The sequence below is a fragment of the Haemaphysalis longicornis genome, unplaced genomic scaffold (assembly GCF_048455015.1).
Source record: "Haemaphysalis longicornis isolate Haplotype H1 unplaced genomic scaffold, Haemaphysalis longicornis Haplotype H1 scaffold_1, whole genome shotgun sequence".
In the NCBI taxonomy this organism is placed as follows: Eukaryota; Metazoa; Arthropoda; class Arachnida; order Ixodida; family Ixodidae; genus Haemaphysalis; species Haemaphysalis longicornis.
In genome coordinates this window covers 430,307,370-430,451,548 of record NW_027526203.1, presented here as the reverse complement: position 1 = coordinate 430,451,548, position 144,179 = coordinate 430,307,370, and the positions used below count along the sequence as shown (strand labels likewise).

Here is a 144,179-nt window from a genome sequence, read left to right as displayed (position 1 = left end):
GCTCAACGAAGCAAGCAGCATACTGCAACGCTACCCTCTCGACCCACGAGAAATCACCGAAAAACCTACCACCATGGCCGTAGCCCCGCGCGAGGATAGCGACATCGTTGCGTTCGCGCGGCGCATCGCAGATCTGGAGCCCGTCAAGGCCGACGCCGCTCTGGAAGACCTGAACAAGTACGTGCTTACGGCTGGGGAGGCCAAGTTGGCCGTGCGCGTTTGCAGTGAGGACTCCGTCGTCGCCCTGGCTAGCCCGCAGTTGAAGCGACTGCTGTGCCTCACGCTGATTGCATCAAGGCAGCATTCCCTTGTCGTCATCCTAGGGGAAAACATCAGCCACGAGGCGGAGCTTCTGCACTTCTTGCGCCTCTTTTTCACCGACAGCGTTTCCGTGGTGTCCGACATGCCGCCTTTGGGACCGGGTATCCGCCTCATGGAGCCTGACGTGATGTGGATTTGCCTGGAAACCGGCGTCTTGAGCAAGCATATGGTGGGAGCGCTGGTTTTCCTCGACTTCCAGCACTACAGGGAACCGGCGCACATCTACCACGCCATCATGGGGCTCTTTCAGGACGAGCTGGGAAGGAAGCAGCCCGAGTCAACGAGAATGCTGGCCTTCGCCGAAGACCTGCGGGCGAGGGGAGTAGAAGATCTGGAGTTGACACTCGCGAGTTTAAGGACGCCTCTGCGGCTGACCTGCCATCTTGGAACTCCTGCCAGGCCACATTCCAAGACGATTTCACTCCCGGTGCTCTCCCTAGACGCTGACTGGAAGTCATTCGCTGGGAAGGTACTGTCCTTTTCCGACGACCTCCATGTCCAGGTGGTGGCCATTACGCTACTGGAGCGAGGCATCGTGGCTGCACGAGACAAAGCCAGGGAAGTTGTCGGGGCCAGGCTTATTCCGGAGCTGGAGCAGCTCCTGATTAACACAGACAGGCTGCTGGCGAGGAACAAGGGAAAGGTCGTTTTGGGCCTCCTCCGGGGCAGGACTCTGGCCCTGACGAATACGCTCGATTTGCAGCGGAAAATCAAGAGGTGGCTGCGAGAAGTGGGCGCACCTGTCATTGATCGGCCTGACGAGCGAAAACACACGCGGCGGGCGGTCCTCGTGGCCACAATGGGCCGCATACCGACACTGCGGCGCTTCTGGTGGGACACCGTGGTTTTCTGCGACCTCCCCTTTGGCATAGCGTGTGACAGACTGCTCATGAACTCCTCCTGGGCTGTGGCGCTGGCAACTGAGCCTGAAAGGCAGAAATGGGAGGAGGTGCTTGCCCTCCACGACGACCTCGAAAATCTCCTTCGTCGAGTAAACGTGTAGGGTACTTATGCAAAGCTAGAGCTACTACCGCTGATGGTGCCGCGGCTGTAAGTGGTGCTGTGTTTCTTTAGGTACAGGTGCTTCGTGTCAAGTGTCCTGTGTGAAAGATGCTGCCTGGCTAAACGTGCTCACACGCGTTTTTTTTTTCGGATGTACCTTGTGATGTGTGTGTATATTGCGCTGACTGCTGGTGTAAAGCTCATTCGTGTCTTCTAAGTGGTGGTGGTTCGTGTACTATACAAGTGTTTCGTGTCAGGTGCTTCGTGTGGAACATGATGCGTTGTGCTGCCGGGTATAACGTAATCACGGCTTTTTTTCTCTTTTTCGGATGTTTCTTGTAATGGGTGTACACACTCCGCTGACTGCTGCTGCGAGGCTCATCCGTGTCGTTTGCTACGAAGTGTAGACACTTATCGCGGTTGTAATAAAAGTGTTGCACTCATTGTGGTTGACTAAATAGTCTCTCATTACTGACTAAGAAACATGGCATCCCACTTGTTTCCGAGTTACTGAAGCTGACTAGAGCAGTATGTGGTTGCAGGAAGTTGGAATGCAGTGGTAAAAGAGTTTAGGGCAAGATCCGACCTGTCGGGTGCGTCGCATACCCGCGTCGCCCGCTGCCTTCGCTGCGCACCACCTTTAGCGGAAGCGAGTTATAAACTGGAAAATGCGGGAGGCTTCATGAGGCTTCAACCCTTTCTAGCGAAATCGGCCAAAGTATTCCTGTGGTGCTTTGCGCTAAGAATTGGCAGACACGATTTCACAAACATAAGGCGATTATTGAGCATTGGTGTGACTTGAAGCTTGTGCCTGTTTAGATGCTGATCACATTAAATTCTCATATAGATGCCCGGATAATTGTCCACCGATATGTATTGTAGTTTTTATTAATTACGATAGTGTGCCCTTTGGCATAAAGTCCTGAAGGTACAAGTGGGAACCCGTTTCCCGGAAGAAGTCTGGAAAACAGCGGCGGTGGGGCCCCCACAACCATCGCTGGAGATCGGGGGGTCTCCCAGGATGCAGGCCTGTGCCGCGAAGGTGTCAAGATCTGGCTGCACTCAGGGAAGGGCACGCCCATAACAGATGGTTAGTGCCGCGTCTTCGGCAGCAGCCGTACAGAAAGGGCAGTTGTTGGTAAATGGGGCATGGTATCGCGGCTGCCACGCCCGTGTTATCGCAGGAGAGAGGGCCACCCCAACTGGAAGTCTACGCAGCAGTACAGTGAGCCAGCCCACTGGGAAGGTCTGTTCCACACGGTGGGATGAGAGCGTGGGTAGCGCGACGCAGATCTTGCTTTAGTACGACAAATTTTAAATATTGGTCAGTTGTCAGCAAGGGCAGCGGTCGCGGAACCGATGTAAAGTGACAGGAACTATCCGCTGCAATATGAGCGGTGTTACGAATCAGCCCGCCGCTGTGCTTCGTTCAATACTCCTCCGCTGTGCGGCGAAGCCTCCCCTACGTGCGCCTTTCAAGCAGGCCCCCTTGTCGGTGACTCACGCTTGCAGCCGAAAATTCAAACGCGTCGCTACACGTCTGGATCACAGGCGCCTATCTATCGGCGTGATTCAAACCGGCGTTGGGAGACAAGGCACGCTTCAACCTGTCCGAAGGACGCAGAAGCTGTTGCGGAGACCTCCTCTCTCCCTCTCTCGGACTCAGCGTACGCCGCTACTACCAACTGCTCACGAACTCTGTAAAGAGTGTTGTGTGTGTGTGTGCCGTTCCTGTCGGATGCAGAATCTAGAGGGAACGCATGTTTCGACCGTTGGCGCATTGGGTATAAATAAGACCCCTCCAAGCGCTGTAGTTCATTCCTGTTTGAGCAGTGAATCAATGCTGTGGGCATTGTTCTTTGGTTTCGGCTCATCTCTCGCTATGAAATAAAGAAGTTACATTTGCCTTTGGGTTCTGGTCTTCTTCGAGGCAGCAACATTGGCTGGCCGCTTGCTTCACCACGTACGCTACCACACGTATGTCAGAGGCGACAGAGTTCGGCTCGGGTCGGCCTTTCCGCATGCAGCAACGGGTTGTCAGCGGTGGGATGACAACTTTGCAACAGCGGTGAGAGTATTAGCCGGATCGACGATAGTCCGGCGGAGAGGGCAGGGGTAGGTGTCCAGTTGTTTATGAATGTCTTTTGAGACAGAGGAGTTGGAGGCAACACGGCGCAAATCCCGTATGGCCGCGGTTGCATCCGTGTAAATGTGTACAGTAAAACTTTCAGGGGCTTGAAGAAGGGCCTGTATTAGCGCCTTCAGTCCGTCCCGGATGGATGTAAGCTCCGCCAGAATAGAAGGCAAGGAGCGGAGGATTTCATAAACGCAGTTTTGGTTCGCTTCTGAATGAGAGCTAGGGAAATTCGATCGCCCTAGTTAAAACGCCGTCTTTTACCCCAGCGTCCTGTACAACCTGGGGCTGGTTCACAGCCGCCAGTAACGGTACGCCCGCAGAATGCGCCTCTGCGTTTCCGGTCGACCGAGTTGCTCTCGCTGTTAGGAACGTGAATGCACAAATCAAGTTATGCCTGCACTTCCACCGAAGCCTTAACGCCAATCATCATGTCGGAGCTGCAGGCACGGTGCAAAGCCGACGTATCCCAGACAATGCTTTGAAACGAAGAGGAACGCGAGTACTGCGTACCAACAACCCATGGGTGACACTGCCGTAATTTATTCTGCGCAGGTATACGCTTCATGGGCACAGCGTGCTTTGCTGCCGCCTTCGCCGAATTTACACAGAGCACATTTAGGTGAATTTGTAGAAAGCAGTAAACCTGATGAATTGGTGAAAAGGCAATATTCGAACTTCTGGGATTTGAAACACTTGAACGGGGCTAGATTAGTATGAAATAGCAAGAGCTATTCCAACAGCTCTTGCTTTTCGATTCGTATTGCGGATTTAGAATACTCGCGCCCGCCTCCACCCTCCGTCAAAAAAAAAAATCACAGAGAGCTTGTGCCACTTTGTAAACTTGAAAACAAAAATACGTAAATAAACGTTTCAGCAATTACAGTCATATCGATAAAAAGACAATGGGGTTCGGTCGGCACCAGAATCCCGGGACGCTCGCCGCCGAGTCTGTACACAAAGCAGCCGCGTCGGCGGATTGCCTCGAAAGCGCGTCATCCCTATTTCATATTTGCCGCGCTTTCGAGGAGCTTTTTCAAAGAAAGTGCTACGAGTTATGCCGCGCCTCCGCGAGATGGCGCCACGGGTCCCGCGACCGAGAGAAGACGCAGTGAAACATCCCCCTCGCGAGGGCCACGATCAAATGCAGAGCATTTCCGGGGGCGCACGACGTTAAGTAGTTTGCGTTACGTTAATGTTGTTGCACTTGAGGCAACTGCTGACGAGAGAGCGCTCGTCAGCAGTAATTTGAATGAGTCAACGATATAAGGCGCGTTCGTAGCGTCCCATTCTGTGTCGGCTTTGTGGCGCAGTGGGTAGAGCACCATGTACATTGCGTTCCGCCCGCAGGGTCGAGGGATCGAAACCGGGCGCCGGATAGTATTTTTTTATATATATAGTAGGGAGGGGTGCGGTGCGGACTACGGACGTCAACGCGGGTGACATCGTGAGTTAATGAAATGCTCTGCATTTAAAATTACACCATCTCTCCGAAGGGAACTATGTGGTGATGCAAAGCATGGGGGTTCCGTGTAGGTTCCAAGAGCAGAACCGGCGCAGGCGGTGTCTCGGAGCAGACTGAACGCCGCGCAGCGCGCGCACCTGCTTTTATACAGCTGGAGGAGAGGAGAATGGAGGAGAGACGCGCATGCGCAGTGGGGGCGTGGACGGCGCAATAACATGAGAGGGACATAGCCCCGACCATGAGATGGCTCCAGGAGCGACAGTGTCGCCGGTGTCTTCCTGGGCCGGCACGAGACGAAGCACGCTTCTCCTGGAGCGACAGTGTTGTCGGTGTCTTCCTGACAGTCATCGAAAATAATTTTGTCTTGTGTACTCTTTTCAAGCACATAAATACACAAAACTCCCATAAGCTGGATGCCAGGTAAGTTAATTTTTTTAGCATTGTGGTGTGATAGCACAAAAACGATAACAATGTGAAAAGCAAAGGTTGGTACAAGTGTTGACTACCAACTCGTTTATTTCGCTGCGGATATGGCATTATGAATTCACTAGCAGTAAAAGAAATGGGTTGCACATTAGCACTTGCGTACCGTCTCTTCTTTCCATGTTACCATTGTTTCTGTGTTTTTCTCTACGTGACAAGCCCCTTAAATTTACGGTAAAAACAAAATTTAACTTTTGATACCAGAACATGGACGTAACTAAGAGTAACGCCTCTGAAACCGTACATGTCCATCCAGGTTGGTGTTTCCGTAGGCCAGTGCTACTAGTACGGAACTTTTGCCGTGAGGTTCAAGTACGGCTTCACATTGTACTTGTGTGGTACGGCTTCTCAGCGTTGCACTGGCGTTATGGTAAGTGTGCTGTCGCTTGCAACTACAGCTACAGTAGCGTTTTTTCGTTTGATGGACACATACCGGCATCATGAGCTAACGGTCATTGTTACCGTAAAATTACGGGGGAAATTTTAACAGTGACAGGATTTGACGGGAGAATCAAAATTTTAACTTAAAATGATTAATTTCGCAGTGAATAAAGCATCCTTTGCTTTCGGACAAGTGCTGAGGGCACTATAAGACACGAAATCTTCCGAATAAAACAAACTTGCATTTTGTCTGCATGAAAGGCTCTATCACTGCAAAGGTTAGGTTCAATTTCCCCGTCAACTTTGTAGTTTCACTTCTAAATTCTGTAGTAAACACTTGCGCGATGTCTGGGTAGGGTTTCAATATCGTACTCTAATAGGCCAGTTGGGAGTGCTTGATAGAAATGAGAATATTATATTCTCAAGAATAGCGTCGCTCAAAATTTTTTTTGTTTGTTTTTAAGTTTACAAAGTGGCACAAGTTCTCTGGGATTTTTTTTTTTTTTGACAGAGGGTGGAGGCGGGCGCGAGTATTCTAAATCCGGAATACGAATCGAAGAGCAAGACCTGTTGGAATAGTTCTTGCTATTGATACTAATCGAGCCCAATTCAAGAATTTCAAATCCCATAAGTTCGAATATTGCCTTTTCACCAATTAATCAGGTTTACTGCCTCCTACAAAATCATCTAAATGTGCTCTGTGTAAATTCAGCGAAGGCGGCAGCAAAGCATGCTGTTCCCATGAAACGAAGCTGCGGAGAATAAATTACGGCAGTGTCATCCATCGGCTGTTGATACGCAGTACTCGCGTTCCTCTTCGTTTCAAAGCATTGTCTGGGATACGTCGGCTTTGCACCGTGCCTTCAGCTCCGACATGATGATTGGCGTTAAGGCTTCGGTGGAAGTGCAGGCATAACTTGATTTGGATTTGTGCATTCACGTTCCTAACAGCGAGAGCAACTCGGTGGACCGGAAACGCAGAGGCGCATTCTGCGGGTGTACCGCGGCTGTGAACCAGCCCAGGTTGTAGAGGCATTTGCGGAGGCTGTGGTAAAAGATAACTACAGCGATTGAATGTCCCTCCCATTCAGAGCGAACCAAAACTCCGTCTATGAAATCCTCCGCTCCTTGCCTTCTATTCTGGCGGAGCTTACATCCATCCGGGACGGACTGAAGGCGCTAATACAGGCCCTTCTTCAAGCCCCTGAAAGTTTTACTGTACAAATTTACACGGATGCAACCGCGGCCATACTGGATTTGCGCCGTGTTGACTCCAACTCCTCTGTCTCAAGAGACATTCATAAACAACTGGACACCTACCCCTGACCCTCTCCGCCGGACTGTCGTAGATCCGGCTAATACTCCCACCGCTCATATTGCGGGAGACAGGAGTCCTGTCCCCTTACGTCGGTTCCGCGACCGCTGCCCTTGCTGAGAACTGAGCAATATTTAAAATTTGTCGAACTAAAGGAAATCTGCGTCGCGCCACACGCTCTCATCCCACCGTGTGGAACAGACCCTGCCAGTGGGCTCGCTCGCTGGGAGGAGGTACTGCTGCGTAGACTTACAGTTGGGGTGGCCCTCTCTCCAGCGGTAACCCGGGCGTGGCAGCCTGATACCATGCCCCATTTACTAACAACTGCCCTTTTTGTACGGCTACTGCCTAAGACGCGACACTAACCACCTGTAATGGACGTGCCCTTCCCTGAGTGCAGCCAGATCTTGACACCTTCGCGGCACAGGCCTGCATCCTGGGAGACCCCCCGATCTCCAGCGATGGTTGTGGGGGCCCCACCACCGCTGTTTTCCAGACTCCTTCCGGGAAACGGGTTCCCACTTGTACCTTTAGGACTTTATGCCAAAGGGCACACTATCGTAATTTAAAAAACTACAATACATATCTGTGGATAATTGTCATAGTTCCGGGCGCCTATAGGAGAATTTAATTTGATCAGCACCGAAAGAGGCACAAGCTTTAAGTCATACTAATGCTCAATAATCGCCCCATGTTTGTGAAATCGTGTCTGCAAATTCTTAGCGCAAAGCCCGACAAGGATACTTTGGCCGATTTCGCTAGAAAGGGTTGAAGCCTCATGAAGCCTCCCGCATTTTCCAGTTTATAACTCACTTGCGCTAAAGGAGGCATGCGCAGCGAAGGCAGCGGGCGACGCGGGTATGCGACGCACCCGACAGGCCGGATCTTGCCCTAACTTTTTTACCACTGCATCCCAACTTCTTGCAACCACATACTGCTCTAGTCAGCTTCAGTAACTCGGAAACAAGTGGGATGCCATGTTTCTTAGTCAGTAATGAGGGACTATTTAGTCAACCACAATGAGTGCAACACTTTTATTACAATCGCGATAAGTGTCTACACTTCGTAGCAAACGACACGGATGAGCCTCGCAGCAGCAGTCAGCGCAGTGTGTACACCCATTACAAGAAACATCCGAAACAGAGAAAAAAAAGCCGTGATTATGTTATACCCGGTAGCACAACGCAGCATGTTCCATACGAAACACCTGGCACGAAACACGAACCACCACCAGTTACAAGACACGGATGAGCTTCACACCAGCAGTCAGCGCAATATACACACACAACACAAGGTACATCCGAAAAAAAAAACCGCATGTAGAGAGAGAGAGAGAGAGAGAGAGAGAGAGAGAGAGAGAGAGAGAGAGAGAGAGAGAGAGAAAACGTTTATTGTCTGAAAAGACTAGCTAGCACTTGGTCTTTGCTGGTACGAGGTGGTAGGAAACCTCAGCCCAGGAAACATCTGGCGGTGGCTGCCGTCTTCGCCCGGTTCACCAGATTGTTCCGGTTCACCGGATCCTCGTAGACGAGCAGTGCGTCCCATTTTTCAGCAATGGCGTGTTGACCGGTTGTATGGGCGCTTGCAATATTTTGAGGTGCGGACGTCAGAGTTGTTGAGGATGCTTGGCTATCCACAGGCGGGTCTGGGCGGCGGTCTTCGCAAGGGCAGTCAATAAGGATCATGTGCGGCAAGGTGTCGGGTATGTCGCAGTAAGGGCAGAGATACGGAAATCGCGTGGGGTAAATGCGTTTCATGATTATTCCGTGTGCGTATGTGTTTGTTCAGAGGCGACGAAAGATTGCGCTTTCTTCCTTGGTGAGATCGGGGTGTGGTGGGGGATATCTCCTCCGCTCACGTCGGTAGTGCTGCAATATTGCCCTATTGGTAATGGGTACGTCTTCTGCGCCCGTTGCAGCACGGATGTTGGGCGGCAGGAAGGCACGGCTGGTATGTTCTCCGGCTGCAGCATGCGCTGCTTCGTTTCCTGCCATCCCTTCATGCCCCGCGATCCAGGTGACAGGTGTCAGGAAGTTGGGGGCGCGTGCTTAAGATTTTAAGTTGCAGTCGCGGACACGCGTCCTTCTTGGAAGTTCCGACGTGCCGCTTGAGAGTCGGTGAATATAAGCGCTCTGTATATCAGGTCGTCATTACCAAGGCAATGGCTGCTTCTTCCGCCGTTTCGGGGTTACGAGCCGGTATTGTTGCCGACGTCAGTTCCCTGCCTCGTTGGTCCGTCATGCTTATTGCGAAAGCAGTGTGGTCTGAGTATCGAGCAGCGTCTGTGTATCTTGTGTTGGTATCTTTAGCATATTTTGGGAGGAGTGCCTTCGATTTTGCCTGTCTTCTCTCTTTGCGGTAAGATGGGTGCATGTTACGTGGTATGCGTGCTATAGGGACCGGGCGGCCGTTGTATGGCACCACCGTCGCTTCAGCGAACAGCGCCGCCCGTGGTGAACCGTTCGTCAGTGGAATGCCGGTGGCGGTCAGCACAGCGTTAGTGCATGGCTTTCTGTCGTTTTTCTGCGGTGCGGTTTGCAAAGCGTGGATAACTACAGGGGCTTTTTTTCAGATCGGTAAATCTTGAGCGTGGATGTGACCTTTACGAGGCATGCCATGTGTGTGATTTACGCCCATACTCAGTATTTACAACTAGCAGACGACGCTCAATGCGCCAAGCTGGATGTCAAGCTGGCAGTGAAAGTCCTTTCCTTCATGCAATTTTTTCATGCCTGCATGCAGTTTCGCGTATAGAGGAGTATATTGCAGCTAAATGCTCCCATAAATGCTGGTGTGTGCAACCGATTCAGGAATGCTGCGAAGCTGGCCTTTGGCAGTTGATGACGAAACAGCGTTGTTCACAAGCGAAAGACAAAGTTAGAGGGTGCCTTCTAAGATTTACCCCAAAACGGAAATTGTGATAGACGACGCTTCCGTAACTTCATTAACTACGGCTGAAACGTGTTTAATTTCACAGAAATGCACTTACTACAGTCATCGGGAATTGTTTACAGAATAAATACCGCATGATAGAACGTTATTGCTTGTCGTGGAGAAGCATTGCTTTACAAGAATTGCAATGGTTGCTGACTAGTATTGGTTAATGGTTTTCAAAAACCAATGCCTGCGTGGCTGAAGGACGATAGACAGGAGGGTGCCGAAAACCTGTACTCAGTTTCACAACTGAATGCTGCGGTCGTTTTACAATCTGTCACCTACCGTTGAAAAATCATGTACTTCTCCGTCTAACGACAATGATGGTTTCTCGCAAAACTTTCTCGTGCGGCTTTCATAAGTTGCCTTCTGGATTGAAACTTTGACTACTTGAGCTTCGAATTTGACCAGCACGCAGTTTGGTCTTTTGATCGCAGCGTCTTTGACCAATTCCCATTCGATTTCGCGCGAAGAAAGCTTTGCGTTCAACCATTAGAACGGAGACGGAGGGCTAGATGATTTTGCTCTTTAATTTTGAACTTCCGTGCACCCCTCTCCAAAGCTAAACTTTTTCCAGCGTGTCGGGAATGTGTCTGTGCTGGAGGACTCAAGGTGATGCATGCACCCATATTTTAAGCAACAAATCGCGCGTTTTTGGCATCTTCACAAGGCATTACACGATTTTTTGGGTACTCTGTAAATATTACTTAAGCATTAAAATCACCGGCTGACGTTAACACTGCCACATTTTTAACTATCGGTGCCAGCATTTATTTCACGCAGGTGGTAAAACGGGACGGGGAGGAGGGATGGTTTGTAGCTTGGGCAGTTGGGTGGGTGAATAACTTTTCCTGATAAAATGACCACCACAAACGTGGGAGTTCCCCTTCTGCATTCAGGCTCCCATGCTGTCACAGTGTCGCTCAACAAAAACGAAGGCACAAAGCTCACGGTTACCGAAAGAAAGTATAACTACCGCAACATTTCTACGGCTACACGGTAATCCATCTCGTACGCAAGTGCCTTTCTCTTCAAAGCACACGTATCGAGGTATCCCAGCGCTAAGGCTGGAGTGGAAGCAGTAGTCATTGAAGCCGGTGAAGATAATTTAAAGTGGTACAAATGAATACTAATATTCGTAATAGTTTGATTCCTACTCAGATCGCGCGGAGCCATGCGCAGAGCGCTGCCAAAAGCGCTCATGTCAGTGTAGCCCGTTCCCAAACTTAGAATCGCCAAATAAGTTTATGTAGCCATTAGTGCATCTAAGAAGAAATGAATACTAATAATATTAGTTTTATTCGTACTCAGAACGGGTGGAGCCAAGCGTAGACCGCTGCAAAAAGCGCTCATGCCATTGTAGCCGATACCCAACTTTAGAAGCGTCCGACAAGTTTGCGTAGTCGTTACTGCATCTAAGAACCCAACACATCTGTCTAGACTTCGTTTCATCTCACATGTCCGCCCACAACACCACCAAAACATTCAAAGCACCGAAGCAAACACTACAAAAACAACAGGAGGCTGTGTAGTCCAATGCACCGGCTCATTCCACTGACGAGGGGAGCGCCGAGTGGTGGCGCCACCCGTCTAGCTGCCCGGTCCCTATACAGATTGCCTCTCGGAGTTCCGATGGTACACACTAAACATTTTTACACCCTTTTAGCCAAAAAGGGTGTAGAATAAGTGGAAAAAGGGTGTTGGGAGACCTTTACACCCTTTTCCTTGTATCTCAACACCCTTTTCCTAGCTGTACACCCTTTTTGTGTGAAAAAAAAGGGTGTTGATCAACTTCAACACCCTTGGTTTTTCTTAGGGTGTTGAAAGGGTGCGGAAAAGGTGTTCAGCTGTTCATTGAATAGGGCCATGTTTGGATGCATAATAGCAGTGTAAAGAAGAAGACATCCCCTCATATACTCCTCAACTCGCAAGAAATTTTCAAACGCAAAAAAAAAGTAGTTGCTCGTACGCAATGATCGCTCGTTCCATATGCGGTGCACCTCATGCCCTGCCCCAAGCATGCACCACATGCCCCAAACACCAATTTGAACCTTCAAAATTAAAAGGACTATAGTTGGGTGGCGAAAACGGTGTCGACCGATTGCAACACGCTTGGCGTGTTGCAATCGGTCTGTGCAAACACCTCTTTCACACCGTTTCAACCACCTACAGAAGTAGGTGGTTGAAACGGTGTGAAAGAGGTGTTCAGTTGCAAAAAAACAACAGCGGAGCTGGGGGTCGACCTAGTTTCTCCCGGTGTTACTAAGTTTTGTTATGTTTGCTAAGCTTTGCCATGTTCTTGCTAAGCGAGGACGAGATGACCGCTGAGGGTTGAGGCCAAGATAACCGGATTTTACAAGGCTGTTCCAGAGTGCTCCCCCCCTGCCGGGGGATCCAAGGGGGAAACAAGCTAGGTCGGCCCCCAGCTATGCTGTTTCTCCAGCCTTGCACCACTATAGCAAGCTGCGCCAATTTTTTTGCCTTTTAGAATCCAAAAATGACTGGTACCTTTTAAATGGTACTGTGAGAGGTGCGCATACGCCTACGCCCCTTGTGCTCACATTCTAACAAGTTCGAAAGCCGACTTCACTGTTATAGTACCCTATCTGCGGTGGTGAACCCTTTACAGGTGCCGCAGTTCTTTTTCTTTGTATTTTTTGCTAACGCCACCGAAACTAGCTCAAGCTTAAAGAGCTTCACTGGTAATAAATTATGCCAATTCATATTGCTTTAAACATCGTAAGGTACAAAACACCCCCCGCTTGTAGAAAATGTTCAGTCCACCCTTATAAATAGGTACCAAATGCCTCCAAAGTTGGAGGTCTCTTCACCTTTTTTCTTAGTTGGCGGTCTTTTCTTACACCCTTTTTTTACACCCTTTTTCTTAGTTTCGAACACCCTAATTTGTAGCTCTACACCCTTCTGAGAAAAAGGGTGTTGAAATAATGAACACCCGTTTTGAAGGCTGTGGAGGTGGCCGGGAAGATTTGTTTGGTATTAAATAAAATTCTATAAGTTATGGAACAGAAAAACTACCTCGTAATTAAATTATTTTTTTTTGTAAATCTGCGTGTTGATTAGTATATTATAGTAAAATCCATACTTACAACATTAGCGCTAAAATATCTGTTTTTTGCGACAAGCCCACCGACTCGATCGGGGGGCTTTCCTCTGCTGGACATAAAGCAAGAACAGCACATGTATTACTAATGGAGAATTCCATTGGGAGAACAGGCGCAAGTGGAGCGAGAAGCCAGAGCAGCACACGGGAGTAACGGCGACGTGTGTTTTCGTTCCGCGAATGAAACATTCGCGCTGCTCCGGGAGCAGTGAAAAGAGGGGGAGGGCGTGATGTCAAGAGTCATGTGACCAAACTTTTCCCGCTCTCGCTTCCCGGAGCATTTCGCGCGCTCGTGTTGTCCGCACGCTGTTCCTCGCCAGTTTTACCAGATACGTGCCGGTGGTTTTGTGTCAGCCTTCCGCATGGCGACGAATAAAGAAGCCGAGCGGATGTTCATGTCCATGATAGGGTCACCATCGTATCTCCCAAAAATTAGCTGCGAACGATAACAGCATCCGCCGTCTTTTCCAGATACGACTCTACCTTCGGTCGCTGCTCCGGCGGGGTGAACAGGCGCTCGAACATAAACTCATGCAATGTCAAATCTTCGTTGTCGTCGCTGCTGCTGCTGCTGTCCGATGATGAGTTTGCGCTTGAATCTGTGGTGCTTTCATCATCTAAAAGTAGCAGCATCGTCCAGACGGCCGCGCTTAGCTGCTGCCGTACGCACTGAGCGACGACTATCGCGGCTGCTGGATTCCGCCATTTTTCCTCCGCCACCCGGGGTCCATAAAACCAGAAATGACGTAAAAGAGGTCATGTGACTTCCTCGGCGTTCCCTGTTACTACAGTGGCTAGAATTTACTCCGCCGCTGGCGACGGAGCACCGAGAACTGCTCCCGGCTGCTCTCGGCGCCAAAAAAGTGCTCCTCCTCGACCAACGAAACACAACGCCCCTGCTCCTGCCCGACCACTGGAAGACGCCAGAACTCGCAAGAGCACTTTGGGTGCAGTTAGAAGTGCTCCTGTTCGCCCAATGGAAAACGCTATAAGCACTATAAGTAAGTATGCACTCCCTGCGCAGAGGCAGTGTCGCATGCGATGACGTTTAGGGCCCGCTTGCTCGAAGCCAAAACATACGCTCAAGACCCTCCTCAGACCAAGGCCGATCTCGTCGTGTGCCTTCTTATGCAGTGCGACGAGGCTCTGCGCTGACCGTGATCATCGTTCTGCTAGGTGGACTTGAGAAGACAGCACCCACGCCGTGGAGCCTCAGTGAACGGTTCCCTTGGTTTCGCCGTGATTGCAGATTGGCGGCCCTGCGTTTTACGTTGGGGTAGCCCCTTCCTCCTGGATGCCTCAACCTACTGACCACTGAACGACCGTCTTGGAAATAAGGACACGTAATCATGGCGTCTTGGGAGGCTGTTCAGCCACCGCCCAAGGCCCATGTCTTCTACTTCGCGGCCCCGAAGGACGTCAACGTGGATGACCTGGTGGATGCCCTAGAGGGAATCGTAGGCCGTTACGGCCTGGACACCCTAATGCATCAGGGTGGTTTCAAGTTCTGCGTGGTGGCGGCTACGGCTGCTGCTGCTCGCAAGCTCACCGAGAAAGGAGCCGTCATCGTGAACGGAGTTTCGTGTCCTGTGGCCTGCATGGGCCCGCAGGTCGTACATGACAGTGTACCGCCTGAACCCCGTTGTGAGTAACGCGGAGCTTGCGGCAGCACTGAGACCGTATGGGAAGGTCCTCAACGTCAGCCAGCCGGCGCGGAGGAGCCTTCAGCATATCAAGACCGGCATGCGACTCGTGAAGATGGAGATGGCGAAGGCCGTCCCTAACTTCATGAAGATTCGAGGGTTCAAGGCCCAGTTTGAATTCAAAGGTGTCACGAGGGTATGCGCCCGCTGCGGCCAGACCGATCACCAAGTTAGCGCCTGCAAGACCCCCTGGTGCGGCCGCTGCTCGGAGTACGGCCACGATGACGTCAACTGCAATGCCCAGTGTCGCCGCTGCAAGGGCAACCATGCCACCGCTGACTGCCTGCGGCCCCGCTCCTATGCGGATGCTGCGAGCAATTTCTCTGAGACGCGTCGCGCGCCCCCTGGTCTGCAAGCTCTTGAAAGTACAAGTGACTTTCCCGAGCTGCCCCGGGCCTCCTTGGGACAGCCTGCCGAGGAGTCAAGCGAAGGTGCTGATCGGGGCGTCACCCCGACCGACAGCCAAGAGATGGAATTGGAGAGCTGCCTGTCGCTTCGGAGGAAGAGCTTGCACCTGCGGCAGTAGCCGCGTCATCGTCATCGGCCGATACCTCCCTCTTCACGAGCCTCAGCTCTTCCGAGAGCAGTGACCCCGCGGAGCATGCTCAGCACGAGCTAGGGTGGGTGGTGGTGGTGATTTATTAACAAAGGAGGGAAGAGAAAAGGCCTGGGGATATTGTTGAACTCAATGGGAAGTTCACCCTCATACGACCCAGTCCAGGGAAGGGGATTGGGGCTTCAAAGGATAGGAAGAGAGAAGGGGGAAGAGAAGAGCGGTAGGAGAGTGGGAGATAGTCTATATCGCGTTCGTTTAGTCCATGACGTGCACTGGAGAAAAGCATCGCCCTCCCCGGTTCCTCGAGCGGCTCGCGCAGCCGCCGGAAGGAACAAAGCAAAACCGGCACGAGCGGCAAGGCAGCGGTTGGCCGTTCTAGTCTCGCCTCTACGTCGCCTGTAGCCGGACATAGTACGGCCAGTACCAGTGCTATAGTGAACTAGAATAAGTATTCTAGTTCACTATACCAGTGCTGCCCCTACGCCCAAGGTTACGGACTCTCGTCTCGCCAATCCTGTCAGCCAGGTCGCCGATCTGCAGAGTTGCCCATCTCTCCTGGAGCGGCTCGAAGCGTGCACCAAGCAAAGTCAGCCTTCTTCGGCAGACTCAGGTGATGTGGGAGGCACTGACGAGCCTGCTGGTCCCTCCCTCGTTGTTACCGACCCTCGCCTCGCCAACCCGATCAACCAGGTGCACGACTTGCTTCCCCCCCGACCCTCTCCACCGGATCGCCTAGATGCGTCCAAGCGGGCGTTGCCGTCGTCGTCAGCGGACACCGATGATGCCGACAACAAGAAACTGCGTCGAAGTCGACGTGCCGTCCGACGATAGTGAGTTTTGAGGGTGGGTGGGTTAACGTGGTTTGTGCATTTATCACCTTATGCTGTTGCGTTTTCTTACTTTGAATGTCCAGGGCTTTCGGGACTTGGACAAACAGAGGGAGGTGATGCACTATGCTCGGACGCAACACGTTGACCTCTTTTTGCAGGAGTGCAATTTTCGTACTCCACGCGACGTTCTTTCGTTTCGCGAGCGCTTTTGTGTCCAAGCTTTTTTCACCCTGCCTGACAGGATGGCTTCGGGCGTAGGCGTTGTATTTCTGCGTGAGAGCTTGCGCCGCAAGGCTCATTGTACTTATGGGATGGAAGGGCGCGTGCTCGCAGTTGATTTTTTCTTGCTTGCTCGTCGCGTCCGAGCTGTTGTAGTGTACGCACCCACGTAGCACTCTGACTCTTCCTCTTTTTTCGCATCCCTCGACGCATTCATGCTCGAACACTACCCAAGATTTGTGGAGGGTGATTTTAATTATGTAACCGACCCTCAGCGTGATGTACGGGGACGTGGGCAAGGTAGACCCTATAGCGGTGCCCGGGAGTTAAAGGACCTGTTCGGTCAATTCCATCTTTCCGATGCGTGGGTGCAGCTCCACGGCGACAGGTTTGTAGCTACTTGGGAAAGGGGACAATCTGGCAGTCGGCTAGATAAGTTCTATTTCCCACCCGAGTTGAGCTGCTACTTGGAATGCTGCGCCGTCCTCTCCTTCCCAACTGGGGCTCGTCGAGTGTCCGATCACCGGCCCGTGTTAGCGACGCTTAACCTTGGCAACTGTGCACCACGCCACCAGATGTGGCGAATGGACGAGCGTCTGCTAACCGACAGGGGCAGTTCAGCAGCACTTAATGCTTCGTTGACTGCTCTGTGCGAGTTCGGTTCTCTGTCTTGGGATGAGTTGAAGGACCACTGGCGCGTGCTTTTAGTAAAGGAGGGTCGTGCGCGCAAGGCGCGCATCTTAAAGACACGTTGTTGAGGCCTCGCATCGTACAGAGAGGGGGCACCTTACCTTCGCGATGCGGGACTATGGTAACCTGCTAAAGGTACGCTACGAGTCCCTCTTACGGCAATCATCGCAAGCGGCGAGCCGTGCGCAGACCTTGGGCAGGCCCGTCTCGGACCCCTCTGTACTCCGGCATATTAGAGCGGGCTCTCTTGACGAGGGTGGGCTAGCTACTGTTCCATAGGTTACACTCGCTGACGGGTCGGTTAGCATGAGGGCTGAAGATACAGCCGAGGTCTTCGTGGGACATTTTGTCACCCTTTTCGCGACCGAGAACGCGTCGTGGGATGCAGAGGATTGTGAGGACAAGCTTAGTGCGTTTTGTGGGGTGCTGCCGTGTGTGCCAGATCACCTTGTTGATTCGCTGTGCGCTCCCGTGAATGCTGACGAGCTCGGCGAGTGTGTTAAAAAATTGAATGGTGCGTCGGCGCCTGGGCCTGACGGGATTCCTGCTGGGTTTTACAAGAGGTTTTTCCCGGCCATTCAGGGTGCGCTCCTCGACATGGTGAACGGCTTTTTTCTTCATGGAGTAAGGCCGAAATCGTTCCGTGAGGGTCGCGTAAGCTTCATCACGAAGCCAGGCGGGGATCCCACGCAGCCCCAGGCGTATCGACCAATCACACTCCTCAACACGGACTACAAGATCGTAGCATCCATTTGGCTAGACGCACCAGTGCCGTTTTACCCTATATTATCAGCCAAGCGCAAACGTGCAGCGTGCCAGGTGGCACGATTTTCTCGTTCCTGGCATTGACGCGTGATTTATTCAGACGAAGATTGGCACCTCTGGCTGCTTCATCTCCCTAGATCAAGCGAAAGCCTTCGACAGAGTGGAACATCGATACCTGGCAGGCGTTTTGCGTCAATACGGCTTTCCGGCCGACTTTGTAACAATGCTTGAGCTGCTGTACTCGAACGTGAGCGTTAGATTCCTTGTCAACGGACTATTAAGTAGACCGTTCTCCGTCACCCGTGGGATAAGGCAGGGATGCCCCTGTCGCCTCTGCTATTTCTCATTTGTCTAGACCCGCTGCTCCGCCGTATCGATGCAGATACCGCCATCCGCGGCTTCCCGTTGCCAGACATAGGCCAAGTCAAGGTGTCTGCGTATGCGGACGATGTGTGCCTGTTCATTCGGGACGAGGACAGCTACCAAGCGTTTATGCGGCTATTTTATGAGTACGGTGAGCTGTCTGGAGCTCGACTGAACAGGGGCAAAAGTATGGCGGTTCGCTTCGGCACATTTGCATCTAGCCTGGCGGGCGACGTAGAATGGGTTACGGGTGTTCGAGTGCTTGGTGTGGTTTTCCATTCCTCGGGTGAAGTGGCGCGTAGTACGTGGAAGCGCTTCCTCGAGACAGCGGAGCAGCGTCTTGCGGTTGCGTCAAAGTTCAGACTTTCCCTCGCAGAGCGCAGCTACATAATTAAGTTGTCAGTCTCGGCGGCGCTTTTTTATGTAGCACACGTAGCGAAACCGCCGCGCCATTTCACCCGTCAGCTCGCCACGAAGTTTGGGTCGTTCTTTTGGGCGGGCAAGACAGAAACAGTGTCGCGTGCGCTGTTGAGACTGCCCAAGCCAATGGGTGGTTCCAGTCTGCCTTGCTTGCAAACCATGTGTAGCGTGCTGGCCGTACGCGCAGTGTTCGACCTTGTGGACTCAACTGAGTACCCAGGGAGGGCGCTGCTGCAATACTTTCTGGGAACGTACCGCTCAATGTTTTATGATGAACGCATTGCCGGTCCCTCTGCTGAGCAGTCACCGCCATTTTATGCCTATGTTGTCAAAACACCGAGAAACATCCAGTCTACCTTGCCAAGCCTACATTTTAGGGAAAGCACAGCAAGCGAATTGTGCGAAAAATTGGCAATAAACCAACTAGATAATCAGCAGACAGCAAGATCACACGGTGTCCGTTGGCATCAGCTGACTTCGACGGAGCTTCCTTCTGATGTTAGGGATTTCGGATGGTTGCGTGGCTGGCAAGTTCTTCCGATGTGTGACCGTCTGGCGAGATTCGGCATTGTGCGTTCCTCACGGTGCCCGCACACTGAAACATTGGAACATGCCTTGTTTCAGTGTTGTGTAGCGGTAACGTTTTGGACTGTGCTAAGCAGGTTGTTTAGTCCTACACTTAGAATGAGCACACTTTCAAATGACACGTTGGTGAATTTCCTGATGTGTTCTGGTGCATTTGTATTATGGCAAAATCATTGTGCCGCGTGTCTTCGCGCCCGACCGCAACGGGCGATGTTTCCACTGCTGTGGCGTGTGCGGTCAATCCTTATGAATCACTTAGACAATGAGTTGGCAGTTCTAGGTGAAGAAGCCTTCCTGTTACGCTGGTCCACGCGTTTCATAGTGGTCAGAAATAACATCCTGAGCATCACTATTGTGCCGTATTGACTTTCAACGAGTGTCTGAACTCTTTCTTTGAACACGTGTGAACTTTTTGTGCATTGATTTCAGAGTAGCTTAATTGTTTCACCACCATAGACAATTGTTGTGCAAAGTGTAGACTGCCCGGAGTACTTCGAAACTGATTAGATTTTTGTTTTTTTGTTTTTCGGGCAGCGCTGTTGCCACTAGTCGCTGCGAGCTGATATGTGGGTTTATAATAAATTCTCTTCTCACACATCCCGTTGGTTTTCTTGCTCAATACATTTGTGTTCCAACTGTAACTTGTGCAGCATCCTCAACACCCTTTTTTAAGGTTGTTGAGCTCAACATTCTTTTTTTTATCCGCACACCCTTTTTTGCCAAAACACCTTTTAAGGGTGTTAACCATGGGACTTAGCCTTAGCAGCGGCTGCCCTCTCGATGAGCACGAGATGTAGGTTGCACTGTAATTGAGATAGCGGAGTACTGCTCTGCCTGTAGGTGTGAGCTTGAGGCGTTCGAGTTGGCTGGCTTTGTGGGCTTCGACCATCCCCTCCCACGTATTATGTACGCCTAATTTAAGCAGCGTGTCGGTGGATGCCATGAAAGGAACGCCTAGAGCAGTCTTCGATTATGTCGATTTTTTTTATTTCAGCTTTTTTTAAAGGCTAAGTATGGGGTGCCATACGTCATCCTACTAGTTATTTCTGCTTGAATTATCCGTAAGGTGTCTTGTTCGTTGCGCCCCCTTCGTTGATTTGTGATTCTTTTAACAATGTGGCTGACGTGTCACTGTTTGCTGTAGCTGCAGTCGATCCATACTTCTGTATTGTAAGTGTATAAGACACAGTACCCAAAAAGAGTTGACCTTGGGAATTTCCACTCGGTATAAAGTGACGCTGGGATTCGCATCAAGAAGTTTGGGTGGCCGTCCTCGAGTTCGAGCCTTCAGCACGAGAAATTCGGACTTCTCCGGAGCGCACTGGAGGCCGCAAGAGTCTAAGTATCGTCGACAGCCCCCTGCAGAGCGTCCTGTCGTTTCCCCGTTGTAGGCGCAGAGCATGCCTATAGTCCTTCGATGGTCTGGAGTTTCTTTGGCAGGTGTAGCATGGCGATGTTAAAAAGCAGCAGGGAGGCGTCCGAACCTTAATGTGTGCCTTTGTTTGGTAGGTGGAATTTTTCGCCTCGAAGGTTGTCGATGCCCACCGTTGCCGTGCGATTCGCGAGGAAGTTTCGAACATAATTGCAAGCTTTGGGGCCACAATTGGTACTTTGCAGATTTTCTAGGATCTTTTAAATGCAGAGCGTTTCAGTAACTCACGATGTCACCCGCGTTGACGTCCGTAGTCGTAGTCCGCACCCTTCCCCCTACACTATATAAAAGAAAATACTATCCGGCGCCAGGTTTCGATCCCTCGACCCTGCGGGCGGAACGCAATGTACATGGTGCTCTACCCACTGCGCCACAAAACCGACACAGAATGGGACGCTACGAACGCGCCTTATATCGTTGACTCATTCAAATTACTGCTGACGAGCGCTCTCGCCACAAGTGCAACAACATTAACGTAACGCAAACTACTTAACGTCGTGCGCCCCCGGAAATGCTCTGCATTTGATCGTGCCCCTCGCGAGGGGGATGTTTCGCACTTGATCGCACTTCCACTGCTCTCTGCGCATGCGCTCCGTCGCTATAGCAACGGAGGCGCGTCGTCTGCTTCCAGGACGCCGCGGCGCCAAATTGAAACGGGTGGTGAGCGGTGGTGCCGCACGCCGCTCGTCGAAACGCGCCGTCGGAAGCGAGAAACGTCGTCGCCACATCTACGATCGAGATAAATAAATGCAAACGTAAAGCGCCAGACATTCGGCGCATTTACCTCATCCTAGCCACGAACAGCTGATCCGACAATTCGTGTCTCGATATGCGCTGGCTTTGGCTAGGCTAATCGGCGCTAGCATATGTTTATGCTTGACATTGACAAAAGCGCCCTTGACGTCGACGGCAAGTATACTGGACTTGTGATGGCGATCGAGGTGGTCATGATGTCCTCCTTCAGAAGCAAAATGATGCCTTAGGTAGACAGATGCTGTCGGAACCCAAACATCGTGTGCGGTATGTACTTGTTGTCCTCGAGATATGGCGCGAGCCGTTCGTGGACCATGTGTTCAAGAAGTTTACCCGCGCAGGAAGTCAGCGATATAGGGCGAAGATTCTCAATACCTAGAGGCTTGTTTGGCTTGGGAATCATGGTCACATCCGAATGCTTCCACGTTTCCGCCAGTTCGCCTGTTTCCCAGCACACGTTAAAATACTCTAGGAGCGCTTCTGTTGCGTTTAGAGGTAGGTAATTTTGTCTTTGCCGGGCGAAGTGATTTTGGCCAGGGCTGCCTCCATTTCAGCTTTTGTGAAGGGCCGATCGAGGTCGGGATTATGTCTCCGACACACGCTCCGACAAAGCACGCGCTACATGGTCAGGCGCAAGCTGCCATCGGCGAAAACAAGCGCGAATTCAGGTGAACAATTCTTGCGTCACGAAAACCTTACAAGTGCGACTGAACACGCTACGCCGCTGATAATTATGCTGGGAGTTACGTGCGCACATGACAAATACACGGCCTCTTATCCAAAGCAAAGCTTACGACGTGACGAACTCGCCGCTGTGCCAAATGCCTAGTCAGAACAAAGGGTGGACGACGGTCGCGGAGGGAATACGCATTTCTTTGTAAGTGCGCGCTCAAGCTTGCGCAGAATTTAACAAATCGAGAACAAGCAGTCAGAAACTTACCTCGCAAAAGAGTGATGGCAGCGTCGGCTTGAAGTATGCCCGTTCAAATCTATGCAACCAAACTTTTCGCCTTTCTGAGTCGCGTTTCCCGGACGGAATAAAGAAGTCTTTGCCATCCCTGACCCTAATCGCGCTGCCTAAGGCACAACACATCGGCACCATGAAGCAACATAAAACGACACCGATGCGATATCTGTTAGGAACGTGCTGCTAATTCGTACTTTGCTATTCGCTCGCGCCTACGATAAATCATAGTTTCTTTTTCTTACATTATACTTAAACTCTATGCGATAAAGCCGGCACTGAAGCTGCGCAGCCAAACATGGCGCCGCACCAGCGGCATTGCGCAACGTCCCAGCCGGCGAACCGACCCGGCCACGGAGGCAAAAAAAAAAAGAACGGCAGAGCAACCACGTGACTTTGCTGTTCGCCAATGGCGGGCGGCGCTGGCCGGAGAAAAAGAAAAAGCAAAACACGGAGGAGGGAAGGAGCGCGGGTGAGGGCGAAAGGCGGCGAGATCATAGATCATAGTAATTTTAGGGGTCTTAGTCTTGAGCACTCTATCTTGAGCGGTATCGTAGCGCCATCTGGAAGGAAGAACGGTAAACGAGGCAACACGTTTGGCCATTCGCTGCAGCCCTAGTCACTGCACTATTAGAGTGTACTAGAAGGATCTCATCTTGTACACTCTAGTACTATAAGATAACAATCGTTGCAAGTACCTGCCCTGGATACGTCATCGCTGACGTAATGAAACAAGATTTAGCGGGAGAATTAAAATTTTGGCTGAAATTATTGAATTTCTCTGTGAATAAAACATCTTTTGCTGCTGGCCAAGCGCTGGGGGCGCTATAAAACATCAAATCTTTCGAATAAAATAAGGTTATAGCTAGAGCGAAAGTTATGATATGGTGCAGAGGTTAAGTGTCACCTGGAGCAAAATCTGGCTTCTTTAAATTGCACACTGGTACACTTTTCGTCGCAACTTGCATGAAGGATAGGGGGCTGTCAGTGCCATGGGGAACCGACTGTTCCATTTGTAAACAATCCGAAACTGTGGAGCCCGTCTTTGTTCATTGTTGGGCAGCAGTGTTCCTTCGCAATGTCGTCCAAAAGACACTGGCTTCATTGTGATGTAGACGCGCGACCAACGCGACAGCATTTTTTTTTTTCTTCGGGAAAGTGTCTCACAGTTCGTTGAAGTTCAGAGAGCGGAGAGTGGTTGTCAAACTCTCCGCGAGAGTGGTTGTCAAAAACTGAACCCCTAACTGCGCTTATAAATTATTTTAAAAGACAACGACGGCCCTTGGTGGCATGGCGGCGTTACTGTTGATTTTTCTTTTTCGTTGTAGCTGGTGTTTTATGTTACTGTCGAAGACCGGCAATAACGAAAAAAAAATATGGTGCAGAGGTTGTGTATTGGACTCACATTCGCTAGGCCCCAGGTTGGAATCCCAGACCTACTTGTCTTTTAATTAATTACTTTTATTCTCGACCATTTATCGGACTATGGCTTCCCCATGTCAGGGGAAATTTAAGCGGCAGACACGTGTGTTCGAGAGATCAGGATTCCGTGGCGGCCCACCTGCCCGGTGATGGCTCGCGCTGCCGTTTTGAATTCGAGACGTATGTTGCGCGTGCGCCTGCGGCGCGTCTGCTAGGCTGCGGGACAAGAAACGCACGAAATGGTGCGTCACTCCTACCTTCTCTCGCTTCGCGCTCTAACGTCCTCAATGACGTACGCCATGGCCTCCGAGATTCCTCCGAGCAAAACGCGCGCGGGGTGATCGCGGAGGCCATGCGTACACGCGCCCCGTGCTGCCACTGGCCGCGGCCACGCGAGCGGCGTGGAAAAATCCGGTTGGACGCGCGCGCGCGACAGCGGGATCCCGGAGCGGGAGACGCGTGCACAGACACTTCGTTTTCCTCTCAGGAGTTTCACCCGCACCACAAGGCATTTGGTGCTATCGAATGAAAAATTGCGAATGTGCCTTCCACCTTGCACTCGCGCCCCTTTTTGCCTAGGAGAAACGGTGCGTTTGGAAAACGAAGTGGAATGGTAAGGCAAAAGCTGCACCCGTGCCGAGCCCTTAAAAATATGTTCACATTTGCGCAATTGTGAATAACATGCAACTTACCAGCAGTGGGAGAGTGAGCTAACCAGCTCAAAACTAAGTAAGCAGCCCTGGCTCGCCGGGAGGGCGAAGACGGCAGGCCGCACCAACGGAGTCCTGGACTGAGGACCCCGCCCACTACCAACTCGACTTCACAGTTGAATAAAGTTTTGCTCCTCCTCTTCCCGACGCTCATAAACTCAAATAAAAAGCGCTCGAAAGAGGTTCATCATTTCAACAGTATACTGGACGCAAATAGCATTGAAGATGCCGGGTGTCCGTGCGATATCCGCATGCGTCACATCATGTTTATAGTGCCTAGAATATCTTCTAGGCATTATATCTTTTTTCTGGACAACTAGGCTCGGAATCGCTCCACTGAGACAGCAACTATATAAGACCAATTTATCCTGAATGTAATCCCATTTTTGAAACACTTGCGCCAGTTCACGTGATACTTCGACCTTAATAACAAAAGATAAGAAAGAAGCACAAATGAAAGCAGTTACACAAGCCCCAAAATGGACACATATAACGACTGTGGCTAAGAGTTGGTTTTGCGGCTCTGCTACGTACGAGGTCTGCTCAGCAGTTTTTTCGCTTTTATTGACTTTGAGCACAGCAAAACTTGCAGCCGTTTACTGTGTACATTGGGTTCAATATACCCTGACGGGGCCTTTCACAAGGCTGCCATACTTTCTTAAAAATTAACAAATGTGCCTCTAACCAAGCATGTACACAGTAAATTTTTGCTGATGCCAAGCGTAGGACCGTACTCACTCTCACAAATTTGCTAGGTTCCAACACTTTCCGATTCAGCACGATGACCCATTCACGGCGGCTCTCGAGGGATGCAGGAAATTTGTGAAGTGAATAGACTCCACACATGCAGACACTTTTGTCGTGGTGCACTTTACACGTTTCTTGTATGAGCACTTTGCGCTTATGCCGATAGCTGGTTCGGCGAACAATGGCGTAATGACGCCCGGACGGGTAGCTGCTGTGCATTGCCAAGTTAAGGCAATGACGGCAACCTGCCCACAATGAAGAAAGTAAATGTCAATTGGTGATAAAGCGTTGGGCGTTCGTCCTGCTGGCACGGCGAAACATATCCTCACAATCAACTCCCATCAGGACAGCACGCGTAGGGTGCATGCTTGCCACCTTAGCGGGTTGAGAACGGAATTAATGGGCAAAGCTGGCTGCTCCCCGACGCTTTGAACGTTCCCCTTAAAGCACGTTGAACGAGCACCTTTGAACGTTCCCCTTAAAGTTAAAGTTCACGCTGTTGACACACCGAATAAGTGACACCAAGTTTCGATGTCGCTGGGACGTCTAATAACCAAGCACAGCACGGCGCAACAGCGTGACTGCGCTATCGTCTGCTCACCCCGTAGTCCCCAAGAAATGCCCGGAAGCTGGCACATCGTTAGTTAAAAAATGGCGGGGCCCAGTGCACAGAAAAAATTCTTGTGTATATGCTTTGCTAATTTGTTGCTCTTGTATCATTTTTCTAGGTCGTTGGGGCAGTCGGACTCCAGTGACTACTAGGCTCTCCAGTGGACTCCGGTGACGATTCACAGCATGTGTCGCCTCACACTGCACTACGATGCATTTACTTGTGCAATAAATCACCATCACCAGCATATTTTGCATACTTGTGTCATCACGAGGAGGCTTGGGCAGTACTGGTTTTAGATTAATGCTACACATAAAGGCTGTACCCAGTGGAGATTGTGGGGGTACACAAAGTGACTTACCTTGGCAAAGAGTCAACTGCACAAATACCTCGGGGATGGCAGTACCAAGCCCAGGCCCCTCTTTTCTCAAACACCCTGTGCGTAAGACCTAGCAGAAAAAGCATGGCTAGAAAGTAGTCCTCAAAATGTCCTGACGTCGTACAGTAGTCCTGCGAATGTACTGTAATCATCCGTGGCTTCCTTTTGAGGATGTTCTGAGGATTAGCTGAGGCCGGACAATAGGACCTTTTCAGTACCAATTGAGTAGCAGAAGACGACGTACTGAGGACATCATAACGTCCTCAATAGAACGTCCTCGGGACGTGCTCAGGATGTGTTTGTGCTGTTTGGGGATGACCACCGATGTTCCATTCGCAAAGAAGCAACTCAAGACAAACTATGCACAGCCTGTTTATTAGACAAGAAAGCACTTAAGATAGAGTTAGACTCACTTCCCAGAATGTACAGATCGTGGAACTATAGGCCACATTTAGTTGGACAGATCAAGAAACCAGATGAGGTTCAATGTGCGGAAACACAAGCTGCAAGGTGCACCATAGTCACGACTACATCATTTAAGTTTTTTTGCTTCCACGAAAATACGGCAGCTGTGACTGGGACTCAAACCTATGACCTCATGCTAAGCCACAGAATGCCATAGTGCCTGAGCCCCCGCAGCCCCATTGTTCCACCAGACAGATGACAAATATTACCAGTCTGCGCATGTCAGAAACATTTTTCGTGCAACTTGAACTGTTGAAGAGCAAATTCATTGGCATTCATTAACATCGCAGATTTGATGTGAACAAATTTATCAGCTTTGTGGGAACAAGATGAGTGTGGCTGAAAGACTGCCAATGAAACTACATTGACACCCTAGATTTGAATGAGATAACTGAACTGCAAACCAGTGAACAAACTGAAGTATATGTTGGGAGAGTTTCACAAAATTGAGAGCCTTTTTTTTTAAATATAGAAATGAACCTAAGAGTTTTGCTGTTTTCCCCCCCAATCAATGGACTTTAAATTGGGCGTAGATTGATTATGGTGCCAATGGGGACATTAAAAATGCCATTTTTTCTGTTACATTCTCGCTTATTGTATGCATAAAGGGATCTTTTTTTTGTAAATGTCTGAATTGACTGTTTGCTAGCATGAAAAAAGCAAATTGCAAGCAGTTGTGACAGGCACTTGATACGTAAAATCATGTATTAAGGCAGCTCGCTGTAGTTGTTTTGAGTTTTGGTCGGCACTGCTTGTTGGTTCACATGATGCTGTGTCCTGTCCGACTGGGAGCTTTATATGGCCGATTGGAGTTAGAGATGGCTACTTGCAGTTCCCCTAAAGAGAGGGGAGAATCGAGCTCCGGCACCGGTTGGTCAATGCTTATAATTGGTAAAGGTGGGAGGGTTGAAGGGTCCGTAACGGCGTGTGGAAATAACGTGTGAATAATGGTATCTTCCACTTGCGAGTAGTCCATTTGAAGGCACATCTCATCCAAGATCGGGACGCGCACCTTCGCACGGCCGTTCATGGTACGAAAAACTCCCCAAAGACGAGACAGGCCAGATTCATGCCCGAGATCTTGACAAAAATCTTGCCATTTCTCTCTCTGTAACGTGACCTGATATTCGCGAATAATGCGGTAGTGACGTTTTAGCTGCATTAGGTGATTATGGCGTTTTCCTTGCGTACAGTATCGATTGGTTAGCCGTTCTGCCTTGCGGAGAAGTTCGAACATGTGTGAATCAGGGCAATCCACATCTGCCGTACTGGTTACTTCTTCGCTTAAGAGCTAATGTGCTTGCGTTAAGAACGAGATGAATTCTTCAAGGGTAGCTTGAGAGGAGATGTTGTATTGGGAGCGATACGAGGATCAGTTCATCTGACGGTAAGCACGTCTAGTGCAGAATTTCTTGCTATTGATTTGAAGCATGATGGGATAATGGTCACTACCCCAGGTGCTGTCTAACGTGCGCCAGGCCTTCACCGCCCCAGGGGTAGCTAGGATGAGGTCCGGTGTTGTATCGCTTTGAGCATAGTAAAGGCCAGTGCGGGTTGCGAAGCCATATTCGTTTCTTAGTTGAAGGGGGCTTTACTCAAGTGTTTGTTCCAGAAGCCGGCCTCGACAGTTTGTGGACAAGTAGCCCCAAAGGGTTATTACGAGCGTTGAAGTCTCCCCCATAATAATGGGACCGGTGAATCGTAGCGAAAAAATATAGGGTATCCAGTCATAAAGTGATGGGGGAACGGCACCGGATCTTGGCTTGTAGTATACAGACACAAGCAGCACCGATTTGCCTCCTGGCGGCGTAACGAGGACCATAATCACTTCTCTGTCATCATTGCATGCTTGGCCCCAACGATGCTGGACAGTGTGGCAGGATTTGTGGACTAGTACCACTGCTAACCCTGGAGTCGGGCCGTGGGAGGAGCGGGCTTGGCTTGAAATGGAGGGATCTGAAAAGGTGGTGTAATCTAACACTTTACAAGGACCACGTGTTTCCTGAAGCAGTAACGCCATTGGACGGAGCGTTTTCACTTGGGACTTGAGGAGCGGACCGGTTCGTGAGAAACTACGGCAATTCCACTGTAGTATGCTTTTGTTAGGCGGTAGAGCTGGGGGCAATACTGGACGGCTAATGTTTTTTTTTTTTTCGTTTCGTTTCACTGGAAGGGATCGTTGAGGTCTGGAGAGTTTCAAGTGCTTCCCCACTTTTTCCATGAACTGACGGAGTTCATCCCTGATAGAAGTGACCTGATCTTGAAGGGAAACTATTTTGCGTGACGCCTTTTGCCATTCCTTGTTTGCTTCAAATTTAAGATGGGCATCTCTTTGAGTAAGCATCTGCTCCGCTATGAATGACGTTGTCGCTAGCGCCTGGATGGCGTTAGTGGATGGCTTGCGGCGGCTTGTGCGTGAACGGCTGCGGCGTGCCGGGACAGAACTACTTGGCCCACTGGAGGGTGATTGACTGCTAGCTGCGGTCGCTAGGAGGGCGGCCACTTCCTTTTGTAAGGTCGTCATGGCGGCGCGTGTTTCGGCGAGGCTGCGACGGAGCTGGGCACTTTCAACTACTAGTGGATGGTTTGAGGGTAAAGGACTAATTGGAGGGGGCGAACGGGATGGGTTGCCGGAGACGGTGGAGGCCCATGTAACTCCTGGCGGTGTAGATCGATCACCGTCGATCAGGGTATTTTCGGGTGGAGGTTTCTTAGATGAGACTGATCGGTTGCCACGTTCTTCTTTTTTAGGTAAACGCGTAGGGCAGACCTTACTAACCGAGAGGTGTCCTGTTTCTTTACAAATAACACAATATTCTGCAGAGTCCCATTCGGCGGTTTCTGGGTGGGGACGGCCGCAATCTTTACATACGCTTGGGGATGGACAAAATTTTGCCATATGCCTCAGACTGTGGCAGTTAAAGCAGACCAGTCGTTTCGGTCTGTATTCTGCTACACGTACTAACTCCATGTAGTACTTGACAGTCTTTGGGAGAGTTGTAGAGTCAAATGTAAGAATTGCACGGTCGGTTTTACCGATTTTTCGGACTTTGAGAATGTCGGCCTGTTCACATTGCACCCAACTGAGAATAGCCTCGTTACTATCAGCTGGGTCCACTTGGATGACCCCGCGAATGGTGTTCTTGTTGAAAGGGGCCTGCTCAATTACAATTTCTATTCTTTCAAGTTTGTCGTTTTGGCGAAGGATTAGGTGATCTACCTGAGCTAATCGCATAGCATGCACTGTATCGTAGACAGCGATACGTGCACTGTTAGCTGCATCGTCAAACGTTACCGAAGCCATTTCGGCCAATTCAGCATTGGGGGCAGCGCGTCCTATTATTGAGGCAATGGCATGTCGGGGGATGTCTCTAATCCGGAGTTTGGCGAGTGGTTTCAGCTGTAGGGTGTAACGCTGCCGACTCACCCGGTCAGTTTTTGTGGGTCTGTTCTTCGATAGTGGGATGCGTTGCCTTCCGTCCTCTTCATCGTTGTCCGTGAGTGGTACGTCAAGGTCTTGCATCTGTCCATCGTCGCCTTCGGCATCGCCACAGTTGGCTGCTTCAGAGGCGCCCTCGTATGGCGGAGGTTGATATGGATCGACTGAAGAAGCTCCATGTTCGTATGCTGCCGGGGGCGGCAGGGGTGGCTGGCTCATTGTCGGCGACGGTACATCTTGGTTCGCTGCAACTGGAAGTGCATCCGTGCCACCTGTTGCAGCTGCGACCGCTTCGGCAGGTGGTGCACTACTGGAGCGCAGGCGCCGGAACTTTAGGCCTAATGGGTGTCCCGCTGGCTTGTAGGGGGCTGTTTCTGGCGTTTGAGATGGTCGGGTGACCTTGATTGGCGCAATCTTGGTATCAGTCGATGCAGCACATATTCACGAACAAAAGGATATAAAAATACAGGCTAAACGAGGTAATTTCTGCACACAGGGCGAAAAGAAAACGGGCCGTTTCGGTATATAGCGGCACCGCCTTCGTCATCGTCTTTCTCTCAGAGTGACGTGATGTTGTTACTAATGTGCTTACTCCATGTTAGCATTCAAGTGATCCAATCAAACGGATCTAGGGGCCTCACTACCATCGCCCAGTCCTGTTTCCTGGTGGTGGCTTTGGTTGGCGGCTGGGGAGTCGCCACTTCAAAAAATTGGCATCATTGTTATCATTACAAAGAAGTATTTTTAATGATACAAACTTGTATTTTGTCTTGTGGCCCTTTTAATTAATTTTCTGCACCCCACCAGAAGTGCGTGGCCTAATTGTACCTTTCACAAAACAGGGAATATTGCCCACAGCTTTATTTACAATGTGTATTTTTTTCAATGGGTACTGGTTGACGTTTGACTGCAAGCGTGATGTTAGGCCTAACACGCTAGGTATAGGTGGTATTCGTTCAAAAGTTTAGCTGTCAATTCCTTCGCTTGGCAACACTGGCTGATGCGCCACGGACATGGCACGGCTTGGGCCAAAAAGCCCGCATGCAAAAAAAAAAAAAAAAAAAAAAAAAAAGGGGGGGGGGGGGGGGGGGCGTGCGTCGTCTGCTCAGTTTCAACCCGAACCTCAACGGTGGTGTCAACAGAGATGTTATTAATCGCACTCACATTGGACTCAAGGCAATACTTTGCATACGGTGAGGTAGAGTTTGTAACGAGCACGGACAACTACCGCCATCCCACGGAGCCTGACGTAACGAGTGACGGCGCACTCACACAGTTGCCTGCATGCGCGCCTCACCCGTGAATACAAGCAATAGGCATTAGGCAGGGGTGAGACAGCTGAACCAGATTTGGGAGCAGTTTTCGGAGCAGCAAAATCTCGATTTTGGAGCAGGAGAACCTTGATTTGGAGCAGAAGAACGACATTTATTATGTCACTTAGGAGCCTAAAAAAACAAATTTCTGGCAAATCAGGGGGGGGGGGGAGGGAAGTGCACTTTTTAATTGGTTTTGAACGTACATAACTCTGAAAACAGCTATCAATAAAGTTTTTCTATCAGAGTATCACAATTGGTATGACATTTTTACAAACCATATTTAAATTTCTAGGCTCTATGCGTAGATAGCGAGGAGCGCCGTTGAGAATATAGAATTGAAAAACTATATAAGCAACTCCAAGGTATTTTTATTATCACGTGAATGCCTAAATTATTATTTTTGCAATCCTGCAGACCCGGCTTTACGCACAAGTATAGAGCCACGGCAAAAGTTGTGCAAAGCGAGGTGACAATCGTCGCACCCCCCCCCCCTGCCCATTCAATCCCCAAGGTACACGTTCACTACGATCGTAATTTGAGTAACATTGGTATGTTCAGCCACCTCCCCCTTGGCTCCAAATTTCACTTCAGATAGATGAACCATTATTACTAGCGTGCAATAATAGCCCGTCCTGAGACACTGCTTGAATATTTTGCGGCGATGTAGCCTGCGCCGCCACTTCTGCAGCGTCTATCGTCCCATTCCCGCCGCTCGCAAGCTTGCTGTCAGAGGCAGCAATAAATCAGCGTTTTATAACACCGCAACGAGTGCGAAATTTCACTTCAAGCACGCACCGCGCCTCACACTCAACGCCGAAACACGGCGAATTCGCCGGCACCACGTTGTTTTTGATGAACTCCCGTCTTTCGAGTCGCGCAGCTTCCCGCAACAGATCAAACGACTAAATGTAAACACAGCCACCCCCATAACCAAAACCACGGTACAAATCGGCGAAGAGCACTCAGCCTGAGCAACTGCTTCGCCCGGCGGCCATGTTTTCCAATGTTCACCACACCAAGATGGCGGCGCCCGCTGAACGCTGATGTCGTTCCGGAGATAAGGCGCTCCGAAAATTGCCGTTTTTTCGTCAACTTGCGCAAGTAGTTTGTCGCCTCAGTACGCATAAGCATTTTTTCTACAGGACTTTGGAATGGTTTTCGATAGGGAAACTTTAAAACTCGCAGAATGTAACATGTGCAACCTGACGAGACTTTCGAAAAAAAAAAAAAAAAAAAAGAAACTATCTCTGAGGCAGTTTCATGCGGTGTTTTATTGAATGATCAATCAACCAAACCTTTACAAACAGCATCACCTTGGCGGTGCTGAAAAATTATGCCGTCAGTAAGCATTTTTCCCCACTGAGACTGACGGGTGCGTTAAAATCCTTGGCTCTCAGACTGTTTTGGAGCAGTTTGGCGCAATTTTTGCGATTTTCAAGCTTTTGGAGCAGCCTGGCGCAGGAAAACAAATTTGTATCAAAACTGCGCAATATGCGCAGCTGTCTCACCCCTGATTAGGGAACCTTCGAATTGAGCCTCATGGTGTGCCAAGCAATGTCATATCCATTGTACATCGAAGCGTAGGTACAGATTGATGTTATACTAGACCTCAAACTGTGGCGTACATCTCACGTCCGGCTGTCGCATACTCACACTGCCCCCTCCCTCTGCTGCACATCAACCTTTACGCAAGCTAGTTAAAAATACAAAATACTGGAGGCCTCATAAATTAGGCTTCATGAATGAGGCTTCAACTTGTCCACGCAAAATCAGCTGAATTAGGCTTATACATAATACTTCCGCAATAAAGCATGCCAGAGGAAAACTGTACTAAGGTGCCAACCTTAATTACATGGCCCATTCGGCAAAAATCTAGCATCTGCATTACTTGGGATGCTTCTACAAGACACAATTGCCTGGGATGTCAGCATACCCACCAACAATTCTCCCACATACTCACTCAGGCGGATTAGCCAGTGGCAATAACAGCTGCCACCAGATGCTCATGGCCAGTTCACTCATCCCCAATTGGCACAATGTTAACATACCCACAATTCTCAAGTACCCACCAGAAGCAATTCACCAGTAAGTCTATTTCCATTTAAAACATAAGGAGTCTAAAGTGTCCATCTAAATTTCTTTTATTGTTTTAAAAAATCTAAATTTTCTGGAATTTGCTGCTCATGTTTTTGTCATGACATTCTAGTGAGTTATTCACTAAAATCTCCTCCACACCTTGTAAAGGACCACCTGCACACCTTATGCGGCTTTCGTAAAGTGGCTATGAACTCGCGCTTGTAACATGTTACATTTCTCAATTTCATAAAACTGGAATTTATGATCAAACACATGCGCACACGCACGCATGAAAGCACACACACGCGCACACACACGGAAACATCGGTTTCCAGTATATGTCACAACTGCTCGGTTACCAGATACTTATTGCCAATGTATGCTTTTGTAGGCACAAAGGTGAAGTGAGCAGACGCATACGTCACATGGCTCCAGCGCTTTTTACAGCACTGATCTTGACGTTTAGAAAAATCCATCACATTGCTAACAATGACCGTAAACCACAGTTCCGCCACGCTCAATGGGCACTGAGGGAGTTTCGAGTGAACAAGCTTACGTGCATCGATGCCTCTCTCTCACAAGCTAGTGCATTACGGTGCGATACCTTCTGGATACACTGTATGGACAAGGACCGGCCAATGTGTGCCCTCCTCTGCCCTAGCCACAGACGGAGGGGGAGGCACTGTTCCGTATGGAGCAAGCAGCAGCAGGCGTGGCTGCTCAGGCGTCGGAGAGGGCCGCCCGCTTGCGCTTGCGGTGGTTGGCCACCATGGCGGCCGTGCCGATGCGATGCGACTCGCGCCGTTGCCAGCGCTGCAAATCTTCCAGGGCCTCGCGGCCAAGGGCAAACAGGGCACGCTCCGACAGATCCAGCCGTGCCGTCACGTCCAGAGCATCCTCCTTGAGGCTGCCCTGAGAGGAGTCCATGATGTGGCGGAAACGGTTCTTGAACGCCTGCACCCAGGGAGCAGTGATGGCCAGCACGCAATTAGGATGCACTGCTGTCGCTGCCTATGAGTCAGCTACATTTTCAGACAGAATGGCACGACTGCACTTCCCTCATTGGAGAGTGCACAAAAACGGCAATGCAACACATTCCACATTAACACTAAACTTGCACTGTTTTAGAGTGAGCTGTAATAGTTTCACTGCAAATTGTCACGGCTAAACTGCTGCTGCGACAATGATTTCGGAGCCAGAACCCCTAGAATACATTCTTTTAATATACAGAATGTGTTCTGTGCCTGGCTCAGTAACGAAAACTGTCCACCCAGACATCACAAAAACACTTCATTGAGATGTGTAAACTGTGTTGATATGTTTGCCAAAAAACCTAGCAGCAGGATTTATTTGCTAGCGAGCTGGCTGGAGAATGCCTCTACTTTACTATGAATTCGAAGGAGGTTTTCATTAGGTGGAGGGAACTGGGAGCGACCTGAAACAGTGATGTTAAGCTGTTTTTCCTGACATCGTTCCGCACCGTGGCACTGTTTGGCAACACTGCCTTGCATCACTTTGCTACCACGCATACTTGCATTGTGAAAATTGGGAACAGAATAGAGCTTTGGCAGGGATAGCTTCTCTACAGTGTGTGTGCTTTCAGTATGAGTGCACGCACACACCACTCCTGCTTACAAAATGCGGCATTTGCAGAACCCCCGTGAAAACCTGTCCGTGCATGTAACAAAAGTGGTTGGGCAGCACTAGCCCTAGCTTTTTTTGTACAAACACCTAGTATGGGGATTGAAGTACTGTGGCCGGGACAAATAAAAAATTGCGCCCGCCTTCCCGCGAGGGGAACCCTGTGTAGATGCGATGCATCGTGGGGTTCACTTGGTGTTTCCGTTGGATTGATTCTCAAAACGCGTGAAACGTTTCGGGACCGCGTATAATTATTATGTTTTATGATTATTATTATGTTTTATTGGCCAATCTTGGTCAATCTCTCTAAGTGGTATGCTTGGGGCTTCGCTGTTGCAACGACCTTTACTCCATCATTGTTGCTGTAAGTGGGAGCGTCTTTTCTTTTATTGCAAGTGTTAATCATTGCCCCATCATGCGTTGTATCAGTAGCTTCTTGACGTAGTTTGAATGACTCAAGGATATAAGGCGCGTTCGTAGCGTTTGATTCTGTCTCGGTTTTGTGGCGCAGTGGGAAGAGCACCGTGTACCTCGCGTTCCGCCCACCGGGTCATGGGATCGAAACCGGGCGCCGCTAACTATTATTTTTTTTTATAGTGTAGGGGGAGGGGTGTGGATGGACAACGCCATATGGAGGGACAAGGCGAGTGAATGAGATGCAGTCGCATCTAAAACCCCTTCCACACTAAATGCTATATTTCAAAAGCACAGATGTATGTGCGCGACAAAAATTACCGATGGGATTAAGTGTGAAGTAGAAGTGGGTAAAAGCTCTTCTTCTCTGAAAGTGGAGGGGTTTATAGGCAGGTGTTACTATGGGAAGGGACTTCAAAAAACTGGGCTACCTCCACTAACGTGAAACCTGGGGAGGGGCGAAGCATGCAGTGTATAACTGTATTCCTGGCGCCTTGGCATTTTTTCCCACAAAGATGAAACCATTGGGGTGTAGAGGTATACCGCTTTGCTGTAAAAGTCTCGTGTCTTTCAAGCACGAAGCGTTCTAGCGCGAGGCGTTGGAAAACAAGTGTCTCAGTGTGTTCTTTTAGTACGCGTTTTTGCCCACGGAGATGAAACATTCTAGTGCGAGGCATTGGAAAACGAGTGTCCCAGTGTGTTCTTTTAGTATGCGTTAAGTTCTAGCGGGAGGCGTTAGAAAACAAGTGTCCTGGTGCTTTACTACCCAGCCTACATGAAGCGACGATGACCACAGGAGATGCCGACAGGTTTTGTATGAAACCTCACATGGTCGCTATGCTTATGCCACAAAACTGGCAGCCACACTGAGATGTGATGTGGAGGACCGAGGAATTCTTTCTCTAATAAGGAGTATTTAATAAGTTTTCATTTGGGATGTACTGCTACAAACAGGAACATAGGCGCATGTGCGAGTGTTTAGCAAAAAATCACTTGTACTCGTACTCAAAATATGCTGCATCTTAACAAGGGCAAGGTTATTGCTTTCACATAAGTGTACTAAAGAGTGCCTTTGATAGAATTCATTGCATACAGACCTGTTTAGTGAGAGTTGACTCAGAGGTTGGGGAAAATCTGTTGGTACTATTATCAAAAATTCATCCCGAGTATTTTTTGTACTGTGCCTGCTTAATAAAAGATAACTATTCATTCGTCTGAACTGCGAATCCATCTTAACCATTTTCTTATCAGGAGTGTACTGTTTGTGTGTTAAGCCCGTTATCTGTACCACACCGTTCCCTCAGAATTCTCTCAAGGTGGGATCAGCACTGAAATTTTGAAACCCAATAGATGGTATTCATTGAAAAGTTAGCTGTCAATTTCTTCGCTTGGAAATGCTGGAAACGGCCACAGACATGGTCGATGCGCCACGGACAAGGCACGGCTTGTACAACTGCGCCCGCACGCCGCAGAAAAAAAGCACCGGCGTGCATCGTCTGTTCCGTTTCAACCCGTCCTCAAGGGTGGTGTCAACAGAGATGTTAATTGCACTCACATTGGAGACGAGGCATTGCTTTGCGTTTGGTGGGGTAGAGTTTTGAACGTCCAACACCGATCATGTGCTCAGTACGGACAAGTACCGCCATCCCGCGGAGCCCGACGTATCCAGTAACGGCGCACTCACATGGTTGCCTGCATGCATGCCTCGCCAGTGAATAGAAATTATGGAATATATTGAAGCTATGGTGTTCGTAGCCAGAAATTTGAAGTGATGAATTTCGAAGGTTTTCATCAGAATCTAGATCACATAACTGCCAATCTTGGTTAGCGGCTTGTACTCCACACTACCCCAAAACACTACTGCATATTTTAATTAAAATTACTTCAGGATCTTCAGAGTGCGTGGTTCATCTTTTTGTTACACATGCAAGGGCACACTTCTCTAAACCTTTGATTCAACCTGTGCGGGTGCAATGTACTAGTACCAGTGTCAACATCTCTGCCATCATGGGGAGTAATTAGTCAGCCCACACCAGTGCCCACTGCACACATTATATAAGTAATTTATTGTGAAAAAAGATAATAGTTCAAGTGGGGGAAAAAAAACCATTTAACAAAATGCCTTGTACGCACTCACGAAAAGAGGTATAAAACTTTGGAATGGCCATAAATTAAGTATAGTCAATAGATAATGTACAGAAGAGCATCGTTAATCCAAGAGCCTCGGACAATGAAAAAATAAGAAATGAATGAATAAAATAAAATCATGGAAAGATTTGTAGAAGGTTTGTTTAAGGTGCACAAGCAAAGCTGCTTTGTGATCTCATTTGATTAATTTTGGGGCACCTATTTTGCATTCTTGTTCATTATTATGCAGCGCTGATGCCGCTGCTTCCTTTCACATGGAGCATATTACCACGCAATGACGCATGGCACCTGTACCGACCCGGCGACACCCCCTTGTGACACTTCGCCTACTCCTCCTCTCCACTGTTTTATTTCTGTACCTGTCGCCATTGTCCACCACAACTGCCCACTGCACAGATGTGGTACCCTGCTGACATCTCACGTCCTCTTCTCTGCTGTACTATCATTCATTCTCCCCTGCTTCGCAGCCGTTGCATTTGCAAAGTTGGAGGATCCTATGCTTATGCATAAACATGAGCCATGCTGGCAGGTACAAGACAAACTCGCTGTTTTCTGCGTGTGGTGTGTGTGTGGGAAGGGGGGGGGGGGGGGGAAAGAAAGAAATAATGCTGATGATTATGATACACCCTAACGCGAAATTTGGGTGCAGCATGAATTGTGGTCTTCTTAATGATGGCGCACCTGCTGCGTCTTAGGAAGTGACTGCATCATCAGCGAACGCACAATGGCACATGATACTCTGGCAATCTCTCTCAGCACGTTGCTGCCGCCGAGCATGTCTTGTGTGGCCTTGCAATATTGCCCACCCCGTAACACTTTTGCCGTACTGCCCTCCTCCTCTTTCCTGCCCAGTCTACCTCGTCTATATTCAGTGTCCTTTCCGCTCGCTTGGTTACAATGAGGCCGACGCCGACGGACGATGTGAAACCAAAGGAGCGGGTGATTAGGGGCCGACTGCACTCAAATTTTCGCCAATGTAAAAATACGTCATCTAACAGTACACATAAAAAGAGTGCTAACTGCAAGAAACTGTGTTTCAAATAGGCACGCGAGCGACTTAAACGGCTTGTGAAGATTGGCATTTCGGAACCGAAACTGGAAAAAAGTGGCCATTACCGGCGGGTGGACATGACGTAGGTGATGGAACCGAAGCAAGCGCCCCGGTGCCAGCGGCCGCTCGCAGCAGCCTCCAAATGCACTTGGTAGTGTCGCAGTTCACACCGTTATAATATCACAGAAAAGCTTCCACTAACTTCTGCTGAGGCTAATGGAGTTAGGCGCAATTCTGACTTTGTGGTGCTATCAACCGAGACGAAGTAGACCGTCGGCAGTTATTTGTGCTTTAGAATATCTACTGGAGTAGCAATCATGGGCATTGCGAGTGAAAGAAACACGTCCAGATTTACAAAGCTGCTTGCTTATATGATAGTATCGAAAAGCAGCTTTGGTTAGCCAGCGCCTTGGCTATAAACCCGTTTTTTTTTTCTTTTTTGAGGGGAGCGATTTGCACACGGGCGGAGATCCATCACAGACTGTTCTTTATTTATGTGCAAACAGCTTTGAGCCAGCAGCGAGGCAGTAAATACTGCAAGCAGAAGTGCAAGTTGATTTAGAAAATATATTTTTTTCCGGGACAGATGCAATATGAATGATAAATATACAGACAAGTGCGGGTTTGCTGCTATTTTTATGAGTAAATATTATTTTCAAATAAAAAAAAGCTTATCTAACTTCCAAAGCATCGCAAGCGTGCGTGTAGTTTGGTGGCTTCTAATCATCATCTTTATTGCATTGAAAAAGAAAAAATGCAAATATTGCTACCCATGTGGTTAGTTTTAAAACAAAAGAAAGCAGTCCGATTTATATTTAACTCATACGGTCACCGCTCCTCCATTACTGAACTTCTAAACAAAAGTGGGTTCCGATCAGTTTCTGAGCGAAATCACATTGGTTGCTTAAAATTTCTTTCTCAGTTAGTCAAAGGGCACTACCATAGATACTTCACACATTTTATCCTATTCTTCAGGTTATGCTACCAGAAAACGGCACACACCTGAAGATTACACTTTTCCCGCGAAAAAACCGTTTCAAATAATTTTTTTCCCACGTACCATTGTAGACTGGAATGACCTGGCGAATGATGTTTCACAAAGCTCATTATCCTTATTCGAGTCACACTTGCCTTGATTGTTGTTGTTGTTTTGTTATTTTTTTACCTGCCGTCGAATGTTTCTGTATAATTCTGTGGCATGTTATGCACTCGTTACAAAGATGTAACCCACCCTGCTAAGTTCTCGTCACAAGATTGCGGTATCTACAAATAAATAAATACATAAACGTGTTGCTGACGGCCGTTCAGTGAGGCAGTGAATCATCGAAACCACCGGCGAACACATCCCTGAGCCCGGCAGTGCGCCGTGCCAGTCACCGGAGAAACATGAGCTCCACGGGACAAGTTCCTCTTCTTCATCACAGGCCACTCGGAACTTGTTTCGACGACTCTCCACCAGGTGCAAACATCGCCTGCTCATGATACTTTGAACATTTGTAGTTATTGCACTGCCTGGGTATTAGGCTTAGAACTTTACCGTGGTGATTTTTAGAGCATAAACAACTTATTTGGATCAAATTTGGGCAAAGGAAATTTTGTGTGCACTTGGCCTTTAACAGCTGCACTCTAAAAACTACACCTGGGCTATGAGGAGTGCCAAAGTGGAGGGCTCTGGATCAATTTTGACCACCTGGGGAACTGTAACAAGCCCTGAAATATCGACACACGGGCGTTTTCACTTTTCGCTCCCCCCCCCCCCCCCCCCCCCCCCGAAAAGCAGCCAACAAGACTAGGATCCAGCCCCTCCTCCTTGGGCTTAGCAGCACACCTTAATCCGCTGAGCAACCGTGGCGGGTAGTGAATGCTGTGGCCTAATACTCATTCATGTAATGTTAGTGCAATGTTTAGGCAACATTTCCCCTTACACAAAATTGCAGTGAAGTATCAGGCGCAAAATTTTACAAATAAAGCAAACCTGCATTTTGTCTTTGCTGACCTTTTAAGGCCGTCCCGGCCCTATGTTACGCACTTCCTGTTCGGACCGTGATGCTACCAGTCACTATGTAAATCTGTATATAAAATGCTACACTAACCGTGGGCCCTAGGATCTGATGTCCTCCCTCAGATTTGGCCTGCCGTACTGAAACCTTGTCTCAAGATCCACGGCCACATCGTTGTAGCATTTACATGTCTTGTCTGCTTGTTTCTGCATTCCTTTTTCTTTTAGTTAGACAAACCATTAGTTCTGTGCATATTAATGTTTTACTGCATTGCATTGAAATCTTTCAGTTATGTTTTTGTGTCTGTGGTCAAAGAATTATGCAAGTTTCCAACCCGAGTACAGCGTATTGTTGGGCTAGTTGTTGAATCTTTAAGAAAAACTGTGCTTAAAGAACTGGACAAGATGAAAGAGACAGGATGGACAGAACAGGACAGACAGACAGGACAGAACAGTCCTGTCTCTTTCGTCTTAGTCCCATCCTTTAAACACGGTTTGTCTTCTTCCAACTCCCCCTCCCACAACCATTTCCCTCAAAAAACTAGTTTCAGTGCCTCTTTGCAGCAGCCTTGACATGGCATCTCGTGCAACTCTATGGGGGTCACATGACAAACAGGTCCACACCCATTACGGACACAACGGCAGGGACGTGTACCATTTGCGTTACCATTTGAATCAACTTAAAGTTAGCTTTCACGATGAAGTTGGCTTCGCAACACCGCATTCCTTGCATTGTACGGGCGACGACGTGAAGAGTTCAGGAATCCCCCTTTAAGAAGGCCGTTTCTGCAGTACGATACTATTGATATTAGTCACACTTCAGTGTGCCATTACACTGGCCTGGTGCGCACAGTTGACAGCGCTTTCGAGCCTACGCCCACTACCTGAGTGCACCCTTGCCCTCCTCCAGCAGCAGACTCCATTTTCGGGTGCTGGCACTCCTTTATTCGGTTCCTTCCCAGCCACCCTTTTCCCCGCTCCTGCCGCAGTGCTCCAGGGAACGGTGTGTGTTGCGACCATCAAGGCACATCCATGCTATATCAACAACTATGCATGATTTGGCACCAGCCCGTACACGCAATCCTTACTGGTGCTATGGCGCATACTGCTAGCAGGTCTGCAGGCTGACTCATGAGTGCACCCCTCCGCATTTACACTTAGACGCGTGCGAGTGAGGTTATCAATCCATCCTTAAAAGTAAAAATAAACAGAATAGTTGCTGCAGAGACATGGAAAGGTTCTGTCCTTATTTTTGGGATGCACACACACGCCTGCCTCTTCCACACTTACTTATCAGCGCTGCTACTTACACGCTTATGCAAACACATCAGCGCGCACTTGATGTTTGCAACTGCTCCCACTACTGTAACAATATTGATAAGAACTGACATGCCATTATTAATAACGCATAAAAATGTAAAAACTAAACATATTCACAAATTTTGAATGTTGAAATGGTGTGTCTTTTTCACAGACAGTTGTCATAAAAATTACACACAGAATTCAATAGCGATGCTTGACTAAGTGCACAGGACTTTTCGGCTTGGCAAAATTAATGCGAGTAGTTCACGTGCGTGGATGTGTTGCGTTTCTTACGCTAACAGCAACTGTTATGGCGTATTGGAGCACACATGTGACAGGAGGCCAGACAGCCAGATAGGCACGCTTCCCTAGTTGGGATGAGTAACTAAAGAGTGCTCCACATTAAAGTTAGCTGTGTTTGATCATGCTGGCAAGGAAAGGGAAATGCAGAATGCTTTGATAAATCATAATTTTGATGGATAGTGTTCAGCTGTGTGGCATAGCTAATCATGGTGGTGTCATGGGCCGCTTCACTGATTGATTATCATGTTTAGCGCACCAACGCTACACAGGCGATGAGGCCTGCCTTAGTGGAGGGATCCTGATTAATTTTGACCGCCTGGGGATCTTTAACGTGTGCTGCTGAAATCTCGAATACACGGGCGCTTTCGCCTTTCGCCTCCATCAGAAAAGTGGCCACTTCACTGGAACACAAGCTCCTTCGCTTCTTGGCAGCACGAGAGACCCCGCTTTCACACTACCCCGCTTCTTATTTTAGGTTGCGTGGGCCACGGCAACAATGCCACTCATGCTTCCCACATGTCACAGCAATATTTTTAATGCAAAAGCCTTACATCTCTATGTTGCAAGCATGCGCGCTGTCAGGTGCAGAAAATCACTGGTAAAAAAAAAAAGGTTGTGGTCAGATAGAGTGCAGGCCAGGGATAATGCATAGGAAAGGGAAACAGCAGCACCAAAGGAGGCCCCTGCTGCATGTGCAATACGAGCCGCCTTGAGAAATGAAGGTACCAACTGGGGCAAACAAGAGGCTTCTGCCAATGTCAAGACTGTGCAGGTCAAGCAGTGACGGGTGCAGCCACAGAGTTTAACAGAAAGTTCAACAATAGATGAACAGGAGACTCCTGGCGATGGCTAGTGAGTGGAACAGGTTTTGGAGGGAGCTGTCCAAGGGGCTGGTCAAGTGGTGAAAAGTGTGGCCGCAAAAGTGCAACAGAACAGTAGACCAACGAAAGGCCCAACTAGGCTTTCCCCTTCACATTCTCAGAAAGTTCTAAGTATCTCCAGTAATTTCACAGCGAGGCTTCATATGTCTGATCCCACTAGTTCTCCCACCTGTGTGGAATGAAAACTGTTCACCATCTGGTGGGCATTACGATTTACTCAATCTCCCCAAACTGCTCGTTGATAAGTGGTGGCCCTGTCTCATGCATGCCTGCTTACTCAGTGTTCAGTGTACGGCAAATTCATACAAAAAAGAAAGCAAGGTCTTTGGGCCTCCATACTTTGATGTGTCTTATATTGCCCCAGAAAACAATGCCTTCCTAGCAATGCATTTGTGTTCAGAGGTGAAGCCAACTTAACTAGGGTTCCCACCTTTCCACTAAGAAAAAAAAACCGGCCCTTCGGGGGGAGAGGAGGAGGGGGTGGGGGGGGGGGGCATGCTATATAGAAGGTTGAATTTGTGTTAAAAAAGAGACGGCACGTTTTTTTTCATGCAGTGTCATTTGTTGCAGTGTTTTCCTACAGAGAAATCCACATAACGTTTGTACTGAATGTGATTGAGATTTTGGTTATTGCTCTGAATGTGGTGCACTGAAATAGTACCGCATTTGCTGACCGCGCCAGCGGCATTTCGTTGTGTTGCTCCTCCCGTTAGTCCCCTTTCATTTCAGGAGTCACGCTCGGCCACGTATTTTCCCGGCTCGCGTGTCTTTGCACAGCTTGTCGACACACACTTATCGTCGTAGTTGCTGTATTCATGCTTACAAAAAGCCAAAAATGAAATACCCCCGGGCACGATGCCAAAAAAAACCGGCCAATGTCGGCCGGTTTCAGATACAGACCGGCAACCAGCCCGCTGTCTATAAAAAACCGGTCGGGCCGGTTTAAAACCGGTCAGGTGGCAACCCTAAACTTAACGGAGATCAAAGTAAGCTTGGTCTTTGTAATCTGGCTTTCCCACACGACGTGCTGCGCAGTGAAGCATGTCCATCTACGGAAGGAGAATGGTTACACTTCAACTTTATACTCCTCTCCCCCCACGCCGCCTCTTTCCCAAGTTGCCTTTACTGCCAACACCACCTAGACTTTCTAGGTGTTGATACTGTTCGCCACGCGCGGCGTCATCTCCCTCCTGCCATTGCGCAATGCCGCGCGCTCCTCGACGGCCACCTGTGCGGCGCACTAGAGCCTGTGTTGTGATTCGCTAGTCGCGCTGTGATAAAACGCCATTGTTTTTACTTACTAATCGCGTCAAGTACAAATCGGGCCACTGTCCTTATAAATATAGCAAATCCAACTAGACTGCCAGCTACTCGGGATTTCCCTCTTCCCAGAGTAAAAGGCTGATTTTTTTTTTTTTTTTCAGCAGTTACCGTGCCTCTTTTTTGGACCTTCTAACCCTACAAGCAGCGATTTCAATTTCTTTTCATTACAACCAATCCAATGTATATTGCTTATTCAAAGAACAGTGTTAGTACCGGTTATGTATTCATGTTCTGCCTCATATGTGCTCAAGATATCCTTTGTGCTAAATAATGCTGACATGAATGATCCGTTCGACCAGTGCTATAGAAGTTGCTTACATGTAAACGCTCGTTAAATCGAACCGCAAGGGAAGCCACCTCGGTTTGAATTAATGAAAGTTCGAATTAACGAAATTAACCAGAAAACCCGTAAACTGCGAAAGGGAAGCAGTAATTCATGCCGACAATTTAATGCTTGAAAAATCCGTGACTGAAGACTGTCTTTTGTCCCTGACGCAAGCACTTTTTGCAGTAACAAGCGAATGTAGCGGACCGACTTCTCTTCGCCTTAGCCATCTTCAAAACTGAAGGAGACGTAGAAGCGTGAGGGTTCCGGCTAGTTGGTAATCCATTAGCCAAACAGCGCGAAAAAAGACCAAGGACGAGACGAAGATGACAAACAAGCGCTGACTTCCAACTGAAATTTAATGAAAAGAAACGCACACATAAATATACATTCTATCACAAAGGTATGGCAGCTGCAACACAGCCACGTGCGCAAAACAGATCAAAACCCGCTGACCCATACATCGAAACAAGTGACTAGGAAAATAAGACTACACAATCATCTAAAGGAAGGTTCGGAATTGGGTGCCCAAGTATCGTCTTCGCTTTTTTGTCGTCTTCGTCTCGTCCTTGGTCTTTTTTCGCGCTGTTTTGCTAATGGAGGAGACGGGCGCCATTCAGTCCATGACTTGCGCACTAAGAACCGCACTGGTGCTCCGCCGTCCTCCTCCTCCTCCTCGTCGTCACTGGCAGGGGTATGATTGAACTTTTGTCCTGAGAAAGGATGTCCTCATGATCCGTCAGAGCACCACACTCCACTGCACTTGCGTTTACGTCGACGTGTCTGCAGAGGAGACGTCTTCCTAAACGACCGCCATCTCTGCGTTTTAGAGGCTGGCTTCCATGCAGTCCGTGCTTGCCAAAGCCGCAGTGGCTTTGCTCGTAATCGCCGTCACTTGCTCCAAAACAAGCAGTGTAGGCCGCGGGTGCGTTCCTCTGGCCCTGTGCCAGGCGCCAAGCCATTGGAGCGACGGCCCGTAGTTCGAATTATCTGTGGCGGAACCTACTCGCGTTCGAACGGACTCCCATTGAGATTGGCCGGACCAAGACATACAATACCAATTATCCCTAAATCAGCATTACTGAACGAGCTTTCACTACTTGTGATTCGGGACATGTCGAAGTCTTATTTGTGCTACGTACTATGCAGCTTAACACATTCAATTTACCACTTCATCATTTAGCGCATGGTTCTGGAACACTAACGCAAGCCTAAAAGCCTGAGTTAATCTGCACTATAGTGCCTAGAATATATATTCTAGGCACTATATCTGCACTGGGCAGCCGGAAGCGAATGCATGCGACGCTCGCGGCCAGCTCACGATCTACAGTGGCGACGTGTTTGCATGCCACTACAGCCTTCAATATTTTTACGCTATGGGTACCAGCCACCACGCGTTTGATCAAGGAGAGGTTTTACAGGTTGAACGTGCTAGCAATTCGTTCAATTTTGCCCCACTGGCTTGCTAGAACGTCGTCGCAGACGACGGCGAATTATCAAAAAGGTGCGAGGGAAAAAGCAATTTCGAGCGCACTTTTCTCGTTTAAAATGCGTATAAAATGGTGGGGGAAAGTCGGAACATCGCCTACGGGATTATTAGAGAATGTTTGCAACTCACTTGGAGACTTTTGAGGCAAGAAAGTTAAGCGGTGGTGGGGGAAAAGAAAGAATAGAACAGGAAGCCAAAGGTTTGGTAGCGCTGACACAGACAAGGACGAAGCGAGTAGATACACGTGCACGGGGAGCTCCGTGTGTCCACTCGCTTCGTCCTGGTCTGTGGCAGCGCTACCAAACCTTTGGCTATGTCGTACCCACAGGCCCGAACCAGCACTCTCGTAGAGAGACGCCGAAGACTGGACCCAGTTCCACATGGTGTCGAGGCCAGGCGCACCTAAACCAGAGAAGTGTGCGGAAAAATGCGAGCGCAGAATCGAAGCGCCCAACGTTAGCGAGGAGTGTTGGCGCCGTCCACGCTCGGGCGCCGAGGAGACCCCAGTGGAAAAAGCAGTGTCCATCAGTACGGCCTTGCGTTGCGTGTGCGTAGACTGCAGCGCCGCAGCTTTCTCTTCGCAGTGCTCCGTTTCGGAGATTACGCGAAGGCCAGATTCGAGGAATTCCCTCCCAGCGCCACGGAAATGGTCGAGGTTACCCGGCACTCCGCTGCAGCGACGGTTTTTCGCCCTCAGCTGGTGTCCCATCTCGCTCTCTCTCCCTCTCTCTCATCCATTATTTCCTTCACACAAGGGCACACGCCGAGAATATGGCTCAGTAGAATGTTCTATGACAAATTTGCGGCGGCACGCAACTATCATTATATAGCGACCCATTTATGTTGTTTGTGCGTCCATTACATTTTCTTTCTAGAAGCAGTGATCCGCATGCCATCACGATTCGCCTAGGTCGTATTGCTTTTAACAAACTCATGTTACGATAAAAGGAAAACTATAAAATGGTTCATATCACAAGCTAGCTGCAGCACTGTGGGGGCTGCATTGTTGTCAACAGTGCAGCCCACTGAGGGCGCCTAACTCGCCGTGAAGGGGGTCCTGAAAGGACACTCCCTTCTCCCCTCTCGGCAAGCGGCACCGCAAGGCCCTGGCGCCTTTTGTCGCCAGGGCCTTGTATTTTGTGTGAGCGTATTTTGTGTGAGCGTACTTTAATTTCTGCGGTCATTGCTCATTCAAATATTCTCGTCCTGTTTATCCAATGCTTTATCGTTTTATTTAGCTAATTATTTTAAGTGGTTTTAGCCCACTTCAAGGCAGCCCAATCACGTAGCATATTCCGCCATGACGGCTGCGCCGCTGACCTAAATCTAGGCGCTGTGTCAACTTTCATCGCCGAGCTTAACACACACCAGGAACGGCAATGTTAAAGGTTAGCGCATATACGCATACCTCTCATGTATTTTCATTAGCATACATAATAAATATTTTTACCACCACCACCACCCCACGCCCACGCGTAAAATTCAACGTATTTTCACTAAGTTGAGCGCGTGCCGTGGGGCTTGGTTATGCACGGTAGCAGGTCGACGCGCTTCGAACCTCCCGTAGCGCCACACACCGGGTATCATGCGTGTCGCCTAGCAACGCCCTTTCACGCACGCACGACATACCTCGAATGAGAGGCTTCCTACACGCACCAGCGGCGAGGATCTTCAAAGAGGGGTGCATAAGTGCTCCCGCGTAAAAAGAAAAAGGAACGATTCATAGTACTACCTGGAAAACGGGATGCTTAGTGCACATGCACGCGTGTTTAAAATGGCATTACGACTTATTTGCGGATTTATTGTTCACACGATGAAAACAAATCGGATACGTTTCAAGGAAAGAGTGAAATACTCTCAGACATAGACGGACTGAGCTGCATCTGATTATTCCGGTCCGAAGTGCTCACCGATCTTACGCTCTCGTTGTAAACTGCAAAAGCGTAGCCACACAGGCCTGGATAGCAGTTTGCGGGAAATTTGCCGCTTTTTTTTTTTGTTCCTCTTCTCTTCTCTCTCTCTCTCTCTCTCTCTCTCTCTCTTCCGCCCTACTTATTTTAACGCCTTTATTCTTGCACCCCCCCCCCCTTCCCCGCAGAGTAGCATCAGGCCGGCAGACCTTCCCGTTTTCCTCTAACAAAAAATTGGGCCCATCTCCAGGCGAGGGGGACTCGAGTAAATGCGTCGCATAGGGGGTGGGTGTACTGCGTTAACGTTTAGTGTTTGGGGAGTTGGTGGTAGTGAATGCGTTGTATCAGCAGCTTCTTGACGTAGTTTGAATGAGTCAAGGATATAAGGCGCGTTCGTAGCCTCCCATTCTGTGTCGGCTTTGTGGCGCAGTGGGTAGAGCACCATGTACATTGCGTTCCGCCCGCAGGGTCGAGGGATCGAAACCAGGCGCCGGATAGTATTTTTTTTATATAGTGTAGGGGGAGGGGTGCGGACAACGACGGTGCGGACTACGACGGACGTCAACGCGGGTGACATCGTGAGTTACTGAAATGCTCTGCATTTAAAAGCCTCTATCTTTCTCTCTCTCTCTGCTCACTGGGCATTACTATATGCCCGCCTCAAATATATATTTACCCCGCCCGTGGTATACGCGCCAGTATTTACTTCCCTCGACGTGTCCGGCACGTTCAGAATGGAACTTTTTCAAAGTACTACTACGTCGCCCGCTTTCACAGTGAAGAAGCTGTACATAGCTTAGCCGCATATATAGAGCGGTGATGCGGAGGACTGACAACCGGTCACCACAGTAATAACAAAATGGCTATCGAGGGCCGGCGTTGGAAGTCTAGGGGCACGAGGCTCGGCGGAGGGAGATGGCATTCAGGAAAAGGCGAGAAAGTCAAAGGGACAGAGGCCTTCCTTCTCCTGCTGCTGCTGCTGGTTATGATGATGACAGGGAGAGGACAGAGTTTCGCCACGGGTTTGATAGAGCTCCGCGCAAGCCGGACCTGGTAAGTGTGCATCGCCGCAGTACAGCGAATCAGACGCACTGGGCGCGAAGCGGCTTTGCTACAAAGGGCGGCGTTTACATGCAATGATTGCCAACTTGGAGTCGCACAGGGCTGCAGAACAGACTGCGGTCAGGAATGCCCTAGCGCGAACAAACACCGAGTGACTAACATTCGCTGTCCTTTTGCGCGCTGTTTATCCTTCGCGGCCATTCAAGGCAGCATCCCCATCCCTAAGAAAAAACCATCAAAAAGATCCGGCGCAGATTGCTCGGTTGTGTTCTTGCAGGAGGGCGACAATTAGCATTTCGCATAGCGGAGCACAGCGAAACCTGGCCGTCCAGGCGCGTATACAATCGGTAGTCATTTCCCGCTGGGGACGCCCAGTGCGGCATTTCATTAACGTAAAGACTCGCGACAGGCCCGGTATCGTAGCATGGAGGACTATTCACCCATTTCGACCGCGCGACACAAGCAAGCACTCGAGCAAGTACGGCACCGACAGAGCAAAACCAAGGACGTGTGTTTCCCTTTTTTTTTTTTTTTTTTTTTTGCGCGGAGCCTCGTTTCTGCAGTATAGCGGACGTTACGCGATGGGCACACGGCAATTGCTTGCATCGGGGTTCCTCGTACCCGTCTCGCAATAAACTTGTGCGAAACTGCCACGAGCGATTGTGCTTCAAAGGGCGTGGCAGGTATCTAGGAAGTCAGCAACCTGTCATCCAGACTTCATGAAGGTGCAGTAAGAAGACGCTGCTGGGGTTGTGCGTGGGAGAGAAGGCTGTCTTCGGAGCTAAGCCCCTGGAATTTTCAAGGGGACGGGCAGCGAGCTTCACGAGGAAACCCCGCATAGACGAGTGCATCACACTGCGTGCGCAAACGAAACGTCCGGATGCCTCCCGACGGTAGTGCGCGACGCCCCCGACATATGCGCCCAGCGCACACTTCCCGCAGGGCGGGCGGCGAAAGGGAAACGCGGCCCTCGGGCGGCGCTTTCGATTTCGCAGCGATGCGCCTGGAACCATCTTGGGCGACCTCGAGCCGGTTCTTCTTCCCGGCGGCTGGCCTACATCGCGGCAGGCATCACGCATCGGCACGCATCGCACACACGCGTAGAGTCCGAGATGGGCTGCTGCCGCGCCAGCCAAGACCCGCCGCAGCGGGCCGCAGTGCTAACAGTGCAGCACAGCCTCTCGAATGCAATCAGCTCCTCCCGAGCGCTTCCTCGTACTACCCCCCAGTATGGCGCGAGACCCGAGATGAAACGAAGAGAACACTGCAGCTCCAGGCAACCCGCTTTACGGGGGCTGTGCGTAGCATGGCTGAGACATTCGCAAGGATTAGCTGCTGTCATTTCTCAGACACCGCGTAGAATGTGCCAGGGCCACCCCACACTCCCGCCTCCATTCGTGCCGATGATGGGTAATCCGCAAAGCATTGACGACGACAATTTGCACCAACTCCTTGCGCCGCAGCCAGTGCAGAGCGAGCACAGGGTGCACACGCAGCGTTACAGATGAGCTGAAACTTGAGTAACCTGGACAGCGCAGCACGGACAGCGCAAGCGTTTGTCCCCATCTTTCTCTGTCCCGTCTGATGCGCCGACCTAGTAACGCTGGTTTTCATTTCCATGCGTTTTTTGGCACCTTCTAAGTGTAGGCGAATGCGCAGGAGTGCGTGCTGCCGCTCGTCCGGGGACGCGCAGCGACAGCTCCTCGCTCTGAAGCCAATCGAGCGGACCATGAGCAAGAACTCCGACGTAGGAGTGCTACCCGTTAAAACATGAACGCAGAAATGCATTCTACAAATGCACACCTCGTACACGAGCTCGCAATCACAACAACGCGACTCTTCTTCCCCTGTCCGCTCGTAAACGATGATGATGATGGTTTGATGTTTATGGCGCAAGGCCAACTGGGGCAAAGAGCGCCAAAACAATAGTCGTATATGAGAGGTGATACCGTAAACACTAAGTAAAATCAGCAAAAACAAAAGTAAAATCACAAAACGACAATGAGCATGGCTGGTGTATAGGGCCAGATTTCATGATGCGTGATAGGAAATGAGGTTTAAAAACTTGACGTCCGACAAATACTCAAAAACACGTTTCACGGAAACAATGGCTTCGTCACCTAGGAAAAACGATGGATGTAGGGGAATATGTTGTCTGTAGAGTTCTCTGAAGTGTTTGTGTCGTGTTGTGTGAAGTGCCTTGCATGTGATTAGTATGTGCACTACGGATAGGGCCTCTCCGCACCTGCTGCACTGGGGTCTAGAAGATCCCGTCAGCAGATACGAGTGCGTCGCATGGGTGTGCCCTATCCGCAGCCTACCCAAGGCGACTTCCGTGTGTCTGTTGTGTGAGTCAGATGTGTACCGTCCCAAGTGTGGCTTTATTACATGTAGTTTGTTGTCTGTCTGTTCGTACCAGTGTGTTTGCCATGTTCTGCGCAGGTTTTGTCTTATGTGAGGCTTGAGGTCTGTGTAGGGTATCGTTGTAATGTCTACAGTGTTTCTGAGTGCAGCTGCAGCGGCCCTCTCGTCTGCCAACTCATTCCCAGCGATCCCTGCGTGTCCTGGGACCCAGCAGAGGACCAGCTCGTGCTTTTGTGCATACACGGACATGATAGTGTTGAATACAAGATTAACTATGTGGTTTTTGGGGGGCTTGTGCGATGACAGTGCGCGGACAACACTCAAAGAATCTGTATAGATGATGGAATTGGGAATATGATTTTCAAGAATGTGTCGTACAATCAGTAAAATTCCATACGCTTCTGCTGAAAAAATTGTTGTGTGCACGCTCATGGTTCTGGCTGCATTGAAGTTTGGACCATGAGCAGCACACGAGACCATAGTGGAGGTTTTAGAAGCGTCACTATAAAATTCTGCACATGTGTATTTAAACTGCAATGACAGAAAGTGCTGCAGTATTGCAGCTCGTGGTACACGATTTTTGTCAAGTCTCATAAAAGAAAGGTCGCACGACACAGGGCGAACTTGCCAAGGCGGTAAACTGTTAGAAAAGGATGTCCTGTACACATCTAAAAACAAAGCACTGAGATCCGAGGCTCGCTCTCTCACTCTAAGTGAAAAGGGCAGAGGAACGGATGGGCGATTTACAAAGAGCAAAGATGTTGATGTATCGTTAAAGACAGGATAAAAAGGATGATTATTCAGCGACGAAATTTGAAAAGCATAAAGCCAGTCCATGTACGTTCGTTGGTTCTCAAGGCTCCACTTATCACACTCTACATAAAGACTCTCGGCAGGGCTAGTGCGAAAAGCACCCGAAGCAAGACGAAGCCCCAAGTGTAGCACTGGGTCCAGAATTCGCAAGGCTGTCTTAGTCGCCGACCCATACACCACACTGCCATAGTCTAAACGAGACCCAACCAATGCAGAATACAAGCGAAGCAGGAGTTCTTTGTCGGAACCGTAGGATTGGTGGGAGAGAACCTTAAGTATATTCATTGTTTTGAGACATTTATTTTTAAAGGGACAGACAACCGATTTTTTTCGCGTATATGTTCTCTAGCTCATATGAAAGCCAGCGTTTTATATAGCCCGGTAACCACATGCAATTTTTAAACAAACTGGCGGAAATAATTTTAATTTGGCAGCAAACTTCCTGAAATCGGAAGGGTGGCGGTTCGTAGTGTCGAAACTTGACACTACAATATGTGTCCCTGTCACGTGACCTGCAAACCTACCAGCTACTGTAACTGCTGAAACGTTTATTTACGTATTGAAAACGTTTTAACACAAGTACTTGTACAAGCTTAAATAGTATATGTATTTCTAAACATTACTTTGAAAATTCTAAAGACACGCCGCCCGCCGCCGCTGGGTTGCTCTCAGTGTGGCTAACTGAGCCACCATGCCCAGAATCAACGGCAGCGTTCGGCAAACAGACCCAGCGAAGGAGCTTTGACGATTCTGTCTGAGTCAGGGGTGTTTGTTCTGCCAAAATATTTTATTTCAGTCTCCAAATACGCCAACGGCAGCTTAAAAAGAAAAAAGGAAAACGTCGCGCCCGGGGAGAATCGAACTTCCCGCCTCCACAACGTGAAGCCAGATTCTACCTATCGTCTATCCCAACAGATGGCGCATTCGTGCAAAATAGACCCCTGCATTAAAAAACACACAGAGGAACAGGAAAGCCTGCGATTCAAACTTTTTTAGCTGGGAACAAGTTTTTAAATATCGTTTTTTTATTTCGCATACAGACAAAAGTATGTTGCCGAGCTACTCCATGCCATGGTTGCCAGCATTCGTTTTGGGAGGGACACATACGGCTCTTAGATCAAAAAATTCGATTTAAAAAGTTCTAGAGCGCTATCAGCAAAACCGTTTCTCGTCAAGGTGCTTTAAGAGATGCCCTTTCATTTGGGATAGAGAATATATACTCGACAAAAATCGGTTGTCTGTCCCTTTAAGTTCCTTGATGTGGGGAATGAATGTGAGTTTGTGATCAAACACAACACCTAAGAACTTGTGCTCCTTGTTCACAGGAAGCGACACGCCATTCAGAGTAATGTCTGGGTCCGGATGGACCCCGCGCTTCCTGGAGAACACAACGCAGGAGCTTTTTACAGGATTCAATTTAAAACCATTCTTGTCTGCCCAGCCGGCAAGTTTCTTTACACCAAGCTGGACTTGACGTTCGCAGATTGACATATTGCATGATTTATAGGATATCTGGACGTCATCTACATACATGGAATAAGAGATTGTAGGTGGCAGTGCCTTACCAAGAGAGTTCATTTTTACTATGAAGAGAGTGCAGCTCAACACGCCACCTTGTGGCACGCCATTTTCTTGCACGTGAACCTTTGACAGTGCACCACCGACTCTTACTCGGAACGTTCTGTCTGACAAGTAACTGACAAGAGCGTTCAACATGTTACCCGAAACACCGAGTGACTTGAGGTCCCTAAGGATCCCATAACGCCAAGCGGTGTCGTATGCCTTCTCAAGGTCGAAAAACACAGTTAAACAATACTGCTTGTGCGCGAAGGCATCCTTGATGTACGAGTCAAGAGCTAACAATTGATCGTTCGTCGATCGCCCCACCCTGAAGCCTGCCTGGCAGCCCTCGAGAAGACCGTTGTACTCAAGGAAGTACACGAGCCTGCGATTTATCATCTTCTCGAAGAGCTTGCACAGGCAGCTTGTCAGGGCAATAGGACGGTAACTTGAGGGGGATGACGGGTCCTTTCCCTCCTTCAGGAAAGCTACAACTATAGCCTCCTTCCAAGAGTTTGGAATGAGCCCCGAAAGCCATATCTTGTTATATAGGTGTAAGAGTGTTAGAAGCGTGTCTGCGTGCAGGTGTTGTATCATTGTATATGTAATGTTGTCTGGGCCTGGAGCTGAGGGTTTACACGTGCTTAGAGCAGCCCTCAGCTCATGTAGTGAAAACAGGGAGTTGTAAGAAGTCTGTGATTTGTTGTTGTCGCGTAGGGACTTCTTTTCACAACAGGCTTTATGTTTCAGGAAAGTGTTCGTGTAGTGTGCTGAACTGGACACGTGTTGGAAGTGTTGTGCGAGTGTGTCAGCCTGGTCTTCGAGTGTGTCCCCTGTAGTGCTGACCAGAGGCAGGCTCTGTGTTTGTTGTCCCTTGAGTTTCCGTATTCGTGTCCATACTTTCCTTGTGTCTGTGTAGGAGTTTATTGATGTTATGAATGTACGCCAACTATCTCGTTTTGCCTCACGGCGCACACGTTTTCCTAACGCCTTGGGCCGTTTGAACAAGAGGAGGTTTCCCGACGTGGGGTACCGACGAAGGATACCCCACGCCTTGTTCTGGGCCTCTCGCGCCCGCCTACAGTCCTCATTCCACCACGGCCTCCGCTGGTTGCGCGGGGCACCAGAGGCGTGGGGGATGGACTTTTCGGCGGCGTCGAGGATGTGCGCCGCGAGGAGTTGGGTAGCTTCTTCAACGTGTAGGTGTCCTATGGATGTGTGGTGTAGTTTGGATGTCTGTGTAAATGTATTCCAGTTAGCTCGTGCTTCATTGAACCTATTATGGGAAGATGGACTGCTTGGGCCTTTACCTATGTATGTGAGTGAGGTGGGGAAGTGGTCACTGTCATATGGGTCAGTTCCCACTCCCCACTCGACAAGAGGAAAGAGAACTGCGGAGCCAATAGCCAAGTCAAGACATGGGTATGTGTTGTGACCTATGTTATGGTATGTAGGCTGTTTATTGTTGAAAAGGCATGCTCCAGAAGATGTAAGGAATTTTTCTATCAGGCGACCTCGGGCATCCGTTCTGGAAGAGCCCCAAAGAGAGTTTTGAGCATTAAGGTCGCCTGTAAGGATGTATGGTTCGGGCAGCTGGTCAACCAGCGCCTCGAAGTCGGAGCTCGTAAGTGAAACATCAGGAGGAATGTATATGGAGCATACCGTTATCAACCTATTAAATATTATTAAGCGTATTGCTACAGCCTCAAGGATAGTGTTCAAGGTGACAGGGTGGCATGCTAAGGATTTCCGGACGATTATGGCCACACCGCCAGAAGAGTGTGTGCAGCCATCCCTGTCTTTCCTGTATACCAGGTAACTATTCAAGAAATTTGTGTGTTTAGAATTCAAATGTGTTTCCTGAACACACATTACACTTGGCTGATTGGTATGCAGAATCTCATACACGTCGTCAAGATTATTCAGAAGGCCTCTGCAGTTCCATTGAACAATATTTTCTCTTCCCATTATTTAGTGTGAGAGCTACTGGAGTGTGTATGTTTATGTGTCGTCTTTCGGGGCTGTGACTCTTGGATTGGGCTTTTTGGGCGGCCTATCTGAAGGCTTGGACGTCGGAGGCCGCTCCTTGCGCTGCGTTGCAGGCAAGAACGGCACGACGTCCATCTCGTCGTCCGATGTCCTGGGTGTGCCCGTCGAACCGGGCCCCCCGGACTTGGCCCCCCTTCGGGGGCCCTTCGTTTGACCCGCCACCGCCGGTGGTGTCGGAGGCACCAGAAGTGGCACGGGCGGTGCGGTGGCGGTGGGAGCCGGTGCGGGGCTCGTGGTGTCCATGGCACACTCCAACGCACTGGACGATGGGGAGGCACGGACGGGGGCGGCACCGGTCCCGACGGAAGAGGTTGCCACCACAACCGCTGCTGCCTCAGCAAGCGGCGTGGTGGCGGGTTGGGCGGCCACAGGCAACCCAGGGGGGGGGGGGGGGGGGGGGGGCGGGACCAGGTCCGACTCGCGGTACTAGGTCCCCGCCGAAACCAAACGCCGCTCCGCCCCCCGGCGAGCTGCGTCGGCGTACCTGCCCAGAGGGAAGGAGGCGAACCTCTTTCGCGCCTCTGGGAAGGTGATGTTTTCGGTTATCTTAAGGTTAATGATTTTTTTTTTCAAAATGAAACTTTTCCCAAGCGCGAGAGTATGCTGCGTGTGGACCCTGGCAATTCGGGCAGGTGAAGTTGGTTGCAGTGCAGTTGTCAGAGAGATGATCGTGCTGGGTGCATTTGGCACATGTTGTTCTGCCTCGACAGAAGTTGGTACCATGCCCGAACCTCTGGCACTTGAAACAGCGCCTCGGGTTCGGGATGTACGGCCGGACAGAACAACGGATGAAACCTGCGTTGACATGCTCGGGCAGTGTGCAGCGGTCAAAAGTCAGGATCAGATGTTTGGTGGCTATTTCTTTGTTCTCTCTCCTGATGACGATGCGCCTTACTGCTGTCACGCCTTGTTCTTTTAGGCCTTCGAGCAGATCAGTCTCTGTCTCGGTTAGGAGATCTGCCTCAGAGATCACACCTTGACAACTGTTGAGGCTGCGGTGGGGTGTGACCCTGATCTCCAGATCTGCCATGCGGGTTTGTTTCAGGATTGTGGATTGCTGCTTGGTTTAACTAGCACTTCACCAGTTCTGAGTTTTTTGGCGTCATATGTTTTGCCGATGATACCTTCAAGGTATTTAGAAACAAGAAATACCGATTGAGAGGAAACCGGCTTCGATTTGTCCACAGATTCCATGATCAAAAAACGAGGGTAGTTATCTGGCTTTGGGAGCGAGATAGAAGGCAAAGAAGGAAAAGATACTTCGGTGCGGCCCCTTTTAGGGGGCCGATCACGTCTGGGGGGGGGGGGGGGTTTGATTTATCCATATGGCATAGGAAAAAGCAGGGAGACGGGGGTACTTTCTTCCTTGACCTTAGCCTGGTAGTCAAAGAGGTCCCGGAGCTCCCTGCCTGGTGAACAGACAGGGAGCCCATCCGCCGGAGCTTGACCTGGGCTCCGACGGCCACCGTTCGTGGTTTCTAACCCTCCACCTATAAACACATCGCCACGGTTGGATCCAGCTTATGTTTGGGGGCTCGGGGTCCGCGGTATCGCCAGTACCGTCACCAAGATTACTCAAGGTGCCCCGTGCGGGGCCGCTCGTAAACGAAGCGTCCACGAAAACAATTTGTACCTTATAGCGTCCTCGATAAACACGCACCGGGGTTGCCCCCAGAACCGGCGCGGTGCACAGTGCCCCACGACGGTGCGCACCGGCACGGAGCGTTGATCGAGGACAAACCGGGCGGTTCTACCCTAGCGCCATTTCTTAAGCTGTGAAAGCAACTCATTAAAACGTTCACTAGTGGCTACGAAACAGCGCAATATGACACAGCGCCACAACAAAGTGATATTTATTGAAAGCCAATGATTAATGTGCACACAAGCCATATCCGTCACATATGCGCGACCATGCGCGACAACGTTCTTCCACTGCTTCCACTACCTGCAAGCTGCTTCTCATTTTCATTCTGAGAGCCATAACGCGAGTGCCTGTTATGTTCCGCCCTTCCGATGCAGCAAAGCATGCAGGTCTTCGTGGTCTAGGCACTCCAGTAAGCTGTTCGTGTAATTAACTCGAACTAAACGAATGCAAAGCTCCAACTGGCTGGCCATGCAATCAGCCTTCTTGCTGTAAGTTCGCGTCCTCATTTCCAATCTCTAGCCGTTTATTAGCACCTGTTATGAGCCAGTCGCATCGTTGCCCGATGAATTCGAAAGCAATCTACCCTTGTCAGCAACAATCTACAGCCAGTTCCGCGTTCACACGAGTGCGCCGATGCTGCAGTTCACTGTACCGATGTTCCGTCGCTGCAGCAGACGGCGGAGGAAGCCGCTTCGCCGGCGTCGTCCGCGATGCATCTCGGGATTGCACCCCGGCGCACCGTCGACTCTCACGGTGCGCTATTGGGCAACCAAAAATTGCCCCGCGACGGTGCGCCCCGGTTGATCGAGGATGAAAAGGCGCACTGGTGTGCCCTGGTGTGCACCGGTGCAGTTGATCGAGGATGCTATTAATTTTCGGGGGAAGGCTCTCGTACCACAAGTACGGCAGCAACCTGTACAGGTCCCAAAACAGATGCGATGACGGCCAACGAACTAGGGAACTCTAGTAGAGTTCCCTAGAACACTATGTAGAGGTCTAAGGAACTCTACATAGTCTTGTAGGGTTCGCAGAGAACATGGGGTTCGCGTTCCTTAGAACACTAGAGTGTTCTAGGGAACGCTAGGGAACACTAGAGTTCCCTAGAACACTATGTAGAGTTCTAGGAGACTCTACATAGAGGAAGAGTTCCTCTATATACAGGATCGAGGAATTTTAAGTGAACCCTGCCCACGACGCCACCTGTTGTACCCGTAACTTGGTGTCCATGCCCCTGAAGTATCGATTAATCAATTACCCATGGGGCTCCTATCTTTCCCTACTGACTCGATTCAACCAAGGAAGCGGACGGTTTTCAATTCCAGCCAATCAAAAGCTCACACTTTCACGATAATACGGGCCTAGTAATTTTTTTAGGGCGTGTATTGGCCGGAAAAATCAAAATACCGGCTCTCGCTAGCGAGTCCGACCCTGCAGGCAGTCTCTTCCTTCAAAAAAAAAAAGCTGAAGCTTTATATGGCCACTTTCACGGTCATTTCTGCCCGTCTGTGCGATATACGTGTGACATTGAGGAATAGTTTGATGAAATAAAAATTGCAGTCTAGAAGGTGTTGGCACTTCTAAATATTTTCACCCGCAAATTACATCGCAGCTCTAAAACTTGGTTGCGCAAAATGAATGCTACGAACCTCTGGTAGCCGGCATGCGCTCAACGGAACAAAGTACGTGACCATCAGCGAATATTCCTCACGCATGCAAGTGACGATGATCGGCGTGTAAGGATGCGAATCACCTCTCTTTTGTATAAAGTCATTTTCCAAGCCAGATGAGAAAGCCAAAAATCTACGTTCTACACGGCCACGCATTTAAAATATTTGCGCGGAGTGGGGCCGGTCGTGAACACCTGACCGTGAACACCTACAACTACGATGGCATGCCCACCGCCCATTCCAAGAAACACACCAAGAAATATTCGGTCCAAGGGTTAGTTCTAGGGCGATAGCACCGTGTGCTCCACCCGCAAAATCCCGTCCGTCAGCCTGAAGCCTGTCAATCAGATCACAGAGCGAAAGAATGTCGGGAGAGCAAGATCGCTCACCGGCCCTGCGCGTCGTTTTCTACCGTTCTTTCCTCCTCCGTTGCCATTATACACAGGAGTATACACCACTTCGGAACTAGAATCGCTGGGATATGCAAGGCACAGCGGCTGCTGTATGTGCCAATTGAGAGCGCAGTAACTGCACAGAGGACGACAGCACGGACTGGAGACTAAGTTCTGTCGCGGGGTGCCGGCTTACGTTGCCTTCCTCCCCGTCTGTGTGTAACGCACCACCCATTTCGCCTGGCAGCGGTTTTAGAAAGTTGACGGACAAAGTACTTCAACCGATATCGACGCTCAACGTCGCCCTCGTCGAGCGGACTAATAGCGTAAACGACGGCGAGCTGAACCGGCGCCGGTTGACCCCGAAGTGGTGGCCGAACCCTCCCCTTCAGCTCGAGAGCTGCCACTCCCATTCGCCATAGTGAAGAGACCCAATGGTTCTTGAACCGACGTGTGATCGACAACTTCCAGGGAAAAAAAAAAAAAAAAGCAAACAGACAAACAAGAAGTCGGCTCGGCTAGAGTCACTAAAAAACCTTATTTAGTGACACTAGGCTCGGCCGATCAGCCGCCCACGCACTTTGTAAATCCCCCTATGTGCGCGTGCGCACGCGTGCCTGTGCAATGCTTTTCTACGAAAAAGGAAAACATCACAAAATTCATGAACGCTTAAAGAAAACCAATAGGCCAACATTTAAAAAAGCGAGAAGCGCGCAACGTATTCGATCATTAGGGCCATCCTTGTCAAGACATGCGCGAAGGGGACACAATTTGTTCGAGTTTGATTCCCCCCCCTCCCCTACCCAGCCTCAGGGAAAATTCCCAGCACACCTGCCAAGCGACATACTTTTTTTTGTTTTCTTTGTAGCGCTGCGAAGTTTTACGATGTTTCGTCAGAACGAATTAGCCGAGCTGTCGAAAAGGATTAACAGAAGTAAAATGAACGACATTCGTGCGTACAACAATGCAATGATCGAAGAAACACTGGAAATAGGCGGAAGCTTAAGAGCAACTAAAAAGCAGCTAGCTATCGGCGAAGACAATGTATGTAGCGAGTTGTAGCGACCGCAGGCTGCTGGTAGCGGGGCCGGTCACCGTCGTTCCGTCGAGCCAGGACTAGGGAGAGCTTAGAGCAAACTCAACGGGTTTATTTACATTTTTACAGTGAGTTGTCGATATGAAGACAGCACTTGGCGGGCCGCAGCACGCCCTTTTTGTTGACCTCCGATCCCTTGTTCCCTAGGTTGGGGATCCCCATACAAAACAATGCGGACCAATGGTGATGTGTATGTAAGTTCCTCGCACCGCCCTCGGGTAGGGACACGCCTTTCATGTATGTCGATAGATGCATAGCACGCACACACACACCCTTGCCACTCGTCAGGAGCCTGTAGGAGAGGGGAAGAACCGAAGACGCGCGGGCGCAGCGTATCCTTTTGGTGTCAGCCGCGCGCTGCGTTCCCACGGTGGGGTTCTTCTCGCACGTACTTCCCAGGAAGCCTAACAGCACAGATTGATATCAAGGTTCGTGGAATCACTCCGGGAAGCGTTATTGGCTTATTTAGTGACGCTAGCTTGACCATTGCCACTGCCTTCCTCGCTGTGCCCCCGCCGCCACTGGGGTCCCATTGTCCGGTCGTCGCCGTCTGGACTTTCACGCGCACACGCGTTCAGTTGCTTAGGCAGGGGGAAGAGCGGCGGCTCCTTAATCCCGTTGGGGCAACAACACTTAACACCGCTCAAAAGCCGCTGTCAATCAGTGGCCGCCGCCGCGTCTTGTCGGCCTCCTTTCGTTTCCGTCGACAAGCGGTGGGGTGGTCGACCGGCGGGCGAATGACCCGCACAAACATGGCGCCAGTGAGTCGTAACAGTACACCCTCAGAGACGAGCAGGGTAACGTTACACACAACATGGACGAGATAACCAAAGTAGCGGAACGACTTTACACCAGGCTATACGCCTGCTACGTTAGACCAGGGTATACAACTAAGCGTACAAGCTTAGCACGCGAAGTCCCACTAATAACCAAGGACTGAGTTGACAGGCTCGCGAGGCCATGAAAAGAGGCAAAGCTGCCGGTGACGACGGCATAACCGTAGATCTTTTAAAGGAAGGGAGGAGATATTGTACTGGAAAAGCTTGCTGCACTATTTTCACAATGCTTACAGTCTAAAAGTGCCCACAGCCTGGAAAAACACCAGCATAATTCTGATTCATAAGAAGGGGGACACCAAAGACCTTAAGAACTACCGAACCATTAGCCTACTCTCAGTTGTATACAAGCTGTTTACAAAAGTAATAATTAACCGCATAAATAACAGCCTAGATTCCCATCAACCCGGAGAGCAGGCTGGGTTTAGGAAAGGATACTCAACAGTGGATCCCATTCACGTTTTCAATCGAGTGACAGAAAAATCCGCACAGTATAACAAAGCCCTCTACATTTTATAGACAACGAAAAAGCGTTTGATTCAGTGAGCACCGCAGCAGTGCTGGAAGCATTGAAAGACCAGGGGATAGAGGAGGTCTACATAAGACTCCTAGACGACATGTATAAAATATGCACCCGCAGGATAATCCTTCACAAGCCAAGCGAGAAATTCCCGATCCGTAGGGGTGTACGACAGGGTGATAGCATTTCGCCAAAACTGTTCACAGCTTGTCTGGAGGGAGTGTTCAGGAAGCTTGACTGGAAAAACACAGGATTACGGTTAAACGCGTAATACCTGAGCCATTTTGAGGTTTGCAGACGGCAGTCTTGCTAGGCGCGAGTCTGCAGAACACCTGCAAACAATGCTTGAGGAACTAAATTCAGAAAGCAAGGCCATGGGGATAAACATAAATATGAATAAATCTAAAGTAATGAGGAATAAGAAAGCCGAAAGAGCCCTGTTCAGCATATGTAACGAAACGCCAGAACTAGTAGAATATTGTTCCAGCGACAATTCTTTTTCCGCTGCCATCGACCTTCGAGCGCATGATGGATGCCTTACTCCAAAGATTCAAGTGGACGACTTGTATGTGCTAGAGCTTTGCACGGGCCCGGGCCGGCCCGAAAGCCCGGCCCGACCCGTGGGCTCGGGCTCAGGCCGGGTAGCACGCATTTTCTCGGGCCCGGGCCGCGCTCGGGCTTAAAGCAAAATTTTGTCGGGCCGCGCCGGTCCGATCCAGCCCGGGCATTTCCTGAGGCCCGGCTATCCTGTGCCGCCAATTCTAAATTGTTGGCAAGAGAAAGTTTTCTTGTTGATATTCCAGGTAAAATGAAAACAAAAAAAGAAATGCTAATTTACTACCGCGCCGTTAAAAGATCAGATAAAAAGACGATTGCACTTAGAAAGCTTTCACACCAATAACAGAAACGTCTGGGTCCCATCAGCATAGTGGGAGAGAGCGGGCCAAAAACGAGGGCACTCCAGCCACACACTACAACATGATTGTATTTTCTCTTTCCTTTTCAAACAAACACAAACAGAACAAACGTGACCTGGATTTCGAAAGTGTGTGCAGACTTTGAAGAACCAATTTTCTAAGCAGAGCGCATGATTTTCTCGCGCAAGCGTTTTTTTAGAGCCATGACTAAAGGAAAGAAATAACAGAAGCGCAGATAAAATCATGCTGCCAACGTAACTAGAGGGAAAGACAAAAATCAAATGGTGAAACCGGACGCATCGTCTGATCAAATTTCAGCAAGGAATGGAAGAACGAAAGGTGCAATATCTGTTGAAGAATTGCAATAATAAAAAAATAAACTTACTCGGAATCAGTTAAGGTATCCTCGGGTGTGCCTTGATTTCGAAGACTGGCAAATGAAGTGGCAAATGAAGTTACACGACTACCGAAAACACAGCTTCTAATGAGAATAAGTTGTACAGAGTTCGGCCCAAGTTTTAAAAAAAATTAATTCTAAAGTAGTCGTATTCGCTTTGTGCTTAAGCTTTTTAGGTTAACAGCAAACTTCTTCAGGTTCATGTTAATATCCTGTCGGACAAGGGATGGTATTTAACAACACTCTGGCAAGCTCGGGCCGGGCCAGGGCTCAGATTTCAAAAATTCGTCGGGGCCGGGCTGGACTCGGGCTCAATTTTTATAAATTTCTCGGGCCCGGGCCGGGCCTGGGCCGTGTCTCTATCGGGCCGGGTCGGGCCGGGCCTAGAAATTACGGCCCGTGCACTGTTCTAGTCCGTGCCCTCTACCGGAAGAGTTGCCTTCGACGAGAAAATTTTACGGGAAGCAGAAGTGGACGCTGGAACATAGCTCAAGGGGACCCACGCCGACGACGATGAAGCACTGCGCGGCATGGACTCAGCTCGAGCTGTCATGGCCGCATTGTAAATAGATTCATTCTTTTTGTAAATAGATCGCTTCACCACTAACCATCGCTCGTCTCATTAGTCCTGGCATCACGTAACAATATTATAACTACCTCGGTCAGATGGTCGGTGCTGATCACAATCACGAGAACGAAATCCAGCGCAGAATCGGTATGGGCTGGTGTGCATTCCTCAAGCACTTAGAAATGATGAGAAGTAAGGTATACTTATATCCCTGAAAAGGAGAATAACAACCAATGCTTGTTGCCAGTGATGACGAGTGGAGCGGAAACTGGGCGCTTTATGAAACAACTGGAAAGCAAACTTAGGTCGGCCCAGCGGGCCGAGTAGCGAATAACGGTAGGAGTAACACTTCGGGACAGGAAACGAGCATCGTGGATGAGGGAGCAGACTCGAGTAGTAGAAGATATCGTATATCAAATTAAGAAAAAGAAATAAACCTGGGCTGGCCATGTAGTGAGACGAACCGACAACCGGTGGACAATTGTAGGGTAACCGAGTGGACACCGAGATCCGGGACTAGAAGAATGGGAAGGCCATTAACTCGATCGAGAGGCGAAATGTACACATTCGGAGGCAAGGAATGGACTCGGGCAGCGCAGGACAGGAGCGGGTGGAGGTCAATGGGAGGGGCCTTGGTCCTGCAGTGGACCCAAATAGGCTGTTGTTGTTTATGATGATTGATTTGATAGCCTCATCGTTGGAGTCATGTTGATTGATTGATTGTTGGGTTTAACGCACCGACGCAACGCAGGCGATGAGGCGCGCCGTAGTGGAGGGCTCCGGATTAATTTTGACCACCTGGGGATCTTTATCGTGCGCCGAAATCTCGTACACACGGGAGTTTTTGCTTTTCGCCTCCATCAGAAAAGCGGCCGCCACGGCCGGGAATCGAACCCGCGACCTCGTGCTCAGCAGCGCAACGCCTTAGCCACTGAGCCACCGCGGCGGGTCGTTGGAGTCATGTGGATGACGACTAGTTCAAATGAAGTGATCGATATGGAACTGCACCGAAACGTTGTTCGCAGTTGTGATGTGCACTGCGAATAATATGACACAACAGTTGGAAAACGGCCCTGGCTTAGTTTAGAAATGTCGGGGAGCTCGAGAAGGTCCTCGTCGTGTGTGCGCGGCGCCCGGCAACGACGCACTAGTTCGCTCGTTCGGCTCAAGGCCGCGGCGCTGCTACATCTGATGAAGGCGAACATAATGAAAGTTCCCGTAAACACCGCCGCCTGTGTGTGTCCTAAAAAACAAACACCTCAAGTGGCCCGAAATTAATTACTGCCCCCCCCCCCCCCCTCCCCTCAGAACACTTTATTCCGAGGTACGTAGGTGCGTTAAACTGCGAAGCTCAGTCGATAGGACACTTATGGGCGGTGCAGGAATGCACCATGTAAACACCATAACTTGAAGGGATGTTTTGATAACATTCGATGGAGGCAGTATACTCTCCGACGACCTTCCGTTTTGCGTTAGCATGCCGTGCGCGTCGGTACAGTGCTGCCCGCTTTCCGCTTTAACGGTGTTGTTCAGCAGAGGCATTGAAGAAAAAACAAAACAGGTACGATTCTAAACGAGATCGGAAGCTAGAATCTACCTCACCACGCGACGAAATGAAATCAAGTTATATGTGCGCCTTGACCCGGCCCGGTGGATCGCTATCGCCACGTCCAAGCAGCGGCGCTCCGCCAACAGCGCACACAGAAAGCGACCGCTATAGGACCTTGAAAATAAACACAAACGATTCCACACGCTAACTGATTGAATTGATCTGCATAAACAAGAGGGCATCTGGTTACGGTTTCAGCTAAAAGAAAATTTCAATGGGTAAAAGTCTTGGAGCAAAATCAAATAAAAACTGTGAAAAGTAAATCATGTGACCGTCCCTCGTAAACAGCATTTGAATCGTACAGCACAGCGCAAACATGCGGGGATTGAAGTGCGTAACGTTGTAGATGAACTTTAAAACCATAAGCCTTGCATAAATTCAGAGACTCCGAGCAGGCCGGCTCAAAGTTTATAATGTAATCCAATGTATAACGCAATTCAACGAACGCGGCACCGCGGAAGGCAATAACATTGCTTCCAATTGACAGGACGCGTGCGACCAGCACTATTTCGGCGTTATAAAAAAACAGTTTGCGCACGTCAGGCCTCCGGAGGTAGAACTGCATGCTAACCAGAATTCCCCGTTTCTCGGCCCAAACGCCACATGGCGTGAAGGCATTGGCTGTCGTTTGATATGCGAAGCCCAGGCTAACACCGACAGGTTTTTCTTTTTCGGACTGTAAACCCAAAAAAAATTAGATAAAAACTCTTGTGCCACAGCAGAGAGCAAGACTACAGCCACCTTTCCTATGGTATGACTGGTGTCAATATTGTTCAGAGGAAAAGAAAGCTCGAGACATATTGGAAGCAAAACACAAGTGCATAACTGAAAGTACAAGCGTTCTTTTAATGTAGTATACAAGTTGGATCGGTTTTTACAAAAAAAAAAAAAAAACAGGTTAGAAAACAGCGTTGAAAAGAGTAGAGATAAAAGCACTACAAAAAAAAATGAAGAAAACAACGTTGTTTCGCGCCGTCGGCTCCAGCGGCGCCTACGTTCAGGCATGCAGTAAACTTTAAACCGCACGGATACCGTCAAGCTCTACTTGAGGAAAAAAATCGGGAAAGCCTGCACTCACGAGCAACACTTGAATGACGAAGCTGTTGTACGGGAGCATTGCCGGACACATAGTTAAGTTTCAGTATCATTGTTTATTTGCGTAGTTTCGGTGCTAGTAATCGTCATCATGCATCGAAGCGGTCGTTGTCTTCTTCGCGGCAAGAGGTGAATGCAAAGTCATCCTCACCATTGTAGACTTCCACCAGCAGTGATGGAAGGGGCATTTTACTTCTTGGAGCAGCTGCTGGAGCAGGCAAAATTCCAGTTTGGAGCAGACATAAGCCACTTTGGAGCAGATGCCAAAATATGTCTCTATAGAGTTATAAGGCTGAACATAATTCAGAAGGAAACCATAGAAGTTTCCAATATTTATTATGCACGATAGTGCATGTAAAAACCAGCGAACCAATGCAGTAGTCACATAATTCAAAAATCAGAACAAGATCTTTGCTGCCTTCAACTTTAGGATAAAAAATTTGAGGCACATCACTAAACTGTCCTAGTTTTAAAACGCATATTTCCACTTGTAGCCAAAAACTAAAACAGGGCAAGCACAGTTAGAGCAAAAGCCCCAAAACCACAGTCATCCTTACGACCATTTTAACTGCCAGTATATGTATCCAGTATATGCCTGCTACATAGTTTAGATACACCAGAACGTTGGAGTTGGACCGATGCGACATGTAACAGAAAATTATTGCAGAAAAACATTTTGAAGAAGACAAAACCGAATAAGACTAGCTCACAAAAAGAACCGTTCATGTGTTATTTGTGACAAACATGGCGATGCCCCGGGGCGGCCGTAAAGCCATAAGAAAGCCGTGGATGATCGCAGATAAAGAAGGCCATGTTTACAGATGTGCGGACACATCGCAGCAAACTCGGCTTACAAGCAGGCTTGTCTTTGATCTTTGAATAAAGGTGACAGACACAAGTTTATTTTCAGTTTCGGTTTTGCACAAGCGGGTTAGAAGTGCTACCAAATGCTTTAGAAATGCCCCTTCGGTGCACTTTTGGAGCAAAAATTCCTTAAAATGACCATTTGGAGCAGCATGGAGCAGAAGTTTCGTCTTGGAGCAGTTTGGAGCAGTTGGATCAGCACTTCCATCACTGTTCCGCTCTCAAAATATGCGCACGATTTCACGTCTATGCATTGATTTCAGAAAGCGTTTCCCTCACTGCAGATCAGTCGCATCACAGCATTCTTCCCCGGAGAAGCTCTTTTTTTTCCCAACGTTATCCTGGTTTTTTTTTTCCGACGCTTTGCGTTTTTTTTTTTCTTTCAACCGCTCACATCTCCGTTGCCAACCTGCCATCGCTTATCACGTGAACAGTGAAAATCGTGGTGCTCCCTGTGCGGCCGCGGTCACACGACGCGATGCAGGCGGGTTGCATGTCGCCACGCCCCCAGGTGACACACGCCAGGAGAATTGAGGAAGCGCTCGTCCTAGCGGGCTCTTCCGGGTTCCCGGACACGGCCCGATGCGGTCCTCACTTTTTTTTCCTGCTGTTCGCGATTCGGGCGTTGACAGCGGCTTGCACGATCCTCTTCCTAATTTGCTCGTGTCCCAGACCATCTCAAGTCATTACCTCGCAATAGCAGGATCAGTGTCCATTGCTTTTTGTTGACTTGACTGCCTTTTACGTACACGCTCAGCGCTACTCCTTCCTGTTCCGAAGACGTAATGTCACCTAATGCACAGGTAATATTACTAAGAGAGAAAGAGCGGGGAGAGGCATCTTTTCCCGTTGTCAAACCTGCTTTCGTTCGTGTTCCGAGGTTCGGAACAAGCGCTAGGATCGAGGCTGCATGGTCGCCCACGGAGCCACTAAAATATTTCGTGGCCCTAGCCGCCCACGTTCCCGCCGTCCGTATTAGGGGGTGCAGGTACACTCAGGTACATGCACTCAGCTCGTCAGGGCGACAATCGCGCGACTTTCGAGTGACCCTGATGAGGCACGCCTCTCGGATCCCCGTCGAGTTCACAAGTTTGGCTCGAGCTTACTATAGCGACGGCCCTCGGTAGGCTGCCAAAAATAAATCAGGTGCGGCATACGAGCTAAACGCTGCAGGCTGGCTTTTCCAGGTGTTCGGCGCATCTACACTCCGACACACGAGCCCAGAACCAGCTCAAAGGGGGCCAACCGCACATTCGTGAAGAGAGGCAATTTACGGGAGCACTGGAGCAAAGATTTCACAAATCGGCATCTTTTTTGACGTCATTCGCTCGTACAATAACAACTTCAAAAAGTGCCACTGCGCTTATTTTAAGCACAGCCATTAACAACACGCGGTACTTTACAGGCAGACGCAAACTACGGTAAAGTTCCGGGTACTTATGTACGTGCCAGGCGTAAGGGGGCAAACATCGACAGCGCAGTCACCGATAATGGCGCAAAAATTTAGCTTGGCGTTTGCTAAGCGCTCGGTAGCGCATACATTGAAACAAAAATGCTGAAGTTCTAGCCAGGCATCGAACCTATACGAACGAAAACGATTGCATTAAAAATAAAGATGAAACTGAAAAAATGACGGCGTAATTAATCGCCTAGTTGCATTTAAAGTACAGTAAAGTAGGGAAGTGTTTAAGTAAAATAAATGTACTTGGAGGATTAGGCTAAGCCTGTTTTTTAATAAAGGGGCAAAGCCCCTTAGGGGCTGGGGCTGTTGGCGTCTCCTTCGTAGTCGTCGTAATTGTCGTTCGTTTCATGTAGTCACGGTAATAAAGCACCGGGAAACTCGTTTATGCCTCGCGCTGGAGCGCTTCGTAACGCGTACTAAAAAACACCGGACACTCGTTTACGCCTCGCGCTAGAAAGCGTCGTGCTTCAAAGACAAACGACTTTTACGGCACAGCTGTATACCTGTACCCACAACGGTTTCATCTCCGTTGGCAAAAACGCCAGGGCGCCAAGAATGCACTTATACTGAAGCAAAATGGAGACGAGCTAGTGTCATTTCCCTTTCTCGTCCATGTGTCTGCGCTTAAGTTTCACTCATGGATACACTTATACACTGAATGCTTCGCCCCTCCCCAGGTTTCACGTTAGTGTAGATGGCCCGGGATTTTTGAAAGCTGGCTTTCCCGCACTCCTTTCTTGTTTTTTTAAAAGGCATGTTACAGAGCACACCCAACAGGCAGCTGCACACTCTCACACGGAAGGCTTTGTTCGAGTAAGGTGATTTTTTTTTTGCCGTATTTATGCTTACGGAGGTTGACGCGAGTACGACGCAACCATACGTTGTTGCTGCCAATGTACACACTGTTATGAGACGACGAAGAAACGAAAAATGGGACATGGCTTTGTGGTTCGAGCCAAGACGACGAAGCAGATGGGAACGGGCGCAGCCATGTCATGGCCCCCATTTTTAATCATCGCTCACCATTTTATTCGTGGCGCGTCTCGTCTTTGCCCTGCCGCCACACAATATATAGGACAAACAGCAAAATTAAAACATGATTAGCGGAAGAACAAGGCAACTAAGACGACTTCACTTTCTACGCGCTCTTCTCAGTGGCAGATCATGTGCGAGGGCGGCGCTTCGTCTTTTAGGTTCATAGGCGCTGTTTTACGTCACGGAAAAATATCAGGAACGCGGCGGCTGAAATTCCAGCTTTAATGATTCATTTCTAAACGAATGGAACGCCGTTTGCCACTTAATAAAAGCTAAAAAAAAGTAAAGAAAGCTCGGAGTTTAAATAAAAGGTTATTCGGCCCATTCAACTGTGAAATATTCGACCATCAACAGCGGAAGGAAACGGTGCCCCACTATTTCCCGTCCCGTGATGCGATAACTGACACCACACCACACACACACGCACACACACAAACGCACACACGCACGCCTCTGTATACACCGTACTTAATAAACCCTCGATTTAGTGCACAGACGCTGTAAATGCAGAGGTGCCACACGTAAATTCCCTTCATCGGCTTTCCGATGAAGGACTTTAGCCCCACTCAACGACCCACTCACAAACTATATGCCAAACTGCGGCTTGGGGTGTTACCAGAAAGCTGTTCATATTGCCCGCCGACAGTACGCGAGTGGTGGAAGCGGTCGAGAATCAAACCCGTGCCCTTAAACGTAGCAGCGCAACGCCTTCAATGCATTCTAGCCGTGACCGGTACAGAGGAAGGAGGAATTGAATTGCAGTGGAGTCATATGCTACGCAGCGACATGCCTGCACTGGAGCCACGCATATGAGGAATCCGGCTTGCAGGGGGCTACACTGACGCCGGAATAGCGCTGGTCTCTCCTTTCTTGCACACGCGCTTCAAGTGTCGCTTTTACTTCATCGCAGCGAGTCGTGTTTCACGTGGTCACATGCACGAACTCGATTCACTGCTGCCCGCCGGACGTGCAAGTCTAGACTTGCCTGAAAGTCATATGCTACGACATCGTTTCGCCTGCTCGGTTGGATCTGGAGTTCGGTATCAGCAAAGCAACACGGCAATACGGAGTTTAAAGGGGAAGCGGCCCCGGTACGGTACCCGGTAGGCAACCGGCGCTACTGAGCTTGCGCAGAGGCGGAAAAACGAGTTGTGCGCATGCGCGGTCTACCGGGTACCGCACCGGGACCGGTTTCCCGCTCTCCTGATGTGCTTACGTTTCCGTTTACCATGTAACGGTGTTACGGTTTTCGTTGACCGCTGAAAACGGTAGGACACCGTTGGCGGTTTTTAAAGGAGCCATGAAGAGAAAATGCAAGTTGGTTTTATTCGAAAGATTTCGTGTTTTATAGTGCCCCCAGCGCTTGTCCGGATACAAACGGTGCTTTATTCACTGAGAAATTAAACAATTTAGGTAAAAATTTTGATTTTCCCGCTCAATCGTGCGTTTTCGTGGTCCCAAGTGACATCACTGGAACCGACCGCTCTGCAGCCTAGAGTACCTTCATTCACGCATCCGCCGTACAGGGTAGAGACACGTATACGCTGGCGCCGCCATTTTCGGTTGCTCGCTCGCCGCCGAAGCAAGTCATTGTGTCAAAACCGCGCTAAAATTATCGCCGCAACGCGGTTTACTGAAGAAGTTTGAATCATATTGTCTGTTTCGCGTTGCTAGGTCTCGTGGGAAACGAAAAGAATAATGCGTTGAGCCCGTTGGCCCAATTGCGGCAGCACGGGACCGTTCAAAGGTTGTCTCCACCCTGTACAGCGGTGTTGGTTTGTTCCCGCGTTTCTTTACGTTCCGTAACCTAGATGGCGCCACCATACCGTGGCACGCGTTTGGTTTGTTTTTGCTCGCATTTAAACCTGGCTTGTTTTTGTTCTGGGAGAAAATATTCGTTCCCTGAAACAGTGCTCGCTCAACAAATGGGGTCACGTAAAACACCGTTGCTTGCGTCAATCGGCCAGTGTCGTCTGAGACATCCCCAAGCCCCGTAGTGCTGTGCAGCTAAACAAGCATGCTGTGCGCAGTACGAACAGCAGAACGCATCAGTACTTCTATGTTTACATGTGCTTTCGTAACTTCCACTGTTTGTGCCATCATTCTTATTGCTTTGTAAAGAATGTGCCCTAAATTTAAGCGCAAATCGCTCGTTCGTCTAGTTTGTAAGTTCTACCTAATTTGCGTCTGCTTCTGCCAGCCTCCGCCAATCGCAGAGCTTAGCTCATGTGACGATATAGGTTCTGTTGCGGGAAATGAGCTGGTGGGTCGCATGACCGTTCCCGTTTTTCCTAATTATGTAGCTTATTTGAGCGAAGTTTACGTTAAAAGTGGTGTCAGTATGATTCTAACGAGACAATCTTTTGAATGAACCAAACTTGTGTTTTCTCTTCATGGCTCCTTTAAGTATTCCGGCTTACCGGCCGCCGTGGTGCAGGTAGCGACGTCTGTCGGATTAGTCTCCAAACAAACGACGCATAACCTTGTTGCTCAGGATTATTTGCTTTCGTTTAAAATAGCTTGAATCTTTGACCTTTCGGATTAAGCGTCCACAATAAATTATTTGTTTGGATAATGTCGTACACATCTCCTGTAGAATGTCGGTGGCGCCATCTACTGAGGACAGTTGGAATTACCAAAAAAAAAAAAACGAATTCACGCCTGGGTTAAACATTTCAGCATAAATAAGTAGAATCTATTGTAATAATTATGCAAGAACTTACACTATCGTCCCCAGAACGGTTTTAAAGGCGTAGGAACGCTTTCCGAACGCAGTAACTCGTCGGAAGTATATGAGGCGGGCGAGCCTTGCATAATGCAAAAGTCGGGACGGCCATTTTGCTCGTCCATCCGAGAAAAGTTTGTCGTACTCCTGAGCATCGTTTAAGAAAAATAACGCAATAAACAACATCAACGGAGATTACTTTTATCGGCTAATATATGGTCTCCTCGATTTGGCTACACTTTCTGCACCAGTTCAGGCGGTGCAGCACTCGCGCACTCGATTTACCAGTGTAGCTTGCGCCACCTGCACTTCGGCCCTCGATTTGACGCCGTGCTGCACCAGTTCTTCTACACTTCTGCACTAGCCCCTGTGCGAGTTCTCGGGTCTATTCGATTCAGCCTGCACCTCTTGAACCAGTTCACAGCGGTGCAAAGTGGGTTCCGCCATCGGCGGAACCAGCCCTGCACTTTTTTCGTCTGCTTCTGCACCTCCTCGGCAGGGAGTGCAGGCAAAGCCGTGAACCCGTCCTGCACCCGTCGGCACCACCGGTGAATCGAACGGCGCGGTTCAGGTGCCGCGAGCTGCACCGCTGAAACGAACGGCGAAGTGCGGCACCGCCTGAACTGGTTCACGCGGTGCAGGTGAAACGAATAGACCCCTCGTCTCGTGCAAGGTGTAGCGTGCGAAAGAACTGGCGCTGCACTTGCACGGCACTTTTGTGAACTAGTGCAGAAAGTGTAGCCGAATCGAGGAGACCAATAGTGTCACTAGAAAAAGGTATGAGTAACGCCACTCAGACACGCAAGTCAGCAACCGCGGCCATTTCCGTGCTTATCAGTGTTGCGACATTGCAGCATCTGCTGCCTCGCCGCTAACTTCGACCGGGTCGTTTGCTAACAACACTGCCGAAGTTGCAGCGAAACGGCATCTTCAGGCAGACTTCTGCTTCTGAAATGCTGCTACGCGCGTTATCTTTTAGGAACGACGTCAGTCGCGCGCAGCCGCAGAGCAGGGAGGACAAACTAAGCCTACCAGACCAGAGTTGACCGACTAAAACGCATAAATAACAAAATGGCGGAGCCCATGAACCGTCGCAGTGTAACCAAATGTCACGTCATGCGAACTGAGTAATGATCACGGCGGCGCCAAGGAACAATAGGAAAAACGAGTGCCGATACTCTGTAACCTTATCTAGTGAAACTAGGCTGTACCAAGCGTCAAGAGCCCAGCGAACTGCATTTGCTTTAATCAAGACGCGAAATTACACTATCAAATAATGCTGAGGGAAAAAAAAGCGGACGACGGACTGGGAAAGGGACAAATAAGTATTTACCCCCAACTACCCTGAATGAAACACACACACACACACACACACACACACACACACACACACACACACACACACACACACACACACACACACACACACACACACACACACACACACACACACACACACACACACGCACGCACGCACACCGACAGTTAGTATACATTTAAGCATACACGATAAGGAATGGCAAGAGGTAAGATAGCCGCACAGCTACAACGCCGAAAAACGTACAATGATAGAGAAAAAAAACGGGCTTAAGGTCAGTGACAGTATCTGTTTATCTTAGGATTTGCTTTTTCTGGTAGAGTTTGAAGGGATACTAAGCTAAAATAACTTTCTGCTTTAACAATGTCACAATAATCAAAGCTTTTAAGGCTTTTGTTCCACGCGTCAAACGATGCTTTGTTTGTTCAGAAATAAATAATTAAAGCTATCATCTCGCCCGAGGTCGCGGGTTCGATTCCCGGCCGCGGCGGCCGCTTTTCTGATGGAGGCGAAAAGCAAAAACGCCCGTGTGTACGAGATTTCGGCGCACGTTAAAGATCCCCAGGTGGTCAAAATTAATCCGGAGCCCTCCACTACGGCGCGCCTCATCGCCTGCGTTGCGTTGGCGCGTTAAACCCTACAATCAATCAATCAATCAATCAATCAATGGTCAAAATTAATCCGGAGCCTTCCACTACGGCGCGCCTCATCGTCTGCGTTGCGTCGGCGCGTTAAACCCTACAATCAATCAATCAAAGCTATCATCTCTCTCTCTCTCTCTCTCTCTCTCTCTCTCTCTCTCTCTCTCTCTCTCTCTCTCTTGTTCCCCGTTCTTTTTTAGTAACGCAAAGATGACGTCACAAATCGTGCGAGAAAGACCGCCTACGAAGTCATTCGAGGCATTTTTATCCAGGGAGGTGCTGCCGCCTAGAAAAAGCAGTAGAATCTACTCGCGCGATTTCTGAGCCCGGTGAGTGACGTCCGGTCACGTCGCTTAATCGATTTTGCGAGTAATCTCAGTTTTTCACCCAGTTTCCTGGATATAAATAATCACAGAGGGAAAAGGGGGCAATAGCCGACACATTCACTCGCATGAGCCTTCTCACGGTACTTACGACTATGCAAAACATGGAAACAAAAACTGAAACGAATCTTGCCAGCAGTTTCAGTAAACGAACTTGCTTAGCAATGTTTAAGAGCTAAAGTTCGTGCCTTTTCGAAACGTGCTCAGCAAAAGCTCCCTCATACACCCGCCGCGGTGGCTCAGTGACTAAGCACGAGGACGCGGGTTCGATTCCCGGCCACGGCGGTGGCTTTTCAGGCGAAAAACAAAAACGCCCGTGTGTGCGAGATTTCGGCGCATGTTAAAGATACCCAGGTGGTCAAACTTAATCTGGAGCCCTCCACTACGGCGCGCCTCATCGCCTGCGTTCCGTCGGCGCATTCAACACTATACGATCAATCAAGTTCCCGCACACATTTATTTTACGTTAAAATATCCTTGCATATTATAAGTGTTTGTTTCAGAAAAAACTAAAACAAAAACAAAAAAACACTTAGGCTAGCTTTACCAATCCCGTGATTCAACATTCAAGACCCGAGATGTCACAAATTGTAGTGCGCAAAGTGAATTTCATCGGTGGACGCACCCAAGCAACCATCCGAAATACAGCCGAACATCCAATGCCCAGTTTGGACGTCCACTGTACGTCCATGTTTGGATGTACAGTTTCGGACGTACAGTGAACATCCAGAAACGGATGTGCAAGTCCGAATGACATCCGCCAGTGGACGTACACAGTTACTACGGAGCATAAAATAATGGCTTAAATTGAATATAAAACCAAAAACGAAAAAGCTACTTTGCTTTTCAATTAAACAGATTTTGTACATCAACACCCGTACTTGTATATCGCAAGTTTCATCTGCGTATTTCTAAAATTAAGCCTAATTTTTTTACTTTATTGAAACACCTCACCGACTACAAACCGACTCCAACGATGATCTATTGGGGAATTATATATAAGAATTGAGAACCGCTACAGAAACAACCCCCCCCCCCCCCCCTCGTCCTGTAGTGCGTTGGTCTTGCGCGGTGTAGTATTCGTCGTGAGAACATAACCTTTTGTTATGCGACTCTGGAAATTTTCACTGAACATCCAAAATACATCCAATTTCGGATGTCCGACTGGACGTACAGAAGTGTTAAATCCGGACGTCCCCCGATGTACAGCCGTGAGCTGAAGTAAACGGACCACGGGAGCGGTGGCCAAAAGTAAGCGCTGCGCCGTCTGGTTGCGCGGCGCCTGCTGTCGAGACCGCGCACAGCGCAGGCGCGGCCAACCAGTTTTGCATGCGTGCCACTATCACTTGCTCCTTCGCGACTGATTCTTGCTTCGATAAATCAGCGCCAGGGGAATCACGTCGTTCAGTTAGGAGAACACTCCCGGGTACCGCCCTATATTGAAAACGGTGCGACTCACCTGATATGCGGAAATTGTTCTACGCTGTCACACGTAGCCTGCTGTGGCGGCGTATGCGGCTCGTGCCCTTTCTGTTTTTCGGTGTCACAAGGTCGCAGCGGTAAGCATTGCAGTAAATGTATTCGAAAAAAAAGGGCCGACCAACGTGGCTTCTTTCTCTTAGCTCAAGATGGTGTACGGGCTATTTTACTTGTTTTCATTGCTTGTTTATTTGCTTTTATGTCGACTGTGCTTATGTGCGTTGGGGGTGCGGAGCACATGAGTGGGAACGTTTTTTGCCTTCCGTCGCTTCTCGGAAAGTCTGGATGTCCCGTATTATGCCCGAAACGGGCGGAGGTGAGCTGGAAAAGTGTATAACATTTTTAGCAGTGATTTTCTCACCTGAGCGGCACCATTTTTGCCCTGTGTTAGGGAGGCGACGATAATTGTTTTTGAGGTTGTTATAAGGGTCGCTCCCAGTAAAGACACGAGCACTGTCGTTGAGGGGTCAGGAGGTTTAAACGGGGTGAACGCGAAAACATGTCCACGGGGATTATGTTGTTAAAAATACGCACTGGTGTTTCGATTCCTCGCGGGTCTACGGCTGTAGCCACTGCCGCAGATATTTGTTAACGAAGGACGGCTTCAAAGAAGGGAATCTTTTGCGCGGAGCTTAATTTTAAGCGTGCAATGCATCGCTGGGAATTCATACCGAGCACCCCAGGTTTGATTGTTGAGTGATGCAAGTTTCTCAGTTGAGATCTGTTGTCTTGTTGTTTCTTCGGTAGCGTGTTTTTGATAAACACCTTGGAGTTTCAGCATGAGAGTGCGAGCTGGAGTTGGGTCATATGGCTATTTGTGTACACAACAATTCACTGTATTTGTGGCCGATCAGCGGCCTAGAATACGCGTAATTGATAGGTCTTCCTCACTCTCCGTTGTGACGTCTCTTTTGAAGGCGGGACTTTTGGAATTAAACATAAGTACATGGCGTTGTGAAGGAAATAGGGCTGGCCCAGGACTTGCGATTTGCCCGACCTGTGATCTTTTATGTTAGTGGTACTCGGCCGGTAGCGTGCCGAGGACTCCTTCTAGGCTTGCAGAAGTGGTGGGGGAGCCCACGATGAAATGTGGTGATACGTGCCGTATTGTCAACCCTTGCAGCCAAAGTCGCTCATACACATCTCTCATTGCGCGCCTTCTGAGTGTGGCTTTTCTGCATACCTGAAGCGTTGTGCAAAAAGCCAGCTTTAAAGGTTGGGCTGTGCGGAGAAGTTATTCTATCATATCTGCGGCAAATCCACTTTTTTTAGTTCGCGGAAGGGTATGGAAAAAAAAAAAAAGGAACTTGGGAGTATCGCGGAGGGCCCCACGGAGTCCGAAGTGTCTTCACGGTCCTTTTTTTCTCTGTGGACCCCCATCTGAGAACGACGGCCCTTCGTAAAATAGTACGTGTAAATAAAATTGTTTTTTTTATTATACCGTCGTTTGTTTGCCGCATGCCGTCGACGATAAGCTAGTAATCTTTTTATCTTAAATCATCGACTGACCGACCTGTCTTTGGATCAAACCTTTCAATTTCAACTCCTGCCACAGAAGTGCGGAAGAACTGTCAATACTGTGTTCAAGTGCGAATAAATCTAATTGAAAACTGTGTTTGTATGCGTTTCGATATTCGCTGGGCGTTCAAAGCGAGGTTCAATGGTACCCCACATCACAACAGAGTTTTTGAACACAAAGGAGTATGTGTGAGCGCCTCGAACTTGAAAAAATTGCGAAGCTGGATTTTCCCGAGCAATAGCGAAATGGCACGTTTGCTGCATACGGAAAAAAAGTTTAATAAAGCAATGCGGTACATACCTAAACACAGCAGTATTTGTCAAAATCTTATGTAGGCTTAGCATAAATAATTTTTCAACTTCGCTGACATTCTCAGGACGTCCATAATATCGCATATATCCTCAAAACCGACAAAGATGGTACTTTGTCTTATTTTCTTCGACTGCACCGTGATTTTTTTTTCTGCTTCAATATCTGCTTCAATATATGACGCGGTGGGGTAGGGGGTGCACACAAAAAAAAAAAAAACTCAACAAGCACGAGATAATAACCAGCGCGCCAACTCTGCCAGCGGGCCACGTTGCCGCCGATTGCGCCAGCGCGCCGTTCCCACAGCAGATAGAAAAAGGGCCGCGCGGTTCCCCTGGCGTCAATTTATCGGAGCGCGAAACAATCGCGAAGAAGCGAGCGATAGCGGCATGTGTGCTGTGATGCTAGGCCGCGCGTGCGCTGTGCGCGGTCTCGACAGCAGGCGCCGCGCAACCAGACGGCGCAGCGGTTAGTTTTGGCCACCGCTCCCGTGGTCCGTTTACTTCAGCTCACGGCTGTACATGGAACGTCCATCGGCCCTGAAACGCACGTCGTACGGACGTCCGTTAGAGCCGGAATGAACGTACGTTGGACGGCCGACGGACGTCCGGTGGTTGCTTGGGCATGGTCCTCTTTACAGGCAGCTCTTAGACTTTCTTGCTGAAACTGGACTATACGGCATTCTGTAGTGCATGAAGCCGCTTGCCTCCCGCCACTTTCGTTTTTTTTTTCTTTCAATTCCTTTGATGCCCTGAGGCCAAAATGGCGCAATAAAAAAAGTGAATGGAGGGGGAATTACTCGTTTCCACGCTTTTAGCGCGTTTTCAGTGTCAATAAGCAACTGCTGTCGCTGCGAGTGGTATAGTATGTATTTACATGCACGGTAGTGTAGTCTACCGACAAACCTATTTTTACACCTTAGTGTCTTCTCAAAGCAATCATATCCTGTTTAACAAAAAAAAAAAAAGGAAGAGGCACTTATGCACCTCTCACCTTCACTCCCAATCTCAATTGCCTCATTTCGCGCATCAGTACATCCACATAACGGCTAACAACAGCGCACTTCTCAAGCGGCGGTCTGCAACCTGCATTCAGTTGTCTATTTTTCTGCCCGTGGTCCGCTTCTTTGCGAGTTGTCAGAATAATGCAATACCAACTACCCGGTATCCTCACGTCCTTGAAGATACCCAGGAGGTAAAAATGAGAGCCCTCCACTGCGGCGCGTCTCAAAGCTTTCGTGTAGCTTTGGCGCATTTAAACCTCTAAAAAATGAGATCTTATTTAGTGTTATCCCAGTGTCATGCAGCCAATTACTCCGAGGAACTGCGCATTGCCACAATACGAATCACGTTAAAGGGAACTCACCTGATCACATTCCTACGGCACTTACTAATTCATCACCCATGGGCTTAAAAAGCATCGTGTACCGATACTAAAGGTTTTAGAAATTCGTAGAAATGTTCCCAACGGCCTAGCCTGCTGCTTTGAGAAATGTACGGATTCTTTACTGAGATTAAAAATAAACAAGAAATGCATTTTGGTTTATCCAGCTTTCACTGTCTAGCAAGCAAGTATTTCTTTATTTTTTTATTTCAGTAAAGAGGTGACATATCTCCAAAATAAGTAAACTAGGCCGTTGTGAACATCGATATGTATTTGTAAAGTTTTCCGTGTTGCTGCATGACGGTTTTTTAAGTCCGTGGGTCACGAAGTAGTAAGGTGCATTGGAATGTTAACAGGCGAGTCCCCCTTATTTCATTTCCATCGGTATCAGAACCCGCGAGAAAAAAAAATCCGGCTAAACTAAACAACAAACCAAAAATCAGGCACTGCCATACGAGGAGGCCCAAGGTCCACCCCGCTTGCTCGCGCACACTACGAGTTTCCAACGAGAGAAGTTGTGCGCACAATTGGACAATACATTGGAAGGAAGGGAGCAGATTTTAGGCGCCATTTTCTCCCCGTGTTCTATAACGGGCCGATGGCAATCAAGAGGCCCTGGTGCGGGAAGCCCGCCCCGCACAATTGGCAAGTTGGACACGAGGAAGCGGCCGCTCGCCGGCGTAATGGCGCTCCTCCGACATCCTCTGAAGGGGGTGCTCTGCCGCGCAAAGTATGCGCCGCACTTCACTGCGGCGGCGCAACATGACGCTCAGCTGCTGCTCTTGTGCCCACGCACACCCAGACGGCGGGTCAAGCGACGCCGAAGTGCAGCTTCGCCAAGGACTCCAGGTGAGCGTACATGCACGCTGCCGTGCAGCCAGGGAAGCACTGTCCGTGACCCAAGTGGAGCCAACGAACCCCGCACAAACAGAGCCGCCAGGATTGGACAGGGAGAAGACGGGTCCGAAATAGGTCGCAGAGCAACGACCGACGCCTCGGCTGCAGCCGCTCTCTGACCAGTGAATCCGTTCACCTGTGGCCCCCTTTCTCCGCTGCCTTTTCGCGGAGGAGCCGCGCTCTTCCCGCGACCGTCAATCACGCGCCGCCTTTCTTCTCGCGGAGGGAAGAAAAAAATGCGCGGCAAACGCGGCTTCTTGAGTGATGGCCAGAATAAGGCCGCCGCAGGGTTGCCGAAAAAACGCCAATGCTGCCGCCCTCGCGTGGCCTTCGGAACGAGCGGCACTGGGACGTCGGTGGGCAGACGCGGTCTCCTGGAAGGCGGCGGTTCCAGAGGACAACCGAATGGATGCGCGACCGCACTGTCCCCTGGGCGATCGGCGTTGTTTCTTTCCAGTTGGCGTCACTCTTACGCGCTGCGGTTACACAACTGCGCTTCACCTTGCCGGCCCCGAAGTGGGTCACGAAGGAAGCCGGCGGGAACGCCTCCGCGGGCCTCAGGAAAGTTTCGTGCCCCAAGCGCACGCGAGGAAAGGGAAAACAAATACACCGTGACGCCGCTCGTAGTCGTGAAAGTAAGCTCAGTAATATCTAGGCCATTCGAGTTCATCCATGCAGTACCGCCGCCGAAGGCTAAAATGGCCCGACGACAGAAAGAACACCGCTCGCGAGTCACATAGTGCTCTTCAGCAATCCAAACGCACGTGCTATACAACCAACGTGAGGGAAAAAAAAGGCGCTTCTCTGGGCAGTGTTGCGAGCTTCTCTTTCCAGAGTGGTGGGGTCACTGGACCTGGGTTCGGAGCTATACATAGGGCAGGCTGTAATCACCAGCTGCCAGTGTTGAGCGCAGAGGCACCAAACTGAAACAACGCTATTTAAGAATGTATTACGCCGCCCTAAAAATGACTACGCAGCGCAGTACCCACTCAATCCTGCCTTATTAACGTCAGCTACTATTAACAATGATGATTACTAACAGCACGGCAAATCACCTTTCGCTAGCTGAGAAAGTCGTCCAGTGCGTGAAACGCAACAACGAATCATCTGAGTGAGCAAGCAAACGGGCTACGACAGTTGACTTGAGCGGCTCGCAGCGTCTGTCCCTTCTTGATAGATTCCCGACGTGAGCATGTGCCGCACCCATGTGTGGGCATGAGGATGGCGGAAAGAACCCTCCTCCGGCTGCAGATACGGGGACCATGTCTGGCCTGTGCCCATGGCCCCGAAGTGGCCACAGCATGCTTTTTCGGTGCTGCTGCTCCCAGTTCCGGCAAAGTCTACAAGCCGTGGTGGATTCTTCTCTTCCGCCTCCTGGGCCTAAATAACAAGCCACGAAGCTACTACCGAAAAAACCCCGCAATTATCGCGTCTATCCACACGGGATCGCGGCCGAGTGGTTCTCATTCTCGCTTTGGAAGCTCGATTCGAAGGAAGGAAGGAATAGTACAGGAAAGGCAGGGAGGTTAACCAGAATACTGTCCGGTTGGCTACCCTACTCAGGGGGGAGGGGATACGGGAACTTAAAGGGAAAGAAAGGACAGCGGTACATATTAAAGGAGAAAATGAGAGAAAGAAAAGTAGAAGAAACACAAGGCGTGACCAGGCAACTATAAAGGCGGTACAAACAACGCACACAACCAGAAAATGCACAAAACTAATACGGTCCACTGATAAAATGGGCGAACTAAGGGCACTGCACTATAGTAATGTCCCTACAATCGTTCAGACAGGCCCGTGTCCTTCAAAAAGAGCAGTAGGGCTTTTATAGCCTTTTCGGCCTGTGTCGGACAACGCCTATGGCACAAAATTGTCTGCGCTGTAAAGGGAAGGTCGTCGAGTCGGCGAAGTGTGGAGGAGAGCTGTTGCCTCGGCGATTCGAAGCGGCAAAAGCAGTTTATGCTGGGTACCCGTGTTAAAGATGCCCGCGCATGTAAGGCAAAATTTTGAATCCAGGTGCTGTCCCCCCCTCCCCCCCCCCCCTTCACCCCTCATCTCTACTCCGTTGCAAAAAGTAACCGAAGGATGCTTGAAGAATTTTAAGCAATCATTGCTGACAACTTCCGATTGGAATATGACGTCATAACAATGCGGGACTCTATTATCATTGCACGGAGTACCCCCCAAGTGCACGAAGGAAAAGGCGCAAATGGACACGGATGATGACAATGAGACGGCACGACCGACCGTTGGGCTTCCGCGTTCACTACGTCATAAGGAGCGCATTGGTGCTCAGAATTTTCCCCCTCCACGCGTAGACAGCCTCTCATCCCACTCTCCCTTTCCCCCCACTTACTCCATACTCTTTGCAATAGAGTCCGATTTTACCCCGCTCACAGCTCGCGCGCTGTTCTCTTCACCTTGTTTCTGTTAGGCCTGGAGCACCTTGAGCCGACATATCTAGCTTTTGTGTTTGCTTTTATCTCGTCTCTCTTCGACGCCGTCTGTAACCCCGTTTTGTTATTTGATATCGTATAAACCACCCCAACGTGTATTTCTTAATTAAAAGAGCGCGTAATTGTGGTCTCGGTTATATACTTCTGTTTCGCTTTAAATATCTCATTTGCGCTGAACGTTGATACTTTTGAGTTATACCAACAGTTTTTTTTTTTTTTTAAGTTAAGAATAGTCTTGCCAGTTCAAGCCTTCTTTCACTTGTGTTTCATTTTTTAACCCCACCATTTTTTAGGCTATCTCTGGGCCACGGAAACGATTTTGAACCTGCCAAAGTACACTAATGCTTTCTCATTAAAATGTTCCGGTACGAAGTATCGGGTACCGGAAGTTCGGAACCTCGGGTAGAGCCTCTAAGTGACACTCCGGTTCCAGCGCGCACGCGCGCTACCGAGATCAGATGACACGTGTCCTGCGGGCAAAATCTGTAAGAGGGGTGCTTAAAACATATCAGCTGTCCTCAGAACAACCGCATTTAGCTGCATTTTTTTTTTATTTCGGCCAACGTTTCTTTACGAGCAAAACTAAAAAAAAAAAAAAACGGAGGCAGACGACACGCACTCCCGTCGACCTTTTTTTTTTTTTCGGTTCGTTTCTATTTTTTGGCGCCAGCTTTTCCGACGCGCTTTCTTACCTTTATGCAAAATTTACAACCCGCTCGGGCGGTTAGTTCCGTTTGTTCAATTATCACATTGCAAGGTCTGGCTACACGTTCGACACAGATTACTTGAAATGTAGCAAGATGTAGCAGGATTTTCCATTTGGCGCACTTCAGCGCAATCGGCTCAGCTCGATTATAAGACTTATTCACTCACACACTGCAAACGATCGTATGATCAAGCGGGAAAAGGAGTGTGCAGGCGCGCACATGCTTGAATGAACATAGGTGTGCAAAAATTTCACGGTGGTTTTTGAGAAAAGCATTTCATGCTTTAGAGGTGAACAAAAATGAATTAACCCTGCTGTAATCTTAAAAATCGTATTGAGTATCAAGACTTGCTATTGCAAAGAAGTGTTCAAAAGAACACAAGTAATTTTACAAGCTTAATTTCTGCGCAGAACTACTCCAGAAACAAAACCTTTATAAAGGGCAGTAAATGTTGCAAACGTTATTTTGCTTAAAGCCTAACCTTTTCTTTTTTTTTTCACAGCTGAATTATTGTAGGGTTTTTTTTTTTTTTTTGTCATGGAACATGAAGGAGTTGCCCATTCGAGGGTGCATACGTTGCTCCTTTGTAAAAAAAAAAAAAAAAGTGGCACAACAAGAACAAAAAACCTACCCGCGCATTTTTCCTGCCAAATTCACACGAACTTGGGGAAAACTGAACAAATTACCACAGTATTAGACCAGTTACGGCTTTTGAAAATTTGCAAGTTTCGTGCACCCCTGCACCCTCTTCAAAACACTCCCAGGCTGAATTTACAGATATGCCAAAAAAAAAAAAAGTTAGGAACAAGTGTTGGATCGGTTCATCATATAAAAATGCTAAGAATATTTACTGACTATCAAACTGTGAATATAAAAACAGAGTGTGGACATGACAACAGGAGCAAACAGACAAGGTGCCATTCACTCCTGTTGTTCCCTCCATCAGTTCTTTTAACTGCTGAAATCATGCGTCAACTGGCCTCTTCCCATTTGAAAGTATGAAAGTTCACGAAAGTATGCTAACAGGTTTCCAAGGACACCTGAATCGACTCAACAGAAGTCTACTGTCAACAGCCAAAGGAAGAAAAATACAAGTTTGTAACGACCAGTAACATGACAGATACTATCTTAAGAGGAATGCACATGGGCCACAAGTGTTTCACAGCAAAAGTATTTTATATAGTGCAATTAAAGGTGTACGATTTCTTCTAGTTCTGCATTAGGCATGGGATGCAACAATGTATGGTACAACCTATACGTTTTTGATACAAGTCTCACGGCTCAAGAAAAAGTACTTTTGAGTTTTTGCTATTTCACATTTTAATATGCTTTTGAAAATGAACAGCAGTGTAGAAAGTTCAGAATGGCAGAAAGCCAAGAAATTGCTGGCTTTAGGTGATAACTTAGCAATGGCAACATAGAAATGCATCGACAGTAACCTGGAAGAGCATACTTTGCACCAATTTTCAAACACTAAAACAGCAAACACAGAGTGCATAAGCAAACAGCAAATCACGTGCAAGCACTTTACCTCCATTTTTCTCATGTGGAGATGGGACAGATAATTACCTATGGAGCACGAAAAACAGCAATCTGGAGCACAAAAGTTCACTTGCTCCTTTAAAGGAAAACACAACTTGTCCTTGGAGGGAGCAGGAGAACTAGTACATTAGAGCTGTTAGGAGCAATTTACATGGCAGAGTATATTAACACTAGCTGTGGAGTTGCACGTTATCTTCAGTTTCGGCTTGCCTTCTAAGTAACAAGCAATAAACAAGGAGTCGTGTAAATAAGTGCGGAAAAGAATGAATATGAGGTTCCTTTGACAAGTTTCATAAATTTCTTTGACATGGCTCCAGAATTTTTTTGGCAATATCATGGTTGGCAAGTATCCTTCTGCAACCTAGCACAGGCCAGATATCACTAAGAAGTGCAGCTTAGAGCATGTTCCACATACATTTAAAGTGCACATTGCAGCGCTTGTCACTACAATGGAACGCGATGAGTTCCATGGAGTGATCAAATAATTTTTTCATGAGTGGACGATTGCGCAGACCAAAGTCAAATTAGGTGAAGTAAATTTACCTCAACTGCATGCTATCACTGAAGGCGGGTTTACTTTTGGATGGGAGAGTTTAAGCACAGAAACACATCAGCGGTGTATGCTGGATTTCATATCAAGGGATGCTGGGCCCCGAACAAAAAAGGAGAGGTAGAACATGGAAGGAAAAAAAAAAAAAGAGAGCAAAAGTAAGGAAACAAAACCAGAAACAAAACAAGAAATCAGATCAAAATTAAAAATGAAAATATTTTATGATGAAGTCAGCATGCCCTATGTAACTTTTTGATTGTTTTGTTCATTTCTGTTTTTATTCAGGGTCTTGCAAAACGGCTTCTTCTCCCCCTTTCCCAAACCTGAAAATGTTGGGAGAGGGGACAGGTGCCTTGGCACCCCCTTGCATACGTCAGTGATGCACACGAACTCAAGATGAAGCCTGCTCTGCCACTCAGTTGCGATCACTGCTACGGACATTGTGGAAAAATTCATGTCACCGTTATGCAGGACTGCAGAATGACTGCATGCAAGATTGCCAATTACTGTAGGCACCTCAACTGAAGGAGTGCAAAAATACACCATCTTCCCGCGAGGGGAACCACGGGGTAGATGCGACGCATCGGGGGTTGCCGTTGCATTATTCAAATCATCGGACGATGTTATCGGAGCGCCGGCGGTGGAACGACTGAGCGGAGCGGCGCACTTACCGCATTTATATGCAGCGGAATGAGAGAGAGCAGCGCATAGCAGCGCATGCGCATGTGTTAACCGAGCGCAAGCGCGAGCGCAAGCTGTGCGCTAACGCACAGCTGGCACGGAGACGGGAGCGAGCTGACCGCGCTGACGTACAGATGGCGCTGCGGTGAGAGCGGCGGAGCGCACAGCTGCCGCGCCGAGGATGCGGACTACGCCGCGACAACGACGCGGGACAAGACGAGTTAAAGAGATGCGTCGCATCCAAAATCCTGCACGAATAATTGCAGTTGAAAAAGTTGTGCGCGTGATGGGCGCCATGATTGCCAACTATGGACCAAAATCGTATGCAAACAGACATTTCCATGCAGCATCCGGTGATGCTCAATCACAATCGACAAGACTTTATGCTGAAACGTGATTATGGATGAAACGCGATTTCAGAATCCATGTTTTGTTGCGTGGAAACTTTTAGGGGACAGCCAAGAAATACTCCTTATCGACAATGTACTCGTAGAACGGCAAAACCATAACAGACGAGAGTTGTACTGTCCTACTGAACTGTTAAAAAGAATGGCCGAAGAAAAGAACAAAAGAAATGGTTTAGACTGTTGCACAAGAAAGTGCTCTTTTACGATGACGACACAGTGCCTCACCAATGGACCATCACAATGGCGAAATTGCATGAATTTGTCTTTGAAATGATTCCTCACCTACCGTCTCTCCCTCCATCCCTTTCCATTTTTTCCGTACATGGCACTGTGATTCTTTCTAGAAAATTACCATCCATAAGATACGATCACTGCCATCAATGTGCATATCATTGCACATGAAAACTTAAGTGACGGGATTTAAAAAATTGCAAGCTCAACGGACCTACAGCTTTTCAATAGGTTTTCAAAGAGAGCTATATATATAGCTCAAGTCAAGGTGTACAACCCCCTTCTATGCTGAGAAATAAAATAAACATTTTGCATTCTGAATTATTTGCATTCTGCATTCTTTCCATTCTTAAATAAAATACTTTCACCCTTGTACACTAAGGGAAACTGAACCAAATTTACTTGCAACAAAGAAATACTAAACCAGACAAAAACAATCCAATTTTTTTTAAATTTTGGAGGGTTTTACGCATCAAAGCTACACCTAGGCCATGAGGCACATCATAGTGGAGGGCTCCAGATTAATTTTGACTACCTTCAATGCATGCCAAAATCTTGATTTCATTTTCTGCCTCTACCAGAAAAATGGCAGCCACTGCTGGGATCAAAACGACGTCTTTGGGCTCAGCAGCACAATGCCTTAGCCACTGAGCCACCATGGCGGGTTACTAGGCCAAAACAAAAAGGCCCAAGCTCTTTCAAAGTAACTCTAAATAGTGACTAAAGTCACCCACTTCTGAAGTGGGTGCTTGAATTTTTTTTTAGGGGCGAAGCTCCTTAGGGCGTGGGTCTGTCCATCCTCAACGTATGTATGTAGCCACCTCTAGTTTAGTCCTTGGATTGTTTACTAGATGGCGTGGCTACCTCTAGTTTAGTTCTCGGATTGTTTACTAGATGGCGGTACTTGTATATGATGAAAAGATGCGCTTGGATTGTTTACTAGATGGCGGGGAGCGTTGTAATAAAATCCGTTCGCTGTTGGCGCGCGCTCGGAGTCGCCCGATGGATAAGGCTGCAGATGTGCGAGCCCGCGAGGCAGAAGCGCTCCGTGAAGCTGCGCGACGCCGCCGCCAAGATCCTGCCGTACGAGAGCGGGAGGCCGAAGCGTGTCGTCTGGCTGCGCGCAGACGCCGCCAAGATCCAAGCGTTCGAGAACGAGAGGCCCAAGCGTCACGGCAACGGCGCGAGGACCCTGCCGTACGCGAAGCGGCACGGCTGCGGCGCGAAGAGGATCTCCAAAACGCCAGAGAACGGGAAGCGGCGAGAAAGCGCGCGTATCGGCAGGCAGACCCCGATGCAGTGAGAGCTCGTGAGGCGTCTGCAAAACGCATCAGGCGAGCTCAGCCCCAAGGTGCCGACGCGCGGTTTAAGCGAGACTTTCTAGACGTTACGTTCGGACGCAGATGTAGTGGGCGAACTTTCACTGAAGAGTCACGGTTTTACCGATGATTCCCCCTCAGGAGCTTCGCCCACTCATCATCATTCACCCCGTGGATATGCTGTGAATTTTTTTTAAAGCAGTGCCTGCTTACTATGCTACCTTAAAGGAGCACTGACACGAAAATTTTATGTTACACTTTTATTGCTTTTATCGATGCTTAACGGTCTGGCGAACCTGAAACAGCACTTCAAATACTTCAGCGCGCGATATTTAATTACGTTGAACGGCCTGAAAATCGTTTGTTTCAAACTCCCGCGCTTTCATCCCGAACGGCGCATATGACAGCCTCCCGGTTTGACCTCACCGCTTTGTGCGGACGTCACCGGCGCCCGCTTGAGAGGGTGTTGCGCCCGCTCGCCGCTCGTGTTCTTCGCGTCGCAGGCCGCTCATATTTCGGCCAGGGTATTCTGTTGAGTGAAGGAAGCGAACTGTGCAATAATATTAACGCCGAAAATTGGTGTCAGTGCTCCTTTAACTCGTAAGTTCTCCCATGCTTGCAAGTAACACACTACTTGATTTCCTTTGCTCTTCCAAGACACTTTATTCTTCTCTAGTATCACCTGCTGTGCTGCTGTGCTGTTGTGCTTTCTATTACGTGCACTTGGTGGCGCTATCTTTAGCACTGAGCCTCTCTGTTCGCTTGGCTCAAAATGATGCTCTTGATGAGGTCAGCTGTCAGTGACCTTCTAGTGCCACCACCCCCGTAAAGTTTGGATAACTTTGTATGCCGCACACTGCGTTGATGTTTGCAATGCTAAGGGAACTTCACCAGCCTTGGAAATGTGTGCTCTCGCTGAAGTCTTGTTCTATCTTTGCATTTTCTCGCTACAAAGAAAAGAGGGCTTTTCAATTCAAACTTGGAGTTTTACATGCTGAAGCAACATCTTAGCTTTGAAGCACAGAGTAGTACAGGGCTGCGATTTAGGCCACCTAGAGTCTTTGAACGAGTGCCAAAATCTCGCTACACAGGTATTTTCTTGAATGTGGGCATCTTCGACACAACTCTGTCTGGTTGGGTTAAACTTGAAGGTTCCAACGTTTTGGAGCCTACTCGGCTCCTTCATCAGGGATGACTGTGTTCGACCACAAGCAGCAGTTAGACCGCTTTTAACAAAAGCCCTTGGTTGGTGTATTGGCCTCTTCCACAGGTAATTTTGTATTTTCATCTTAACCCCCCCCCCCCCCTGCCCCCACGCGCACACACAGAAAAGAAAAACAGCCACAGGTGTAATTCTAACCTACGACCTTGTGTTGAACAGTGCAACGCTTTGGTCATTTATCCACTGTGGAAAAGAGAGCCTTGACCAGTTTTTTTGAAAGCAGGGTGTCGAACCAGAACTGAACTGATCTGAAAACCAGAGCCGAACCAGTATTTTCCCCAAAACTGAACCCGAACCCGAACGGGAACTGAACCAAAAAAAGAAATAACGGCTACCGTTTCACGACGAAACGGTTTGACCATAACCTGTTGATAATGCGTGGCCAATGCCATTCGGGGCCTTTCTCGTTCACGCACCCTTGACTTCTAACGCACTTTCCTTTCCATACTATTCACACTACCATCAATGCTGTCTTCGTCATTACAGGAACCAATGTTGCAATGGTATGCTACTGCTGGTAGCGCGAGCACAGTGCAAGGCTGAGCAAACAAAGTGTCACACTCTCCGCAACCCACAAACGATATGAAACATCAACTTTGCCCTCCCCTTGCTGCGATTTTTTAGGGACAATCGGACCGCAGGATTGCTGCACTGCGCAACGGCAAAAGCCAACACCCAAAAATGTGCATGCTTGTTGCCTTTCTAAATTTGCTTTAAAAAGGTCGCACACCAGAAAAATGTAAATACTTCGCAAGTGCGACCTTCAAGAGCTGCTCAGTGGCTGAGTCGTTGGCTGCTGACCCCAAGGATGCGGGCTTGATTACTGCACCCAGCTGCTGTTTTTCTGACAAATACGAAAACGAAAGCGTCCATGGGTCAATATTTCGATGCAAGTTCTTCAGGTGTTCTAAATTGGTCTGCCAGCCTGCAATTTACAGTGTACCTTTTAGCACAGTATTAGTAGCTTCAGGGCATCAAACATGCCACTAAATTTTGAGGAGTGCATTTCCACGGGAAAACAAGAAAGAAAAGGCCCACCACTAAGTTTAAAATTATTCCGCGCCAAGTTCTCACATGAAAAATTTTTTTTTTCTGCTTTCAGCCATTGAATAAGCAAAACAGCAAAAGGTAGATTTTGTTCTAGACGTTTAACATATCCAAACATGTCATCACGGAGAAGGCCGCGAGCACCGTGGTGCCTGGCATAATAGCCAGTTTTTTAGATGGTAAACTTTCTTGGGCTACTTAAATGCAAAAATTTTGGTCTTTTTCTGTGTCTGTCCCCCAATTCCCCTGTCTGGCTAAAATTTTTGTTTTAAGATAACTTTTGAATGACACGAATATATAGGCAAAACAATTTTCAAACTACTAAAGCTGGAACAATGCTTCGTACTTGTCAACATTTTTCAGCAAAAAGCAACCATTCGAGATATTTGAGGCAAAAAATTACACAGAACTGATACTTGCAGTGTTACTTTAATTAAAAATAGACGTGGGCATAATTTTTGCATAATCAAACATCAAACAAAAAAAAATGTGTTGTTAAAAAGAATATTTTAACCACAAAATGCAAAAAAATGCAAAAAGGACTCGCACAGGAGCCTTGATCTCATGGTTCGCAACGAACACGGGAAATTCAAGCTGGATTCAGCAATCCGTCCTTGTGTTCATCACGGGAGGACTGCGACAGGAAGGGCACAGCATGAGAGGTGGGCGGGGTAGAGAGAAGAGGCAGTTACGTGGCAGGAGCGGCAGAAGACTATCGTGTTTGGACGAAATTTTCAGCGAAAGGAGCAAATGCGCAGAGAACTTTTTAGGATGCGTAGAGCGGGAAACCGCATTTTTTAACATATCCAAATAATGATGATAGATATATAGTTGAACCCCTTTAAAAAGACACGCACCAGGGAGCAGTTTCGTCTCTTACACGAAAATGTCTCCTATAAGCAGGGAATCATGTTTTCACTAACTGATTGACCCCTAGTTCAATGTGGGCACTGTACGACTAAAATAAGCTCAAAAGAACGCTACAGCATGTTCCAAAAGATTCATTCTAATTTATGTTTGGCCCCCAGAATTTACGAAATAGTTCTGAATCTTTGTTTGCTCTATGACTGTATTTACGCTGTTTTTTACAACCGATTCCACAAGCTACTTTCACTGCTTGCGGAAGATGAATCCAAGATGTCGAGTTCACAAGGCTGATGAATAGCCACAGCGAACAGCTTCTTTTGCTGCGTTCTCTGGCTATTGATCAGGCTTACTAGACTCAACATCTGTGATGCTTCTTGATTGGGAGCTATGCGATTGGGAGCACCCATTGCACACTCCCGGAATTCTTGTCTTGCGCAAAAGCCTGTATGCGCGGTCGCACACGCATGGCAGTAAGCTTGAACCACTTGTGTACATTGCATTTTCATTGGCAGGGCTTCTCATCGGCGTTTCATAGCTGACTGAACCACTGTGTGTTTGCTGAAGTTATAATAAATAGCGACTGCGGGCGTCCGTCATCCCCATGTTTCCATATGGAAGCACCTGCAGTTCGCAACTCGTGGCACCGCATAAAAAGTTAAAATGTCTGTTACAAGTGAGATTGTTGACCAAAATTAAAGGATAATTTGTCCTTTATAACCAACCATCTTCTACATACGATGTCTATTATAAAAAAAAGGCCAATTTAATGGGAAAGATGGGGTGGCCAACAATGTGGGTGAATAGTGTCTCTTATACTCGATTGTCTCTTACATTCATGTCTCTTATAACGAGGTTCAACTGTAGCACAGAAAACTGTTAGCATATGGCACGCACTTTCCCCTTTTGCAAGAAACTGTATCCCCCAAGCTTGCAGGCGCTACGTATTTCATCCTGGATAAAAAACAGCGCCAAAGAAGTAGATGACACAAGCATAAAGGCACGCCCATCTTGCAGTATCCCATTTGCCTAGCGCTCAGACTTCGCGCTTGTTCTTCTGTTTTGTCTCTTTCAGCGCTGCTTTGTTTTCAGAGAGGCACTTCATAGACTAACTCACTAGTATAACTCCCTACTGTGCTGCTACTGCTGCTGGTTCCTGAGGGAGAACAGTGCTGTCACCAAATTAAAGAGTGCCTTCCCAAAAGAGTTCCATCTCGTGCTTCACGTGTTCAATCACCCTTTCAGTTTGTAATCGCATAATCTGTTATAATATTCCGTAATGCAGCGTACAGAATAAGGGCAGTGGGCAGGAGGAACGGAGACGTATTTATGGTGACGCTCACATCCATAATAGTTATCTGAAAATGTATTCCAGTGATCAGAGCAATAATGAGGGTGACTAAGGCTTGAGTTTGGACTAGTTGGCTATACATTACATGAAAAAAGAAAAAAAAAAAAACAGCGCACCACGTGAGTTCGCACTGAGGGGTGTGATGTCAGCGAGCCAAGCATTTATTTTGGGTTTGTTGAGCCGAAAAAGGTAAAAACCGTGCATGCCTGGCTAAAATCAAATCTGAAGTGCCCTATCACACATGCAGTGACAGAGGTACCTTAAGGGGCTAAGACACATCTGTTAACCGAAAGCTCTATTGAAATGTGATAGCAGTTTAGTCCAAACCAGTTCCGTACCTAGAAATTCTTTTCAAGAGGGGGTGGGGTTGCAGCCACAACGGTGGCCACGTTGAAAATTTATATTGGCTTATTTTTGCATATGAATCAAGCACTGCTGCACATCTATACAATAGAGAGTTATGGCAGAGCAGAGATCCAGTCCCAGTAGAGTACTTGGTAGCCAACCGGCACCACTGCGAGTGCGCAGAGGCCGACAGACGTGCTGGGCGCATGCACAGGTGAACTGACCCGGAGGGCAAACCACACATGGTCTGAACGTGGAGTTAACAAACATGAAGGGGTAGGCACACGCTACAATCACTGGAGAGGCAGTTGTTCAACAACAGGAGCCCTCACCGTATATATTTTCGGATCACCGAAAATGTTGAAGCCAGAAAATATTTGGGGGGGGGGTTAGAACCCCCCCGCATTACGGTCCTGGGCCAGCTTGCCGTATTTTAGTGTTGTTCAGCACATGGCCCACACATGGAAGAACAAACCTGCATCTATTTGGGGGAGAGACCTGCTCGGGCACAGTTGGTCTCCTGAAGCCTACTGCACGATATAAACTGTGATAGGTATGTAAACATGAAACTAACAGCAGTTTAGCTATCTAGGACAGCCCAAATGCCAAACTAATAAAAACTAATTACCTGCAAAGCCAAGTAGCGTAAGAGAGATTTACCACAGTGATACGAAATCAGCAGTCACTTTACCAGCTCCTGTGATGAGTATAAAGATTTACCTCAATAAGGCTGCTGCTGACGTAATCCAGGTCTGTCACCGGAAGCCTCTGAATTAGCAGCCCAAACTTGTAGTACTGTGCCTGAAGTCTGTAGAGGTCCACAGCAACAGCATCCGCACTGAGAATTTCTCTGTACGTTTCCCCGTAGACCTTGGGAACTTTAGCAGAGACAATGCGCCGACTTAGCAGAGGTGCCGCCAGCCAGTACGGTAAGTCAATCTTCGTTCCTGCCTTTAAGTCCTCATCTTTTGAGGAGGAATCTAGGGACCCTGGGGGAGAAAACGAAAACAATCACTGCCAGACCTTAAGCGTGCATTGCCATGGGCTGCTAAGCTCCATTGTAAACTATCTTTGGAACACTGGTCATAATACACAGCTTTAGTTAACACAGTCTATGCTGAACTGATTGCAAACATCAGGATATGACACACTGAAAGTTCAATTTTGTTTTGCCAATCTACACTGCAAATGTAACTGACTCATTTATTCCAGACCCAGTCATAATCAACTATTAGATATACATACATACATACCTACATACATAGAACTTTATTTCACAATAAATTTCACTGTACATTTCGTGCCCGCAGAAGTGCAAGTCGCTTGTGGGCGGGTCACGGCAGACTCAGGATGCTCGCTCAGGGGTAACAATACAAGAGGCAACTCTTTTGCCAAAAACAAAACAAAAACGAAAACACCATATACACATAACTATAACAAGATGCACATTCGCACTCATGAAAGTTCACAAAATCTCCAATTTTTGAAGTTCACACACATGTTGATAAGATTTACAGAATATAAACGAATGAGGCAGCAAAAACTAATGAAACAAATAAAACTACTGAATGGACAGAAGGAGCTGTTCGAAATAGATCACACTGCTTCTACCAGCTAAGACACCGTCAACGACACTCAATTACTTTACATAATTTAACCAATGTTTAATTTGAGATTTCGCCCTATTAATTGAGCATAGCCTTTCTATGTCCTCGGGCAACTGATTGAAATAAAAAGGAACGTAGTATTCTCGCCACCGTTTGCCATAGTTGGTATATATTCTAGGCAATTCGTAACGGTCTGCTTTGCGTAGCACCTTAGGCTTTTTTACTACTTTTTTATATCGAGTACAAAAGAAGTTTCGCAGAAGTACTACTTGATTATACAGATCCACAAAAGAATCCACGCCGGCAATGTACGTTTTTACCCCTTTGTTCAATGTTTCAAGGTCAGTACCATATAATATGTTACTAGATATTCGATCCAATAACTTTTCGATTCTGTGTATTCTGGTTTGTGTGCAGGAACGATAGACTGACATTCCATATCTCAGAATAGACTGCCCTAGGGCCTTAAAAACCAGCCGGCGCAGGTTGAGAGCGGAACTAAATTTTAGTTTATATAACTGGGCGGACACGGTTCTGAGGCGTTTGATAATGTATTCAACGTGAAGCACCCAGCACATGTGCTCGTCAAAATGAAGACCCAGGTATTTCACTGTGGATGAAAGCTGTAGCGGTACGCATGAACAGTCTTTACAATAATCAGAATGCAACACAATAGATCCATTACGTATTATTGTCTTATGCGGGTTTCTAAAGCAAATTAACGTGGTTTTGTTCTTGTTTAAAAATATTTGATTTGTATCCAGCCATCTTACTACTTTGGTTACATCATTTTGAAGTAGCTCTATAGCCTCATTGCAAGATTCCCGCGACAAGATTAGTGCCGTGTCATCTCCGTACTGAAGGAGTTGGGCATTCAATTGAAGGTTTGCAATATCATTAACGTAAATGTTAAATAAACTAAATTTAACTAAAATAAACTAAATTTAACTAAAATGTTAAATAGCAGACTAAATTTGAGGAAAAAGCTGATTGAGAGCTGTTACCAGAGGGTGGCAATTTTAATGCACTATGCAACAATTATTTTCTACAAAGAACTACGCCTGGCTATTAGGGTGTCAGAACCGAACAAAAACCGGAAACGAAAAAAAAATTAAAAAAAAGAAGATATTTTTGGTCGAAACGAAAACGGAACGTCATTTATTATTTCATTCAAGAGCAAAACTGAACAAAAATTCGTTTCAATTTTGGTTTGAGTGGAAAGTTGAGATATTTCAGGATTCATTTAAACTTCCATGCAGTCAGGTGTGAGGTTGCCATCGGTTTCTTGGCATAAAATCGCTCTTTGTATCACTGGAACCATCTCTCCTTTGGCAGGCTCACTGCTTGCTTCCATACTGCTGCTATGTAGGCGTTGCGGCATTATTTATTCATTTATTAACACACCTACATTCTCCCTACGGCATTGCTGTAGGGGGTTTGTTATACATGAATAAACATGAATATTCTGAAACATGACAATGTAATAAAGAAGAAAAATTACAATATTCGGCATGATTACAGCAGCGTACGTGATTAGCAACAAAAACAGCAGATTACAGCAGCACACTTAATGGAAACAGCTACAAGCCCAGTGGTGCTTGTACGCAAGTGCTGCCAGGGCGCAGCGGAAAACATTTCATAAAGGGCGGAAAGGACAGTGTCGAGTAGGGATTTCCTATCTTAATACTTTTTAGAAGAAGAGACTGGGAATGTGGATGTGCGCCATGAATATTCGCCACTTTTGTTGCTGTCATCCCTTTGTCTAGATGTATATGTGGGGGCCTGAAAGTACTGCTCTTGATTCATTGCTACTACCTCCTCTCATACAATCTTTGTTAAGGTTAAACACAGGGAAATGGTGTGCCGGAGTTTTAGAGTGTCCCATGAGACAGAGCATTTTAAACTTTTAACGATACCACAATTATACAAGCTAGTAACAAAGTGCACAGCAGGATTTTGAACTAAAGGTGGCATACTTAAGAATTGAGCGTATGCGTGCAGCACGCTGGTTTTCTGGAGGCTTGGAGTGTTCGCACCTAATTGTTCACTTCACCCCAATGGGGTGCCCCAAAACAAATAGCACCGGAAGATTTTTCATCTATGACAGCACCTCAATCAAACCTGGCTGCCAGGTTGAGGACTGTCGGAATGTAGTTTCTGGGGACCAGGGTGGAAACTTGGGACGTGATGTACAGCTGTGCCATCAAGAAGTATATGACAAGGAGTGATTAGGTGCCCTCAGATTTTTTTGTGCACAGTTGAGCTATTAAATGGACCTTCTTACAAAATATTAATAAACCCCACTTAATGTTGTTGAACATAATTTCATAATTCTCGATGGTCCTTAACAAACTATCATAAATCTTGCGCAACATTTTCTTGCACACAAACACGAACTGTTATGAACTGTTACGAACCATTATTTTTTCTTCCTGGAGCTGAGCCGGAACAGAACTTTATATGGAACGAAACAGAAACCGGAATTTCGTTCCGACACCCTGCTTAATGCTGTAGCGGGGACTTTTAAATAATCTATTCAAAAAGTCTGCAACTGCCTCTGAGGCAGAGGGACTGTTATAGCCGAGTACGAAGGGCAATGTGGAGCTCACCCACAAAGAAGTAACTGAACATCTGCTCACCACAGCACATGCCTATCCAGCACTGGCAGCCACCCAACCACGCCCGTGAATGTCTTAGCAATTTAAGAATCGCCAAACGACCGAGACAGTATTTTTTTCCCCTTGCTTTCTGCTTCCCCCCCCCCCTTTCCCCCAACGAGCTAAAGTTTGGGCTGGTTGTTGGTTCGCTACCAGCCAGCCCAGATATAATGTGGTGCAAGATTCAGATGAATCTTGTGCCACATTTAATATCTGCTATTATTGTTCTATATATGACTGGCATATATTGAAGATAAAATGAATGGAGTTGCTAGTTCATGCACAACCTGTTTCTCATCTTGCCATCTTTTATCCTTTGTCTGCTGGTTACTTCGAAGCAGCCAATCAAAAGTAACGTTCTCCGAGATAATTTCAGGCTCCCTGTGATTACACCACTGCTCAAATAGTTTAACATGGTACTCCATGTGAATGGTTCAAAAATAAGAACGCTGCTGAACTGAATCAGAAAACAGTAAGAAATTGTGGAGGAAATGAATCTGTCCAAGTGAACAGTACATTTGTAAATGAAAAAAAAAAAAAAAAAGAACAAGTTCTGACAGACTACTCTACTAGACTACTCTTGACTACTGCTCTACTAGACATGAAGAAGACTACTCTTGTAAACCTAAAAAAAAATTAACAAAAACTTTGTCAGCAGCAGGAAACAATGCACCTGGATCACATATATTTATCATCATGGTAAAGTGGTGCTCAGAGCTATAGCATTCATGTGTATGGAGTATTCTAAAGCCCTTTCATTTGTGAACATGCACCAAAGATTAAAAAAATTAATGTTGAAAAAAAAAAACACCTTTCATATTTTCCTTGTCAATAACAATTGAGAATTTAGAGCTAAGCAACAGCCAAGTGTATGCGTTCAAATTTTGGGGGTTTCGCACACCGAAGATGTGCCTGGGCTATGCGGCACACCATGTTGGAAAGCTGCAAATTAATTTAGACCACCTCAGATCTTTCACATGTGCCAAAATCTCAACACACCAGTGCTTTCACATTTCAACTCTACCAGAAAAATGGCCACTGCAGGCAAAGCATGTATGTTCTGCTAGTATAAACACATGCACAAACCAGCGTACACACATTAAAAGAAAACCATGCTAAGCCCGAAGAGTCATGGAAAGAAAATTAATAGGTGTCGTGCTTGGGGATTAAATAAGAGCATCACGGGTGAGGGAAGCAGCTCATGTGGAAGGTATCCCAGTTTGAATGGATAAGAGAAGTGGAGTTTGGCCACACATGTGATGCAGAGGACCGACAAGAGGTGGACTGGTGGGATAAGAGAATCGCTACCAGGACAGGAGGACGAGGCGCGACGCAGGGGCAGACAGAACGCATGGTGGAAAGAGCAGATAAGAAAATTCTGGGGCAAACACAATGGATTTAGATGTCACAAGATAAAAGCAGCTGTAAGTATATTGGAGATGCCTTCATCCTGCAGACAATAGCAACAGGCTTGTTATTGGGGTTGATGGCCAGTACATGCACTGCTGGGCTCATTAGAAAATTACTTTTTGTCTTTTCAGTGGCAGGTTTTTCCAGTAGTGACACACCCATTGTGTAAATTTTTTTTCTCCATTCAAGCAGTTTTGAATGGAGAGTGGGAAACAAACAGGTATATCAGTGACATGGCTGGATGGAAATGCGAAAATATGTGGGTACGTCATTTGCACTGAAAGTGTCAATGACCATTAGTGGCTTTAAACAAAACCTTCTTTTTTTCCCTTTTTCCTCTTTTTTTCAGAAAATTGTTTAGTGAAGTTGTTTGGGATTTACCACAAAAAATGTTATGGACATTTTGTTGACCTGTTTTACTGAAAATAGGCATAATGCACCAGGGCCGTACCCAGAGGGAGAGTTTGGGGGTTCGAACCCCTCCCGAAATCTTTTCCAGGCAGCACGTAAACAATACTTACTGTTGCTTTCAGCAAAACTACCCCCTTCCCAAAATTCATGACCCCCCCGAAAAAAATTTCTGGGTACGGCCCTGTAATGCACATTTGGAGAGCTAAAGGTGTGCAAGCCTACGTAACAGACACTGTTTTAGGGATGAAAGAAAACTAAAAGGATTTTTTTATGAGACTGCTACATTGCCTGAAGTCTAAAAATTCAGTGTCGGCATTACAGATGTTCCCATCATAATAATACATTCACCACTAGCTTGAAAGCCGATCAGCATTTTTTGGCGCATCTTGCCCTTGGTCGGCCTTGCCCCATTAACTCACAACTACCGTCAAAGGAAACAAACAACAGCAAACTTGTGTTACCACACTCAAGGAGCACAATAAAATACCTGTGCACTGCGACACCTTTGACTTTCACAGAAAAACTAAATTGCAGCTAAGTAATAAATAAGAAATTGAGACAATGGAACGACATTAGCTACAGCAGCTACCAATTTTTGCAATTGAAGAATTATATCCAGTTGGAAAACTATGTAGCAGCAATGTCTTCAACCCCAGTATGGTTGTGCAGTTAAATAGACTGCCTTGAGTATGCTGGCTCGACACGTGCGAGGGGGCTTATGGAATTCCTTGCAAGGAAATGCCATAGCTGGAAGGGATTTCATTATTCATATCGTGATCGACGTCTCGTTTAGCTGCGTCAACACATCTACCGCCGGTGACACTGTCCGACTGTGATGCTGCGTAATGCAAAAGTAGTGGATCCTGACGCCAACTAGAATGAGCAGAGGCAGCTTGCAAGCATCGCACCACAGGTTCACATTGCCAGTTTCAGTGGCCTCGTCCTAACGCTCATCTAACAAGATTGCCTGCTAAATTCTGCCAAGCAAAAATGGAAGCTTCAATTCAGCCATTTGTAAGTCACATTAGTTATTTGCAAGGGAAACAATTTGGTTAAGTTTATAACACCTTCAGGCGTAATTCATGCTCTAAGGCACTTTGTAAGTGGGCTTCACCACAGCATTACCCAAATGATCAACTCAGTGACTGACAGAACATTAACTGATCGCTAAGCCAAGCACATCCATAATACATTCAACTATTAAGTTTGGGAACTGGATTTATTTTGTTTTTGCAATCGTGTTCATATTCAGGATATAGCTGAAGCATCTTCTCAATTTCCTTCATCAGCAATAGCCAAATGGAGCTTGAAACGCAGCCACAGCTGGTGAAAGGCTAGGCACAAGGACGACACCGTGGTGGAAAAACAAAAATAAGCAATATAAAATAATACAGAAATAATAATAAACAATAAATAAGAGAACAATGCACACATAGTTTCCATAAATTTTTTGATATAAGAAACATTCACCACGCAAGCACGTATGGTACTTCTCAATGCTAAAATTAGTGCAAGATCAAAGAACAGGGAAGGTCGCAGCTCATTCCCTCTTAGTGTAGCTTGCATGGTCTTTTATTTAAAATGAGTGAATGAATGAATTTTCATTTACTCTAAGCAAGACTGAAAAAAGTTACAATTCCCCAAAATTTTCCCGATTTAGTCAGGAACTCAAAATTCCCTGATAAGTCCAGGCTTTCCCTGTTGGTAAATCTCCTGGTTTCTCATTCTAAACATTTGTGTATAAATTACCCGCAACTTGCTAGTTGGACATCTATCTACCGTTTGTGACGCACACAGTTCCTGTCCTTTTACAGTCATTCTTTACTGTAACGGTTACATTCAAGGCTCCTCATGCTTCAGGCAGAATCAGCTCTAGACACTTTGTTTTCCTTTTAGGTATTCAGATTACCAAAATACCTCACATTGGTATTTTGGTAATTACCAATGCATAATTTAATAATTACACATTGTTATTTGTTTAATAACCACATTAAATTTAAAACACACCTTTCTGAACTTAGAAGGCTGCCCACCTCGAATTTATTATTATTTTTTTATTTTCGACTCAAGAAATGTCCTCACCGGCCTAAGAAAACTCGGTTTTATGCAGGCAATTATGCAGTGTATACGAAAATTTTCTTGCTGCAGCGTGTACAAATGGGTAAATAAATAAATCTACTCTGAGTAAACTCTAACCACTATACAATCCTGTGGTGAGGTGTGGTCCGCTCCTTCAATCACATAGACTCATTAAACTTGGAATTCAGCTTCAGTAGATTTCCAGCCCACCAGACATCTTCAAACCACAACAGTAAAAACATATTGTGACGGTATTAATGTCAGCAGACAAAAGACGGCAACTGGAATCATCATAAAAGTTGCAACAAGCAGGTGTGCTCGGGCGAACGTACTAGAAGTTGCAATTCGTCGACACCAAATAAAAAAATTCATTTAGGAAGATAAACTAAAACGACACTTAAAAAATTGAGTTGGTCCTAATAACCATTCTACTTGCACAAGTGAGCGCAACATGCATGACTGCACTTAAGAGGGTGTGGCTGAGCTACCCTACATCCTCAGGCTGGGTGGATACGTACAGGGGGGACATATAGATATACGAAGCGAAAAGCCTACGACACATGTGGCATAATCGGGCTGCCAGGCTCGAAAGCTCCGTGCATGCACTGGTCTTCCACACATTTAAGAATACGGCCTGCCATTATATTGGATATCTGCTCAGTGAGCTGACACTATACAGTCCTTCAGTAGCTTGATTGATTGACTGCAGGGTTTAATGCGCCGACGCAACGCAGGCGATGAGGCGCGCCGTAGTGCAGGGCTCCGGATTAGTTTTGACCACCTGGGGATCGTTAACGTACGCCGAAATCTCCTACACACGGGCATTCTTGCTTTTCGCCTCCACCAGAAAAGCGGCCGCCGCTGACAGGAATCGAACCCGCATCCTCGTGCTCGGCAGCACAGTGCTTCAGCCAGAGAGCCCCCAGCGGCGGGTAATCCTTTAGTTTCGCACATCAACACTGTGTAGCTAAGCAAAAAACAAGTTGCGGGCCAAACCTTTTGCATCTTACAATGAGCATTTTGCTCGGGGCACTAGACAGGATTGCATCGTCGTTATCAATAAGAGCCGCACATGCATGCCACCACGCTGATACACGTTTATTCAAAAGTGGAATGTGAAGTTTGAGCGCAAGGATACAGTTAGTTCTTTTTTCCTCCCTCAAATACAAATGGAGCTTCCGTAAATAAAAAGAACAAGTTTGACGCGACGCTTGCTCAGACCGATCTATGCCTGGCAGCACGGTGGTGTGACAGCGCAATCAAATAAATATGAAGTGGCACTTCGTTGAGGAGGCATTTGATTTCGCAGTTGGACCCGCCGCGGTGGCTCAGTGGCTAAGGCGTTGCGCTGCTGGGCACGAGGTGGCGGGTTCGATTCCCGGCTGTGGCGGCCGCTTTTCTGATGGAGGCGAAAAGCAAAAACGCCCAAGTGTACGAGATTTCGGAGCACGTTAAAGGAGCCATGAAGAGAAAATACAACTTTGTTTAATTTGAAAGAACTAGGATTCAGTATCTCACTCAGCTCCATTACAGCCACAAAAGATGTTTTTTTAATGAAAAAAAGCAAGAAGTATTTAAAAACTTTTGCGCCACAGTGACGTGTTATGAGCAAGAATGACGTCATACGGGTCAACAATAAAACAATTTTCTGTGCGTTAACTGCACGTTAGCATTCAAGTGATGCGGTCAAATGGCACCAGAGGCCCCATTACAGACGTCCAGTCCTGTGTCGTCGCGACAGGTCAGTTAGGCGGCCGCCAATCGCACAAACAAGGTTCTGTGACGTCATAGAAAAGTTGCGGGAAATTGGCTAGGGGGTCGCGACTGCTTCACACGTTTTCTTTAATATCTCCGTTATTTGTTCGAAGATTGTGATGATATTGGTATCATTGTTATCGGGACTAAGCAGTCTTTCTAATAAACCCAACTTGTATTTTGTCTTCATGGCTTCTTTAAAGATCCCCAGGTAGTCAAAATTAGTCCGGAGCCCTCCACTACGTATTGAAGGCTGTGCACTCCGCTGTTTCTATTTATTTGTATCCTCCCTGTACTTCTCGGAAATTTATTTTTTGAGTGAACCCGACCAAGCAGTTAACTTTCCTTATTGTTCAGTGGCCCATACATACTCGCAGAGGGATTGGACCAGGATATTAACTGAAGCTTTTCTTCCTCTTTTTTTATTTAGTCCCTAAATCTTAGCATATTGCAATATGTCTTAAAATATGAACGAAAGGGTTGATATACGAATTTTCGAATTGTCCCCGTTTTGGATTGCCCTCGAACTGTCATCTTCCAAACGTCACACCACGTGTGACGTGGCGAAATGGCAAGTAGAACATATGGTCGATGTTACTTGCGTTTTTCTCTAGTTTTTTAGAGAGCGCCTGAAAGCTTTCCGGACAGCAAATATATTTGTCCTGGAATTCACCCCTTGTCGGTATTTAACACTTTAAAGGTATCATTAACATACTTGCGCGTTTGTGGAGCCCCAAATGAAGCTCCGAGTGTGCCAAGTTTTCCATTTCAAAAGGCACCCCCGATAATTAACTTTTTTTTTGTAGGGCACCGCAACACGCTTGCGAGCGGCACAGGCTGCAACTGAACGAGCGATGTAAAACTTGTTCGGCTAGTGGTTATTAACGAAGGATGTGATGAAAGCGCTCATCGAAACACATTAGAAGGGACACAAAACGGGCGCCTATCCGTGTTTTCGTCCGCGGGGCACAAGCCCGCGCATTTTTGATGCAGAATATCTGAGCATGCCGAACATCGCTTCGATAAGCAAGCACCGAGCTGCGGCGAATAAAGGATCCGAATTTGAACTTCTTAAACCATTTTTACACGTGAATAAAGTATAAAGTTTTGATAGCAAGAGTTTGGCTGACCACACACGCTCATCATTGATACTTGCACACGTTGGCGCATCAACGCCCATGATGTCTGACTGCACCCTGACGCATATTATGACTTCCAGTACATACCTAGTTTTGGTATAAGTATCTCCACTTTGCATGGCACACGCTCGTCAGTAGTTAATATGTCATCAAGAGAAAAGTAATCTTCGCATTGCGGAACACTTGGCCTCCCAGAGGCGGACGACATTTTCAGCTTGCCGCCAGAATTCACCGCGTCGAGAGTAGAGGGCGTAGGAGGTAGCCGGGGAGGAGAGTAGTAGCACGCTCTTTCCGTGGCTCATTCTAGAGCCGCTTCAGGAAATAGTTCGGCGGATCCATGCGCGCAATGCTACGAGTTCCCGTCTTGCGACACGTTGGACAGGAAGTTCTGTGTAAGTTGTGAGCGCAGTCGCGTATTCCGTTGAAGGAAATTACGCTCAGCTTTAGTCCAAAACTAGCCGACTCTTCTTCATCTGATCGCCCCGGGCCCGTGATCAGACGCGCTCTACTTTTCCTAGCGTAGTGTCTTCTGGTTTACCTTCTCGCGGAACGTTCGATGTCTGGTGCAGAAAAAATGATGTCAGGTTAGAAAGTGGTCGTCGTTCCTTTCTTCGAGACAGAAATGCCGACGTTTCTCGATATTTGGTGATCTCTGAAGCTACGAACGCAGCCTGGAGCCAAGCATGCCGGCGGTACTGTTGGATCGTTTGCCCCTGCCAAGCTTGCAAGCGTACACCGTCATCAGCGTCTTGCTGCTATCAGGATCTGTTTATTATGCTGTTCAAGTCACCTCGCAGCTGGAATGGAAAATCAACGCGACGTTCAACTTCGATTTCACGACGGATATTGATACCACCATGACGGTGGGGAACCTTACTTTTGTGAGCAACCACCAGCTTACGCTTGAACAGTTTCTGTTGGAACATCACTGCATACGACGACTCCTGGAGATCGTGTACTTCATGTTCCAAGAGCCGCTCTGCGTTTGGGTGAGTAGCAATTTGTTGCTCCCACTTTTTACACGGGCTATTCTGATAAGCGACTCATTCCGCGGTTGCCACCATAGACAGCAAGGGGATGCTTTGCCAGGAAAGGCGAAGTATCCCTTTCCTTCACAAGTGGGCTTACCCTTGGTTCTTTGCGATGTGGACGATATGTAGACCCAAATCCTTGCCTTCCATTGCTTCCCTTGCACATTTTGCCGGATATGTGAGCCTAGCCTGGCCGTTTCGATCAAGTGTAGAGGCTGGAATGCCTACCGTCCTGTGCTCGCACACATTACTCGCAGCTACAAACCTACGAGCCCGGCGTTAGTGAGTCTCGAAGCCACGAGCCCAGAGTTGATTACATGTAGCCTTAGTGCTTACTTGCACCTACTGTTTGTGAGCAATCCAGCGACATCGATTACCCGTAACGTTCAGTGTGAGTGAAGGGAAACTGAAACAGATGTCGTTCTAAGTTTCAACGATAACACGACTTCGATGTGGCCGTTTTTAGGATACAAGTGCAGGCACAAAAGGGTGCAAATGTCTGTTAGAGCGTATTCATACTCTATAGCCTCAACGAACCTCGTTTGAAGAAATCTGTTTCTCTGCGTTGGCGCGTAAAGCTGCGACGTACTTGTATGCGCGTAGAACTGCTACGTAATTCGACGTAGTGAACCGTTAAAATTTGTTTAAATTAAGCGTAAAATTGAATTGACCGAAGTAAAAATACAGTCTTCTACCGAAACATGTCCTCTAAACTTCATCGAATTAGGTGACGAGATTGGATTAACTTGGGTCGACTGTGCACGTCTGGATTATGAGCTTTGGTGATACTTGACCAGAACAGGTTGGCTCGGAAAAACTTTATTGCCGCGTCAAGCTCTAGAAAACACAAATAGCCAGCTAAACAAGGTTGTAAGATGTGATTGCAGATAAAATAGATTAACACCAGCATTTATTTACTTTGAATGGGCTATACCACTGGTAAGCAATTCCTGGGTATCAAATTTCCTTTGAATGAAAACTAGGCATTTAAGTTCCTTGGAACACATTTAATGAAGGTTTAAAGCAATGCACAAAATTGCGTTCTCAAAATTGGCATCAGACTCGAATTAAGGTGCCCTAAGTGCCCTGCAGCTTGAATGAAGGGCGGGTAATTATCGCTTAAATAAAAGCTGTCCAGTGGGTAGATACTGCCGTGATTTCAATATTCTGCTTGCGTTGTTTCGTGGTTTATAGTTTCTGGTAGTATAGCACAATTAGTGGCTATATAAGAACGTTCATGCTTACTTAATACTGTACATTTTCTACATGTTTATTTTAGTCACTCCTGATGCTTGTGAAACTCGATGAAGGTTTAAGAAATAGTCAGTAGAGATGACTTTTCTATTCTCTGTGCCACGGAAAAGCAAAGCTAATCATGTCTCTAGATGCCATGTGGCTGTACTGAAGTGAGTACCACCACGAGCTTTCGTGGTTGAGGACGGCAAAGAAAAGTTTAATCAGTCTAAGCACTTATTGTTTGATTCGTGATGTTGGTCTTGTTACGTAGAATAGCTCATTCACAGTTTACATCAATACTGTTCTGATGTTTATGTTGGTTGCTTTTGTGAAAATTGCGACTCAGAAAGCTAAAAGATGTTGAATTTCAGCAAAGGAAGCCGCAAGAACAGTGAGGTAGGAGGTGGGGCTAATGGTAACTTCGTGTAGAAGCGTGATGCAAGCACATTGTGCCAGGGCCATAAATACTAGCATTTTACGTGATTTGCGGGGAAAGTCAAACTAGGCAGACTTGAGGAATGCCACATATGCATTTAACTGGCTGCTCCCCGGACCCAGTAGTTGCACACACAACTGTTTGGTTCAGGTTTGCTTTATTCAAAGCCACCCATACTATGACAAGATGGGCGAGCACCTTTGCTGCTTGCGTTCATTTATTGCCTGTCTTTGGTTCCCTTTTAATGTCAAATGGTGGCATGTGCAGCTGGGAAGCGATGGAGGGGAATAGACAAGGCCACTGACCCAGCCTATCAACAAATAATAGCTGCCAGTGGTGATTTTTCTGAAGCGAGCGATACACAAAGCTTACGCAGCACTGATGTCTGTACTCACCGTGACAATCTGCCATTGTGCAGTGCTCATGGAAACAAAGAAAAACTGTAGAAATTCCAAAGCTTATCAGGGTGCAGCCATTTCATCCTGAAAGTTTTGCATTTTAATTCTTAATTGATCTTTTGCAGTTTTTTGCCCTTCTCATGCTCTTCCGTTTCCTTTTAGTACTATGTGTGTGTGTGCGGTGGGGGCGGGTCTCCAGCCTTCCTTGAAAGAAAATGCTGCATATGCCGCTGATGTCAGGCCTTACTTAGTGAAAAAGGGCAGTGCGGGATTCTTTCTTTCATTGACATAATAGACGGTTTCACTGTGCTACCACTGCTTTTTGTCGAGCTTTTTGTCAATTGTAGTTCTTAGTAGATACCAAAAGTTGCTCTGGTTTAGTCATCAGTATCAGGAACCATGAGCAGCAGCCAGAGTGGTTGACGGGGTGGCTTACATAAAGTTATCTGTTTGCATTAACAAAGGGGTGACGAGACTGCAGTCCGTAGGCATTGTCATGGCTCCAGCAGAAACCAAGCTGGCACGCCTGACCGCTGTTTTGTTGCTGTTGTCATTGACCATTGGTTAACTGCAAGCAAGCAAGTAAAATCACTCATACCGAATGTGTTCAGTGAATTCGCTGAAACTGTCTTCGGTGCCTTTTATACCTCCTAAACATGGGCGTCCTCAGCAAACCCGTTGCATCGTGGAGAGAGAGGGTAGGGGGTGGGGGCAAGTGCTGGTGTGGCTTGGGGGAGGGAAAGGGGGTGGGGGAGCGCCCACCTTGCACCCCACTGTTGACACCGATGCTCTTAAAGCATTTTGTAGTTCTGGACTACTAAATATTACGTGAAGATGTAGCTCTTCCCTGGCCGCGTGTTTCCAAACGCTTCGCGGCACAGCGCCTCACGTGATGTGCGATGTCACTGCGCGTGCTATTCAGAAGCTGCTGCTAAAAACGAGTGTTCCGTTCGGGCGCTGTGGCCTCAAGGTAGGGTTGTGGGTACTTGCACTGACGGCCTGGGATTGAGCCTCAGTGAGTCTACTTTAATTTTTTTATTGCAAATATTTTTTTCTAAACTCAATTTTTTTTTTTATGCAGAAGAACTCACTTCCTCATGTTGTTTTTGTTATAAATGGCGATTTGGTATGTTTTAAGTCACTTTAGGTTCGCGGCGCAGACTATAAACGTTCTGTATGGCGCGAAGACACAACACGTGGGGCGCTGTGCAACGAGGCATTCGGAAATACGTGCCCTGGCCACCAATAATATGCGACATACACCACTTATCGCATCATGCTCATTTAGTCTAGGATTGAGGCACTAGACTGGGATTATTACCGAGTGTGTAAAACTGAAATAGCTTAACCTTGAAGGCTAGGCCTCTCTTGCATTGGCGTTGTTGTACAGCAAGACAAGCACATGGGTCAACGACCTTTGCCACGAGTTTTTGGAAACTATTTGAATGGTTCGTGTCTTTTTGACACGAGCAGAACTTGTTGGAAACATTTTAAAATGATAAGAATGTTTGGAGTGTGCATGGGATGTGAGAAGGGCTTCTGTAGCAGCAGCAACACGGAGGTCTGTCTCCTGCATCATCTGATTCGTTGCCTCGAATCTCTTCGCTCCACCTAGTATTCTGCTTGCCTCCCATTTCTCGGTTAGCCACACGCCATTGCCTGTGCTGTCCACCTATTTTTCCCTTCCTTGTTTGACATAAAATTGCCCCACTCTATTCCTTAATTTCAGCACACAGCTTTGCTTTTACAAGGGTACGAGGATGATGCATGGTGTACTGCAGTGAAACACAATTAGGATCTCCACTGTGCTAGGTTTCATTTGGCAGCTCGTGGCACACTTGTTGCATTGGTTCAGTTTGTGTTTAACCTAGCTAAGCCCAATGTGCTGATGTGATTGTGTAGTTGCATGTAGTCCTGTGCATTTTTTTTTTTTTGTATTGGTGTACACAATTGCTGGTAATGCTACCTCATCGAAAACATTTATTGTCCCTGCCATGGTTAGTAAGGGATTGTGTATTGCTGGTATTGAGAGGCAGGACTCATGACATTCAACATTGTACACAACACCACACAGCTGGCATCTCTCTGGCCCAAGGTATGCCTTGTGCCGTGTGCTGTTGTGTACATAACTGACATTTCATCTCACAACTGCATTGTCAGTGCTCTGGGTGTGATTTTTTTTTTTGTTCCACCTAAAATGATTCTAATGGCATTCGTTCAGCTCTAGGTGCCACATTATTTCGTCCCTCTCAACGGTTCCGTTTTCGCATATGGTTTGCAGGCTCGCTTCGCCTGTTTTTGATAAGCTCGGAAAATGTTCATTTCTCTTTTACACCGGGCGCTCGAAGCACGCGCTCGCCGACGTATTCGTTGAACCTGGTTGAACGTCACCGCGCACTACTAGGCGCGATCTAGCAGGGGCGTGGTCGGGCGAACGCAAAACCGCAGCTGCGCGCATTTTGCCGATACCGTTAACCCCTCGCTGCGAACTGAAATAGGGAAAAAGGGGTCCGCGATCCTAACTCTAGGCCGTTCGTGCGGCACTGGGGAGATGCGTTTTTCATCGTTAGTGACTCGTTACATTAGCGTTTCTGCCCTAGGGGCTGCTTGGTACGGCGGGTGCGGTACTGCTGCGGCGTTCTTGTCTCTTGTAATGTCGCTCGCCGATGTTGTCGTTTCTGATTGCCGTTTATTATCGCGGCGCTCTTGTAGAAGCCGGGGAGAGTTGACGAGTCCTTTTGAAAGCGCCCTCTAAACTGCCCTTGGTCGCTTGCAAATTCGAGAGGACCTTGTACCACGTCAGCTCGTTCGCGTGAAAAGGCGAAAAAAGAAAATATCTGGGCCGCGTCATACCTGTTACGCTACAGCCTGCGTGGCGGACGGCGGCGCTCAACCGCGTGGTGCTCTATCGGGGGGCCAGCGCCAACCGGCTTCGCGACGTGAGCGAAAACAAAGCGCTGATGGTGGCCCAAGGTCGCAGACGCGATGGCGGAGGTTCCATCTTAAGAAGTAAGTACACAATACAAATGAGCGCCGCTGGGCGAGACGAGGCAGCTCATTGTTCTGTTTTGTCCGTCTGCTTTCGCCCCTGTCGGCCGAGGACTTTTCTGTATAATACGTGCGTGCGGCGGCCTCAAGGTGTCCCTGTAATTGCGCCACCGGGCTGGAACCTTCTGGTGGCGCGCGTCATCGGAAGCTGTCAGCCGCTGGCGCGCGAAACGGGAGGCCCCCGCGTTTTTTACCCCGAATTGTTGACACTTTCTCACGCCGCTGCTTCGTTTCGGAATCAGTCGTACAGTGCTGGCTGCAATCGCCGAGCTTCCGGGTCCCTGACTTGGCGTTAGAAGCAGTGCTGGGCATTGAGTACGTCGCATCGAAGTACCAGGAAAGTCCGTTCTGTGTTGCCCTTCGTGCGAGTAATGATACGCAAGAGACCGTGGCTAATCATTGCTCTTGAAACTGTCGTCCGCCATCGCGAAAAAGAAAAGACAAAGGAACGGGATTATACAGCACGGAAAGTTAACTCCTTCTTGAGGCCAGCAAAAGTTGGGAGAGACTTCGAACTGTGCTGCTATTGCTTTCCTTTGGCGCGAATGAAGAATCGGTCTAGCGTTCATATTGGTATCTGGCTTAGTCTACTCAGGCAGGAATTCTCCGTTTGCCTCTGATGGGCTAGCAGATGAATAGCGCCGTTTCGATGATTTCGAAATGCCCGTCATGTTCCTTTCCCGGTGCCGGATTCCACGTGAATCGGTAAGAGTACGACATGTTCAGCAGAAAATGCGTCCACGCATAGCCCTCAAAGTAGGGCCCCACTTTCGCTCGAGGTGCAGGTTCTGTACAGCGTGGCCTTAGCTGCCGCCTGACGTTCAATGCGTGGCGTGTTCATTTCCTTTGTTCTTTAAAGGGAAACTAAAGGCCGAGTTACTTTTTTGTTTTCACTGAAAGATCCCGCTATTCGAAGTTGTTTCGGCCTTTGTTCTACAACACACGATGCTTTGTTTGTTCAGAAATAAATCATTAAAGCTGTCATTTTTCTCTTGTTTCCCGACCCTTCACGTAATGTAGAAGCTCGTCACAAATCGCGAACAGAGAAGTCATTCACGGCATTTTTACAAAGGGAGGTGCGTCCGCCCAGAAATATCCGTCCGCTCGATTTCCCAGCACTGCGGCTGGCACGTGTCTCAGTTTTTCCGCGGGTTTGTCGTGTACGAACAAACACGGACAGGGAAAAGGGGGATTGACGTGCAAAATCAGACAAAAATCATGCATTCCTCCGTCTAACCACGACGATGGTTGAACGCTAAGCTTCCCTCGTGCTAAATCAAATGGCTAAGGGTCAAAGTCAAAGCCGCTGAGACCAAAAGTCTAAACTGCGTGCGAGTCAGTCCAAACTCAGGCGATAACCAAGAGCAAAAGCTTTGCGTTCAACATCGTCGTTGTTACATTGAGAAATGCACGATTTTTTAAACCATTTATGATGTTATCCCCTGCCTCAGCCAACACAATTTTCTGGAATGCCGTTCCTTACGCTTAGAGCTTAAATGTGCCATGAAGACAAAACAAAAGTTTGGTTCATTCGAAAGATTGCCTCGTTAGAATCATACTGACATCACTTTTAACGCACACTTCGCTCAAATAAGCTACATAATTAGGAAAAAAAGGAATGGCCATGCGACCCATTAGCTCATTTCTTGCAACAGAACCCATGATGTCATACCAGGCAGCTCTGCGATTGGCGGAGGCTGGCGAAAGCAAACGCAAATAACGCAGAGCTTAAAGCTTGTCAAACGAGCTATTTGCGCTTAAAATTAGGGCACTTTTTTATAGCATTAAGAATGGGGGGGGGGGGGGGATAAACAGTGGAAGTTACGAAAGCACACGTTAACAGAAGTACCGATGCGCAGTGTTGTTGGTACTGCGCGCAGTGCTTGTTTTAGGTGCACAGCAGTCCGCCGCTTCCGAGTTGCACTGGCCGATTGGCGTAAGCGACGTTGTCTTACGGGACCGTGTTCGTCGAGGATAATCCATGTTTCACGAAACGATTACTTTCTACAGTAAAAAAACAAGTCAGGTGCAAATACGGTCAGAAAACACAGCAATGGCTCAACGGCCCATGGCCCCTTTAAAGGGGCCATGCAGACAAAATACAAGTTTGTTTTATTCGAAAGATTTCGTGTTTTATAGTGCCCCAGCGCTTGTCTGGCGGCAAACGATGCCGTATTCACTGAGAAATTAATCAGTTTTGGTTAAAATTTTCATTGTCCCGCCAGATCGTGTTTTCTTGACGTCTGCCATGATGTCATGAGGGCGGGTATTCAAACGAGCTTCCAGTAGGTCATTAGGCTCTGCAGCCTTGCTTATCGTCAGTCCTCCCAGATGGCGCTACCATAGTCAGGATATAGTGTCTAGCCAGTATATTCTAGGCACTATAGTCAGGATGTCGGGTGCCAAACTTGTGCCCACCCGATACAAAGGGGATAGCCACATCATCATCACCATCAGCGCTGACCGTTGTCCGCCGTTGCTTTGCTTTTGACCGTAGTTGCACCTGGCTTGCTTTTGTTACGGCAGAAAGTAATCGTTTCGTGAAACAGGGGGTATGCTCGACAAACAGGGTCACGTAAGATAACGCCGCTTACGCCAATTGGCCAGTGGTGTAAGACAACTGCAAAGAGGCGGGCTGCTGTGCAGCTAAAAAAAAAGCATAGTGCGTCCAGTACCAACAGCAGTGCGCATCGGTACCTCTATGTTTACGTGTATTTTCGTAACTTCCATTGTTTACCGCACCATTCTTACTGCTGTAAAATGAATATGCAGTACATTTAAGCGAAAATAGCTCGTTCGGCAAGCTTGTGAGCCCTGCCTAATTTGCGTTTGCCTTTGCCGGCCTCAGCCAATCGCACAGCTGGGCATCATAGGTTTGTGGCGGGAAATGAGCTAGTGGGTCGCACGGCCATTTCCTTTTTTCCTAATTATATAGCTTATTTGAGCGAAGTGTGCATTAGGTGTTGTCAGCATTATTCTAACGAGGCAGTTTTTCGAATGAACCAAACTTGTGTTTTGTCTGCTTGGCCCCTTTAGGTCTTCTGGCGGCACTTACGTCTATGCAAAACATTCGACCGAAATCGTCGCTGAAACATACGTTACCAACTGCAGTAAAAGAACCTGCTTGGTAATGTTTGAGCTAGAGTTCGTGTATTTTCTTTTTATTTTTTTTTAAACAACACATGCTCAGCAAAGGTTTCCGCATACATTTATTTTACATTTACTTGTGCCAGCCCAAGTGTTTTAAGTCAGAAAAACGCAAGCTCCGTCAATCCCGCAGGGACTAAAGAGTGTTGCCGGAACTCCAGAGACTTCTTTTCGCCTTTCTTTTTTTACTCTCCTGGTGTGTGCGTGCGCGTGCGCGCGTTTTATTATTATTATCATGTAGTGTCTCTCTCCGTTGCCTCTCCTCTCTGACATCCCCACGTGACAAATTAAGGCTGCTGGTGGACTTTCCTTTCAACTTTCCAACCCAGTAAATTCATTCATTCATTCATCCCGCGCTTCAGCATTCGAAATTCGTGATGTCACAAATTGTAGTGCGGGAAAGTGAGGGGAGGGGCCTTACCTGCTTCCATGCTTTAGGCGTGTTTTTTGCGTAAATAAGCAGCTGTTATGTTGCCGCGAGTGGTATACAGTCGAGTCCACTTATAACGATACCGTTTATAACAATATATCGGATATAACGATGAAAAGCTATGGCACCGTCAACTTTTGTATTCTTTCTATGGCAAAATAAACCGCCTATTACAATGCTCCAGTGCCACGATATCGGGTGTAACGATTGAATCCGGTTATATTGCGCACCAAAAGTGCAACAGTGACGGCTCTAATGACGCGGTTGCGCAGCCTACTCAGGTAGTATCTTCGTAGGAGGCCCAATGCGTGCCACAGCCTCTCGGGGACTTTGTTTCCGCCACGGACATTTACCTCAGCCAGCTGAAGCACCTATAGATGCTCTTGGAAAATATTTGCGCTAGCTTCACACGCGGCAAACAAAGGTGACCGACTGTGGCTTCTTTTCCGCAAATTAGTAGTAGTACGAACTTGCTGGCATGCGAATAAAATGTTTTGACCTCTGTTCCGTCTTTTTATTTCGCAGCCCGCTGATAACAATCATCGCTTATAACGATGGAATTTCCTTGGCACTTGGATATTGTTATAAGTGGACTAGACTGTATTCGCATTCACGGCAATGTAATCTACCGATAGAGGCGAACTTGTTCCCCCTGCACTGTAGTGTCCCTTTATTTAATGATTTGTCTACAGCAGCAGACACGGCACTGGCGAGTACCTGTTGGGCTACATGAATCGTTGGCCTCCGTTTTAACCCGATAAAGCGGCGTAGCCATGGGGAAGGTTAATCAAAGCATTCTCCGACGGATTGTCCGCGCGGACGAGCAGATCTCGATTGAGCGAGGCGAAAGAGCGGCATATAGGTTTATCTAATGAGGCTGGCATGTATACTAACAGAACAACTTGTTACGGCTGCCTTATCGCTCTGAATTTGCATGGATGTCGGGTAAAGATTGCAGCTATGCCTACCGAATCAAGGACGACAAATTCTGCGCGCGCGTCTTCTTGCGCTGAAGTGGCACCGGGTACTATAGACCTTTGTATTTTCTTCGTCCTGGGAGCTTCCAGAGGCCCTACAGTTGGCGCAGTCGACAGGAAGGTGCAACTGCACGTGCGCAACACAGCCCAGAACATGATCTGATATTATTAAAGATTAACAGATGAAAAGGTTTATAGACGCGAGATTCTTTTCATCTTTGCTTAACTGTGGAGGTCCAACAAGTCAAGGTGACCGCAAACATATCTCATCGATGTTGCAGCCGTCTGAATGGGTCGGGCTACCTGATGATGATGATGATGATGGCTTGGTGGCTGCCCCTTTGTATCGGGGGGACACTCCTGAGGGCATATAATCCCCCGGCGCCCTAGCCTCAAGAGTTTTGTACGTAACCTCCTTTCCTCATGCTAACGGGCGCGTACGTTGGACAATGTTTTCTAGCGAAAATATGCATTTGCAATGCGCTGACGCGTGCGTTTCTTGCTTGCTCAGAAAGCCCGTGGTCTGCAGCTAAATTTCTCGCGCTTGCCCTGTGGAAGGCGGTCACGAGCATCATGGCGAGATGAACTTCCCATTTCTGATGACTTTGAAGCTGACTTCCAATTTCAGCGTTCAGCTGCAAGCGATCCGAAGCTTTGCCCTTTCAACTGGATGACGGGAAATTAATACCGCAAGTGAAATTCCCCACCATAGTGACTCAGCAGTCACTATTGAGCATGAGGTAGCCCGTTTGTTTGCCGGCAGCGCGGGTCCCCGGCCCTGGAGGCCTTTGAACGTGTCCCATGGATGTCAGTGTGGCATGCGCTTGTTCATTTGGGACTTGGGAAATTGGAATCAGGACTCGCGGTTTTAGCCGTGCAGAAACTGCGTCCCGCAGCTGTGAATCTAATTGCGATAGCGTTGTTAGTGCCTGCCGACCGATGACTTCACATTCTGTGTAATCGTGCTGCGGTACGTCAGCGCGATATCGTCAACTGACCCGTGCATCTGTGCGGGAGGGTAAACTGCTGTTTGGAAAACATGGCGGTTATTTTTAGCCCCCAGTGACCGCTGCGAGATGTGGCCGGGGCAATGCGCCTTTTGGCGTGGAGCCATCTAGGGCACGGTCACACCGAAGGGTTGCGTTCTGCCGCAGTTTGCTGGGCGCCCCGTCGCGTACAGCGTGCAACGGTCACGTAGTGCATTTTCGTAGGCTTGCATCAGCCTGGCCCTCCTGTCAAGAGGTAATTCCGACTGCGCGGGGTGTAGGCGCGCTCGAGAACCGCGCGAAGTGGAAATGTTGCGCGTCTTTTTTGGGCTCCACGCGCAGCGAAGAAAGCTGCTGCGTCCTGCAGACCCCCGCCCAAGTTGCGGACGCTGCGTAGGCAAGACTCGTTGATCCCACGCGCCCTCCTGCGCTCTCCGGGTCGTTGTATTGCAGTCGGTTGCGGGGTGCGTAGCACGGGGGTTCCCAGGGCAAATGAACCTCGCGCTATTCGCCCTGCTCATGGAAGCGCCATGGCACCGGCAGTTTTACGGAAATCTCACGCAGAAGTGCTGCGCTGTTGGGCGGTGGTTATTAGATGAACCGACTCTCACGCGCCCCTCCCAACCGTTTTTTGGGTGTCTAGAGTTTATCGTTTGCGTAGTTGTTTAAAAGCCTTACCTAGTAAAACAAAGCATTGGCGCCTCGTTTCCCTTTTCCTTTTTCGGTACACTGGCGTGGTAATTTCAGCAACAACTACTAAGATAACTTGATAAAGATGAGCTGGCAGGCCAACGGGTTTGTGCGAGTCCGGCTCATCGTTTAGATGTCATGATCGGGCAGGCGACGTGCATGGCGAACAGCATCTTCAAAGCCCTTCTCCGTGTTGAGTGTGAGAGAGCTGCAGCCTTATCTTTAGGGCTGTATCTTTAGTGAACCCTTTCTTTTAACTTTAGAGAACACTATTGCGGATTTCGCTTTGGGATGCGCTGTGATTGCGGAGTTTCCAATGCAGAATTTGAAGGGCACATCCGGGAGAAAACGCAGCTTTCATCCTTTTTTGGTATTTTGTCGATGCCTAAAAGGTCTGTGTACCTGTAAGAAATTAACCCTGTGCCATGTACAGTCCTTGTCAAAATTTTGTAGGCCAAGCCGAACGTGCGCAGGCCGCAAAAAATTCAGTGTACAAGCTTACCTCCCAAGCGAGGCTGAAACGTTTTATGCCAGAAAGCACCTTTCTTTCGTACTGTCATAAAATAATTTTGTCGCTTAAAGGTACAGTTTATTCTTTAAATTCCTTATTGTCCAGTAGTATACTCTCAGGAGTATAGGATGACCGCCACGCTTTGGTGATCCCGCTGTCATTCGGCACCCTCACGTTAGTGAGGAGTCATCCTCAGCCTCCCGGTTAGAGAGTAGTAGGGAGGTGACAATGACCATAGGACAAGTGGCTAATCACCGAGGATTTCAGGAGTTCGGGAGGAGCCGGACACACGGAAGCAAAAAAGGCCAGAAATAACGCGATTGGGAGAAAAGAACAACTAAATTAAAACGAACAAACCAATTCAATCAAAACAAAAGCTTCGGGATGCAGTGGGCCTACTCTATATAACTTTCGTTTGTCTCCTCCTTGTTCTTCAGGGACGCAAGGTTGGTGCAAGTTGCGACAGCAAGCAAAAAACAAAACAAAAACTGTGGTGGTCGTTGTTGAGGGACAATGGGAGGCCTCGTCTATTCCTTTCCACAGCCCAATCCACGAACCCAACAGTCCCGCGGAACTGCGTACGCGAGTGGCTAGGAATATGCGTCGTGACGTCGTACTTATGGAGATAGTTTCCATATAGGGCCAAGCGTACCTATATATCCCAGACAAGATCCTTCTCATCAAGTGCAGTTGCGTAAAAAAACAAGAGAGCGCTACCAAACAACGGGTGAGAGAGACAGACGGGACAAGCGCTCTCTCGGCGATAGTTTAGTGGCGCTCTTTTGATATTCGATATAACAAACCAAGTCCCCCAACAGCAAGTTCTTTTGAGCGGTACTACTGGCATAATCGAGCTTTTAAAGAGACTTCTACAGCATTAGGAGTCGTTCACGTTCCATTGCTGTCTTTGTGGACTCGGAATCGTAATTCCAGCTCTTTTCTTTCCGTGGCGACAATCTAAGACAATCAGACTCGGCAGTAACCTTTGGAGGGAGTGAACCGGGCAACAAACTGGTAAACTATATATCTCCGAAAACGAAGAGCAGGGTTTTGAGAGAGTCAGGAACGAAAGAGGGAGTCGAACTGTCGGATTTGTCAATATTTAGTAAGAGAGGCTGGAAAAGTGACACTCGTGCGTATACAACATGGCAAGGATTGAAGCAACATTTAACGAAAGGCGATAGCTTGAAGCCCACAAAGAAGCTGGCTATTGGCAGATATAGAATGTATGCTCTGAGAGACGAGAATGGTAACATAACAAGCGTGGATGATAATGAGAGTAGATGAATAGGGACGTTAGTTGAGCAAATAGTACTGAGCATGCAGGCTAGCTCGTTCGCTAGGCGCCAGCAGTGACTAACGACAAGGTGGAAAGGGCGGCCAAGGGAATAAAGGAAGTCAATGCTGTAGTTGACTGCGGCTCTTGGCGACCCGGGTTCAAATCTCTTTCGATCCCACTTTTCTACGTATCGTTTATCTACTTATTTTCTTTTTACAGCGGCCGTAATTTGGTTTCATTCGTGTAGTCGCCAGCAACTAAATACGGTCGCTTTCGCCTTAAGAAGTATGTGGAATTTATTTATAGATATGTGCGGAAGCGTCTTCTTTTCAATTTTTTTTATCATTTTCTGTAAAAAAAAATCATGAAAATACTGTTCTTTTTTTTTTTTTTTTTTTTTTCACGTCCCTCAAAATTGCATGAAAACTTGCGTCTCTACTCTTGTCTCGGGCTTAAAGCGGGTCATCCGTTTCTTCCTTCTAGAAGGTGTTAAGCTACGCCCGGCTAGCTCGTTCGATCGAAGAGTGTGCAAGCCGTTTGTCACCGGCTTAACTGTTCTGGTTCGGTCGACAATTTTGTCGATCTCATTTTAGATGTTTGTGGAAATAGCTTCGGGACTGCTTTGTTCACTGCTTCTTCGTCGTTTTTTTTTTTTTTTTTTTTGCGAAAATAGCTTCGGGACTGCTTTGTTCACTGCTTCTTCGTCGTTTTTTTTTTTTTTTTTTTGCGATTCTAGTTTTTTTGTGGATAACAAGTTCGATCTCTCAAAAATGAATGGATAGCTATAACACGAAGTTGCCTCGTCTTCGGCTATGGGACGGTATAACTATCTTGGACAATTCGGCAATGCTTGTCTATACCACGGGGAAGAGGGTCAGCGTAAAATTTATTAAGCAGTGAACATTCTGGCAGTCGTTTTTAACAACACTTTTGATAAACGCGTTCACTCTTTCCTTCGCGTCCGGAAGCACTGCGAAAGCTACAGTTATCGCCAGCACGGAGCGTCACTGCGTGATTTGCTCGTCGCACCAGATACGCCTTCCGTTTCTGCTTTGTTTTTGTGGCTTTATTTTTAAAGTTGCTATCGAAAAGCGTTCACTGCTGCAACTGAAAGAAGACCGGCCAACAGCCGCTACATGGCCTCAGTGACGTAATTCGGGCCATCGAAGAACGTCGAGACCGGGAAAGAGAGAACAATCTTTTGAGCGAGTTTCCAAGTTATCTGATGGGCATAGAGCAGTAATTTTTGGCTGAGATACTTTGCGACCCCTATTTAAAGGAGCCATGAAGAGAAAATACAACTTCGTTTAATTTGAAAGAACTTTGATTCAGTATCTCACTCAGCTTCATTAGAGCCACAAAAGAAGTTTTTTTAACGAAAAAAAAGCAAGAAGTATTTAAAAAGTTAAATTTTGCGCCACCGTGACGTGTTATGAGCAAGAATGACGTCATACGGGCCAACAATAAAATATAATTTTCAGTGCGTTAACTGCACGTTAGCATTCAAGTGATGCGGTGAAATAGAACTAGAGGCCCCATTACAGACGTCCAGTCATGTGTCGTCGCGACAGGTCAGTTAGGCGGCCGCCAATCGCACAAACAAGGTTCCGTGACGTCATAGAAAAGTTGCGGGAAATTGGCTAGGGGATCGCGACTGCTTCACACGTTTTCTTTAATATCTCCGTTCTTTGTTCGAAGATTGCGATGATATTGGTATCATTGCTATCGGGACTAAGCAGTCTTTCTAATATACCCAACTTGTATTTTGTCTTCATGGCTCCTTTAAGATTTCAAAAAAAGTTGAAAGTGTTGCAGGGTTCCTTTAAAGGGTAGGAGGCCTGCAGTGCTCACGGATGGTGAAAGCCATTTATTGAGGTATAGTTCTTAAGTTCATCAGCTTAATCCGACGCACCCGTGTCCCCTTCCAAAATGTTAAGTTTATGCCGCCGGTTCAACCCGGCGGCAGTTCTCCGTCAGGGCCACCGTTTCACTTGGCCGTTCGTTGTCAGGTGGGGTAAGGGGTTTGACACGTCTTTTGGCCCATTTCAATTCGCACAGGTCCCCCGCAAAGCTCTCGCGTGTGCGTGCACTACTCACGCAGCGATTGCGGCGCTTGCGAGGGGAACAGCAGCGCGGAATGAGCCCGCTGCAGCTGCGTACATTTTCGGCCGTGTCGAAGATGTCGGCGGGCGTGGTGATTGCCGTAGCGGCGTCTTCCATGTGTTGTTTCCTGCCGCTCAGGAAAACGACGGGACACAGCAATCGTCGCCGAAACGGAGGAGGCGGCGTGCGGAGGTGCCTGAAGGCCGGCGCTATATAAATAGCCCCGCGGCCCCGTTCCCGCGCTGAGTGATCCCTTCGGGTTCTTTTTTTTTTTTTTTTTTCGACCTGCCAATTCCTTACGGGCGCCGAGCAACGAGGGTGCATAATGTTAGCAAAATAAAGACATGCCGGCGTCATTCAACTATTCATTGCAGCGAAATGCCGTCGGTCGCACTTCCTTCATTCACGCTTTTCCCAGAATTTGAAAAATGAGCGCATCGTCCTGTCCCGTTGCCCCCTCCACCCGAAAAAAAGTAGTAGTAGCCGAAGGTGCATACTTATCTTTCGTTGTATACGCTTTCGTTGTAAACTGCGAGACAGTCGCTTTTTACGTTCAGTCGTGCCGTTGGTACCTTTGCAAATTTCCAATAGCCACATGAGGTCTCTGCATTAGGATATTTCTCTGTGTTCCTCATAAGGCGACTTCCATTCTGCCCTTATTATTTTATTGCGTACAAATTATCGTCATCTCAGCTGCCTAATCGCACTTCTCCGATCATTTCTGCCGATGGAGTAACTAGCGTCGACCTAACTTCTATTTGTGGACAAATACTGGTTACGGTAACGTAGTGTCGGAAGAAGCGCACCGTTACCTGTGGCTAACCTCTTCCCTTGTATCGGACACAGTAGGTGGCTCTATACTGAAGCGCAAAAGATCTGTTCGTATTGTGAAGTCTATCGCACCCGACTTCCCTGCCAGACCGGACGGAACAGGGGAAAAATTCCGAGTTTTCGCGTCATCCAAACCGGACAGTATTTTTACGCACTGTAAGGGGACGCTTTCGAAGTTGACGCAAGTTAGAATCCCGCCGCACAGGCATTTTTTTTTTTTTTCCACACCTCGCCATTGAGTATACCTTACTAGTTGCTTAGCGCAGTGCAGCAAATCTTTACTTAAGCGAGTAATTTAGTTAAACCATTTGCTTCAACCCCGTGTCCGAGGTGTATAACTTCACTCGAGCTCTTTTTTCTTTGGTCCTCTGAGGTTGGACTGGCTTATTTTGGCTGTCTCCGTAAAGCCCCGCCTCCAGGCATGGCCTACACGTCGGTCTTCGCGAGCGTAAATGTGAACGAAGAGTCGCCGCCAAAAGGAGAAAAGCCAGCAACGCTCGGTGGCAAAGCGAGGCCGTCGACGCGTGCCTACAGGATTGCCGCACCCACTTCTCCGTCGTAGGCGCCGTTGAATCAGCTGCCGTCTTCTTTAGCATACGCAATCAGCCGCAGGTTTCTTCTGCACTTGATCCATCGGCGCAGCTCTGGCGAAAAAAGCCGCGGCATGCATGCAAGCCAGACGGGAGGTTTCGCAAGGGGACCGAAAACCTTCGGCGCGTGCCCCTCGCCCTTCTCTATAGCGACACGTCTTCCAGGGCTTCCTGTTCGGGCGTCCTCTGCACTGTTTTTTGTTTCAGAGGAACAATTGCCATCCGCCTGCCGATTCGTCCCCGTACTCTGATATCCCTTGGCTATTTCCCTAAGCCGGGACTGTGGCCGGCTGGAAGAACAGCACCGCGTTAAATATAGCCATCGTAGCATGCTGTGATATGCAAACTCTGATATGCATGCTGTGATATGCAAGTCATTGCCGCTTTCATTTTAAGCATGTGAGAGTATTCAATTTTTCTGTTATTCGAACGAGTCAATATTCGCTTCGATCATAGTTTCACTGTTCGAAAATGTCGAAGTATTCGGCGCGAACTGTGAGTGAAAATTAGGCTGTCAAGTCTAAGTTTGATTTCCCTCTCCCTTTGTGCGTGCGTGTGTGTGTGTGTGTGTGTGCGTGTGTGTGTGTGTGTGCGTGTAGAGAGAGAGAGAGAGAGAGAGAGAGAGAGAGAGAGAGAGAGAGAGAGAGAGAGAGAGAGAGAGAGAGAGAGAGAGAGAGAGAGAGAGAGAGAGAGAGAGAGAGAGAGCTCAGTCGCGTGCCGTGACAAATGTCGGCTGCTATTTTATGCCCCGTTTTCCTGCTGTATGGGCCATTAAGGCTGTCGCGTTAAAATCGGGGCCTTCTCTTCCAGTCCCATCTCTTCGTGCTACTTACATAATGAAACTACCAACTCGCCAACTGCCTTCTTTAATGCCCTACTTTTACTGCTGGAGTTTTCTTCTAGGGGTGCTATCTTGCCCGCGATGCCAGCTCGTTGCCACGGTTCGAAGGGGAGACTCCGCTTCGCCGATCAGGGGAGCGTAAAATGTGATTAATAGGCGCGGCAGGCGCGGTAACTGGCAAGTGCTAAATAACTGTTTACGACACATCATAAATTTGTTCACTCCGTACCCCCCCAACCGACGAGTTTTTCCTAAGCTTCCAAACATACGTCGTGTCGGCACTTTTGTAGACTCCGCCTAACCACTGGAGTCGTATAATTTTCGGGTGTTAATTGAGATGATAATGCACGGTTCTTTGTGTCGTCCGTGAAATCGGGGTGTTGAGTGGGGTCGTAGTCCCCTTGACATGGCGCATTGAGTAGATACGACTGCCGACACGACGTATGTTTGGAAGCTTAGGAAAAACTGGCGCGCGGGGGGGAGGGGGGGGGGGAGGGGAATACATTGTGAACAAACTTATGATGTGTCGTGAAGAGTTATTTAGCACCTGCCAGTTACCGCGCCTGCCGCACCTATTAATCACATTTTACGCTCTCCTGTTCGGCGAAGCGGAGTTCACATATTGTCTGATGTGAGGGCCCATTTTACACTTAATACACTCACTTCTATTTGGCAGGACAGTGTGGCCGGCATTTTGGGAGATACGTGGCATTTCCACACTCAGGTGTTTGTATGAGCAGGTGATTTTGTTTTCGAATGTAGGGAATCGCTCAAAGTGTTTTAAGCAGCTGGTTGCAGGTTTTGTCTGAGAGTATTCGTGCTGTTGGAATTGTGAATCTTCAAGGCGCATTGTGTGTTCAACGTTTTCGTACAGGAAAGCGAAAATTCTTTTGCTCAGCATGACAGAGCGGGGAAGAGACTTCCAAAATTGAACCAGCATACCGCAGCTTTTGTCCTTGGCACGGGGCATTTTCTGGTGCACTACGCAGACGCGTTATTGTGCTTAAAACCGAGCGGCAGCGTTTTGTTTGTTTTTCTATCATTGTTTGGGTTTCGTCCGCTTTCACGCCCGGAGGGTTTTCCTAGGCAACCTCACTCTCTCGGTTACGTCGTGTGTGCATTCTTTCTGGCACAGGGGTTTGCCCACGCATCCGCTTTTCTAGCTTTTGCGTTGCTGCTACGAAGTTTGCGTTAATGGCGTGCATGAAAACGAGCCGCTGAGTGCTCTTTCGAAATAGCCCGCCGCAACTCCCTTTAGGCGCTTTCGGGCGAGCTAAGTTCCGATACAGGCGCGCTTATTTAAAGGGAAGCTGAAGCGCTTTCCAAAAAAATTTGAGTTAGATTAACAGTTATATAGTTTCTTGCGCGCTGATTCCGAATATCACATTGAAATTTATCGTACATGAGTCAAGTGGCATTTATCTTGCAAAAAGCGCGGCCCCGTTCGAAAGACGCGCGCTTTTCGTCTTTTGACGCCCCTGATTGGTTGCGCCCGTCATGACGTCGAAGGAGGACACCCTTCGGCCGCGCGGGTTTTCGGAAGCATTGCGAACGATCGCACGGTTGCCTTTGCGGCAATTTAGCTTGCAGTTTAATTTTCGCACATGACTGGAAGTTTGTTTTATAATTTCCCGTGCCATTGGTTCAATTATCTTGGAGCTTAAATTTGCTTTACACGACAGAGAACCCCAAAGCAGTGACTGTGACGTCGACTAGTGGGTTTCATTAAAATATTTTTGAATTAGGCAACCAGCATAGGGGGATTTTATACCTTATGTTAATATTAGGTACTGCCTTAACTGTTTCTTATTATACACAAAACCATTTATGCCGAAGATTAATGGGCGTTTTATAAACAATTTTACGAGCGAAAAGCACGTACGTGCACTGCGCGAAAAAATAGCGTTCATGCGCTGTAAACGTATATGCGAGACACATCTGCCGGTACACGCATAAACCAACAAGCAGACTCAGCTTCCGCATTTCCTTTGTTCGTTGTCGCCCACCCCAGCCCCGTTGCTCACAGACCCACACGCGCGCGCCATTTCGGCAGCGGCGCTACGGCGCCTCCGCGATTGCTAGCTGCACTTCGATGAGTGGCGTCTTACTGCTTCACATGCATTTATTCTGAAAACACTGCAGCATACTACTGCCTGCTCAGCATTATTGGCTGTAGTAGGGCTTGATTTTCGCTTGTGCGTTGCGCATTCTGCTACAATATTACGGCCACCTCGTTATAATTAACAGACCAGTCGGACAAGGCAGTTACGTTGTAGTTACGTTACTTTAGGTAACAATCACCAAACGTTTGTGATAATGAATCGTTGGCCTGTTTCAGCATTGCTAGATTTACGCATTTACCGCGCTAGTCGGACAGAGGGCGTATATTTACTCTTCGCTCTTAATTTTTTTAGTATCATCATTATATATATCACCGACTATCACTGGAGCACACTTGAGGTTCAGTGACAACAAGTGCTTGCCAAATTATCATATGCAGCCACACGGAATCTTGGGCAAAAAATTAAGCCCCCGCAGTCATAACAAATTATAACACGGTGGTGGTTCGGAGTGGTGTTTTTTTTTTTAATTCCAGACAAACATCACCTTATCGTGACATGTATACTTGCAAAATAAGTAATCTGGTTGTCTTGGTTCTTTTACTTTGTAGGAATACTGTTTACCTCTTAGCCGGGAGAGAACTTCTATCAGGATTGGCCCCTTGTTTTAGTTTCGCCAAAAAAGTGTTTTTTTTTTTAACACTGTCCTGAGCCCATAGAAAGAAAACCGACGCGTTGAACGAAACAAGTATTTCCTGAACAAATGTGACTTGGTTTCTGGAATGGAACGAAACATCCCCGGCCAAAGTACAGCAGTATTCCCCATCCTTCCTAAATCTAGAATCTAATGTGAACATTCACGTCCGTCGCATAAAAAAAAAAAAAACCGCATTGGAGCGGTTTACAAAGTATTTAACGTAGTGTAGTATATTCTCTGTCATCAAGCACAGCCACCTCGGCTGTCGCTTCCGTAAGTTATCAAGCATCCCGGTGTGGCATTATTCTGCTTAGGATGATAACGTATGCCTCGTTTGGCGTTCGTGCATACTTATTGAACACGAAAATTGTACAAATAAGTGCTATCAACCACAACAACAACAAGTATCATTCACAAGGAAACACGGCGAAAAGAGCATGGCCGAGGCGGCAGAATCCGGCCGGAAGTCCAGGTATGACGTTTTTCAGCCGGTTTTCGCCCGCGCTCTTCGGTCTTCCGGCATCGCGCGGCGAGATGGGGGTGGGGCATCGGGCCACTTTTGTTTTCTCATTGCGCCGCTTGTATTGCATGTATTGCGAAAATATTTCGTACACATGAACTATTCAATGTGTACTTGCTGCTAGTCAACTTTTCTTTTAATTCTAAAACCGCTTCACCTTCCCTTTAATTTCGAAACAAGGGCACTCTCTACAGTTAAATCACGACCCGGCCGTAGGAGAAATTCCCTCTCCCCTCTGCCCAAGTCGTTGACGTCTTTTAAATCGTTCTCCTGTTTGTGAAAGTGCTTCGTTTTGCAACTAACGTTTCCTTAACCATTTTAAGCCCAAAACTTTAATTTTGTGCCTAAGACCTCGAAAGCGTTTTTATGATCTAAAAGGATTTCAGACATCACAAATATGAAAAAAGAAAAAAAAAGGTACATTATGACAGACGCAATGATGTATTACCCCTGAGCAACACCGAGCTCCATATATCAGTTAAGCTGGAAGCTACCTTGATCAACACGGTTTATAATTCAAGTGGAGACCATAAACGTAAACTTAGTAATTCAGCTGGGGGGCGCCATTTGCGCGACGCTGCGGCAGTGTGCTTTTCCTGCGCCATCCTGCTCCAAAAGGCAATATTGCGCCAAAACTGCTCCCAAGCAGTGCCGCAAAATGTGGGGCAACTGCGATGACATTCGCAATGCGCAGGGAGCAGTAGGTACTCATCGTTGGACTGTCATTCACGACGTGGCGCGCTCCGGCGGACTCCATAAAGTACTAACGCTCTGTCACTTGTGACGATTTCTTGCTCTCCGTGAGTCGGCCCGGTTTCACGGGACTTTGGAGTGCACTTGGGGTGCGGGCAGTGCGCCAACATTGTTTCTAAATGCAGCTTTACCGCACAACGCGCTGCGCCGTGATGCATGCGTCTTCACCAGCAGGCGTTCAATCTTCCCCGCGTATTGTCAACAGCAAAAAGATAAAATAGTTGTACTGTTCGGTCGAACCCTTTCCATTTTATCTTATTGCGAGTGCGCTTGCTGTTCCAAAGATGCCGCCGTGCTGTGCGGTGTCAAACAGGGTGAAATAACAGTCGCGGCCCTGGCACAAGGAGTGGGGAGATTGTGTCAAACAGCTGTCTGCAAGTAATCAACTCAGTTGGTGTGGCTAGCCGTACAGCACTGTTTTGTTTTAGGGGCGAAGCACCTTGGGGGCTGGGGCTGTTGGCGTCTCCTGTCGTCGTCGTCGTCTCAATCGGCGTTCGTCTCATGTAGTCACGGTGCTAAAACACCGGGAAACTCGTTTACGCATCGCGCTGGAACGTAATGCGTGCTAAAAAAAAACACTGGGACACTCGTTTACGCCTCGCGCTGGAACGCTTCGTGCTTCAAAGATCTTTCACAGCCAAGCTGTATACCTCTACCCCCAACGGTTTTCTTCCCGTTGGCAAAAACGCCAAGGCGCCAAGAATACACTTATGCACTGCATGCTTCGCCCCTCCCCAGGTTTCACGTTGGTGGAGATGGCCCGGGAATTTTTGTCATCCCTCCGGCAAGCCCGCTGTCATCGCTTGAAAAAAAAAAAGTTTATAAGCACTGGTAGGCTCGTTATATGGATAAACACGGCGCAGTTTCACGGGATCTTTTGCTTAGATAGCATGGATTTTTTGGTGAATAGTGCAGGTTATACGTTCGGATATTTTTTTCTCTTTTTTTTTTTCGTGAATGTGAACAGTTATTTTATTCTCTGCAGTCTAGTGAGGTAAAAATCAAATTACCGCGTTTCCTCTTAATTTTATTTCTCTTTTTTTCCATTTGTATAGAGTCTTGTTAGCTGTAGGGCGAAGGTAAACCTTTAATGTTATGTGCAAGAGACCATTTCGCCTATCTCTGGTCTTCTCATCGTTGTTTCGCATGGCAGTAATTGTGTTGTAATAACAGGAACATTTATTTCTCACTTGTCTGAAGTCTAGTTAGGTGTAGCTATTCAAAGCATCGCCTAACTCTAGTCATTTTTTTCACTATTGCTCTGTCGGCTGTGATGCTTTAATTCTTAGTACGTATTTTATTGAAAAAGCACTGGGCTTGCGTACATATCTTGCATGTAGCGTCACCACAGCCCTTTCTGGAGTACTGTTCTCAGCATTCCCAGTGCTACTAGAGGTAAGAGCGGCAGATGAGTTGACTGCCTTCCATCTTGCAATCCAGCATAGCAGCTACAGTTGCGTCAGTGCAAGCTGTGTATTGATTGAATTGTGAGTGAAAGCCATTTGAATTTTTGTTTTTTTGTGTTTACCAGACATGAAAAATTGCAAATGAATGATCTTTGTCTCTAGAAATGTGCTTCCAATTAGATCTGCAGTACTCCGAAATTCGCCTTTTGGTGCTCCAAAGCTGCTCCAGAACTTCCCTTTAACTGGTCCAAAGTTTCTCCACAAGGCTCAAGCCGGCTTCCACCCATGGTAATGCCACCGTTTGTAATAACAACTAAATTGCATGATTTTGCTTGCCTATCACGAGCCCAACGAACCGCCGGGCTCGATGCGAGTCGACACGCAAAGTCTGGTTTTTTAGCGGGCAAAAGTATGTGCTGCCCTCTCTTTTTCACTTTTTGAAGGTCCGGTTACTTTCGTCTGTCAGCATATTGCGTTAAATGTCCAAAACCGAATAAAGCCCGGGAGAGTAAAAGAAAAAGTAGTTTGGATTGTTGCTCCTGAGCAACGCTGGTCATCAGAGAGGTCGTTAACGTTTGTTTACAACGTTCTCTTGTTTGTGAAAGTGCTTCGTTTTGCAACTAACATTTTGTTAAATTCTTCCCGCATTTTTCTTTTTGTTTCAAGGAGATGCAAATAGCCCTGATATTCCATTGCATGCTTAGTCGCGTGTTTCGGGTCATTATTATTTTCCTGTTGCGAGAAAGAAAGGAAAAAAAAAAAGAGACGTGTCTACGCCCATGACTTGCTCCATCCGCGTGGAGTAAATGCTTCTTGGCTTCCAGGATCACCTCTCTCTCACACACACACACACACACACACACATACAAAAGCTATTTTCATCACGCGCGACAACAGCCCCTCTTACGTCTGCGCACTCGAGCTTGTCAGACTCTCGACTAATAATGGCAGCACCGAGACGCTTCCTTTTTCCACTCTGTGCCGTCTGCATGCCGCGCAAAAGCTTTTTGCGGGCCCTGCACCCTTGGTATATGGGCATACACTGTGCGTGAACGAAATGAACAAAGATATTGAAATCCTTTTACTACTTATTCCGCTCAATCGCCATCTCCCCCTGCCTTCAATGTGTGTTTCATGTGACATTAAATGTGCATTGGAGACCTGATTAGATACCAGTGAAGGTTGTGCCCTGACGTTCAGTGTTTCATGTGGTGTTGTGTACCGGAGATTTGACTAAATACCAGCAAAGGTTGGGCCCTGATCTTCGATGTTTACCGTGGCACTGTACATTAGAGTCCTGACCAAATTCCAGTAGAAATGCCGTCCTGATCTCGCTCTGCGTCTCCATTCCCGTTGACTACTGCATCCGCTAGTGTGAATGAACGAAGGGAGTGCCGGCCTAGCGTAAGGTTCCCCTCGGCGGCCCCCTTCCCTCTCCATCTTCCACTGCACACCTGTTGTACCCCCAGGTCATTTCCCGTAGCGTTTCGGGCATTTTTACATAGACCGGCCGCACGGCGGTGTCCCGTGGCTGCGTATGAGATTTTAGCTGGATCCGATTCCGTAGCGGGTGATGGTTGGCGCTCGGACGTCCTGTAAACGCTTAGTCGAGTACACGCTGAAGCATTTCAGTCGGCCTGATATTAGACATGCGGTGCGCTTCAACCCAGGTGCTCCTGCCGCCCGTTAAACTAACAAAACAGAATCCAGGCGATTGTGATTGTTCGCTGACAATTATAGGATTGTATTTATTGTATTGTATTTGTACTGTATTGTATTTATTGTATAATTTATTGTACTTCCCAGGTGAAAAAACAATTGGTGGCCCAATTGGACCTGTCGAAAACACAATTGGCAGGGGTGAGACAGCTGCGTATATTGCGCAGATTTGATACAAATTTGCTTTCCTGTGCCAGGCTGCTTCAAAAGCTTGAAAATTGCAAAAATTGCGCCAAACTGCTCCAAAACAGTCTGAGATCCAAGTATTTTAACGCTCCCGTCAGTTTCAGCGGGGAAAAATGCTTACTGACGGCATAATTTTCCAGCACCTCCAAGGTTATGCTGTTTGTAAAAGATCAATGAATTGATTGATCAATCAATAAAAAAACCTGCATAAAATTTTCCTGGAGATATTTTTTTCGAAAGTCACAATGTCGGGTTGCACATGTTATATTGTGTGCGTTTTTAAAGTTTTCCCATCGAAAACCATTCCAAAGTCCTGTAGAAAAAATACTTACGTGTACTGAGGCGTCAAACAACTTGTGCAAGTTGATGAAAAAACGGCAATTTTTGGAGTGCCGTATCTCCGGAACGACATCACTCGGCGCCGCCATCTTGGTGTGGTGAAGATGTGACAACGGGGGCGCCGGGCGAAGCAGCATATTGCTTGGGGTTCAGGAAGTGTGCTCCTTGCCGATTTCTACCTCGGTTTTAGTTATTGGGGTGGCTCGGTTTACATGTACTCGTTTCATCTGTTGCGGGAAGTTGCGGGACTCGAAAGACGGGAGTTCATCAAAAACATCGTGGGGCTCGCGAATTCGCCGTGTGTCGGCCTTGAGTGTGATGCCGGTGCGTGCTTGAAGTGAAATTTCGGACTCATCGCGGTGTTATAAAACGCTTAGTTATTGCTGCCTTTCACAGCCAGCTTGCGAGCCGCTGCAAAAGTAGCGGCGCAGGCGCAGTGTGCGATAGCGGGACAGGCTGTTATTTCACGATAGTAATAGTGGTTACTTTATCTGAAGTGAAATTTAATGCCAAGAGGGAGGCGGCTAAACATATATCAACGTTACTCAAATTACGATCGTATTGAACCTGCACCTTGGGGATTGAAATAGGAGGGATGGTGGGGTGCGATGACAGTCACCTTCGCTTTGCGCAACTTTTGCCGTGGCTCTACACTTGTGCGTAAAGCCGAGTCTGAAATTACAAAAATAACAATTTCGGCAGTCACATGATAATAAAAATGCCTTACGATTGCTTAGTTTTTCAATTCGATATTCTCAACGGCACTCCACGCTATCTATGCATAGAGCCTAGAAATTTAAAAATGGTATGTATAAAAAGGTAGTGCAGTTCGTACCTTGTGATACTCTGGTAGAAAAAACTTTATTGAAAGGCTGTTTCAGTGTTCTGTTTATTCAAAACCGATTAATAACTGCACTTGTCCGAAAATTTTAGTTTTTAGGCTCCTAAAGGGACATAATAAATGTGTGTGCGTGATTGTAGGGTTTAACGCGCCGTCGCAACGCAGGCGATGAGGCGCGCCGTAGTGGAAGGCTCCGGATTAATTTTGACCACCTGGGGATCTTTAACGTGCGCCGAAATCTCGAACACACGGGCGTTTTTGCTTTTCGCCTCCATCAGAAAAGCGGCCGCCGCGGCGACATCATAAATACCGTTCTTCTGCTCCAAATGAAGGTTCTTCTGGTCCAAAATCGAAATTTCGGTGCTCCAAAAACTGCTCCCAAATCTGATTCAGCTGTCTCACCCCTGAATTGGGCCAAATGGAACCATTTGAATTTTCAAGGGGTTCCATTTGAACTTTGTTTTCGGCAGGTCCTAATGGCCCTCCAATTGTTTTTTTCGCCTGGGTTTATCAAAATAAGAACAACATGAAGCGGAGAAAGCGAAGTATACTTATTTGAGTTTAGAATGGTTGCGTTAGAGCTCGGCCAATGTTCCAGGACACCCATCGAATAAAATAGAGTAAACTACAAACCGCCTCTCGTGTCTAGTCTCCATAAAGCAGGTCGCCAAAATCTGCGCCCTGCGTTTAATACTAGAGGTAACACGAGCGATGAAAGGTGCCAGACTCTTTCCCCTTCCGCTCGTGCTTTCGAAGCGGTTTCTGCCTGCGCGCTGCTTCGCGTCTGTGCCGGGTATTACCTATGCGGCTACTCACCTGCCCTTGTTACGCGCAACCCCATCAAAATCCTCCATATTGCGCGTTTGGATTTCGGCGTGTCGTGCACGAAAGAACCAGGGAAGGGCCCCGAGTGAGCCCTAAGGGCGGAGAAGGGTGATGCCATGGGACATGGCGAGGGGGGTGGCTCGCACTCCCACTTTCGCAGGTGCTTGCTGAAAGGGGCGACCCCCCACCCGTGTACCCGCCCCATAAAAGCGTGGCAGCTTGGTCTGAAATAGAGCCACTAAATAAGCCACGCTCTAGTGGCTCTAGTCTGAAACCAACGACGCGGACAGAAGAGCCTTTAGCGTACGCCTATGCAACTCGCCGCTCGGTCCCTCGTTCGGAGTCATTATACTATATGTCGCGCATGACCGTTTCCGGCAGTATATCCTTTGAATGTCCCAGCAACCAAGTCGGTGGCTCGTATCAGCGCCATTGACTCCTTTACGCGAGGAACAAAAACAACGTAGTTCGATCCGAACGCCACAACGTGTCTGTGGCAGCCAGTATGCGTCGAGCCCTTCACGCCCAGACCAATTGCTTTTGAATGTGATGCATACGCTAAATGGGGACGTGCGTGTGGGGCGCCATACCGAACTGTCGTGGGAGTGCGAATAAAGACACCGCCGTTGTGTAGGTCACACTGAGCGGGATTATTCGTTGTCAGACGCGATAGGGACAGGCATCTGCCTATATGCAATCTACGTGTTTGTACCGTCCAACGACACTTGTGTCTGCAACAAAAGCCCGTGTTCTTATAATCTCGTTTGGTTGGTGTTTCGTGTGTTGCACCACGGGCTGGCATTCGTAGTTAAATTTTGCGTGGGCGCATGCTGCATTGCCGTCTTAGTAAAAAAAGGAGGAGGAGGAGGGGGGGGGGGTCAAGTGGTGACGGTCGCGTCCGCTAAGTTCTACGGAAAGTTCGGCAGCAGAGCAATAGGCGGTTCAACGAGGCTTTTGGCTTCACTTTCTTACGTAGTTCTAGCATCCCCGTAATTTTTGTGATTGCACTGCTGCGTGTACACAAGCTAGGCAGGCAACTCCTAAATAACGCTCTCCCTTCCCCGTTTTTATTATTCCTTCTCGCCTTGCCGTTTGAATGGCTCTCGTCGCGTTCCTGCGGCAGGCAGTGCGGCGCGCGTGCTATGATCGTACGCTACCGATTGCCCTCGAGGCGAAAAAAATGCGTAAAGAAAGCGCGTGTTTTCGCAAAGCCGACCACAGCAGGAATGGTGCCAATGTTTGATGCGTGCACCGCTCTATGCAGGACAACGAATGTAATCACAGCCCCATGCTGCGACGGCCGCATTGAAAAACGCGTATTGCGCGGGGACTGATATGCGTGACGGTGCACGCCTCGTTACCTGTCTGTCTCGGCTGGCTGGCGCTGATACATATTTTGTTACGGCTTCTGTTACGGAGAAACCCAAGCTGCGCGCGTGTCGTACCGCGTGGAATCATTGTGCGGTGGTCCTTTGGGCCTGACTTCGTTGTGCAACAGGTGCCGACTACTGGGGGCTCGGGGGCTCTCTCTCTCTCTCTCTCTCTCTCTCTCTCTCTCTCTCTCTCTCTCTCTCTCTCTCTCTCTCTCTCTCTCTCTCTCTCTCTCTCTCTCTCTCTCTCTCTCTCTCTCTCTCTCTTTAGGTTTAGTTTAGATACCAGTTTAGGTATCTTGAGTTGCTTCTTCCTTTTCACTTGATATTTTACTGTGGCTAAAAGCTCACTGCATCATTGTTGGCGCCGACGTGCATGGCTTACATTAACTTTCCACTTATTCCTTCAAATTCATACCATAGCTCACGTTAACTTTCCATTTATTCCTTCAAATTCATACCATAAAGGTCAACCGCCCTAGAGTCGCCAACGGCATTTGAGTCATCCGCATTTTTTTTTAGCTATTTACTGTGAGCGCCGTGTACGCACACGCAGGAATAAATTGTTTTTTGCAAAGAGAAGGACGTAGCCTACTAGCCATAATTCTCTAATGTTATGGGCAGCCCATGCTCAGAGAATGAATACGTTGCTGTATGTTCACCTCGCTTTATTGCTTGGCGTGCGTTGTTTTAGAGCCTGAAGAAAGGCTGCAGTCTTCTGTGACCCCTTCGGCAGAGTTTATCTGCGGCTAGTCAGATGCACGTGAGTGTTCTGTGTCTCATTATTGCTGCTCTTTCCAATAGACTTCTGACGACTCCTGAAAAAGAAGCTCTTCTAATAATTTAAATTTCTGAGGGATGAAGACGTCGTCACTTGCATGCAGATGTCATAAATATATATATATATATAGGTCATTCAGTACCGAAAATGAGGCCGAGCCTCATTCACCCAGATCCAGAGTCATATTATGAGTTTTACGTGCCGATTTCTACGCCCGGGCTTGTGGCGAGCTGTAGTGGAGGGCTTCGGATGAACTTTGACCACGTGTGTTGATGGTGATGATGGATACACTTCATCACCTTACCATTATCATGGGCTGAAAGGGGAGGGGGTGAAGTCACACGCACACACACACACACACACACACACACACACACACACACACACACACACACGCGCGCGCACACGCACACACACACACACACACACACACACACACACACACACACACACACACACACACACACACACACACACACATGTATATACATACTATATTGGTCAGGTGAAGCCCAGCCCCCCCCCCCTTCCCTCCCCCTTCAGTAAAATAAACACTTTCCGCCCTATGGTGGCTAGCGCGAATAACGAAGCCCGTTTCACGGGGTCTCGGCGTGGTATCATGTACGCGCCAGTTCCACGTGCAGCCGCCGTAGCGTGGCAAGGACGTCTGGTGCGCCGTGACAGCGAAAAGGCGACGCCATCGCGTTGGCCTTGCAACAGCCACGTCGCACCGTGCAGTCACTCCTGCTGCGCGGCGGTTGCGGCGTCGTGTTTGTGGCCGGTTGGTGTGAAGCATCGGCATCGTCGTGTAATGAAACGATGTAAGCGTGTCGTGTACCGCTACCCCAACACCCGTGCGCCAATTGGACGCCTGCGTTTGCCAAGTGCGTGCGCAGTTGGCGAGAGTGCCTACCGCATCAACTGTTTGCTGTTGCACCGATTGATAACCGGCTTGATAATCTTTGAGAGTGAAATACAAGAACATTGTGCTACGTCGTTATAAGAATTTCCTCTGTAGTAGCCGAACGGCAGCATTGCTTCCATATCGCCCGAAGCAGCCGAACTTGGGCGGCACCTTCCGCACGAGAAACTGGCCGTGCAATTTCCGATGGTAATCGAAGGCATAGCTGAGCGCCCCATGGTGTTGTGGATGGCGACGGGATATTCCATCTTACAGTGTGAGAGTGAGGTAGCGCACTCCTTGTCCCGTCCTTCCTGTGTGGTACTGCGAAAGTTGGTACTATAAATGCTGTCGCGTTTCAAAAAAAGACGATGTGCACTCATTATGAATTTCATGCAAAAGTATGCGTTTTTAAGCAGCACCCAAACGGCAGCACTGGCCCACATTACCTCGAACTGCTGAGCTAATTTCCGGAAAGAACGAAAAGAAAATCAGAGCCCTTCCACCCGGTGGAGACGGAAGTCTAGCGAAGGTGGCGCCCTGGTGGGATTTGCTATGTTAAATATAAATACAGTGGCGCGATTAGTGCGCCGCACAGGTGGGCGCGCGGCATTTCGCAATGTCGGGGGGTGGAGAGACGCCACGCGTGGCGAGGTGTACACGCAACTCGGAAAGAGGCCGCGGCGGTGGAGAGGTGCGTAATGAAGTGGGGCTGTAACATGTATTCCCTCCGTGAATGGCCATGTTTCGATGGGCAGCGCACAATGCGTGGAAGCCAGCTCGCTAGGATCAAGCGTACTCCGATCCCCTTAAAGTCGGCTTTACCTTTACACAGGAATGCCTTGGTAATACATTTTTTTCGGGGGGGAATATAAGCGGTCTCATATCGGCATATGGAGGCCTTGCGACTTTCTTTTTTATTTCGTGAATTTTCTCCGTACGCTGAAAGCTGTTTGTCTGCGTTCGGTATGTCGTCGGAGACGATCTGCTGGAACCTAGCCATGGACAGCTTTGCTATAAAAATTACCCGATAGTGAGGCTTCTGCAGAGGTGTCCCTGTAACAAGACGGTGGAAAGTCGTGCTAAAATCAATTATTTTTGGATGTGTAAATCGCACGCACATGCTAAAAATTGGCATAATATACGATGGCTCTTTTTCGCTGTCGCCACAGCATTTGCACCAGTACTCTTTCGCTGCCAAACGCTAGCCCAAAATATTTCATGCGATCGTGAAATGAGCTTACTAGACTAAAAATTAGCTTACACTTGCGCCCTTCAGTAAGGAATTCCCTAATTGCGGTTGGAAAACGGCGGTTTCGCGTTGGGCGCGATAGTCTAGGGAGGGGGTGACTCTTGGCCTGGCGGAATAAATTGCCTTATACGCAGACTGGCCCCGTCTGAAACAAGACAGTCTACGCCCTGGAAGCTTTTCTCGTGTCAGTCTCATTTTATAGTGGAGCTAGTATTTCGCACGTGGCGTTGTGCGGGTAATTCTTGGTGTGTTAGCAGAAGTAACCTGAAAAAAAAAAAATATAACAAGAAAGGGAGAACAAGAGTGTTGTCTAGTCAGCGTCACCGGCGCTTTTTTTTTTTTTTGAACGAGACGCCATTTTTATTTCAAACAGAAGCGGTGGTTGTCGGTGCGATAAAAAATGGGAGGAGGGGAGGGGGGGGGGGTGAAAGAGAAAACATGAACGATAAAAACTTAAAAAATAAAATAAAAACTTCGAAATGCATGGGCGTACTCTTCACAACGTTCCCATTGTTTTGTTGCTCATTTTCGTCGTTCTTCAGCGGACGCAAAATGGCTGGTCGTCGTGTTGAGAGCAGACTCCGAAGCCGCGTAAGCGTCGCGTGCGACAGAAAAATCATTATCGGTGGTGGTCGTTGTTTGATGACAGGTATATAGAGTGGGCGGCGCGGTCTGCTCCCCCCAACCCCTCCCACTAAACACGGGGCTTCGCTTGGGCACGCAGCGACCGACGCCATGCATTCGAGTCTCGTATACATTCGCCAGAATGCGTCGCCCATTGACGGTGTTCGAGACGCCCGCGAAGCTCCTGTCGTCGAAGTCTAGGCGCCGCGTGCACCGGCGAGACCCCGTCGTGCGGAATGTGGGCGACCTTCCTGGCGCTTTGCAACTTTGCCGCTGCTCTCCCCCGGCGCAAAGGGTCTTATGCTTCTTGGGACCCGAGCCTTTTAATGATAACGGACGGAGGTCGTCGCCGCCGCCGCCGCTTTGGGGGCGCAGGTGCGGCGGTTAAGCTCGCGTAATCTTTGCCATCGTCCGCCTTTCTTTTGCAAGAGCCGTGTGTCCAGCCGTTCTTTTTCTGCTCGTCGTTGGCGCCTTGCGCCTACCACAGCTCGTGTAAAACGCCTCTGGTCGCTTTCACCTTTTCGGTCAAGGTGGGTGGAGTGCGCTCCTTAAAAGTCCAGGTGTGCGGACGTGTATACGCGCTCGTAATATCCATACTCGCGTGCGGTTGTGCTATAATCTGTGGCCCGGATGAGGGCAAGCAGCGCCGGGCAGGTAGATCAGATCGAACAAAGGGTGGATGGTCGACCCCTCCGATTTGCTTGAATTTTTTATATCATTACCTGATGACTGTAGTGTCCAGATTCAGCAATATTTTTCTCCTGGAGAAAATGTCTAACTAAAAAAAAAAAAAACCACTGGCACGCGACAAGGCAGACCCCCCGCCGCAACATACCCCTGTGACGAGGGACAGTTGGTAAATTTTATGCTTACTTGATGCTTAGTGTTTATTTCTTTAAGAGCATTTTGCAAAGAATGCATTTGCATTTGCAAGGAATGCATGTGACGGAGTTGGAGGAATCTTTAAGCACCAGGCTACATTTTTCAATCCGAGGAAGACCTCAAAAATTGCAAATCAAACGGCCAGAAACGTAGCAACTCTGTTGTCTCATTAAGGAAAGTGCGTACGCTTCCCGTACGTTGAGAGAAATGAGTTCTACTACCGTGGCACAAAAAAAGGGATAATGACAACCAGTGCATGCGTTCTCTGGCTCTCAGTCCTGACACATGTGGCGCAAACAAACTAACATTTATTGATCAGTAGCAGGTACATGTGAACTACATGCAGAACGGCCTGTGTGTACCCACTGAAGGAAACTGAATGCCTATATGGTGCGCAAATTTAGTTAGAAAACTAATTAGAAGAATAATTATGGGATACACAGCAGTGCAGTTTGAACAGGGCTCCGATTGTTTATGGCGTCAAACGTCAGCTTTGCAACTGCGATTTTTTCTAGTGTATTCTGTTTAATTTCACCTCAGATGTGATATTTTGCCTTTTCTACGAAAATCAAATATATGCAAACTTTAAGTATGCACGTATGGTCCAATCTCGCGCTTTACACGCATCAGGATCGATATGATGCGAGGTGTTTTTACTTCTAATGAAAGTAAATTTAGCGGCCGACATCTTTAGAGAGTTTCAGAAAAATTGAGATTTTTTTTTTCTCCTAAATATGGGGCTTGTATCCAGGATAGCTGCCGTTTTTCCTTCAACTATACGCCTTAAGGGCGCAGATCGTTATGGTGCAAACGGGGACATTAAAGATATTCTTTCTTTTTCTGTTGCATCCTCAGTTATTTTACTCGTGGCGGAAACTTTTGCCTTTTATACAACAAATATATAATTTATACAAATCGAAGTCCCTGTCACAACAGTCCGTCGTGGAGAGCCTGGCGATATGGCCCCTCTCTTGTGTTGTACGTGGTCCAGAAACAAAATGATATAGCTAAGTTTTCAGTGATAGTGTAAGTACATGTAAAGACCGACATGCGGGAAGAATTTCAGAAAAATTGAAGATGTTTTTTTTATACTTTATTCGAAACAGCAAGGCCGAGCATCGCGCTTGCTGTTCTGAATAAAGTTTACTCAATAAATCATTCAAGCATCTAAACTTAGGGTTTTCCGTTTTTCCTTCGAACTTGCGTGCCCATTGTATTTTAACTGTATGATATACAGTTATAATATTTAGTGTGCTTGGTTAGACGTGTGAAGTGCACCCTTGGCTAAGTTTTGAAGGTTGTAACTTGGAGTACTTTGCGTAATATTTAGGCGCAAACTTCAAAAAAAATAAGTTTGGCTCCGTGACAAGTGTGTCATTTTACTAGAAAAACATTATAAAATTGTCAACAACAAAATATGTTTAGAGAAATGTACATCAGGCGTAAATTAAGCATAAAATTTACCAATTGCCCCTCATTAATATTTTCGTAGATCGACGTCGCCGAAGTTGGCAGGGGCGCAGGGCAGGCAGCGGCGCGGGTCTGCCTTGTCGCGTTCCAGTGTTTTTTTTTTTTTTTCGTTGTTGTTGTTGTTGCTGCTGCTGCTGCTGCTGCTGCTGCTGCTGCTGTTGTTATTGTCAGACTTTTTTTTTCTTTTCTGGAAAAAGATTTCTGAATCTGGACATTACTGTCATCAGGGAATGATATAAAAAATTTTAAGCAAATCGGAGGGGTCGACCAGCCACCCTTTGTTCAATCTGATCTGAAATCACCCATGATACCCAGACTCTCTCTCGGTCCTCTAACAAGGACCTTGAGTAAACCGGCTTTTACGGATTGTGACACGTCTTCTACGGCGGTTGTGGCAACAGGCCGCCAGACGTGTTCCACATCTGCGAGCAGACTGAACTTGAAGTTACGTGAAAAAATCCGTTTAGATGCTACTGCGAATACGTATATTATAGAATTATGCATGTTGAGCCCATCGATGCTTGCGTTCCCTTCAATGGCACCTTAAAAGGCCACCGAAAAAAGACTAGTAAACTCTTCTTTTGGGGCTGCATTGTGTATACTTGCATAAATTAACCGTTAAATGTAAGGCTCTAGAGCCCTTTTTCATCCATTCACTGGGTCGGCCGTTTGTTTGTTCACCCACGTGTTTTAAAGGTTTAACGCGTTCGAGATCTGCGCCCCGCTGTGGCGTCACAGTCGACGCCACCGAATTGGCAATGAGCATGGAGACAAGGGAACAGCATTTTTGAACGTAGTTTGCTTGTTGCAAGAGAGAGAGAGAGAGAGAGAGAGAGAGAGAGAGAGAGAGAGAGAGAGAGAGAGAGAGAGAGAGAGAGAGAGAGAGAGAGAGAGAGAGAGAGAGAGAGAGAGAGAGAGAGAGAGACTTGTAAATCGTCTTGAAAAATACTCAAAAGGCGGTCTACGCTTTCTTGACTTTAAGCCGATAAAGTGAACGGACCGTGTTTATAATTCACGATGCGTGCAGCGCAAAAGGACGACACTGAAGGAGACGACAGCAGCACAACAGCGCGTGTTTGTGGTGCCTCCTCCTTCGACCTCGTGCGCTTCTGCGCTGTACGCGTCATGGGTTACAAACTAGCCACCCTCGCACTGATGTCAATAACTGACATCAGTGTCCCTTTGAAAATAAGTTGGAAGTTTTAGGGCGCAAGTTTGCTGAAGCTCGAAGTCACGACTCAAGTTTTTCTTTGGCTGCGTCACGTCAAGGCTATGCGCTCGGAGAGATGACGTTGCGATAGTGTTTTTCATTTGAAAAACAGTTCGCTTAAACGTTCTGAGACATTGATGTGGTTTCAGACATACGTAGCGAGAAATTAGCGCCAAATACATGAGCGCTCTGGCATTAATAAACGTCACACACCCGCTCGAATGGGCTGAAATATGAGCTTTATTGCCAATGTGTTTGAGAGCAGTTGTGGCGGTAAATATCTCTGTAGCACCGGGTTTTTTCGGGACATCTGTAGTCTTAAATGTAAACCTGCCGTAAAGGGCCGCGCTTTTCGGGCGGTGATGGTGTCAGTACAGTGGCTAGAATAGGTGAGCGCCGGCTTTTTATACAACCATAACTCATGACGTCCTCATCCGACCTTAGTCCCAAGGTATTTTTTTACGAACATTATGCCACCGTGAAACCGCGAAAGACATTTCTGAATACTCTTTGCGCCGAGAATCTGTGATATATGGGTGTCTCAATGGGGTTAAAAATATGAAGTGTCGTTAGGCAGTGACTGCTGAAACACGACGGCTACATAAACAAAACATGTTCCAACAGTATACAAAAGCTTGCAGGAGCAGGCGTAGTATAATGGCTGAGTATTGCATTTTTTGTGTGTGTGTGGGTCGTGTACGTTGTCCTAAGCCTTCCGGTTCCTTTTCTCCACTGTGTGTCCGCGCTTTTCATGTAGAGATGCTGTAACTCTGGCCGCCCATCTTTATAGTCATTGATGTTTCCCAGCCGTCCTTCAAAACGTGTCTTGTTCTGCGCTTCTCTCGCTCCAATTCAGGCCCATCCCATGTTTCCCTGCGCTGCCTCATTTGTCTTGATTGATTTCATTTGATTATGAAGTTTCTACTTCGTTCGTCTTAAGCCCGTACTACATGGAGCGATTTCGCCTGCGAATTCGCTGATGCGGCGCCGCTCGTGCGGCAAAACCACCTTTTTTCGTTGCTGCGGCAAAGTGCCAAACATTTGAAGCGGTCGAGCAAACGCCGCTCGTGCGGCGTGTGCGGCGTAGAGGGGCCGGACCTGTGGCCAATAGGAGCACAGCTCGGCTTCACTTGCACGCTTGGAAACCAGATGGCGTTGCTTGTATGAGCGTGACAAAAGCGCGGGCACACCAAAACGTTAGTCTTCTCTGCTGTGTGTGCGTATATTGATAAAGAATTGGCGAGTCTTATATAAAACCGCTAATAAACTTATATTTACCGCAAACCAGGTAGAAACAACTTGCCAAGAAAGTAAAATAAAACCACCCTTGTTAAAAGCACAACAACCTTTGCTGGTGGCAAACTTAATTCAGTCTGCAAACAAGGCGCATCTGAAATGCGAAAATCGCGGCGTTCGCAGGCCCCATGTAGACGACAATTCCAGGCATTGCGAACTTCGCAAGTACTGCCCGTATTTGCCATTTTCTTTGGGGGCGTCCATTGCGCCCGAACAAGATAGCGTTGTAACTTAAATTCTGTTCTAAAAAAATGTCAATTTTATTCGAGAATCCCACACTCGGTGCAGTCTTGGTCCTCTATGTAGCTATATAGAGGAACTCTACGGTGAGTGGCAACAACGCGGACTTTTAATGCTCCTAAAAACGAGAATCTCGAAGAAGTCTCATAAGAAAATGGCAGCCATAATTCTTGCTATAACATATATTTTTTTGGAGTTGGGTTCTTAAAAGGTTGGTCAAACAGATAAAATTAAGCAGTGGCAAATATGTTTTCTCTTCGCGACCCCTTTAACCATTGGCTTGTGTTTCACGCCCCTTAAAAAAACCGGTCCGGCGTGAATTAATGGAACAAGACGGGAGATGTGTGGAAATTGTGCGCGGTATGATTGTTTGAGTGCACGGTGTTACAACTATATCTCTTCTGTCATCCGCTTCAAGCAGTGAATTTATGTGTAATTTCATCTCGAATTCACGGTGAACCTAATCTGGTCGGATTTCGATACGTCGGCTCTTCCATTTAGCCGCAGCTCTCAACGGGCGAGGAGCAGTTGCCGTTGAACGACACCCTTGACATCGAGAGAGGACGCACTTTCCGGGCCGTCAAACGTTCTACGTGTTTTCCTTGTTATGCGAGTGGCAGATCGGCCGTCTCGATTTGTGCTAACGCATAGGAGGTAAACAGGAGAGCGGAATAGGTTTTAAAAAAAAAAAAAAAAACGCCGCTGTGCAGGCATACGTAGCGGCGATTCAGGCCCGGCTCCGAAGCTTTCGCTGCCTAGCCTTGAACTGTGCACGAGTTGATCGGTGGCCACCTTGCTCCGGCTGTTGTTTTTAATTGCTTTCATGCCTCCTCCAAGCTTGTTTGGCACTCACCATGCATTCCTTTTTGGTTCACTGCTTTCTCCCTCATGCAGTCTGCTCGTGCGTCGCGGATAATTTATTCACATTTGTGAGCGTTACTTTCCTGGCAGGCAAATTTGTCCGTGAATATTGGGCCCTATTTCAGTGGGCTATAGTTTCGGACCGGTGTGTGGATAAACTCGTTTCGGCTTTGAGTCTACATGTCTGTCCTTATGCGTTGTCACAGGCAGAGGGAGGGATTGGTAGTCTGGGCCCTTCAGCATGCGCAAGACCTTGCGTTGTCCACGTTTCGTGTTCACCGCTGTCGTGTAGACTTCCGCTGGTGATCGCGGGGCCATGTCGGCCGTGTCCAGCAGAGGCCTCAAGTGGCGTGTGAACCTTTTCTTCGTCTGCCGCCTACAGTATTTTGTTCGCATCACACGCCTTCCCGCCACTATTTTGTCGGAGTGCGTGGTGCAGCGCGAGTCAAACTTTCGCGCGCTCTGTCCCAGCTGAAAGACGCCCGAGACTGGGACGGGCGTGTGGCGCCACTGCGCGGAGTCCGCCGTCACTATGCGCGGGAACCTGTTTTGCATGACCGACCGGCGCGCTGTGCTGCGCGTTCGGCCGCCCCCCTCTCCCCGGCCGCTATCTGGCCTCTGTGGCCATTTTTATCCTGGGC

At 48.0% G+C, this 144,179-nt stretch overlaps 1 protein-coding gene across 1 annotated transcript; it reads right to left on the bottom strand.

Annotated features, from left to right (window-relative positions):
- Positions 1-33,649: 33,649 nt before the first annotated feature.
- On the bottom strand, positions 33,650-105,091 carry Psf3 (DNA replication complex GINS protein Psf3). The gene is made up of 3 exons (XM_077687332.1): positions 104,859-105,091; positions 94,434-94,702; positions 33,650-34,554 (listed from the first exon to the last, which is right to left on the bottom strand). The coding sequence occupies exons 1-3, from the start codon at positions 104,977-104,979 to the stop codon at positions 34,321-34,323; spliced, it is 624 nt and encodes a 207-aa protein (XP_077543458.1). The 5' UTR covers positions 104,980-105,091; the 3' UTR covers positions 33,650-34,320.
- Between the last annotated feature and the right edge of the window lie 39,088 nt (positions 105,092-144,179).

Coding starts and splice junctions, on each gene's coding strand:
- Psf3 (XM_077687332.1), bottom strand. CDS start 104,979: ATGTCGTCCGCCTCTGGGAGGCCAAGTGTTCCGCAATGCGAAGATTAC. Junction 94,703..104,858: donor GATACTTATACCAAAACTAG/GTATGTACTGGA, acceptor TTTCTCCCCCAG/GGTCCCTAGATTCCTCCTCA. Junction 34,555..94,433: donor TCAGCAGCAGCCTTATTGAG/GTAAATCTTTAT, acceptor CCCTGGGTGCAG/GCGTTCAAGAACCGTTTCCG.